At 39.9% G+C, this 144,179-nt stretch overlaps 1 protein-coding gene across 1 annotated transcript; it reads left to right on the top strand.

The window, feature by feature from the left end:
* The first annotated feature begins 31,892 nt into the window (after window positions 1–31,892).
* On the top strand, window positions 31,893–140,943 carry LOC149197185 (uncharacterized). The gene is made up of 3 exons (XM_089403871.1): window positions 31,893–32,094; window positions 88,004–88,209; window positions 140,438–140,943. Exons 2-3 carry the CDS (start codon window positions 88,016–88,018, stop codon window positions 140,670–140,672), a joined length of 429 nt encoding a protein of 142 aa, XP_089259997.1. The 5' UTR covers window positions 31,893–32,094; window positions 88,004–88,015; the 3' UTR covers window positions 140,673–140,943.
* Window positions 140,944–144,179: the final 3,236 nt, after the last annotated feature.

Raw genomic sequence — 144,179 nt, 5'->3', positions numbered from 1 at the left:
ATGAAGCCATTGTGGCTGACATGTTTTGTCTGTGATCATTCTTGTGAAAGAATGATGGTTTAAAATTCAGTTGATGAGTATGTGAATGGCTTGATGGGATAACATAATGAAGTTATCCAACGAGATTCCTAGATGAATGAGGAATCCATTGAGTAGGAGGGAATCCCTATTGATTATAATTTTAATATCATGTGAATATGATTCTTATATTGTGCCTGTGTTTATAATATTATGAACGGGGACTATTGAAGGATATATCAACAAAACGAAATCAATGTGATTTACATCATGTTGGGACAAACATAGATAATTGAAGAAACCATAGACCCATGAATTTAGGTTGTGGATGAACATGGTAAAGCGTGGGATAGATATTAGAGGCGATGTTGCATGGTGTATGTGGATAGAGATGGCGTGGTCTCTAGATTTTCAACACTAGTGTGTACATGTTGTATTGTGCCATACTATGTATATGTTGTGATATACCATGTGTATTCATTGTGTTGTATCATGTGTATATGTGCATGTGTTATGTTGTACACCGTGTATACATCCATGTGTTGTGTAATGTTTGGGATTGGAAGGTTTGGGATTGTCTAGGCCACTTTTAGAATAGGTAGGCCACCCAAGATTGGTGGTTGTCTAGGCCTATGAAGTTATGGGATACACTTATATTCTTGTCGACATAAGACTACTAAGATCATTGGTGCCAATATTCATGGGGTAGTGAATGGGCGTATTTATACATATATTTCCCATATATATCCACCATTGGACGCTTACCAGAGTGGGGAAAATAATCCAATGTGTGGGAAGTCGAAGAGGAGAACACACGGATGATTTCCAGAGTTAGGCAACCAATCCAATGTGCGTATGAGGTCAAACAGAAGAGAAGGCATTGGATGTTTAGTAGAGTTGGGAAACTAATCCAAAGCGTGTACGAGGTTGAAGATAAGAGAAGGAATTGGATGCTTGCTAGATTTGGGAAACCAATCTAGTGTGTGTACGAGGTCGAAGAGAAGAGAAGGCACTAGAGGCTTGCCAAAGTTGGGCAATTGATCCAGTGTGTATATGAGAGGAAAGAAGGCCATTGGGTGCTTGTTGGGTTTCAAAACTGATCCAATGTGTGTAAAGTAAAGAATAATCCAAAGATAAGTATCCATATTTTATTGAATTTTATTAATTTCCAAATTATGAAGATGAATTGATATTTTGATTTATGATAGTTGGACTTGTTATGATAGGAAGCAAAATGAAAATGCAAGGTTCACATCATGGTTAAATTGTTAAAGAGGTATGATTTAAATGATTACAATTTACTTATGCTGAAACTCATGGAGATTTATGTGTTATGACATAGGAAAGCATGGAATTTCTTAGTTTGGGTGCATGGACTTGGATGCAAGGTGAATAGAAACGACTTGAAGATATTAGAGTGCATAGAAACACGTTGATTAAATATTTTAGGAATAGGGCCATTGTGGGACACTAGCTCTCAATGGTGTCTATTGATTTCCATGAAGCATGTTATGAGCATTATGAAAGTATTGAGGCAAGGACTTACCTTGGTTCTGAAATCCTTTTAATGCGAGGAAGCCTTGCTAAGGAATGGATAGCCCAAGGGATTGAGAAGAAGAGAAGGGCATGCCTAAACTTAGATGGAGAGTGACTACATGGAAGGGGGATCAAATTGTCCAAGGGACTGGGAAACAAAGAAGGGGATGCCAGAAAATTATATTGGTTTTTAGAGGCTCATGAGCATGGTCGATTGGAACTAGAAGCACATTGAGGTGTTCCGGGAAGAAATGGGTCAAGAATCTTTTGCTAAAATAACAAGGAGTGCAAAGGAAAACAATGTTGGATATGAAGGTAGGCAACACTCTAGGAAAAAGACAAAGCTATCTAGTTGGATTGAGTGCAACAAGAACACCAAGAAACTGCAACGGAGCCATGAAAGCGCCTGATTCAGTAATTTTTTTTTTATGTTTAAATAGTTGTTGGGATTAAAACACCAAGGACGATGTTACCTTAAGCGGGTAGGTTTTGTGACACCCTTGGTATACTTTTCCCTTGACTTTTATAATGTAATGATACTTCGAATTATAAATGAATACATTTTTATGAATAGGCCTGAAGAGTGGGACAAAAAATTCATGATCTAAGGAGGAAGAGGAAAAGAAACATGTGTGGAGCTAGCTAGCACCATTGTTTAATTTATGGTGCAGTTAACAAGAAAATTAGAATAAGGTTCCAAGAGGAGATGAAGGGTCCAAGAGGAGCATGAATAGCTACCCATGATAATATATAAGAAGGCAATGGTACAACAATGTTGGGGTTGAATTTTCTTCTTGAGAAAACACATGGGAAGTGTTGGAGATACCTACAAAGTGGACGGAATGAATTCCCTTGGAAGCTAAATTGAGGCCTAGAGGAGCTCAAGAAATCCATAGGAAAAATGTAATGAGTGTTTCCCAAGAATTGACTGAGAAACCACTCAGGGTGCTTTCTAAAGAGTTGATAAGTCACCTAATTTTATAAGTAATCCCTATCCTCTTTGAGTTGAGTATGACCTCTTGCTGAAAATATTGAAGAAATTCCCCTTAGATCATGGATCTGGCTTGGGGGTGAGTGTTTCAAGTGATTTTGGCTATAGTGAGTCTAAGGTTTGGTGGAGAATCGAAGTCCTACCTTCAGTTTGGTCATTACCTTTATTATATTTGCATGTATTTAATTAAGAGCTATGAAGTTAAAAAAATTCTTGTGAAATTTAATGTATGGCTCTAAAAAATGTTGCATGGCTATAGGGATGTTGGTATATGAAACTATTGGCTAAAATTCTTTGAATTTCCTGTAGTTTTATATAAAATGTCGGCATGCATCTATAGCTAAATGTATGAAGTTTTTCATTGTATTGCATGTGGATATCATGTTTATGTTTGTAGTGTTTTCAAAGTGCCTAAATTAATAGAAGGGGGTTCCCTTTTTCTAGTGTGGAAGTGAGAGATTGATTCTCATGAATGTCTGTGATTTAATATGGAATGTGATTTCCTACATGCATTAGAAATGTTGATTTCTTGTGTAATTTCTGAATAAATGAATGGATTTCTACATGCATTCATGAGCTTGTTTCCTATTTATTACTAGCCTAAGAGGTCTGTAGATCTCTGGGTTATTAAGAGCTTGAATTTGGTCCAATGGACCTAAGTAAAGGAATGGACAGATATCTATCTTATTTGTTATGAAATTCATAGATTTGGTTGTCAGGCCTTATTATTAGTTGCCAAGCTCAGGAGGTATAACGTTATATGTGTGTGTGTGTGTGTTAAAATAGGTTAGGTCGAGCCCTGTTAAAAGCTCAGGAGAGATATCACAGCGTGAGAAAATATATATGTCTAATAACTATATAATCGAAAGCAGGGCTAGAGCCTCTATAAGCTCGGGAAGGATAGCTCGAATATGGTGTATGCACACATACTATAAGCTCAGAAGGGATAGCTCTAAGAGCTTCATGATGATATGTATATGTATATTTATGTACTCGCATGATTATGAGCAGGGGATGAGCCTTAAGGCTTTAAGGGCCTGACCTTTAAGTCGTGATAAACCATGTGTGTGAACGTCATGACTGAGCACTGAGGGAAGGAAAGGCCCAAAACATATTTACATTCATTGCGGGTTGAAATTAATTTTTCTAGGGTCTAGAAGGTAAACTCCCTCTTGGGCCATATGGCTAGGAGCCATGACCAAGGGTGCACAAGTAGGGGAACCCAAGGCCGTTGGATGCAGAGGGAGTGTTATAACCATCCACGTACCCCAAAAGAATTACCTCAAATATTTTGAAGGAATTATAGGATAGTCCCATCGAGATTTAATTATCAGGATGACGTAGTACAGTGGGGCACATTGGTAGGGAAACCTTCCATTGAATTATTTTCATTGATTCCTAAGCATGTTCCTTGTCATTGGATAGACCCTGAGTTTATTTATAACATAAAAATGTATTTTTCATGTAGCAGGAGACTGGTGGGGACCATGGATAGGATAAAGGCAATGTAGTTGTAGAGTGACGCGACGACCAGGGAGGTGGGACACGTGTCACATAGAATTGGGATTTTTGTGGGCCCAAATGGTTTGTAAATGAGTGGCACGTGGCATCCTTAGAAAGGAGCCTCATGGGGGGTGTGAAGAAACCCTTACGGGAAAAGTCAATGAAGTCACCCCATGTTGTAGCGGCTACAACCACCCTCCAAAATTTTGTCGTAGTCTGTTTTGGAGCCTCCCTACCAACCTTCACAACAACTTGCCTTACTTCGTCAAGTCCTCAAGCTTCAATGTCTTTCTTGCTCAAAGGCAGCTTGTCAATCACAGTTTGATCTTTTCCCTTCACAGGCTGCTCACCAGGACTTGGTCCAGTTGCAGGCTGAGCAACTTCCCCTTGAAAATTGCGCATTTCTAGAGGGCAACCAGCCTTCCCTCTAGAAATTGGATTGCGTAATCCTGCCAAGCAACCCTCCCAGTAGGATTTCCACAAATTTTCCCAGTAGCAGGCTGTTAAGCCCATGATTTGCATAGATATAGGCAGCAGTCATCTTCTCAGCCAGAAATTGCGCAAATCTCCTGGGTAGTTGGCCCAAATCCCAGCCAGAAATGCACATTTTTCTCCAGCAGTCAAGCAGTCTCTTGCATGTGTAGCTGAGTTGACTGGTTCCTTTTGGGACTGAGCAAAACAGACTTTCATGCATGGGTTGTTTCTCCCAAGGTAGCATGCAAAGGCATCCCTTGTTTCAGGGATCTATGTTTAGCAGTTGGAGGTTACATGCAAGGAACAATTCAGAAACCTCACTCCAAGTGTTGCTTCCCCTAGATTTGTGGCATGCGCGTCACAACCTCGATGTTATCAAAACTCATCAACCAGACACTGCATAGCTCATTCTTCACATCAACCTTGCATCTCTGACAACCCACATCACATCTAGGAGCAGTTGACACATTCAGCTCAACTGTTTTGGGGTAAGCCCGCTTCCCATGCCTTCTACTGCATTTCTGTCGCTTTTTGTGTTTTCGCTTGTAGGAGTATTGTTTGCTATCTCACTGTTGTCACATGCATGAAACTGTTTTGCACGGATGTTCACCCAACAGGCGAACTGCCTTACTTCTGCTATCACTTAGCGTTGTCATGCATTCATTGACTTACTTGCTTTCAGTTTCCTATCGACGAGTTGGGCCAACCTTGGCCCGGGCTCTGCTTTCACCAAGGTTGCATTGTGCAATCTGGGAGAGGAAGGCTCACCTTCCTCTCCAGATTTGCGCGTTCCTGCCCAACACTAGCCTCTAGGACTGTTTTGCGCATTTCTAGAGAACATTGGCTGCTTAGCCCAAGAAATTGCGCAAATTTGTCCCTGGGCCAGCTGGAATTGTGCAATGTGTAATCCCAGCAGTCAGCAGCTAGAATGCACTGTGCATTGCGCAATTCCAAAAGTCAATCAGTCTCTCAGTAGCCCAGAGTATGCCTTCTGCAATCTTGGCAGTCGGTCTCCCGACCTTCCAGCCGAAATTGCACAACCTTCATGATCATTCACCCAGGTATGTTGCACGTCAATTCTCATGTTCATTTTGGTTTTCGACTGACAAATTGCTTGCTATGAGTGTTGCCATGTTTCCAGGTATCGCAAGCGTTCATCTACCTCTCAGCAGTGCAAGTACAGTGGTTTCTAGGAGAGCAAAGATGAAGACACCATTTAGAGCACACATGGGGAAGTAGTCGATCAAGAATCTATGAGCTTTCCTACTCACGAAGACATCGAGTTGTTCGTAGACAAGGACATCAAGCAACATCACCACAACAAGTAGCATCATGAACAACAACTAAAGGCAGCATACCGAATGCAGCGAATGCAACAAATGCAACAAACGCAGCGAATGCAAGAGGAAGGTTGTTGACAACATAGAGGCGGAACAAAGTTGCAAGATTAAGCAGGTCCATTGATGATGAAACTAACTTTGGAGACTCCGGATATGAAGCGACGACGTGACATGAAAATCGCGCGAAGGCAGAAGGCACGTGCTAAAGCAACAACTCAGTAAGAACACGAAGTTGCATAGGCAGACGAATGAGTTGCAGCAGGAACAGGAGCAACAGTGGGCGCAACATGTACTCACGGATGAAACCGCGCCCGTACAAGTTAAGGATCCATCCCAGCAGCTGACACATAGCAGACATGGTGAGTAGTGTTGTTGATCACATACAAGGGAGTCAGCATGCATGCATGTCGTTGAGTGCACGCATGCAATCCAACCCATTCAACACACTCACCAAGGCAAAGAAAAGAAGCAAGTCTAATTGGGACTGAACATGTACTTCGGCAAGTTGATGTGCATGCCCACCAGCACACACTTGACAATCAACACGGACACTATGCATCAGTATGTTGTTGGTTCAATTGTACCCAGGGAGACCATGCGCATATTAGCAGACAAGTTGGATGAAGTGGCCGAACCAATGCATTAGTCGCAACAGAGGCAAGAGTTCGCTTCAGCAAGATGTTAACATGAGGTGCATGCACACCACCAAGGATGACCAAGTTTGGCATCAGCTCACCACCTTCACCATCACAAGCATGTCAAAGAGTTGGTCCCATCACAGCAGATCGAGTGTCAGTGATGTCTTGCAAGGCTTGCTCAAGCCATGTTGTCTCACATGGGTACATGTGCATTGTAATGTTGAGTCATGTCAAGTGTAAGTCAAGTGTCAATGGTTGGAAGTAATAGTCATAGAGTAGGTGAAGAGTCATGAGGGTAGTTGAACTATCACAAAGGGGAATTTCAAGGGTCACCCCACCCTTTGCTATAAATAGTCCCTCATAACTCATTGTATAGGCTTTTGGTCAGCCAAGCTTCTACTAAGACTATCTTGAAAGAGGCTTGGACAATATTGTAACGCGCCTTGGCTTCTCCACTGCACGGAGCTAGTACATCTCTTTAGAGGAGCAGGCAGATGTGGCTGTAACGTTCCATTGTTGAGGCTAGCAGGTTTACATGGTGTATTGTATGATTGTGACTTACACTTCTTTAATAATAAGAGCCAACATATTTTCATGCATATGTTGTTACTGTAGTTGGACTGTTCCAGTTTCCTTAATGATATATGTTGTTTAACTTACGTACTTGTATATGAATTGATTTGTATGTAATTATATGAATCTTGTTGTTAATGTGTTGCATATGTTGTTAATGTTGTCACCGTCTGTGTCGACTGCTCTGTCGGACATTAGACAAACCTTTCTCATGAACCTTGCTATATCAACTGTCACACTCGTCTCGGACTGATCTGTGAGTGTTGTTCGTGTTATCTTACCTTGTATTTTGTGAATTCCGCATCTGAGTGAACTGCTCCACTGGAAGCTGTGCATGTCCTTTGTGCGGTGTGTTCCTAGACGAGTTGGGACTAATCCATTTCAACCTAGAACTCACCTTCACCTTGCTCTCCCTTCGAAGTGTTGGAACCTCTCGTACACATTCCTTGACTCTCTACATCAGTCACACCCTTGCTACTAACAGAGTTATCTTACTTTCCTTTATGCGACATTGCGGTCAAGGCATTACCTTACGACCCACTACTAGGACTCCTACACCAAACGGTCTAAGATCTAATTGGGACTTCTTACCGGGGAGATCCCCTTGACATGTTGGCAGGTCCAACACCGTCAACACCCCAACAAAACTTCCTCGATGAGTTCTTATGGTGTTTGGTGCAATCCCGCCAGGATTTTATTCCCGGGGTGACGTAGTAGAGGTGGAACCCACATGCAAGGCCGCGAGTAAAGGTGACGTAATGCAAGTAGGAGGAGGGGTCCACGAAGGAGGTATGGTCCCATGCAATTGGTTAAATGTTTTCCCCAGTGTACTAAAGTGGTGGTAGTTCCATGTAACCCCCAAAATTCTTCCTCGACAGATTTGATAGGGGACCACAATGGGAATTCCCGAGATTTTATTTCCATGGCGAGGTGGCAGTTGAGGGCCCATGCATATTTGTTATTGTAAAAATGGAGAATTTCCTATATAACATGACTTTAGACATGAATGGGTTGGCAACTGCCAATGTGGGAAATGACATGATAAGCCTACATGTGCACCACATGGAGATCACGTGGATGCCACATGGCAGGTCCGATGACATGCCTAGAACTAATAGGATATTCTTTAATCATCCATATCTTTTGATCTAAGGGTCAGATTGAAGCAAATTTTATATCATTGGAAAGGTCTTTATGAGACAAAGGCAACGATGCTATCCATTTTAAGTTTTGAGAAAATTGAGAAGAATTGGAAATTTAGACCCCATTTCCATAATTGTACCTTGGAGATCGGGTTATATAATAACTTCCCTCTTTCTACCTTAGTAGGACAATGGGTGGTAAAGGGGTGTGTTACACCATTCCCCAATTTGATTATGGAGAAGAAGCAAGGATAAAATGGAAGCAAGCTGAAAAAAGTATGCAATATCATTCAACAACTATAGGAGGACCATAGTGCAATAGAAAAATTTATCTGGAAGAATGAATTGATGTGGTATCAACATCACCTATACTTATGTAAAAATTATAAACTCAAATAGATGGTCCTTTTGGAATTACATACTTCTCCTATAGGAGGACACTCATGGTTCTTAAAAACTTACCATAGAATCAAGAAATATTTTTTATCTAGGAAAATCTTAAAGCATGTGTAAATGCTTATGGTTGAATGTGTGGTTTTCCTACAGAATGAGGGAGAGACAATCAATACCCCGAGGCTCTTACAACCATTAGTCATACCAATCCACCATTAGGAAGAAGTTTCAATGGATTCTATTATAGTTCTACCCAAGTCCAAAGGAAATAATGTAATCATGGGAGTAGTAGATCGAGTCACAAAGTATGCCACTTTCATTCTCTTTCTTATCCCTTTAAAACGAGTACAATATCCACAACTTTCATAGAAACAATTCAAATACAATGGAATCCCCAAGATTACTATAAGTGATAGAGATCAAATTTTAATTGGAAAATTTTGGACTAGATTATTTTCTTGTTTGGGTACTTAATAACTCCTAGCTCATCTTACTATCCTAAATTTGATAGAAAATTTGAGATTATGAATAATTGTCTAGAAGGGTATCTTTGTTGCTTTGCATTTGACAAACATACACAACGTGTCAAATGGTTGCCCTTGGTAGAATGGTGGTACAACACACCCTTCCATACTTCATCAAAAATGTCCCCATTTATAGCACTTTATGGATATCATCATCCTTCCATCACATAACCCTGAGGGGGGAAACAAAGGTTTATGCAATTGAGGATCACGTAAAGCATTGACAAGAAGTTCTTGAACTATTGAAGGATAACTTGGTGAAAACACAAAATATGATGAAATAACAAGCATATAAACATCACAGTTAAAGAGAATTTGAAGTAGGGGATTTCATATTTTTGTAACTACAAACATACACGCATATGTCCCTTAAGAAACAAAAGAAGGAAAACAAATTGGCACCCAAGTACTATGGTCCCCATAAGAGGTTTGTTGTCTCTAATATTATTCTAGTGACACAAAAATTCTAAGGAATTCAATGAGGATCAATGATCCTCCCGCTTTAGGTTAAAGGACTAGCCTTCCTCAACCACATAAGGTATTCCTTGTAATTTTGTGAATGTTTTTCTATAATGGCTTTTAAAATTAGCCAGATTATAGATAGTGTGGTTTGAAAATAATAAATGGTAAGGCTTAAAATAAGTAAAACTCATATAAAAATGAATCATTAATTACTTAAATTGTAAATTTCAAATATGTAATCAAGATTAATAAGTGCTACAAGTAACCTACAAATAAAGAACATAACACTATTGAAATAATATAATTGAAAGAGCCAGCAAAGAAAAATAAAGAAGAAAGAGGATAAAACACTAATAGTGTGTATTTGTATTTAAATGAAATGTGTAAAGAAATCATATGAGATTGTGCTTCCATAAAATTTAAGTCCACAACAAATGATTCAAAATCCTAATGTGTATATATGAGAAGTATAAAATCAAGCAATATGTATGAAATGAGTTATCAATTGATCATGTCAAATTGTTAATCGTTCATGTGTAGCAATGTATATAAATATAAAATTAGCAAAACACATAACACTGAAAAGAAGCATTGTTAATCATGATTGCATATAACAAAATCATAGTAATCATGGAGCAGGAAAAAATAATGTGTATGCTATGCCCATTCAAAATAAAGTTTCACATCCAAAAGTCGACCCCCTTTCAAAGTAAGATTCGGTCCTTATAAACAAATTCCCAAACCAACTACCTATGTATTTGTCTTTTAATTAAGTATTACATCACATAATCCTAGAAATATAATATACTTGCGAAATATATTTTCTATTTTTAATATTTCTTAGTTACTTTGGCCTTTCCTTTCACTAAGGTGTTAGCCATCAAGCATGTTGTACTATGGGCACTTTTCTTCTTAGGCTGTTGAAAAACCATGAATGTCTCCTCTTCATCTACCTTTGCAATTTCCCCGATCACTAAATGCAATGGTTCAACTGATTCGGTACCATATATAACTAGAGCATGACTGGTTCGTTGAGAAAAATATCTCTTCAACTTTATAAATTTATCCCATTCAATTGGGGATAACCATTTATTTTTTATTTTTTTTAAATAGGCCACACCAAGCTCAAATTGAAGCTAATAAGGAGACTTAGATAGCTATTTCATCTTATTTAGAAGAGCTAGTACATTGAAATCCTTGCGAATAGAATTTCCCAACAGTTTCCCGGAAAGAACTTCACTACTAGTTGGAGCATATCCCTAGTCTTCTTGAGATTTTTTTTAGTGCATCTTGAAATTGATTTCCTAATATAATCCAAATTGAACCAGTCTAAAAGGATGGGATCTCGAACCCCCAAATATATATCCATTTTATTTTCAATTATGTGATGATATTTTTGGCTTTAAGGATTTCAACACTCATTTCATCCACGGTTTTCTTATTTTCCTTAACTAAAAAATGTAATGGAATGCATTATGCTCTACTAGGCAGGTCAAAGAAATTTATATTTTCTTTGTCAATTGAATTTAAACAATTAATGGCTTGGTCAATTTCCTTCAACCTTTCATCTACTATGGGATCCATATTCTTCATGTCTATGCAATCATTAGCGATGATGATTGTCTCACAGTGAAGCAAAATATTTACATAAGGTTTAATTCTAGTGATCCTTTCATTAATCATTCCTTAGATCTTATCCTTTGCCTCAAATAGTGTGGTTCTTCCCAGTGTAGTATTTTATATGTATTTATGTAAGGATTGCAATTAATATTTGCTTGTCTTTAATACAGATTGGATTCCTTCAATAACCTCGGTTTTTTGCTTAACTTCAGTGGCCCAATTATGCATAAGTTGTTCATTTTCCTATTGTTTATTTTTAATTTGTTCCTCTAGTTCAACAACTTTTATTTCAAAGCGCTTAATTTTATCTGTATCAATATGCCCCGATGTGTCTTGTTGAAGAACACTATCAATGTTGGCTTTATATTCATTAATTTTATCGTGATATTTCTTTCCTTTTTCTCAAACTATTTATTCTGTTTAGCAATTTGTTCTTTCAAATCCTTCACTTGTGATTCTACATTTATTGTTCTTTGTAATTCTTGCACTTTCTTTTCTTCTTCTTCCTTATGTTGATATACTACAATTAAATCTGACATCTCGTATTCATAGGAATGCTTTCAAGTCCCTGATTTCTTTGTCTTTGGACTCCAATAACTTTTTTGTAGTAGTCCCATCTTTAAAAAAACCTTATAAACTAACTATCTTATTCTCCAAATCTTTAACCTTATTTGCTTTGCTTTTGATTGCTACCTTAGCATTATTCTATTGCACGTCAACTCTAGCTAAAGGAGTATGTAATATTCTAATGTTGGCAGTGGACTTAATTAGTCTTCTAGTAACCATCTCTCTTGTTTGCTTGTGCCATACACCATATATGTATTAGATACTTGAGCTAAATCAACATTAAATGAAGTGGTCCTTGAACCAATAAGCTCTGCTCCGACTTTGATTGATGGATGAATAACAATTAAGTTAAAAGTATTTTGATTAATGTTAGTAGAGGATATCCCTGTTCGGGGTGACAAACATAGAGGATCCCTAGGATAAGGGTACTTATTGTCCCCCACACAGTAGTAATGGTATCAAACGTGTGATGCAAGAAGAACCTCAAGGCACGAGGCATAACATTCTTGAGACAAGCTGGGTTTTAATTCGTGTGGTCGTGATTATGGTGAGTATTCTCAGGCTTTGGGAGATGAAAATTAGCTCTATAGGAGGATCTGTTTGCACAGGAATTACATGTGGCCTCTCTAGAACACCAAGCCTGTACCCTAGTTGGTGTGCAACCTCACTTTTTCAATTGTGGAAGGATGGTGAATTTTGGATATATCTAATTTCTCAAGTGAGAATTTTGGCCATGAATTCGCCTCGCACATGGGATTCAAATTTCTCAGTGAGATTGGTCTAGAGTGTAGGAGATCCAAACAAGGAATCTCGTTAGTTTGTAGTGTGAAGCAATGTAAGTAAGTTGTAGCGGGAAACCATCATACTGACGTAATTAACTCTGTTCTTCACCTGCTCCGTAGATTTTTTGCATGGAATACTTGGGGTGCATATTTAACAAGTTGGTTAAGGTTGTTTGGAATAGCTCTATATTCTTGGTGTGAGTGGTCTTGGCATGTATGTTCTTCCCTTTCATGGTGTGTCTTCTCTAGGGGTTCTTGTGGCTCTCTTTGCCTGACAATGTGCTAGAATTGGGCATTAGTGGTGGTTGCCCATAACCAAGGCTCAGTGGATGGGCCGCGTGGTAGGAGAGTTTGTGTAGTCCAAGTTTGGAAGGGATATTGCGTGGGGGATTCTTAGTAGTTCTATCTCTCAATCTTGTGTTTCTCATCTAGAAGGGTGGTAAGTATAATCTTTTTCCTTTGGATCCCCTTACCAATATTTGTTGCTAACAGTGGTATTATTGTGGGTGTTGTGAAGACTTTTGTGGCTCCTATATACCCTCTCGATTCTAAGCTTGTGCGCAGGTGGGGACAAAGGGTTGGCTGTCGCACTGTGAGGGGGTTCTTTGTTGGGTGTCTGCGAAATCGCTTGCAAGGGTTTGTCATGAAAAGGCAGAGAGGTCGTCCTCGGTGGGGGGGCCCCGAGTCCAAGGTGAATTCCTACAAGGGTGCCCACAAGTTGATGAAGGAGAGTTGTAGCAGCCTCTCAAATGCTCACCTAAGAGAGTTGATTTACCTCCGCCCTTTGACTCCATATAAGCCCAAATTCCTCTAGTGCAAGAAACGATTGACCAACAGGCCCAAGACTGCCACAATGATCAAAATGAAGTAATAAGCTTTCTCAATGATATACAACACAATTAATGGCATATTTTGGACTATCAAGGCTCCCTCTGATGTAACCAAAAGAGACTGCAAGATCAGATGGATAGTTTTGAGGGGTGTATGGCCCATATAGAACCCCATATTCATGATGCTTTTCATCACCCTAGTGAAGACGGTAATGCTGCTCAAGCTCCGAACAATGCATATGTGTAATGGATAATGTTGGATGCATTTTGTTTTTTGCTCAATTTTGAGCCTGTTAGGGAATTGACATGTGCTATTTAAGTTTTTTTCAATTAATATCACTTTTCTTTTGTTTGTATATGATGGCCAACAAATCCAGTAGGGGTGAGGTCATAGCACTCTGGCAGATGAGCCCATCATGATGTAATCTTCATATGAATTAATAAAAAAAAATCGACTTACAAAAAAATGTTAGTAGAGGATAAGAACCTGGGGCTTGCACTTTCATCTAAAGCAGATGGACTAGAATTCATTGCTCCATTGGTTGACTCTTTTCAGCCTTTGTTCTTTTCGCTACGATCATCATCTCTCTACCTTTTGTCTTTATAGGCTTCTTAGTATTTACATATGTAGCAATGAAAACAACTAGGAATGCAGGTTCTTTGGCTAACATTTCTTTCAATTAGCCTTGTAATTGCTCTAATTATTCTTCATTAGTCTTCTTGAATATTGTGTCTTCATCATCTTCATTTTTTATTTTAACCACATGACTTTGTTCATCAAGGTCTATATCTATTGTCTTTCTTTTTAGTGAAAACTACTGAGGGTTGCTTTCTACAGAGGATGCATTTTCTACAACATTTGTCACTTGTCCAATAATATATGATGTTGGGTTTGTTGTTTCTAAGTCATTGGTGGGATCTCCCTTAACTAGACCAGTCTCCATTTGTAATATCACAACGATATTTTCTGTTGAGTTCTAAACACTTGCTTGTTTATCATTGTGTTCACCCCATGTGTCAGCATTAGCCAACTTTTCAACTTCAGGATTGGATATGTGAACATAAGAAGATAAACCCACCTTTTTCCTCAATTCAGATATAATATGAAATGGATCATATTTCCATGAAGAAACTCTTTCTGAAAGATATGAAATTAAATCCTTTTCAATAAGTTTCAAAGCAGATATATTTCTAATCATCAAAGATAAAATATCAAAAGGCATTTCAGTCATTTTCTTTTTGTTTTTAGAAAGAAAATTAAATTTATCAACCAATAACCTCTATATGGCTACTTCTAAAGCAAAAAAGCTATGGAGTAATAAATTTTGGTACAGTAACGTTGGCCTTCAAAACCATAAATTCTTATGACAATATAATCCTAAAAAAGGCACTTGTCCCCTATACGAGTTTCCTTCGTATATATATATATATATATATATATATATATATAGATATATCCTATTTCACCTTCGAACAAAATATAATTTTACATTCTTCCAATGGTTTTATTAAGCAATTTTGCTCGAAGGTGAAACGGGAAGAAATTTGCATATGGGAGATTATCTCCTTTTATTTTTCATGGGTATAACATTTTAGTCCAATTGTCAATTTCTTTCTCTCTTTGTTAGATATCTTTAATCCTTGACATCAATTCTTATAAAATATTCTTGGTAATAAAACATGACTAGATGTATGAGGTATGTAACATGTCTAAACAAATCAAAAGCTTTAACAAAACTAAGATGCAAGTGCATGCTCTTAGCAAGATAACTTGGGAAGTTAATTCTAATTTCCCTAGGATTTGTCATGATTTCACTTAAACACATAAATATAGCTTCATCCATTACCAAGTCTTCGACATATCCTAAAATTATAGCTAGCAAAGAAACCATAACATAAAACTGTGGTTTTAGTAACTTGCTAGCCACTAGTAATTCAATTTTCAACATTTGACTAGGGTTTTCAACTAAACTCTATAGAAAGCTCAATTTCTATTCTTCTGCCCAAATTATAAATTCCTCATTCAGTTCTTTGTCACTAATATTCCTTTGGCTCACTAGTAATTCCAACATTCTTACTATAACTTCCTTTGACACCTCTAAGAAGGTATGTCCATTTGAAGGATAAACAATATTTTGGGTTGATGAGTCATAATTTTTTGCTATAAGAAGAGTTATGTCAGGGTCGAAATGAAAGGGTGACAATGTAGCTTTGAGCAAGCCAATATTTAACAGATGAATTTCTAAACTATTTGATTGACCATTCGACTCGAATTGGGATCTAATGTTGAAAATGCAGCAAGAAAGTCTCAATTTTGATTTTTTCCTTAATCAAATTGAGGAAATTTCAAATTCCACGTCAACAGACAACTTGAATGAGTTAACTGAGGTGATATATTTGTTATCACTCAATTAGCTTAGTTAATTTGAGCTAGGGGCATGAAGTTTAGTTGTGTGCAGTGGATTGCTAAATTTTAGGAGCCTAGGTTGAGTTAATTTCAGTTGTGACAATTTAATCTAGTTAAATTGAGTTATGGTCAATTAAACTAGTTCTAACTATTGGAGGAACTAGTGGAAGGTCAAGTTGTGGAAGTGAAACTTCAACCACACTCAGTGATCATCCAAATAACTAATCAATCAACTTAAATTAGCTCATGCATGCAGAGAATTAGAATTGCCCAGTTGTGGTGGAGTTTCCAAGGCAATGTACAATTAATTATATACTAGATTGAGTGTATAGTTCATTGTCTTGGTCAGAGGATCAACCCAGAGGAATTGCGCAAGCAAATTAAGGGAATTTCATATTTAATAGGGGTTAATTCCTCAACGAACAACACAAGGAATTAGGAGCTTGGAGGGTTTGAAAATTGGCTAAGTATTGGCCAGAGTCAATCAGTCAGGCAGATGATAGAATATACAGGGGCAGTTTGTGCTCAAGATTGAGCAAGCATATTATATTCATCTAGATTCTTTGATTGATGCAATATAGATATGAAGGGATTTTGAGTAGTTGCTTTCCCCTAGATAAATCTTTGTTATGTGTGTTGAATGATGATGCATGTTTTTGATATGTGTTCTCGATCGTGAATTTTTTTCCATAGATGAGTAGAGTAGTTTTGAGTTTTATGTTTTAGTAAATTACATGAGCAACATTGAATCTACATTAAAATTCTACATGATATAAAAGCATTATTAACATTAGAACCAATTATTGAAGTCCTCATGAACAGTGATCATTGAAGAACTAATGGGTTGTTAGGAGGCAGAGTTGATCAAGCCCTAGTTAAAGGCAGCTCCAAAAGACCCTATGTGCAGACTTCTTAATGGAGCTAGGAGGCTACCAGTGGGAAGATTAGTGAGCCAATGTTTAGTGACACAAAAAGGAGTTGTGATCATTGATATTGGCAAATTGAGGAGGAGAGAGATTTCTCACAGGGAGACCGAGACTCAGAGGAAGTATAGTTTAAGAGGGAGCACCCCTATGGAAGCTAGTACTTTAGGATTTGGGAAGATCAAACCCAATATTGCAGTAGTTGTAGCAACAACGCGAAAGAAACAACAGAGCAGTAGTAACAACAATATGATTAGATCAGAGTTAGCTTTGCATGTAGCTACACCTCTTGGAGTGAGGTGGGGTGATGTAGATCCTTAGTCCAAGAGTTGCAAAAATTTGGGTAGGTTCCATTGGGGCGTTCTCTTCATGGATCATTACCTTGCTATGGGGGTCCACATTATTCAGTAGAAGGAGGATCAATGCCATTCAGATATTGAGGAGTGCAAAGGAGTGTTGACACAGAGTAGGAGGATCAGTAGTAGAGTCAACAATAGCACAAATTTCCCACTAGACAATTGCAGACGTAGTTGATTCATTTTTTTTTATGCTTATAAGTTGTGGATTTTGCAGTAACAACAACAACAGTGAGAGGTGTTGCAAGCAACACATTCCACAGGGGTAGGATTGGGGTGGTTGATAATCCATTTCTTATTGAGAGGGAGTGTTGAAAATGCAGCGAAAGTCTCAATTTTGATTTTTTCCTTAATCAAATTGAGGAAATTCGAAATGAGTTAATCGAGGTGATATAGTTGTTATCACTCTATTAGCTTAGTTAATTCAAGTTAGGGGCATGAAGTTTAGTTGTGTGCAGTGGTTTCCTAAATTATAGGAGCCTAGGTCGAGTTAATTTCAGTTGTAACAATTTAATTTAGTTAAACTGAATTATAGTGAATTAAACTAGTTCTAACTGTTGAAGGAACTAGTCAAAGATCAAGTTGTGGAAGTGGAACTTCAACCATACTCAATGATAATCCATATAACTAATCAATCAACCTAAATTAGCTCACGCATGCAAAGAATTCGAATTTCCCAGTTGTGGTGGAGTTTCCAAGGCAGTGTACAAATAATTATATACTAGATTTAGTGTATAGTTCATTGTCTTGGTCAGAGGATCAACCCAGAGGAAGTGCACAAGCAAATTAAGGGAATTTCATATTTAATACAACACAAGGAATTAAGAGCTTGGAGGGTTTGAAAATTGGCTAAGTATTGGCCTGACTCAGTCAGTGTGGCGAATGATAGAATATACAGGTGTAGTTTGTGCTCAAGATTGAACAAGCATATTATATTCATCTAGATTCTTTGATTAATGCAAATCGATAGGAAGGGATTTTGAGTAGTTGCTTTCCCCTAGATAAATATTTGTGTATGTGTGTTGAATGATGATGCATGTTTTTGATGTGTGTTCTCGATCGTGAATTTTCTTCCATAGATGAATAGAGTAGTTTTGAGTTTTATGTTTTAGTAAATTACATGAGCAGTTTTGAATCTACATTAAAATTCTACATGATATCAAAGCACTATTAACATTAGAACCAATTATTGAAGTCCTCATGTACAATGATCATTGAAGAACTAATGGGTTGTTAGGAGGTAGAGTTGATCGAGCCCTAGTTCAAGGCAGCTCCAAAAGACCCTATGTGCAGACTTCTTAATGGAGCTAGGAGGCTGCTAGTGGGTAGATCAGTGAGCCAATATTTAGTGACACAAAAAGGAGTTGTGATCATTGATATTGGAAAATTAAGGAGTAGAGAGATTTCTCACAGGGAGACCGAGACTCAGAGGAAATATATTTTAAGAGGGAGCACCCCTATGGAAGCTAGTACTTTAGGATTTGGGGAGATCAAACCCAATATTGCAGTTGTTGCAACAACAACGTGAAAGAAACAACAGAGCAGTAGCAACAACAATATGAGTAGATCAGAGTTCTCTTTGCATGTAGCTATACCTCTTGGAGTGAGGTGGGGTGATGTAGATCCTTAGTCCAAGAGTTGCAAAAATTTGGGCAGGGTCCATTGATGCATTCTCCTCATGGATCATTACCTTGCTACGGGGGCCCACATTATTCAGTAGTAGGAGGATCAATGTCATTCAGATATTGAGGAGTGCAAAGGAGTGTTGACAACAAAGTAGGAGGCTCAGTAGCAGAGTCAACAATAACACAATTTTCCCAGTAGACAGTTGCAGACACAGTTGATTCAATTTTTTTTTGGATGCTTCTAAGTTGTAGATGTTGCAGCAACAACAACAACAGTGAGAGGTGTTGCAAGCAACACATTCCACAGGGGTAGGATTGGGGTGGTTGATAATCTATTTCTTGTTGAGAGGGAGTGTTGAAAATGCAGCAAGAAAGTCTCAGTTTTGATTTTTTCCTTAATCAAATTGAGGAAATTCGAAATGAGTTAACTGAGGTGATATAGTTGTTATCTCTCAGTTAGCTTAGTTAATTCGAGTTAGGGGCATGAAGTTTAGTTGTGTGCAGTGGGTTCCTAAATTCTAGGAGTATAGTTTGAGTTAGTTTCAGTTGTAACAATTTAATTCAGTTAAATTGAGTTATGGTGAGTTAAACTAGTTCTAATTGTTGAAGGAACTAGTGGAAGATCAAGTTGTGGAAGTGGAACTTCAACGCACTCAATGATCATCCATATAACTAATTAATCAACCTAAATTAGCTCATGCATGCAGAGAATGCAAATTGCCCAGTGGTGGTGGAGTTTCCAAGGCAGCGTACAATTTGAGTGTATAGTTCATTGTATTGGTCAGAGGATCAACCCAGAGGAATTTCGCAAGCAAATTGAGGGAATTTCCTATTTATTAGGGGTTAATTCCTCAATGAACTATACAAGGAATTAGAAGCTTGGAGGGCTTGGAAATTGGCTAAATATTGGTTAGATTCAGTTAGTCAGGCAAAGGATAGAAGATACATGTGTACGGTGTGCTCAAGCTTGAGCAAGCGTATTGTATTCATCCACATTATTTGATTAACGCAATACGGATAGGAAGGGGTTTTGAGCAGTTACTTTTCCCTAGATAAATCTCGGTGTATATGTGTTGAATGATGATACATGTTTTTCTATATGTGTTCTCGATCGTGAATTTGCTTCCACATATAAATAGAGTAAATCTGAGTCTTATGTTTTAGTAAATTACATAAACAGTTTTGAATCTACATTAAAATTTTACATCTAAAAGCATATATGTGGATGTTTGGAATTTGGACTAAAGTTATGATGAAAACCCCATTCTGGTGGTCACTTAGACGTGTAAATTTCACTGATAACAATCACTGATAACAATGGGGCTGGGAGAGTTTGACTACTTCTGGATTTGATGCGGTGAGTTTCTACGTTCGATTTGAGCTCACGCGAGAACGAAAACATGATCCTCCTAAATGTAGTAATCCAATACGAAGCATAAATTGAGAAAAAACAAGTACGATTAACATAATAAACTTTCGTTATGATGTACAATATGAGCTAATCTTGATGACAGTATGCCACATTTACTCAATGTTAATGGCTTTGGTGCAAAATTAATGCAAATGAAAATCATTTAAATATCAATCGTTCAATGAAAACGATGTTGACCTTTCAATGCATCGGGTAACTTTTAATGACATAACTTTCAATTAGTTTCACGCATGATGTGAATTACGACTATTGATCTCGTCAATTTCAGGTAGTCAGATCATATCGTGTAACAATAAGGGCACTAATCTGCACACAAGTTTCTAATTGACAATGAATGGTCATTGTTAGATCCCATCAGTTTGTGGTGTTGCATTTAACCAGTGCGTGTTCAACCTCGATATATGTCATGACCGTCAGATCAAATAATGTTGACCGTTAGATCGTATCACGTCAATTTCGATTGCTACTTGTGCAGGGTAACTGTGTACGCAACAAAGCGTGGATTAGTAGTTGATTAATGAAATAATTCAAAACTTGCCTTGTTTTATATTAATTAAAATTATGAAAATTTCACATAGAAAACTTTGTAAATATTTATTTTTGGTTTAATGCAATATTTAATAAAATTAAAAGGAGGAAAGTCATCTCTGAACGTAGTTACAATAATGTGGAAGTGGATTCGAAGTATATTATACAAATTGGAGTTACCTCTATCTTCATGTGTATATCCAATTTTTCATGTTTTTTTGTTTAAAAAGTGTAATCGGCAACAAGCTCCTAGTTCAAACTATTTTATTAGAGATTATTGAAGAAAGGAAAATCATACTAGCACTAGAAACAATCCTTCAAACCAAGGTTAAATGATTGTGAAATAGAGCAATTATTGAGTACCTCATCAAGTGGAAGAACCTACCAGTAGAAGTGGCAACAAAGAAAGATGAGTTCTTCTTGTAAAAACATCCACAAATAATCAAGTGTTGACATAAACACTTGTTTGAAAGGGAGGGGCATGTTAAGTCCTATGACGCAGGAGGTTGACGAACAATGAGGTGGTAGTCTTTAATTAGACTAATGGTTAATTTTATAACCAATTAGTTGTGCGCAAATAGGTTCTGTGCATGCGTTTTCCTTCTAAGGTTTCTGCTTTCTCTGACCAATTACCTCCGGTCCCACCTTGACTTTTCCTTTTGGTTGAGTGCTTCAATCCGCACCGTTGATCTCAAACCTCTAGATCCAACGGATACCGAGTCGTCCGCTTTTAACTTACCTGGACGATCTCCCTCGTCAATGTGAACTGTCTAATCAAATGGTTGTCGCGCAATCTTGCGCGGATTCTTGCACGGTCGATATCAAATCGAAAGCACGCGAGAAAAGTGGTTTTCCTCGGCTACGTGTCGACCGCTAAGGTTAATCGCGCGAACTTGGAACAATACCACTTCCCTCCTTTCGGGTGTGTGAAATACCACTTTCCACTTATCAAATACAACCCATGCGCTTTAAACAATACTTTAAGGAAAATCGCTTAAGGAAAGGTTTTTAGCGTTTAAGCTCATTATTAACACTTAATACTAATTCAATTGCGATTTATGAATAAAGTGTTATAAACAGAGAAAATACCTGATTAAGTCCAGAACGCCAATACACCAATATGAATAAATTTCTGTACCAAATTAACATGCAACACCACACTCGAACATTTATTCAACAAAATGTAAATTACAGAGTCCTGCCCTCTTGGCTTGATTACAACAGTTTTATGACCTCTGTTCAATATCAAACCCTATCTTTGTCACTCAAAACTCTTGCTTACACACTCTGTTCTTAATCCTCTAATCTCTATCATTACATTCTTTTTCTCTTTTATGAATTGAATCCTATCCTAACTCCATTAACAACTTGTTCCCTATTTTAATCAATCTAACAATTAAATCTCTATTCTCAAGCTCTGTTGCACACCTATACAAACAACTTATCTCTTAGTCTAAAAATAATACAATATTCTAATTATTACAATAATGAAGTAAATATCATTTTCGAGAGGTCCAACCCTCTCTACTAAAACTAACTTTGACCACTCAGGTAAATGAAATTAATCTCATTTTAGCCACAACATGTGAACATACAATCACATTGCTGGCTAAGTCCGGATGCTCCTGCATCAGACTCTCGGGGAAGAAAAGAATCATCCCTCAAAATTTCAGGGTTTACTACATACTTCTGCAGCTCTGTTGTTGTTAACCAACTAGCATCCTCCACTAGTTGTCCCTTCCATTTGACTAGATACTGAAAATAAACATGTCCTCTAGTTCTTTTGGATACTCTTTTCTCCAAAACAGCTTCCACCTCTTTCTTGACTGTCTTTGGCATTTGTTCTTCCTAGTTTAAAGTTTGAACTTCATCTCCTGCAGGTTCCTTCTGTAGCTCTAACTCTGTCTCCCTGTATGGATACAAATCTGCAACATTGAATATAGGTGATATTCCAATCCCTTCTGGCAATTCAATTTCATAAACATTAGTTGAAAACTTCCTCACAATTCTGCATGGCCCTATGTTTTGCATCTTTAGTTTATTGTAAGTCCCAACATGAAATCTTTCTTTTCTCAAGTATACCATCACTAGATCTCCCACTTGGAATTCCTCTTCTCTCCTCTTCATATCAGCTCTGTGTTTGTATTTGCCATTGCTTTCCTGCAATCTGTCTTTAACATCTTCTTGTAGTCTCTGCATCTGCTCTGAAAACTCTTCAACTTTTGCACTTCTTGTCTCCTGTTTACCCAAATTTCTGAGCTCACACACACCTCTTGGGTTCATTCCAAAAAAAATCTGAAATGGACTCATCCCAGTACTTCAGTTTGGAGTGTCATTATAAGCAAACTCAGCTTGATCAAGTCCTAAATCCCACTGCTTAGGATTGTTATACACTAAACTTCTTAATATGTTCCCCAAGCTTCTGTTTACTACTTCTGTCTGTCCATCTGTTTGAGGGTGATATGCTGAACTGAAACTAAGATTGGCACCTAGTTTCTTCCAAAGAGTTCTCCTAAAATGCCCAACAAACTTTGTATCCCTATCAGACACAATACTTATAGGCAATAGATATAACCTTACTACTTCTGAAAAAACAGATGAGCAATATGTGTTGCATCACTAGTCTTTTTACATGCAATGAAATGTGCCATCTTGGAAAATCTATCTACCACAACATAAATGAAATCATTCCCTCTTTGAGTTCTAGGTAACCCCAAAACAAAATCCATACTAATTGCATCCCATGATCGGTCTGGTATTGGAAACGGTTGGTACAATCCTATATTTTGGCTTCTCCCTTTAGCATGTTGACATATCTTGCACTTCTCAACAAATATCTTAATATCAGTTTGCATCTTTGGCCAATAGTAAAAAGCATTTACCTGAGTAAAGGTTTTTTCTTGTTCAAAGTGACCAGATAATCCTCCACTGTGTTTCTCCTTGATTATGTTTTCCGTCATAGAACATTTGGAAATGCACAATTTGTTACCTTTAAACAATAAACCTCCTTGGATAAGATAATATAACCATTGAATTCTGTTATGAATTATTGGATTTTGTACAACTGCATAAATATCTTTGAATTCTGCATCATCTTTATATAGATAAACCATTTCTTCAAATCCTACAACACTAACTTTTAATTCTTGTACAATGAAATTTACTATGCTCAAAGCACAACAACTTTGTTAAACTTACCACTTGTGTGTTTTATCACAAAAGTAAAACTCTGTAAAAACTCTACCCACTTGGCATGTTTCTGGTTCAATTTTGGTTGGTTGTTTATGAACTGTAATGCATGATTTTCAAAATACAATACAAACTCCTTTGGTAGAAAATAATGTCTCCATTTTTTTAAAGCTTGCACAATAACATAAAATTCTTTATCATAAGAAGAATAATTTTTCTTAGCTTCATTTAGTTTCTCACTAAAGTAGGCTATTGGTCTTTGTTTCTGACTCAAAATTGCTCCAATTGCAACTCCACTAGCATCAATTTCAACTTGGAAAAATTTCCCAAAATCAAGTAAAGCTAAAATTAGTTTCTCTGTAATTTTCTTCTTAAGCAACTTAAAATTTCTATCTACTGCTTCTGTCCACTTGAATGGTTGATTAGTCTCTTTGATTGTTTCAATAATTGGTGCACAAATCTAATTAAAACCTTTGATAAACTTTCTATAAAAACTTGCAAGGCCATGAAAACTTCTTACCTCAAATATGTTTCTTGGAGTAGGCCAGTTCCAAATTGCTTGGATTTTCTTTGGATCCATTTTCAAACCTTCTTTAAAAACTACAAATCCCAAATAGATTAATTCTTCTTTCATGAAACTACATTTCTTCAAATTTATCAGCAGTTTCTCTTTTTGTAGAGTTCTTAAAACCAACTTAAGATGCTACAGGTGTTCTTCTCTACTTCTACTAAAAACTAAAATATCATCAAGGTAAACAATGAAAAACTTGCCTGCATATTCCTTCAAGACTTCATTCATTAATCTCATGAATGTACTAGGTGCATTAGTGAGTCCAAAAGGCATCACTAACCACTCATATAACCCACTATTTGTTTTAAATGCAGTCTTCCATTCATCTCCCTCTCTAATCCTTATTTGATTATATCCACTCTTCAGATCTAATTTAGTAAAATACCCTGACCCACTCAAACAATCCATCAAATCATCCATACGTGGTAAAGGAAATCTATACTTGATAGTAATCTTGTTTATGGCTTTGGAATCTGTACACATACGCCATTCACCACCTTTCTTTGGACTGAGTATTGTTGGTACATCACATGGACTAAGACTCTCTCTGATTAATCCCTTATCCATCAGTTCTTGCACTTGTCTTCCAACTTCTACATTCTCTTGAGGAGTTAATATGTATGCTGCTTTGTTTGACAAACTTGCTCTAGGTATTAGATCAATATGATGACTAATACTCCTAATTGGTGGTAATGCATTTGGTAGCTCATCCACAATAATATCAGCACAATCATTTAACAGAGTTTTGATTTCTTCAGGTAAATCATCTAAGTTTGTGGAAGTTAAAATTACCTTAGGTCTCCTTATGACAACAAAATGCATATGTTCATCCTTCTTGACTTCTGCAACAATTCTTTCCCACTCATCAACATAACACTGTTTCCAGGCGCTTCTTTGCCTGCTTCATCCTTCAATGGCAGCAGTGTATGTTTATTTCCATCCTTCTCAAAAGTGTAAGTATTTCTTCTCCCATCATGAATAGTTTTTCGATGAAACTGCTAAGGTCTTCCTAGCAACATATGTCATACATCCATTGGCATTACATCACACAATATCACATCCTTATAAGTACCAATTTGTATCTCTACCTTGCATTGTTTTGTCACAATAAGCTAATATCCTTTTTGCAACCATGATACTTTGTAAGGAGTAGGGTGTACTGTTTTCACTAGTCCTAACTTGTCCACCATTTCTATAGAAAAAAGGTTATCAGTGCTTCCACTATCAATTATCACTTTGCAGCATTTTCCTTTGGATTTGCATGTAGTTCTGAATAAACTCTTTCTCTGAGTTGGTTCTCCTGTCTCTTTCTCTGCCTTAAGCAATACCCTTTTCAACAAAAAGGATTCTCCTTCTTCAGGTTATTCTTCCTTGTATGCAATTTGAGGTTTTTCTTCCCTTGCCTTGGCCACATTCACATTCCCATGATTTGTTGCTTTATTATGAGGACAGTCCCATGATCCATGTCCCCATTCTCCACATGTATAACACCAAATTTCTCTTCCTCGGCACACCGAATTTCTCTTCCTCGACCTCTTCCTCTAGGTGCAAATCTTCCTCTACTAAAGTCTCCTCTCTGTGGTGGTCTACTACTTGAACTTCCTGCTTCACTTTGATGATGCTGAAATCTTGGTCTAGTAGTTCCTCTACCTCTTGCTGAACTCTTCCCTTCGTTCCTTTGATTTTGCTTCCTCAACAGCTTGTCTTCTGCCTTCAAAGCTACTTGATAGGCACATCTTCAATTGTCTTTGAACTCAACAAGTTGATTTCATCTTGTATGTCATACCTTAAGCCATTGATATACCTAGTTACCTTCTCTTCATCATCCTCTGCATGTCCTACTCTAATGTTCAACTTATAAAACTCTTTTGCATATTCTTTGACAATCATCCCTTTTTGTCTCAAGTTTTGTAATTGTCTGAAAAGATTTAACTGATAATCTTTTGGCATAAATCTGGCTTTCAATTTACTTACCATTTAACCCCATTGTTTGATCTTGGACTTCCCTTTTCTTGCTCTGGATGTTTGTAGTTCATCCCACCAGATAATTGCATGACCCTTCAATCTGGTAACTGCAAATTTCACCTTCTCTTTGTCATCAACCTCCTCCTCATAGTCAAAATACTTATCCAATGAACTGATCTAGTCCATTAACTCTTCTACATTGAGATTCCCATCATACAAAGGTATTTCCATCTTCGGTCTTCCACTTGCTTTGGCCAACACCTTGAGAACTTTGGCAGCTTCACTTTCAACCTATTTTTCTTCCTCAAAAGATTCTTCTGTCGCACTGGCATCTCCTTCATCAGTTGCTCTCCTCTGAGCAGTCTCCATTGTCTCCATCCTTGTACGCAAACTCCAAATCTCATCCAGCAGAACTACATTCGCTACAGGTCTTCCCCTACCTATGCCAGCTCCTCTCCTCAGTGGCATGTTTGTTGTAGCAAACTTAATCTCTGTGCTTTGATACCAAAATGACGCAGGAGGTTGACGAATAATGAGGTGGTAGTCTTTAATTAGACTAATGGTTAATTTTATAACCAATCAGCTGCGTGCAAACAAGTTCTGTGCGTGCGTTTTCCTTCTAAGGTTTCCGCTTTCTCTGACCAATCACTGTCGGTCCCACCTTGACTTTTCCTTTTGGTTGAGCGCTTCAATCCGCATCGTTGATCTCAAACCTCTAGATCCAATGAATATCACGCCATCCGATTTCAACTTACCTGGATGATCTCCACTATCGATGTGAACCGTCTAATCAAACGACTGTCACACAATCTCGCGTGGATTCTTGCATGATTGATATCAAATTGAGAGCGCGCAAGAAAACTGGTTTTCCTTGGCTACGTGTCGGCTGCTAAGGTTAATTGCGTGAACTTGGAACAATACCGCTTCCCTTCTTTTGTGCGCGCGAGATACCGCTTCTCGCTTATCAAATACAACCCACGTGCTTTAAACAATACTTTAAGGTAAAGTGCTTAAGGAAAGGTTTTTAGTGTTTAAACTCATTATTAACACTTAATACTAATTCAACTGCGATTTATGAATACAGTGTTATAAACAGATGAAATACTCGATTAAGTCCAGAATGCCGATGCACCAATACCAATGAATTTCTGTACCAGATTAACACACAACACTACACTTGATCATTTATTCAACAAAATGTAAATTACATAGTCCTGCCCTCTCAGCTTGATTACAACAGTTTTTTGACCTCTATTCAATCTCAAACCCTATCTCTATCACTTAAAACTCTCGCTTACACACTCTTTTCTCAATCCTCTAATCTCTATCATTACATTCTCTTTCTCTTTTATGAATCAAACCCTATCCTAACTGCATTAACAACTCGATCCCTATTTTAATCAATCTACCAATTAAATCTCTATTCTCAAGCTCTGTTACACACCTATACTAACAACTTACCTCTTAGTCTAAAAACAATACAATATTCTAATTATTACAATAATGAAGTAAATATCATTTCAAGAGGTCCAACCCTCTCTACTAAAACTAACTTTGACCACTTAGGTCAATGAAATTCATCTCATTTTAGCCACAACATGTGAACATACAATCACATTGCTGGCTAAGTCTGGATGCTCCTGCATCACCCTAGATAAAGCCCTTGATATTGAGTTATTACATTTCTTTTGTATATTAGCAGGTCAGTGAGAACATTTCAGTATGGTTGTACCCTTTTATTATACCCATCATCTCTTATATACATATACCAAGGAAACCTAGTCCCAGAATCATCTCATTTGTGTGCACTTGTTCTATTGTAAAAGGAGGTTGCCCCCTCAAAGTGGCTTTACACTCATTCTTTTGTCTTTCTAAAGGTGCGGGTCTGCTTCTATCTCTTTTTTAATTCTAATTTGGTCACTTGGAGCATAACACACACATTCATGTGGCTATCAACCCAAGGAGTTAGCTATAGCAGTTGTTGTCAATGTTGTTAGGAATTTCACTAGTACATGACAATAGGGCCTTTTTCGCATCCCCCCAAGTTTGGTGAACTAGTCTATGTAGATGAGTTTATTAGGGATGGCATCTGCAAAGGTGGAGAAGCATCTCTTGGGTTTCCTTACAAGGTTTTCCTTAGAAAAGACAATATTATTGTGACCATTTTTTAATGCCCCACTACCTCTTTTGTCATCATCTCCAACGCCATTGTTCTTTATAAGGGATTACATAGGTGTATGTGGTTCTTGATCTTGTTAACGAATACCAATTAGCTCTCTCAAACATATACCATATTCATTTGACTACTATGGTCATGAGAATAAGGGCAATCTAGTCTGTGCCTAGCTTGAATTATTGTTATTGCATCCTTTGATTTTGAAAGATGGTTTGTTGTATTGGGTGATGTCGTTGGGATTGATCTTAATGTTTTAAGAAATACGATAAATGTTTGGACGACAATTTTCCTTAATCAAAGACTCATATAGCTTGAAATAAGCTTGATACCTTTCTTAATTTTCCTTTATTTACTTTACTTCAGCTCACTCTTTAGATGTGAAATCCAAATAGGATGGTTCCTTTAACATATGTAGTTTCTCTTCAAAATTTAGATTTTCAAAAGTCATTGATTCCCTCCTCTTCTTCATTTGACCCATCACATCTCTTAGCTGACCTCCTCCAAGAGGTATACTAAGCTAGGATACCAACAAATCTTTAATTAAGAATAGAGTTATAACTTAAGTCCTTGCAATAGGTTTTTCATTTTCAACTGTAGGGCCCTAATATTTTGTGATGGCCACAACCTCCCCAATTGGGGGATATTTCTTATATCATTGCAACTAAGTGAGTCTATGCTTATTCCTTTTTTTACTCTCCTCCCAAATGGTTTTTGAATATCATTAGTAGTGTCGATAGGAAGATTTAGACAAGAGGCTATAAAGTGTACATAGGATAAGCACATCTTTCATATAGTCCAACTTTCACTTCTAGACCTTATTAGTCAATTCAATGCATCTTTCTTCATGCAAGCCATTTGCAAAAATAGGTTCATCACACTCACGTCGAATTTTTGAAAGTGATAGTTGAGCTATTGATGGTAACATAACGCCAACTAGAAACCTTAGTCATGGCACGTGTATTTGTAATAGTAAGACTTATAATTGTTATGCACATTACATAAATAACAACTTCAAGCAAACAAAGATTCCACATGACATTGAAACTACTTGCAATGTTAGCATTGGAGTGAAGAAGGAAGCTATCACATCAACTAAAAAATAAACACCCCAAACCCAACTTCTAAATTAACAACACTTTTAATACATGTGATGCGTTGTAAACCAAACTCTCTCATAAATATGATACATATAATTATTCACAATACATTATCCTAATATTAAAATATAAAATAAATAATTATTATAATAATATTTACAATTATTATAAACAACAAAAATAACAATAAAGCTCAATCAATTCTCTTAATCCGTCGAGTTCACATGTAGCATCAACCTTTAATCCATCTAAAAGTAGCCATCTTTACTTAATAACAACATTAAAGTACATCCACAGGGTCTTAGATAAACGGTGATTGAGTGATTTGTTAAAACACTCTTTAATGTGAAATCACTAGTTCAATTCCTTACCTTAATTGGAATGATATATTTTTTTTTTTCTCCGAAAAAACTAGCTAAGTCATGTATTATATATACAAGTAAAAATTACAGACAGTAAGACATGTCTTCCAGGGCCTGTAGTAGCACCCTGGGAACCTTGACCATAGTTCTAAAAGCTCCCTTGCTGGGGTAGCTTCGCCAAAACCATTCAGACATTGCCATGACATCAAAAGCTCCCACGCAGGGGCAGCACCGGATCGACTTTTCAAAACAGTTCCAGACAAGTTCAAACTCCCAGAGGAGCAGCAGAGTGTAGACCCAACACATTCTTGCCCACGCAGGGGCTTAGTATCAAAATAGACTGACTCAAAGACCAGACAGAAGTGAGCATGACAGAGGCGCTCATATCAGCTATCAATTTAGACCATTTAAAATTAAGACTAGACCAGAGACTAGACAAAATTACACACGGCGAAGATGTAAGCATCATCTGCCAGCAAGCAATACGAAATAGCAAGAGAAAAATACCCGCGGCTGCGCTAATCCTGGAGACGAGCTGAAGGTGGAAGGAGGGCCGCGAGCTGGGCATCTGCCTCTTCAGCAAGGCTTTTGTCTTCAACCACGTACGCCCAGCCATCACCCTCTGCTCGTCCCTCCCACATCTTCCTCCATATCTCTTTGTCGACGCCTGGAGGGGGTGGCCCCACTGGAGGAAAGGTGTCTTGCGAGCCTTTGTCTTCCATGCTTCCAGCTTCAGACGCTGGAGGCACCATAGCTGAGCCCTATTTCGTCGCCTCTTGTTCTCCTCTGTCAATTTCCTTGCCCTTGCCTTCCAGTTGCTTCTCCGGCAAGCTCTGAGGGGTGTCCTCCCCATTGCCTTCCAAAATTTTTGTAAACATGACTGATATGTGGGCACTAAGCCCTGGGTTGTCCTCAGAGCTTTGCAGCGTGAATACCACAGAGCCGAAGGAGGGAAGCTCCGGTTTTCCTTCCTTAGAACTCCCAACCTCCAAGAATTGTCTAATGGGGAGCGGGGTAGCCCTGGCTCTCCTATGACAATAACAGCAGCAGCAGTGGTGATGCTCATCTGCTGCGGGGGCTCGTGATGAGGAACCTCTCGCTGGACCTCTCCTGCATGGCTGTCGTTCTCGAATTTTGACCATGGTGAGTCCGATTCTTCTTCTGTATGCTTGCGGGTGAGTTTGGAATCGATGGCAGAACCAATTGCTTTCCAAATCTCTCTCTGGTACCCAATCTTCACTCTGAAATCCTCCCCTTGGTAGCAGATTAAACCATTTCCAGAACTGTCGTTGCAATTGTGCCAATTGCCTACGTCTGCTCGACCAACAACCAGAGTGGCAATGGCCACGGGTATCCAAGCCTCTGGGTGATAGAAACTGCCACCGCCGAGGCCCTCTGTGTTTCCGCCTCTTCCAGCTCTTCTCAGACAATAATTCTTTGCCCGATCCATCGTGCCTGTAAAACGCTGCCTCATTCCCTCGATACAGGCGCACATTAACTTCCTTCTGCATTTCCATCTACCATGCTTCCTCGCCATTAAATGCATTAACGCAGCAGGGGCTTCATTTATCAGCTGACGGCCTTCTCCTGGTGGCCGTGGTGTTAACACGGGGCAGCCCATGCGTGGCATGTGGCTCGCCCGTCCTTCCCAGTCCGCCACCCGCATCCGGGGAATTGGAATGATATATTGAACATATAACCCTGCCAAGCTTAAAAAACAACAACATTAAAATACACTAATACACCATCTCCCAGATTTTGTTAATAAAAACTTGACTTGCAAGATGGTTCCCTCGTGTTTATCACTCCCCATGTAGCTCCAACTCCCTAGATAGATGTCCACTTTGGTGTTATCGAAAATCTTCCAATGGGTTTCCACCAAAATCCAATGTTATCATCGCATTGGTCAGCAACGACCATCCATTTTTCAGCGTGCAAAGCAACTGAAATCGCCTGGCTGTCGCCCTCCACCAATAAAATCTAATCCACCACAGAATACTATCCGCAGGTTGGCCATACAGTTATCAGCTGAATCGGAGCGGTTACTTTCCACTGCCCATTTACAACAAGGTCAGTTATTGTTACTCCTTATCTCAGAACTATGCATATTAGTATTTCTAAGAAGAAAATAGCTCAAAAGTCGCCTGCAAACCCGTTGCTTTAAAGGAAAAACATGGTGAATTGTCGCTTGGTAGACTCTACTAATGTGGGTGATTCTTACAAATGTTTTGCTTTTACAAAATTGTCTGAGAAACCCTTTCAGACAATGCTGGAAGTTCCATTGGCCACAGATTACGGCGCTAACTCATTTCATTTGAATAGTGGAAACTCTTAACAGAAACATTTGATGTTAGAGCAATCGCCTTAAGGCTGTTTTTATCTGGTTTTGGTTGGCAAGTATGGTCCGAGAATATTGATAAAATAATTCCTTGAAATGGGCAATACCTTAGCAGAAATGTGAGATCACAAGTGACGCTGTAATGTTATCCAGTAGACCAATATAGTATGAGTAGATAATTAGTAGGAAAAGCCAACCGGACATGTTATTTCAATTTATTGAATTTTGTGTAACTATCGGGTTGGTCTTGACTGAAAGGTCAACCCTTCGAAGAGTTGATTCTGAAAGGCCTTCCTGGAGCTCAGTTAAGGTCCATACTGCTATTATAGAAACCACTGCAGTTGAATGGGGCAGCACTCTGGCTACACTTTGTGCTGTGTCAAGGTTATCAATTGTGGTGTGCATATTTTCAACATTTCAGCAACCTGGTCCTATACCAGCTGGTGCCCTAAGGCCTCGTTTGCATTCATGTTCGAGTTCGGCAACAATGAAATTCAGTAAAAAATCACCAGTGCAAAAAGATGTGATAAAGTTCACCATTAAGTTCAGCAAAGAGAATTAAGTCAGAAAATATGATGAAATTCACTGTTACAGAGAGGGCACGGCTAGTGACACCAAGACCGCAGTTATTTTTAATGAAGTCAGCAGCAAACTGCAGTGGTTGACCCCCTCGAGCTGATCCCCTTTGAGCCCATCACATGCATTTGTGGATTTTGGGCATTTATCAGTGTTTTCAAGCTGTTATTTTGAGCATTTACCAGTGACTTCAAGCTGTTATTTTGAGCATTTACCAGTGATTTCAAGCGCTTACAGTGGATGGGGTTTCAAATCTGCAAGGGTCAGCAGTGGCAACAACAATTCAGGCAATCGAATTCACTAGTTCTCATGGCATATATCAGTTCGTTAAAATTACCAATTTTTGTATTTTTTCAATAAAATTTAGCAAATCCTGTGATTAAGTTGGTCCTTATTGGCAAAACATAAGGGCTGAACAGAAGTCATAGTTGACAAGCAAACATGAGCTTCAGCAACATGCCCTTTTAATCAAACACCATCTAGAGCATTGCATGTTCAAAAAGTAGGAAAACCATTGTAAGATTTTGGCATTACTCCAAAAGTGTTTTCACTTGGCTAGGAGAGTGTTAAGTCTCCTAGTGTATTTGTGATGCTTCATCGACACATGAATGACTTTGTTTAAGTGGATGGTTGATCTTGGAGAAAGTGCTAGCATAGCACACTTGTAAGGAAATTTCTATCATATATGGTATGATGACGAGCCCATTGGGTGCTCAAAATGGGATAATTAATTGTTTGATTAGGAGAGCTGCTTACCTAGGAGGATGAACAAGGAGGGCACTTAGCCCTAAGAGCATAGAACCATGTGACATACACTTTGGAGGTTGGATAATTGATGTGAGGAACCTTGGTTTGAGGAGTCTTGGGCACAAGATAATATGTGGCGCACAACTAGAGGAGGAGCACCTTGCATAAGGACACTTGGAGAACAAAGCACCATGGAAGAGGGAGTGTTAGGTTAACAACTTGTTGGATAGTGCACCATCTTGGAGAAAGGGCATTGGGCCCTGCTATTGCAAAATCTAGTAGGTCTAGTGCAATGCCCCACTAGGCAATCTAGGCCTTAGGGCAATATGTTAATTTTTCTTAGGGCAATATTGTTCTTTGCTTTGATAATTGCATTTTATCATTTCCATATTAATTTCACCCCAAGACATCATAACATTATTCAGATTTATATCATTATCCAACAACGTATGCAACTATATAGAAAGAACAATATCATCATCATTGCAATGGAACATAAAGGAACAATAGAAGAAAAACATTCACATAGAGACTCCAGGATTGGTCGGAGACCAGGGAAAAACCCACTATGGGGAAAACCCTTTCAAATTCTTGTTCTTATTAGATTGTCATTGAATGATTCAACAAAAGAGAGTACAATGTTCCATATCTTCATCCATACAACTATCCAGCAAAGATCAACTAAACAATATCCATGAAATGAACCCAACAATGCCCATACTCAATAACCTGATTCTGAAGCCTGAAATGAACTGTCACTGTTTGCGGTCAACTGCCGAACGCTGTGGTCACGAGAGAAAACTTCGGACAATTGAAATTTCAACCTTTAGGTCCTAGTCGCATGGAGGAGGAGTCATGCATGCAACTGAGAAGTTCCAGTCGCTCCCTTGAGCCTGTGAGCCAACAATTGCAGCCGAAATTATCCTTTGTTAAGCCAGTGATTGTAACCCAAAATCCCTAATTTCCAGCCGCATGGAGGATGTGTTGTGCATGTGTCTGAAAGGCTTCAGTCGCACGTATGAGTCTTCTAGTGAGCGATTGCAGGTGAGATCTCTTTGTGTTATGCTTGCAATTGAGGCCCAAAACCCTAAAACAAAAATGTGAGCTTCAGACCCTGCAATATCTCCTTCCTACGAACCAATTCTCCGCGGATGTGCCTCAGGCTTGTGCGAGCCAAAAACAAGAAAAGAGAATAGAAGAATGTCTCTTGATGATATCCAAATGAGGTTCAGGTCACTTACATTTATAGCCTTCCAAGGGTGTCCAATTTGTTTTAGGGCCGACCTGATCAAATATGCACATTGTTGAATTGGGGTAGCATCGGATGTGCTCTAGCCACGAAATTTGGTGGAGAGGTTGGGGCACATGAGATCTCCAATAACCAGAAAGGGTTTGGTCAGATTCCAAACAGTTCAGGAGATATTAAAATAATTAATATTTTTAATGGAGTCCTTAAGTCTAAACTTAGGGAAAATAAAATATTAATGTGTATTAAAATGAATCTGTGTTAGAATGGTCCAAAAGACATGGATCAAGCCAGATCTAATCTTAGCCGTTGATTAGGGACTTAATCTTGACCGTTGAGATGTCAACAGGAAAAGTATAAGAGGAGGCTTGAGGGTCACTTGGAGAAGACACCAGATGATGAGTCATTCTATTCTCTAGAGCGGGGTTTGCTAAGAGAGATAGAATCAGTGATCGGGAGAGCAGCTGAGGGGCATTGAGTATAGAGAAATAGAGAAGGCAGAGATTGTGTCGGGAGAGCAGCGCAGTAGTCAAGGAGGGTGACACAGAGCCAGCAAGGGCTCATGCAGGGCCACGCAGAGGCAACCAAGTGCTGCATGGAGCACCAGAGGGGCCAAAGTAGCTGACGCAGAGGCTCCTAGAGCTGACGTAGGGCCTCCTAGGGCTGACGCATGCCTAGAAAGGTTGATGCAGGGCCAGCATGAGATAGAGAGGGGTTGACGCAGTCCAGTGTGGGCAGATGCTAGGGTTGCAGGAGCAGTTTTGTTTTGAGGAACTACCAGAAGGTTTTTTTGGGGTTTCACCTAGGAGATTTCTCTCAAACTGTGAGGTATAACTGCTAAGGAAATTCTCTGTTAGGTAGGCTAGTTTCGGCACCCAGATTGTACTCTGATATTGCTTAATAAGAAAACCCTCAAATAGTTGCACCGATTTTCCTGCGTTGGGTTTTTTTGGGGACGTTGGTCCAAAAATAATGGTGTCATGTGGTGTGTTTGTTCTTGTTTCTTTTAGTTGCTGATCTGTAATATGTTGAGAATGCACTGGTGTTTATTTTCAGTATTTACTTTGTAAATAACTTGTTAAAGAAAAATAACAAGTAGGTAGGAATAAATAAGAACAAGTACATGAAGGGTTTCTAAACTAAGTAAATTTAGAAACTTCAACATGGTATCGGAGCGTGATTGCAGATCATAGGAGGACTAAAAGACATTAGCCGAGCGAAGCAAAGGCAACAGAAAATAGCTGTCCTGAGGTGACATAAGCTGTTTCTAGCAGTGCAGAAGCCAAGAAGTGTGACGCATAGCTAGCCAAAGCAACCTAGAAGAAGCCGGGAGCTGCGTAGAGCCTCAAAGAGGCCAGCGTTGCGGATGTAGAGGGCCAGGGGGCTGACACAGGGCATCCTAGGGCTGTCGCAGACCCATCTGGGGTGACACAGAGCCAGCATGAGGCAAAGAGGGGCTGACGCAGTTCATAGAGAGGCAGTTGTTGGAGTTTAGAAGGCTGCAAAAATATTGCAGAGTGTAGCTGGTGAGGTACTGTAGTCAGAACAACACCTGACAGAGCAAGGCCAGAGGAGTTGTTACCGAGGGTTTCTAGCAGAGGAACCTAGATCAGCAGTGTAGTTGCACAAGACGATCAAAGTAGGGGCATCTTGCCAAGCGGCAAAAGGATTTCCAGGAGGGAAATCAGGACTCAGAGGGAGTCCAGAAGAGAACTTCCAGACAGGAAGTAGAGACTCAGAGGAGTCGAATAGAGAACTTCCAGGAGGGAAGTAGAGGAGCGTCATGGCACTTCACGAGGTAAGAGACCAGGATAGACTGGACGGAGCATCGAACTTCGCAGTCTGGAAGGCCATAATCTTATTAGTGCTTGACAAGAATCGTGTCAAGAACTTTGCCTTGAAGGTTATAGTTGTGCCAGTCGACCCCAATGAAAATGAAAGGTACGAAGAGGCGATGGCAAGGGCCAAGTGCATTATCCTTGATGGGGTCAAGGATCATGTGGTACCACATATAGCCGAGAAGGAAACAACAGTTCAGATGTGGGAGGCTCTGAAGAACCTATACCAGCATACTTCTGTGTAGAGAAGAATGTTGCTCGAGAACCATATGAGGTCGTATCAGATGAAGATGGGTCAAACGATTGACACCTTCCTCGGAGGACTGAATGAGATCCGAGATCAGTTGACTGCTATAGGAGCGACACCAGATCAAGAGCTTATGGTGAGGACAACCCTGAATGTTGTCTCAGAAGAGTGGGAAGTGTTTGTCCAAAGCATCCTGGGCAGAGGGACTCTCCTACCTTGGGACGAGATGTGGGCAGCTCTTCGCCAGGAAGAGATCAGACGACAGTCAAAGACAGGTAGCAGCAGCAAAGGGATCAAGGTCAAGCAGGAGGAGGAGGATGTGGCCCTAACATCTGAGGGAAAGCAGGAGAAGTGGAAGAAGAAAGATCTCTCCAAGATCAAGTGCTTCCACTGTGGGGAGATGGGTCACTATGCGACCCAGTGCCCAAGGAAGAAGAGTAAGGGAGAGTCTTCCGAGACTAAGGCAGCGCCAGCACAGGTAGAGAAGGAAGTTTTGACAGACGATGATTGTGCCATGAGTGCACACGCACCACTTGAGAGGAAGTGGGGAGACATCGAGCTGTAGTCAGGCGGACTACAGGCGATGAGGGGCAGGATCCTCAAGGTACCCAACCTCTTGGATTAGACCTTGCTATAGGAGCCCCGAAGAGGAGTAGCAGGACTGGCTGAGTCGGGTAGAGACAGATGCAGATGGAGCGATAGAGAGAGCTACAGTGCAGGAGTCCCGAGACAGCATGAGGCTAGCAGGCTGCAATAGTGCGAGAGGCACAGGAGTGTTGCACCAGTGCAAGATGGCATAGAGAGGTGTGCAACGGTGCGAAATGCAGGGAGTTGTTGCAGCAGCGCAGAGGTCAGAGAGGGAGCACTTGTTAGTGACAGAGGGAGCTTCAACATCAGTGGGTGTCTCTAGCCCAACAAGGAGGTCAAATTGGGAGATCAGTTACTTACTTCTCAGTGACTGAGTTGCAGTGTAGCAGTGGGCAGCACGATGCAACATGATGAGAGGAGGTGTAGTGCGGATGTAGTGCTGGGAGAAAGGACCAACAACAACATAGATGTAGAGGGAGCTGTCGTACAGATGCAATAGTGGCAGTGGTAGAACCATGGGCATGAGTACAAGATGCAGCAGTGCAGAGGATGTTGGGTAGGAAGGCCTAGCATTAGCACAGGTACCGATGCTGGATGATCAGAGTAATACTTAGTGAGGAGTATTGCTAGAGCACAATCCTTGCTAAGAGGGAGTGTTGATTGGGGGTAGCATCGGATGTGCTCTAGCCACGAAATTTGGTGGAGAGATTGGGGCACATGAGATCTCCAATACCCAGAAAGGGTTTGGGCAGATTCTAAACAGTTCAGGGGATATTAAAATAATTAATATTTTTAATGGAGTCCCTAAGTCTAAACTTAGGGAAAATAAAATATTAATGTGTATTAATATGAATCTGTGTTAGAATGGTCCAAAAGACATGGATCAAGCCAGATCTAATCTTAGCCGTTGATTAGGGACTTAATCTCAGCCGTTGAGATGTCAACAGGAAAAGTATAAGAGGAGGCTTGAGGGTCACTTGGAGAAGATACCAGATGATCAGTCATTCTATTCTCTAGAGTGGGGTTTGCTAAGAGAGATAGAATCAGTGATTGGGAGAGCAATTGAGGGGCATTGAGTACAAAGAAACAGAGAAGGTAGAGATTGTGCCGGGAGAGCAGCGCAACAGCCAAGGAGGGTGATGCAGAGCTAGCAAGGGCTCACATAGGGCCACGCAGAGGCAGCCAAGTGCTGCGCGGAGCACCAGAGGGGTCAGCATAGCTGACGTAGAGGCTTCCAGAGCTGACACAGGGCCTTTGGGGCTGATGCAGGCCTAGAAAGGTTGACGTAGGGCCAATGTGAGATAGAGAGGGGTTGATGCAGTCCAGTTTGGGCAGACGCTGGGGTTGCAGGAGCAGTTTTGTGCTGAGGAATTGTTGGAAGGTTTTTCCGGGGTTTCAGCCAGGAGATTTCTCTCAAACTGTGAGGTATAGCTGCTAAGGAAATTTTCTGTTGGGTAGACCAGTTTCGACACCCAGATTGTACTCTGATATTTAATAAGAAAAGCCTCAGTTAGCTGCACTGGTTTTCCCGCATTGGGTTTTTCCGGGGACATTGGTCCAAAAATAATGGTGTCTTATGGTGTGTTTGTTCTTGTTTATTTTAGTTGCTGATCTGTAATATGTTGAGAATTCACTGGAGTTTATTTTCAGTATTTACTTTGTAAATAACTTGTTAAAGAAAAATAACAAGTAGGTAGGAATAAATCAGAAAAAGTGCATGAAGGGTTTCTAAACTAAGTAAATTTAGAAACATAAACACACATGTGGGATTTTAATTCAATTACACTTTTCCTTGTCCAAATTGAGCGCTTCAGTAGTCAAAATTGGTCCTCTCGTGTTAGAATTGGCAACTAGGGCCAAAGTCCACATGGGTCATCTTATTTATGACAATTGATATTTTTCTTGGAATCCTATCTCCGAGAGGTGTAGGATTGATCTAAAGATCATCCGATTCCGACATGTAAAAATGAAGATATGAATTTATTTATATTATGGACAAATTGTCAAGGCTGGCCAACAAACAAAACAGGCATTCAAACCCCCAACTCATCCACAACATTGCATATAAAAGGAAGAGACCTCAAGTCATTTTGATGATCATCTCATCTCACATCTCTCTCTCTCCTCTTGTGATTGGGTACACATATCTAGGCATCTTTCTCTCACACGTGCAAAGGAAGAAGGACGAATTTTGTTGACTGCTTTGACTAGCGTTGATTGAGCTGCAAAGAGGCTGTTTTACTGCGTTGACCTGTTTTGACTTTGATTTGGGTGAGGTATCTCTCTCCTAACAAGTCGCAGATCTGGGCACTAAAATCGAGGCAATCTGACCTCTCCTTTGACCAACGTTGATTATCCTAGGGCTGGCCGCAGAGTTGAATTTTGTTGACTACTTTTGATTGGACATTTTCGCACTGTTTTGGGCTGATTAGACTTGCTGTTGGAGGTCGAAGTTGACTGGGTTTGCCCAAGTTGAATAGAGGAAGAATTCTGCCCTGTTTGACCAACGATGACTTCTCTAGTTAGGGCTTTTCTGCTACTGTCATAAATTATTAGATTTGTAAATAGTACTATTTCTCTCTCTGTTGAACTATTGAAGAATATAAGAATAATTGATCAAGGGTTTCCCCACATTGGGGTTTGTCCTTGGCTGGTGCCACATCTTGTGTCCTCTTGTCTTGGCTTGTATTTTATAGTTAGGACTTTTCTGCTACTGTCATAAATTATTAGATTTGTAAATAGTACTATTTCTCTCTCTGCTGAACTATTGAAGAATATAAGAAGAATTGATCAAGGGTTTCCCCACATTGGGGTTTGTCCTTGGCTGGTGCCACATCTTGTGTCCTTTTGTCTTGGCTTGTATTTTATTGTTTATGTTTATGTTCTATCTGCATTTCACTATCATGATGATGTGATTGCTAAACTCATATTGATATTGGGCTAGTAAAGAAATTGAAGTAAAATTGCTCTTAAGCATAGAACATACCATTGTTCTCTAAAATTAACATGGTATCAGAGGTGAGGTGAAGACAAAGCCCAAGCAAGAGTGAAAGAGCAATCACCAAAGACAATTGGGCAAGGAAAAAAGACTCAATGGGTTCCTCATCCCACTTCCTGGTTGAAGACAAGCTCCGTGAAAAATCTGACTATCATGGATGGAAGATGTCTCTTGATTTGACCTTGGAAGAACAAGAAGTGTTGGATTATGTGAAGGGTAAAATCCCTGAGCCTCCTTCAAATGCACCGGCTGCTGTGAAGACCAAGTACAATAGGGCTGAAGTCAAAGCAAAGAATATTATCATAGATTCCATTGACAAGCGTCTGGTGGCCTACATCTCTGATTTGAACACCTCCAAGGAGATCTACGACAAGTTGGTCAGCATGTTCAAGGTTAGTGATGCTAATCAAATTTTATTTCTCAAAAATAAGTTAAAGGATATTAAGAAGGGCAAGGACGAGGATATTCAATCCTACTTCTTAAGGATCACTGAGATCAAGAATGATCTACTTTCGATTGGAGAGGTCATTCTTGACAGGGAACTTATTATCACTACCCTTGGAGGACTCCCACCTGAGTGGTATATATTTAGAACCACCCCTGTCAATAATGATCGAATTCTAGGGTTTGAGGAATTGATGTCGAGATACATTCAAGAAGAAACAAGAATGGTGGAGCAAGAAATGTCTTCTAATAGAAACAAGCCCATTGCATTCTTTGATCATGCCAAAAGGAGAAATATGCAGGGTCTAAAGGTCATTTCAATGGAAAGCCTGGATCTAAGGGAGGAAGGAAGGGCAGGTGCTTTGTTTGCAATAAGTTTGGCCACTATGCAAGGGAATGTCTAAATAGAAGGGACACATCACATGATGATGATCACAATCATTCTAGGGGCAACTTCAACCACAACGATCAAAGGAATGGCAGGTACAATGGCAAAGGAAAAAGGAATGCGGGACATCAAGGAAATGGTCGATCCTCCAAGAAAGTAAGGAACTCTAGGTATGAAGAAGCAAATGTTGTTAACAATAAAAAAGGAGTACTATCTTATATCGGCCCTCTCCACTACCTCTCCACCGGACACTTTGGGGAATTGGCTAATTGATGGTGGTGCCTCAAGGCACTTCATTGGATACAAGGAAGCTCTCTCTAATCTAATAGAGAAGTGTTGATTTGGGGTAGCATTGGATGTGCTCTAGCCATGAAAATTGGTGGAGAGGCTAAAGCACATGAGATCTCCAAGACCCAGAAATGGTTTGGGCAGATTCTAGCCGGTTGGGAGATATTAATATAATTAATATTTTTAATGGATTTCTGAAGTCTAAACTTAGGAAAAATAAAATATTAATGGGTATTAATATAAACTGGGTTAGAAGGTTCCAAAAGACATGAATCAAGCCAAATCTAATCTTAGCCGTTGATTAGAGATTTAATCTTGGCCGTTGAAGGAACAACGTGAAAAGTATAAGAGGAGGCTTGAGGGTCAGTTGGAAGATACACTAGAGTGATCAGTCATTCGTTTTGCTAGAGCGCGGTTGCTAAGCAAAGTCGAATATGTGATTAACAACGAGGGGTAGTGAGTACTGGACAGAGAAGCAGAGGGTGCCGAGAAACTAACGCAGAGGTAGAGAGCGGGAAGCAGTAGCCAGAGCAGGCCACGTAGAGCCCAGTAGAGACAACGTAGAGCCCAGAGGGATTGCGTCATCCACACAGAGAGCAGCTGGAATGAAGCAAAGGGTCCCAGAGGCTGCGCAGTGCCTTAGAGGACTAATGCAGAGGGGTTTGGGGTTGACGCATAGGCCGGAAGGGCCAGCGCAAAGCCTTAAAGTCATTGGAGAGGGTTTCGTGGGACAGGTTTTTTGAATACCTATTTCCGAATATAGAGGTATTGTTGCCGGTTATTTTTCTCTGTCGGGTGAGCCACTTTGGCACCCAATTGTACTCAAAGAAGTACTACATAATAATAAACCCTTAGAATAGCTGCACCGGTTTTCCCGCATTGGGTTTTTCCAGGGACGAGTTGTCCAAAAATAATGGTGTCACTTGTGTGCTTGTTTTCTTTCAGCTGATGATCTGTAGATGTTGAGATTGTATTTTGTTTATTTCATTATTTATATGTCTTAAATAACTTTTTCGAATTTAACAAGTAGAAGAAATAAACCAGAAGAATACAGATTAAATTTCTAATGGATAGACTTAGAAATTTCAACATGGTATCAGAGCGTGGTTGCAAATCATAGGAAAGCTGAACTCATCAGCTAAGCAGAATCAACTGTCCCAAGTGACATAAGCTGATCCTTGGAGAAGCGATAGAAGAAGGTTTGACGCAGAGGGACTGCGTTATAAGTCTAGGTCAGAGAGAGGCCAGTGCAGAGGTTGAGGAGGGCAGAAAGAGGCTCACGCAGAGCCACGCAGAGACCATGAGGGTTGACACAGTTGGCTGAGGGAGCTGTTTTGCCAGGGATTGCATAGGGCCTAGAGGCTCAGTCCTTCAGTTGCTGGGGCATAGGAAGCTGTGGGCAGTTTGCGGGAGCAAAGCTGGTGGGGTACTGTGGACAGAACTGTTGGTCAAGGTTGTCATTAATGTCAATATGGCAATGATAAGATGTCAAATATTCTTGTGATGCGTGATGTTGCCCTAACCCTAACTTTACATAATGCTCTAACCCTAGTTGAAGCAAACACTAATCCAAAACATATCCAAACTATTGAAGAAGTTCGAAGTGTGAAGACCTTTCATATAAAACCCTAACCTAATCCCAATCCTAATCCTTTTACATATCCTGATGAAACCCTGGTTCTACTATGTATTTTCAAATGAATAAAACCTTACATAGATGAATCTTTAAGCATTAAAATATTAATGCAAGTCCCATATAATATCCTAGCCTTATTGAAGCATACACACCATATACATGAAATGAATTTGCTTAATTCCTAAAACAGCTACGCGAACATCATATACCTATGCACCTTACCATTACCATATAAATGAAATGACTTTGTTTAATGGCAGACAAACATGACATACATGTTCCCTATGACCATACAGAGCAGTCAATATATAATTGCATCATGAACATGGTAGATGGGATAAAACGGTAGACAAGGTCTTTTGCATGGCAGACAAGACTTTTGATGAGATATAAGACTCACATGGCAGACAGATATAATGTATGTGCATCATCACATGGAAGACCAAAGATTGACATGTTCTCTTGAATCTGTCGTAAACTATGTTGGATATGTAAAAAATTAACATATTTGATGCCCAAGCCAAATACTACATAACAAATAAAAACTCTGCATATTGGATGGACATATTACATGGAAGCTGAACAGATTTTTAAACTAGACGTTGCATATTTGATAGACATATTACGTTGAACGTATCTAACATGGGACGCTGCATATTTTATGAATGTATTACATATTACGTATTACATTAATGTTGGTCGGCCCGTAAGTCGGCCCACCTTAAGCCAACGATGTAACCTTTTACCATATGATGAACTACTATATATATACAAAGTATCAACCGTCCAATTATGCATTCAACTAAGCTTTTGCGTTCGGTGAAGAGAAGATATAGTTCACATCTCATAAACTAACAAGAGAGGAAGGAATATAATCAGAAATTTTTGCGGAGCTGTAAATCCTGTAAGAGACTCTTCTTACGGACTTGAGGAAGGCTACTCATCACAATCATATTGTAGATTGGTTGGTTAGTGTTCAGTGCAGATTGACTTGCAGACTTGTGAGAAAATTCAGTGACATTTCTGAAGTTTGCAGACCTATAAAAATTGTAGAGCTGTGAAGTGACATATCTGAAGATTGTGTACATACATTTTTACAGACCTTAAGTCTTCTTGTCACTAGAATTTTGACCCCTCCTAGAGTTGTCTTTGAAGACATCCTCGTGGCAAGAACAGTTCAACAAGAGATCTATTTGTACAAACCTAATCAACTTTGGAAGCAGTTCTTTGAAGAATTTTGTAGCAGCAATTCTGTGTATAGCTGAAGTCATTCTTAGAGCAGATAAAAAAGGTCATCATAGAAGACTTGTAAAGCAACTTCATTAAACTAACATTGGAGCAGGCTCATAGCAGTTTTTGAGGACTTTGGATAGACCTAAATTGGACAATCATTTGAAGCATTTGAAGACTTGTTTGGAGCAAACTTTGTTGAGCAACCAGTTGGAGATCCCAAAGAAGAGCCCTTGAAGACTTATTGTGTTTTGAAGATCTGTTGACTTGTGAACAATTGAACTTGTTACCATATTGAAGATCAGCCTTGTTGAGGCAAAACATTGTTGAAGACCCTTTAGAAGCTGACTTGGAGTCATTAGTAGAGATCTTGTGAATGATTGAAGCTGTCATGAAGTAACCTTGGAGAATTGTGTTTTGGGTACCATGAAGAGCAGTGGAGACACCTTCATGTGAAGATCAAGGTTGTCATTGATAACGTGATGATGCAGGAGCATTCACCCAAGAGGAAATCATTGTAATTAAGTAGACATAGGGGGTCATGTATTTTTAGGAAGTTGGATTCCTAAGTGATAAATTAATGTAATATTAGGCTTTTGAGCATAGAATAGGAATTAATTAGATAATGGAAGAAATTGTAAGTGCTCTCAAATAAATGAGAACATGAGTGGGAATAAATGACAAGAGTCCAAAGTCAATTAGGACTCTTAGAACAGTTCATGATTCGAGGGACGAGAGAGAGACTTTAGGAATTAATGGAAGTAGAAGTGGATAGAAGATTTAGGAGTTAGTACAAAGGATTTAGGAGTCAGTTTAGGATTTACCCTAGAATTAGTTCAACAAAACCAATGTTGGGTAGATGTAAGCCTACAGACAGAGTCAGAGGGAGGCCCACTGACATTGAAAAATAGGCCTATGCAAGACAGAGAAGTCTCGAATGTAATCTTTGCTTTTACATATATATATTCAGAGTTTATTCCTGACTGTGTCAGAGAGTGTGAATCACATGTTTGTGATTAATTATGGTGTGAACTCGTAGGTTCTGTTACAGGAGATTGCAGGCAGAGTTCTAAAGAATGCATGGAGGAGAGAATGATTCAAAGGAATCATAAGGGATCTTAGAATCCAATTGAAGAAACAGAGTAAGCTCAGGAGGGAGAGTGCAAAGCGAAATAGCAGAGGATGGGAACCTTCAGAAGAACCGAACCACAGAGGTAAAATTGAAGAAATCGTGGAAAAATCAAGTAAAAGGGAAGAATAGAGAAGTGAAGTTCGATGCTCAGCAACCGTTGGATCACAAGGATCAATGGTTCAGATGATGTCGTGAGGAGAAGGGCGAAGCATCGCATTATAAAGGTTAAGTCCCGCAAGCCAAAATCCAGTTTACACTAAAAATGAGTGCAAACCATAGTCAGAATTAAGTTCCGGACTTGAAAATCTATAAAGAGTAGTTTATACCCATATCGGGTCCGAAACAATATCGCATCGCAGAACTACAGTGGAGAGGAACTAGCCCTTGGAAGCGCCGAAGTCCGAAGTGCGACTTCCGGATCCGAAACTATAATAGGGAGGCTTTGATAGCATATCGGGTCCGCGGTTTAATCAGATTGCAAGACCCAAGCGGAAAGAGTTTGGCAAGGAGACATTGAAATTGCCGATTGCGATTTCCAATAACACTATGTGTTATCGCATCGGAAAAGGAGCATTTGAAGGGTCGATAGTTAAAGCGCCGATAGTGTATTTGCGTATAGCACAATCCTGTGGAAAACCAGCACCGATAGTGTATTTGAGTATATTAACACTTCCCTTGTAAAAGACTCGTTGATAGTGTATTTCCATGGTTTCCTTTGTATTGTGTTTTGATAGTCACGTATCGGAAGAAAAGGGGTGATGAGGCCTATATGACCCATGAAGAGCCGATAGCCGATTGCGATAGAGGTACAGCCTCAGAATCTGTGCCGAAGCCGTACGGAAGGCAGAAAGAAGGTATGTTTGCGGGCATTTTTCTTTGTTAATGGGTTTTATAAGGAATAGCGCCTGCGAAGGGGTTTATGTATAAATATATATATTAACCAAGGTTTAAGAGGGGTGGTTGATATATATGTGGGCTTATGGGTTTATAACATTATATAAAGGTTCTGAAGAGTTAATGAATCCCGATAGAAAGGAGGAAGGATTATAAAGAGTTTAAAGTCTCAGTAGGAGGTGTTGGTGGGTTGATTGAGTTCCGATAACAAGGAACTACTATGTAGGGCCTTAACCATTGATATTATGAATATTTGACTCCTTTGTGAGTAAATTGCCTGGGACAGCTGTGTTTATGTATTCTTATGCATTCTTATGAAATCCGTGGGTATGTGTGGGGGTATCCCTGCACCACGTGACGTGGAGACTAAGTGAAGGGATAGTTGAAGATTGACAGGGCTCGTTGAAGAAGACATTGGGCGTCGTGAAGTATAACCAAATATATCTTACCGATGTAAAGCAAGAGGTTGGAGCCTTGAAAAGACAAGGTTGGTGCCTTGGAGGATAGGGTTGGAGCCCTAGAGGATTAGAGTCCTCAAGAAACTAGGTCGGAGCTTGAACTAGATATAGGGTTGGAGCCCTTGAGGTTGGTGCCTCAAAATTGACAAGGTTGGAGCCTTGGACGTCCAAGTCAGTGCTTGGCAAATACAGGTTGGGGCCTGGAAGATTGAAGATCAATGTTTTCATCTAGGGTTGGAGCCCTACATATATTGTACTTGATTCATTGTAAAGAAGAAATCAATAAAAGCATTTATTCTTATTGTTTATTTTGTGTTCTAAATATAAGTGATCTAACTAGTAAAAATAACAATTGAAAAGAAATACTGATTCACCCCCCGTAGTATTTCCAACAATTGGTTTCAGAGCCAATACCTTCACTCAAAAGCCTAACAGCTTGAAGGTTGATCATTAGAACACAAATGGCGAATCCAAGGAAGAAAGTCTCCAATCCTCCTAAAGATGTGTCTCCCTCAACCACCGAAATTGAAGTCAATCAATTTGTGAAGGCTCCATTGTTCAATGGAAATTTTGATATATGGGAGGCAAGAATGAGGAATTTCTTAAAGACTCAAGGCATTGAAGTCTGGAAATCAGTGATTGCTGATAGCATGATGGATGGAGAATCCAAGGAGTACAATGCAAAAGCGATGAAGGCAATCTTGAATGGGCTACCAGATTCTATAAAGGCCAATTTGGAAAAATGTTCGTTAGCAAAGGGTATATGGGACAAACTTCATGATGTTCACTCAAAAGGAGCATTGACCATAACCACTAGTCAAGAAGATGATGGAAAGCAAGAAGGAAATCCAGAACCCATCAAGGAAGCTGAAAATAAGAATGATAACATCAAGGCTAAAGAAGACCTAGAAGATGAAGAGAATGAAAAAGATTTTGAAGAAGATCTCCTCACTAAACTTATGGCTACCATGGAAGAGATTAACAATTTGAAAAAGGAAAATGAGGAACTTAAGAAGAAAGTGCAAGTTGGTGACTAGGACAAGACAAGGAAGGAAGTTGACCTTGTCAATATTCAAGTACAAGAAAGAGATGAAGAGCTCGTCAAGTTCAAGGAGGAATTTCATCAAAACAAGAGAAAGCATCATGAAGAAATCATCACAAATCAATTGGATAAGGCAAAGAAACGGGAAGATACCTTGACAAGCCACCTTGAACAAAGGCACAAAAGCTTGAACAAACTTGAAGTAGAGATTGGTCGATACAAGGAAGAGGTATCCTCCCTTAAATATCAACTAGAAGAAGCAAGGAAACAAGCACAAGGAGCTGAGAAGGTGATGGAAGCTTTGACATTCATAGAAGGACAAGTTGATGAAGTAGAAAAGGAGAGAAACACCATGATATGCCAACTAGAAGAAAAGGATGATGACATCACCAAGTTAAGATTAGAAATCACTTCTCTTAAGGCCCAATCATGTGAAGCAACCAAGATGAAGGAAGAAATGGAGATCATTCTATCAAAGAGGGATGAAGAATGCAAGAAAATGAAGGAAGAAATTGTCTTTCTTAAAAAGGAAGTTGACTTGCTGAATAAGAACTTGAAAAGTTCTCAAACCCTAGATGACATCCTAAGTCATCAAAGGTCTCCCCTTGATAAATCAGGTCTCGGTTATATAGGTGAATCCTTAAGCAAGAATGATGCAAACCATAATGCTTCAAACAACAAGGATGTGAGGAAGCCAGGAAGAAATGTTGCTGCTCCTAGTGCTAGCAAAGGCAAGGAGAAAGACAATAATGGAAGAAATATTATTCCAAGGAGACTTGCAGATGGTGCCAAGAATACAAAAGGTAATGAATATCATCAAAAAATCCCAAGGCAAAAAGACTTCGGAAGTACATCAAGGAAATCTTCATCTCCCAGGTATCAAAGTATATTTCTTGGTTATTGCTATTCTTGTACGAACTTTGGGCACATGGCAAAAGATTGTAGGGCATATCAAAAGACATAATGGTCTCCATCAATCTTCTTTCTTATTCATGAACAACATAGAGTGCTTCAAGTGTCATAACATTGGACATATGGCATGTGATCGTAACTTGACTTGGGCCCCTACACAAGCTAGAATCATGTCAGAGAAGAAAGTTACACAAGTATGGAGAAGGAAGCAAATTGAATCCAAAAGTCTCTTGAACACTCCAGCCAACAACACATGTTGTTGACCTAATGAAGTTATCCTTGATATTCCAAGTATTTGATGGGGAGACTCTACCAAAAGGAAGATCATGCATACAATTAGGGGGAGCTTATGATGATTAAGCATTCTTGCAGAAGCTATCCGTGAATGGGCCCTATGAAATCCTTGATGAGACACATGGACAATCATCCTTTGATAGATTGTCTCTCGGGAGAATTTCCATTGAAGAACATGATCTCTTATTCATCTATGAACTACTATTGAAGATCTCTTCCACTTGATCACTAAGTAGGTAATCTTTCATGAGCTAGAGAAGGTCGTGTAGACAGGGGGAGTTGGTTCATCACATGAAGGAATTTAAGCACATCTATCATGGACCACATTGCTAGAAAGAAGAGCACCACGACAGGGGGAGTAACATACCTATGAAGAACTACTAGTTGTGAAGAAAAGAAGCTTGACAAGGGGAGTACTTGGGCACCCCGTTTTCCATTGATGTCAAAGGGGGAGAGAATGTTGGAAGGGCAAGAATATTGCCATCAATGACAAAGGGGGAGATTGTTGGTCAAGGTTGTCATTGATGTCAATATGGCAATGATGAGATGTCAAATATTCTTGTGATGTGTGATGTTGCCGTAACCCTAACTTTACATAATGTTCCAACCCTAATTGAAGCAAACACTAATCCAAAACATATCCAAACTATTGAAGAAGTTCAAAGTGTGAGGACCTTTCATATAAAACTCTAACCTAATCCCAATCCTAATCCTTTTACATATCCTAATGAAACCCTAGTTCTACTATGTATTTTCAAATGAATAAAACCTTACATAGATGAATCTTTAGGCATTAAAATATTAATGCAAGTCCCATATAATATCCTAGCCTTATTGAAGCATACACACCATATACATGAAATGACTTTGCTCAACTCCTAAAACAGCTACGCAAACATCATATACCTATGCACCTTAACATTACCATGTAAATGAAATGACTTTGTTTAATGGCAGACAAACATGACATACATGTTCCCTATGACCATACATAATATATAATTGCATCATGAACATGGTAGATGGGATATAATGGCAGACAAGGTCTTTTGCATGAGATATAACACTCACATGGCAGACAAGTTTATTTTTGCATGATTTTTTTCATCTTTCACATGGCAGACAGATATAATGTATGTGCATCATCACATGGCAGACCAAAGATTGACATGTTCTCTTGAATCTGTCGTAAACTATATTGGATATGTAAAAAAAAAATTAACATATTTGATGCCCAAGCCAAATACTACATAACAAATAAAAACTCTGCATATTGGATGGACATATTACGTGGAAGCTGAACAGATTTTTAAACTAGGCGTTGCATATTTGATAGACATATTACGTTGAACGTATCTAACATTGGAGCCTGCATATTTTATGAATGTATTACATATTACGTATTACATTAATGTTGGTCTGCCCACCTTAAGCCAACGATGTAACCTTTTACCATATGATGAACTACTATATATATACAAATTATCAACCGTCCAATTATGCATTCAACTAAGCTTTTGCGTTCGGTGAAGAGAAGATATAGTTCACATGTCGTGAACTAACAAGATAGAAAGGAATATAATCAGAACTTTTTGCGGACCTGTAAATCCTGTAAGAGACTCTTCTTACGGACTCGAGGAAAGCTACTCATCACAGTCATATTGTAGATTGGTTGGTTAGTGTTCATTGCAGATTGACTTGCAGACTTGTGAGAAAATTCAGTGACATTTCTGAAGTTTGCAGACCTATAAAAATTGTGGAGCTGTGAAGTGACATATCTGTAGATTGAGTACATACATTTTTACAGACCTTAAGCCTTCTTGTCGCCAGAATTTGGACCCCTCCTAGAGTTGTCTTTGAAGACATCCTTGTAGCAAGAACAGTTCAACAAGAGATCTACTCGTACAAACCTAATCAGCTTTGGAAGCAGTTCTTTGAAGAATTTTGTAGCAGCAATTTTGTGTATAGCTGAAGTCACTCTTAGAGCAGATCAAAAAGGTCATCATAGAAGACTTGTAAAGCAGCTTCATTAAGCTAACATTGGAGCAGGCTCATAGCAGTTTTTGAGGACTTTGGATAGACCTAAATTGGACAATCATTTGAAGCATTTGAAGACTTGTTTGGAGCAAAATTTGTTGAGCAACCAATTGGAGATCCCAAAGAAGAATCCTTGAAGACTTGTTGTGTTTTGAAGATCTGTTGACTTGTGGAGACTTGTGAACACTTGAACTTGTTACCATATTGAAGATCAGCCTTGTTGAGGCAAAACATTGTTGAAGACCCTTTAGAAGCTGACTTGGAGTCATTAGTAGAGATCTTGTGAATGATTGAAGCCGTCATGAAGTAACCTTGGATAATTGTGCTACCATGAAGAGCAGTGGAGACACCTTCATGTGAAGATCACGGTTGTCATTGATGACGTGACATGGAGACTAAGTGAAGGGATAGTTGAAGATTGACAAGGCTCGTTGAAGAAGACATTGGGAGCCGTGAAGTATAACCAAATATATCTTAACGAAGTAAAGCAAGAGGTTGGAGCCTTGAAAAGACAAGCTTGTTGATCTGAAAATGGGGCACTTAGGCTCCTTGTCTAATTTACAATGACCTCTCCCACTTTCAAAGCTTAAATGTTCCCAAGTCTTAATGATTAACCTATGCGGAATTAAATATGTGCTTGAAAATATGGGTGTATGCTTATATTTGTTTTAAACTGTTCAGGTGTTGTGGATTGATTTGCTTAAACTGATATGAAGCAAATAGTAGCAATTAAAACAACAGATACAATGCAGCAATAAAACACACACAACAACAATATTAATTTGGAGTTCACCCAAAACTCTTGGGCTACGTCTCCGTGAGCTCTAGCCAACTCGACTAGGCTCTCTGGGATTATGGCATGTCTTTTTTTTACAAGCTCTCGGCCCAAGTCCACTGTTTTACACAGAAACAATGGGTTTAGACACCATTTGATCCCTGGCTCTTGAAGCTCTTGGCTGCTGGCTCTCGGCTCAGGCTCAGGCTCAGGCTCTTGGCTCTGGCTCTGACTCTTGACTCTGGCTCTTCGGCTCTAGCTTTCTTTGGCTTTCTGCAACCTTCAGCTCTCTGGATTTTCACTTGAACTTCAAGTGACCCCAAAGGCTCCCTCAGCTGCTTTGTGCAGTAGCTTTTCGGCTCTCCCTGCTCTCTTGCAACTGCCTTCTGCTACCTTCTTCCTCTGTGCCCTCAATCATGCTCTCTGGCTCTTTTGAGGCATCTTCTGGCTTTTTGGCTTCCTTGGCCGTTTCTATGTGATTCATTGTCCCTCTGTGGTTCTGTCACTTCAAAAATGCATCATTGCCTGTAAAAACGCTTGCTGTAGCGTGGCATGATGATCAGGAGCGGTTACAGAAGGAATCGGGGCTGTTTCATAGGCAAAAATCCGAAAATTGAGGAAATTTCATTACACAGGCATTTTCCGGAAAATACACTATTAGACGTGTATTTTGGACGTGAAACTCCCTTCAATCGCCCCTAAATCCCTATCGGGTCTGCCATTAGGCGTTAAATCACATCGCACATGCATATTGGGCAAAATCCCAAATACACGGGAAAACACGTTAAATTGCTTTCTATCAGACTTCAAAATTTATCGAATCTGTCCTATTATCGCATCGGGTCTGCCTTTGGTTGCTGTTGCACTCTCCACCGTCGATCTATGTGATCTCCGATCTAACGGTCATAATGCATTTTCGGGTGGCCTAAGGGTACGGACGTTACCCGCCCAAAAAAGGCGGTTTTTCTCTCTCCTCCACCAGCCACATGTCTGCCAGTTGGTGGGATCGGGTGGAGCCAGCCCAAAACCATTTACCGCTTGAGGCCCACCCGAAATCCGCTGTTATGGAACTCAAAATCTCTGCAATCGTGCTTATAAATCCCCTTCGGGTCCGTTTTGTTGCTTTGGGCGTCATTTCTTTGTATTTCGAGTTTTTCACCGAAAAACATTAATACATAGAAAATCTGGATTTCCGGATTTCAAATTTTATAGACTGTGCTTATGAAATCCGTCGGGTTCGACACTCACTGATTGCCGATTCAATCCCGACCGTCCATTCCTTTCGCGATCCGACAGCTGAGATTGCTCGTCGCGATCGCTATCGCATATTGCGTCGTACACGGTCTAGGGGTCTTGTACATTGTCGATGTCGATTCGCTGATCCGATCATCAGTGATCAACGAATCACATGGTCGCAATTGTTGATTCTAGGGTTCCGATATCGCATACATGTCTGCCTCCAATCTGATTGATGATCGGATCGGAGTTTCCTCCGCCTCTGCTTAAATTCGGCCTTTGCCTTTTTTCGATGCGATTTGCCTTTTTAAGGGTTTTTTGCCATTTTTAGGGGTTTTTTGCCTCTTTTTCCAAAGAAACAAGGCATCTTCTGCATGCGATAACTTCTGCATCTTAAGTTCATTTTAGCCCATTCCAGTTGCAGTAGATTCAGAAGGAAAAGATCTCTGCAATGGGGCTATTTCCAGGAACTTCCTTGGACTTTCATTTTTCCTCTGTGAGGACCACTTAAACTTAGGAGTCTATCCAAAATCTATTTTGGATCACGCCTTCCCACTAAAAGAACTTTTGGTCCCCAAAAGACTGATATACTGATCTGAACAGTATCTGAGAGTAACAACACCCTCTTCTTTCAGCCTCCATACACTTGCCTTGCATAGTGCCTCTGAACCAAAGTCTCTAACCATTTTCCTTTCTGGATGCGCTGGTTCTCCTAGGAAGAACTGTTTTCCTTCTTGCCTTCAGGCAGAACTTCTGATGAAATGGTCGTAGAAGGTAGTTTGAACTCTTCTACCTTGATCATTGATCCAAGGTGGCTCAAACCAATGTGAAGTCACCTGCTCCATAGAAACTTTCATTTGTACCTGTTTAAAAAGCTGTCAACAACAACTATTAACAACAACAGAAATACAGACAACAACTGGATGGCCTAAACTCCTGCTTCAACAAAAGAAACAGATTTCACAGCCTGTGAAAAGCTCCATGTATTTCATCTACATACAAATGATGGACTAGATACCAGGCCCACCAACATGCCTTTAAGCAAATGACCCTTCAAGTCAAGCATGTAGAAAAAGACCATTAGGACTCTAAAACACTTCATCATTATCTCCATTTGGAGACCAAGTTAACTTCTTCCAAGTCAACATGGCATCACATGCATGTCAAAGCAATCAACTCTGCAAGTTAATTACACATACATGTTCAAAAACAAGGAATCATCAACATCCTTGTGTTCATGCATCTCATGCTCATGCATGCATTTCATCCTTCAACTTTCACTTAAGCACACTGTACTTTCGAAGCTGAAATGAAATATAATGTAGATGCGTTAATAGACATGCAATCTTAATCGGATAAGAACTCTAACCGTTTCTTACCAATCCCTTTCAAAGGTACTACCTTTGCCTGCACATCAACACCATCATGTGAATCATCCTGAGACACGTCATCCATGGAATCTTCCTTTCCATTTCTGCCATCTTCTCTTTCCACTTTCTTCAACTTTTGTGGAAGCATTGCTGGATTCAAAGTCCAACATTTTGCAGCAAGATGTCCTTGCTTATGGCAGTAAGTGCATTACATGTGCATCCTCTTGACAACATGATTTGACTGATATTGATCTGGGATCAATTGGAACTGACTTCGGGTCAATAAGAGTGGTATGAGACACTCTTTTGATCAGAATTGACTTCGGGTCAATAAGAGTGGTATGAGACACTCTCTTTTATCTGGGATTGACTTTGGGTCAGTAGAGAATGGTATGATACATTCTCGACCACTTCTTCTTCTTCATAGTTTAGCAGAGCAGAGCAGTGCATTGATGACATAGATAGTATAGATTGGCAGATGGAGTTCTCCCTAGTTGAGAGGGAGTGTTAAAATTGGAAACTAGGGCCAAACTCCACATAGGTCATCTTATTTATGACAGCTGATATATTTTTCTTGTATTTCTCTCTTCGAGAGGTGTAGGATTGATCTAAGGATCATTTGATTCTGGCATGTAAAAATTAAGATATGAATTTATTTATATTATGGACAAATTGTCAAGGTCGGCCAACAAGCAAAACAGGCATTCAAACCCCCAACTCATCCACAACGTTGCATAGAAAAGGAAGAGCCCTCAAGTCATTTTGATCATCATCTCATCTCACATCTCTCTCTCTCTCCTCTTGTGATTAGGTATGCATATTTGGGCAGCTTTCTCTCACACGTGTGAAGGAAGAAGGACAAGCTCTGTTGACTGCATTGATGGAGCTGCAGGGAGGCTATTTGACTGCATTGACCTGTTTTGACTTTGGTTTGGGTGAGGTATCTTTGTCCTAGAAGGTCGCAGATCTAGGCATTAAAATCGAGGCAATCTGACCTCTCCTTTGACCAACGTTGACTGTCCTAGGGCTGATTGTAGAGTTGACTTTCATTGACTGGACATTTTTGGATTGCTTTGGTCTGATTAGACTTGTTGTTGGAGGCCGAAGTTGACTAGGTTTGATCGAGCTGAATAGAGGAAGAATTTTGCCCTGTTTGACCAACTTTGACTTTTCTGGTTAGGGATTTTCTGTTGCTGTTATAAATGATCAGATTTGTAAATTGTACTATTTCTCTCTCTGCTGAACTATTGAAGAATATAAGAAGAATTGATCAAAGGTTTCCCCACATTGGGGTTTTTCCCTGGCTGGTGCCAAATCTTGTGTCCTCTTGTCTTGGCTTGCCTTCTACTGTTTATGTTTATGTTCTATCTGCATTTTACTATCATGTTGATGTGTTTGCTAAACTGATTTTGATATTGGGCTAATAAAGACATTGAAGTAAAATTGCTCTTAAGCATTGAAAATACCATTGTTACCTAAAATTAACATCTCGAAAAGAGGAATCTAGTCCCATGGTTGGAATTTGTCACTGAGCTGCCAAATAAACACTCCTCCTCAACTAGGGAGAAATTCCAATTGCATCACGTAATCATTGCAAATGTCCTATAATCAAATCATATCCAATCTCAAGTATCATATCATCAAATGTCATCACTGCTCATCTCGGTTCATCTCTACTTATTCCGGCTCATCTCATGATTGTCTTTGCTCACATGTTGAACATTCTCGAATCTAAAAGAAGAAGAATTTGATATCAGAGGGGAGCCTAAGCTATCACCCTTTATTCATCGGGGAGCCATTGCTACCACCCGGAATCACTGCCAGTGGGAGCCCAACAGTACCACCTTGGAAACATTAGCAGGGAGCCAAGTCTATGACCCGCATCATCATTGGAGAGCATATCATCGGGGAGAACATCTCAACCTGGAATCACATCAGGGAGCTTATTCTCAACCCGGAATCATGTAGGGGAGCATATCTCAACCCAAAAATCACATCAGGGAGCACATCTCAACCCATAATCTCATGGGGGGGCTAAACATCTATGACCCCATATCGAGCAATAGGTGATATAGGGGAGCACATCTCAACCCGTCTTATTGCCTGCCGATCTTCCTAGCAATGACCCTCAATAATTATGTCGTAAAACACCTGCATCATAATTTGAGCTTGGGCGAGATACCTGACTTACCAAAAGGTAAGGATCATACCCCCCCAAGCCTCCTCAACCCGTTGGCCAGACAGGGAGGGACAATCCCAACAAGCCCTGCTTGTTGTTATGATGCCAACTGGGGTATACTCTGCAAATACCAAGATAGGGGAGATACTCGACTTGTCAAAACTGACAAGGATCACACACATCCTATGGGTGACATATAGGGTGATACCCTATTGTTTAGAGATCCCTCAACCCTAGGAGCCCTCCATCTCAATTCCGCACCTTGGGAGCTAAGACAAGGGGGGAAGAGTTGGCTTAGTGTCCTCGATCAACGATGCTCTTTGTAGATCACAATCATATCATCGTTCTCACATCTGGTATTAGCTTAATCATCATGTTGCAATAGTAGCAGTCTCCTGTTCATGTAAGTCATCAAATCAAATATCATATATATATATATATATATCACAAAAAAAAGGATACCATATTCATCCTCCCTCTCATGGAGGCAACAACTACAGGCCTAATCTTGTCTCTTACAACAACACTATATCAACATATGAAGACATCTCAGTCTCAACAATATACGAGATTCTTTGCCAATCGGTTCCCAATTGCAATGTATCCTTGTCATGTCCAGAACCTGCTCAAACAACTCTCTAAAGAGCTTCTCCATTCTGCCTCATAGCTAGTCATGCCAACAATATTGTAGGAAGAATATCTCAGACCAAAAATTGATCGTCCCATGCAAATATCTCGAAGGGTGCTCGACGACAACTCAATGCGTAAGAAGCAGCTCAATCATGACTTGACTCAGATTTAATGCAAAACATATATATACTCAGACGAGTGTTCTTACAGAACATCAATGCTTCAATCAACTGTCTGTTGTCAAGTCAGGTTCAACAATGTCTCTTCATAACTTCTTGAAATTCAATCAGAGTGTCCAAGGATTTGCAATTCCACTTTTCACGAATCCTTCAATATCTTCACATCATAGATTTTCTTTTTCAAATGCGATGATTCTTTATTTCAAACTCCAGATGTAATGTCCCCAATTAAATTAATTTTGTTTAGAAGAATTTCCATTTTTTTTTGCAATTTGGGCGCTGGGAATGTTTTGACATGTAAAACTTAGGAAAAGTGGGTTGAGGGAGTCCCCAGTTAATTTTTGGAGAAATGGAGGTCACCAACATTAGAGAAAAAAAATTAATTGGTAATGGGGATGTGGGGGCCACCCAAAGAGGGAATTCAAACGCTTTAGGAAAATCGAGCTAGGGAGAAGAAGGAAGAGAAAGGTTGAATTGGTGGAGCCCACAAGGAGAGAGAGGGGGCAACAAAGATAAATAGAAGGAAGAGGCACCATTTTCGGGCTTTTTGACAATTTGAATTTATGAATTATAGTACTCTTGAGCTGCTTAGCCAAGACTACCAGTGTTGTTTAGGACAAGGAGATTTCTGGGTGGAAATATCATCTCGTTCTTCGGTGGACTTAGAGTGCCACCTTAGGAGAGATTTTCATAACTTAGTGGCAAGAGATTTGCTGGAGTTTGTGGGTCAAATCAGCTCTTGTTTCAGCCAGTTCGAACTTCTAGGAGGATGCAGGGGCAGAAGTCATTCCATTGAGTTGAGGGAGTTTCAAGGGGAATTTTGGCCAATGAATTTAGGAGAAATTTCACTAAGGGTGGACCAACATTTGGGGTGAATTTCAAGGTTGGAAGTTGCTGCTTCTGTGGGAGCCAAATTCACCATTTTAGGGTCTGTGCAAAGGTTTGCTAGGTAGAATTCGTGTGGTAGGGTTCATCTCATTTGTGCGGGGTTTGGAAAGGATTTTCACACACATCGTCTAGAGGAATTTTGTTGGGCCATTCTACAACTAATTGAGGAGGGATTGTGACATATTCAACAATTGTAGATTGTGGGGGACACAGAATTTGTCAAGGAGGGCGTAGCACCAAATTTGGGTAATTTCGGGAGGTCATAATTAGCCCAAATCCTTTCTGGTTTTGTCAGACTAGCCTCAAAGACCATACTCCTAATTTTGTAGAATTTTTGGAGGAGTTTTGGTGCTCCAAACAACAGAATTATTTGGCAGCTAGTTGGGAGGAGTGAGCTTAATTTTGGGTCCCAGGTGGTTGGTGGAATTTGCCCAAACTCTTTCTAGGTTTTTCCAGGTTTTCGATGGAGAGCTCAAGATTATTTTGGCTGAAATTTTTGAGCACTTTTGGAGGCTCAAATAGGGGTTTCTTCCAGCCAACAATTGTAGAATTTCCAGGGCCAGCGCAGAACATTGAGGAGAAGCCTGTCCTCTGCATCCCGGTAGCATTTTTCTCACCTGGGATTGTCTAGCTTGCTTTGGCAAGCTCAGGTGCACACATTTCATGCATTGTACTCCTCTCCATATATAATAAAATGGCTGAATTTTGGCGCAGTTTTGGTGTAAATTATGGGTGTTTAATTGTCGTTTAAATATTTATGTGTTGAATGTGTATTTTGCTTTGTTTATCACTGTTATTTCCAATTTGGAACATTACAGTGGTATTAAAGCATGATCTTGGTCAGCTATGGGGAAGCTAGCAAGATCATGGAGGTCTTGCCCATGCATTCATAGCGACTGGTGAATCTATGGGCACTCCATTGGCACAGAATGGGAAGAGTACATAGGGGATCATGGAGGAGTTGATGAGGCAGAACCAACAGTTGAGGAGGCAAAACCAACAGGGCCTAGAGAGGATGCAACAAATGATGGGGACGATGAGACATACCCAATAGAGAAGCCATGCGCATGCACACGCAATCCAGCAGAACAATACCCATGGCCAACCTAGCCAACCTACCATGCCTCATTTTCTGGATGAACCAGAGAAGGGCAGGGAACTCGACATTTTTGTAGATTTGAGGTGGACCTTCTTGGATAGGATTGATGAGTATTCGGTGTTGGACCCTAGGATTGGGAGAGATTTCTCGTTTGAGGAGCATAGAGATGGAAAATATTCTTGTGATACATGCCTTAAACCCTTTCATGATGTTGCCCTAACTACATGACAAAACCCTAAGTACATTTATGCCCTAGATTGGTGATGCATGATCTAAATGCCCATAATACTCTAGAAGATGCCTTAGCCCTAACACATTGATGCAAGTCCTAATACTTATGATGCCCTTAAGATACATGAATGGAAGCCTATGTGTATGAAGCCCTAATCCTAATGAAGAAGCCCTTGCCCTAATGTCCATGAAAAGCCTTAGATCATTGATGATGAAGCCTTAAATGAAGATGCCCATGAATACATATTGAAAAGGCACCCTAATCTTGTTGATGCCCATGATACCTTTAAAGAAGCCCTAATCCTAATTAGCTTGATGACCTAATTCTATAAATAAGGAGCCCTAAACATTGGATGCCTAAAACTAAAATCCTAATGGCTGCCATAAATAAAATAATAATGACAGTCTCACAAAAATAATTTTATTGGTGGTAAAATGACCCTATTTAAGGATGGGATTGGCATAGGAGTGTAAAGGATTTTTTCCTCTTTCTAATGAGCTATTACACACCCCCAAATTCCTTACTGTTTAAGAGCAATCAATTTTTGAAATTAGCATATGTCAAAAATTGTCAAACTGTCCAAGCTGACTTGACTAGGCTCATAACCCTTGGCAAAAAGACATGTCCCTTCAAAATATGGAAAAAACCATTATAAATATAAACCTAAATTCATCCATTCAAGCTCAGAATTTTTGGTGGAGACAAGACAAGAGGTAGAGAAGCAGCCGCAACTAGAATAGAAAGGAAGACAAGTTTGTGGAATTATTCTTGGGTTAAATAGTCTCCCACAGGTTCGAGCTAGGAGCAAAGAAGTTACCATGGTCGAAGTTGCTATAGTTGGCATGGTCAAAGTTGCTATAGTTGTCATGGTTGAAGCTGCCATAGTTGTCGTGGTCGTAACTACCATAGTTGCCGTGGTCGCAGCTGCCGTAGTTGTCGTGGTTGAAGCTACCATGGTCGAAGTTGCCATAGTTGCCGTGGTTGAAGCTACCGTTGTCGAAGCTACCGTGGTCGAAGATGTCGTGGTCGAAGTTTTCGTAGTTGTCGTGGTCGAAGTGTTGATTTATTGGGATTGGACAAATAGAGCTTGTTGAAGTCTTCCCTTGAGAATAGAATAGGGCAGAGTTGGAGAACTTTGTAAAACAACATTATGAAGATTTATGGAGGTCAATGAAGACCATGATGCACTGAAGCCATAATGAAGTAACCTTGGAGATTTTGTTTGGGTGACATGAAGAGCAGTGGCGATACCTTCTAAGAAGACAAGGTTGTCAATGATGATGTGACATGGAGACTAAGGGAAGGCATAGCTAAAGATTGACAAGGTTTGTTAAAGAAGACATTGGGAGCCATGAAGTATAACCAAACACATCTTGACGAAGTAAAGTAAGGGCTGGAGCCCAAGAGGTTGTAGCCTCGAAAATACAAGGTTAGTGCTTTGGAGGATAGGGTTGGAGCCCTAGAGGATCAGAGTCCTCAAGAAACCAGGTTGGAGCCTGAACCAGATATAGGGTTGGAGCCCTTGAGGTTGGTGCCTCAAAATTGACAAGGTTGGAGCCTTGGAAGTCCAAGTTGGTGCTTGGCAAATACAGGTTGGAGCCTGGGAGATTGAAGATCGATGTCTTCATCTAGGGTTGGAGCCCTACATATATTGTACTTGATTTATTGTAAAGAAGAATTAATAAAAGCATTTATTCTTATTGTTCATTTTGTTTTCTAAATATAAGTGATCTAACTGGTAAAAGTAACAATTGAAAAGAAATACTGATTCACCTTCCCTCTCAGTATTTCCAACAATTGGTATTAGAGCCATTACTTTCACTCAAAGCCTAACAACTTGAAGGTTGATCCTTAGAACACAAACGGCAAAGCCAAGGAAGAAAGCCTCCAATCCTCCTAAAGATGTCTCTTCCTCAACCATGAAATTTACAGAAGACAATCAAATTGAGAAAGTTCTAGTGTTCAATGAAAACTTTGATGTATGGAAGGTAAGAATGAGAAATTTCTTAATGGCTCAAGGCGTTGGAGTATGGGAATCAGTGATTACTGATAGCATGATGGACGGTGAATCCAAGGAGTACAATATAAGAGAAATGAAGACAATTTTGAATGGGCTACCAAATTCTATAAAGGCCAATTTGGAAAAATGTTCCTCAGCAAAAGATATATGGGACAAACTTCATGACCTTCACTCAAAAGGAGCATTGACCATGACCTCTAGTCAAGAAGATGATGGAAAGCAAGAAGGAAATCCAGAACTCATTAAGGAAGCTGAAAATAAGAATGATGAAATGGAGGCCAAAGAATACCTAGAAGAAGAAGAAAGCAAAGAAGACTTTGAAGAAGATCTCCTGACTAAACTTATAGCTGCCATGGAAGAGATTAACAATTTGAAAAAGGAAAATGAGGAACTTAAGAAGAAAGCGCAAGATGGTGACCAGGACAAGACAAGGAAGGAAGTTGACCTTTTCAAGCTTCAAGTACAAGAAAGAGATGAGGAGCTCACCAAACTTAAGGAGGAATTTCATCAAAACAAAAGAAAGCATCATGAAGAAGTCATATCCATGACAAATCAATTGGATAAGGCAAAGAAAAGGGAAGAAACTTTGTCAAGCCACCTTGAACAAAGACTCAAGAACTTGAACAAACTTGAAGCAGAGATTGGTCAATACAAGGAAGAGGTCTCCTCTCTTAGATCTCAACTAGAAGAAGCAAGGAATCAAGCACAAGGAGCTGAGAAGGTGATGGAAGCTTTGGCATTCATAGAAGGACAAGTTGATGAAGCAAAAAAGGAGAGAAACACCATGATGTGCCAACTGGAAGAAAAGGATGATGACATCACCAAGTTAAGATTAGAAATCACTTCTCTTAAGGCCCAATCATGTGAAGCAACCAAGATGAAGGAAGAAATGGAGATCATTCTATCAAAGAGGGATGAAGAATGCAAGAAAATGAAGGAAGAAATTGTCTTTCTTAAAAAGGAAGTTGACTTGCTGAATAAGAACTTGAAAAGTTCTCAAACCCTAGATGACATCCTAAGTCATCAAAGGTCTCCCCTTGATAAATCAGGTCTTGGCTATGTAGGTGAATCCTCAAGCAAGAATGATAATGCTTCAAACAACAAGGATGTGAGGAAGCCAGAAAGAAATGTTGATGCTCCCAGTTCCAGCAAAGGCAAGGAGAAGAGTCAAGACAACTATGGAAGAAATCCTACTCCAAGGAGACTTCCAGATGGTGTCAAGAATACAAAAGGCAATGAATATCATCAAAGAATCCCAAGGCAAAGGATTTCTAAATTAAATCAAGGAAATCTTCATCTTGGAGGTACCAAAGTATATTTCTTGGTTATTGCTATTCATGTACAAAGTTTGTGCACATGGCAAAAGATTGTAGGGCATATCACAAAGACAAATATAATGGTCCCCATCAATCTCCTAGAAGCAATTTTGCAAGAAGAAGTCATGATTACTCATTCATAAACAAGATGGAGTGCTTCAATTGCCATAACATTGGACATATGGCACGTGATTGTAACTTGAATTGGGTCCCTACACAAGCTAGAATCATGACAACCAAGCCAGAAAAGAAAGTTACACAAATATGGAGAAAGAAGCAAATTGGATCTGAAAGTCTCTTGGACACTCTAGCCAACAACACATGTTGTTGATTTGATGAAGACATCAAGATGTGATATCCCAAGTGTTTGATGATGAGACTCTGCCAAAAGGGAGACCATGCATATAGTTAGGGGGAGCTTGGGATCATTCTTGCAGAAGCTATCTGTGAAAGGGCCCTATGAAATCCTTGATGAGTCACTCATGGACAATCATCCTTTGATAGATCATCTCTTGAGAACAACTCCATTGAAGAACATGATCCCTTACTCATCCAATGGAATATTGTTGAAGATTTCTTCCATTTGATCACTAAGCAAGTAATCTTTCTTGAGGTAGAGGAGTTTATGCAGATAGGGGGAGTTGGTTCATCACATGTAGACACATCTATCATGGACCTCATTGCCAGAAGGAAGAGCATCATGACAGGGGGAGTAATATACCTATGAAGAACTATTATTGATGAAGAAAATATGATGAAGAGAAGCAGCTTAATAGGGGGAGTACTTGGGCACCCCGTTTGCCATTGATGTCAAAGGGGGAGAAAATGTTGGAAGGGAAAGAATATTGCCATCAATGACAAAGGGGGAGACTGTTGGTCAAGGTTGTCATTGATGTCAATATGGCATTGTTGGAGATGGCAAATATTCTTGTGATACATGCCTTAAACCCTTTCATGATGTTGCCCTAACTACATGACAAAACCTAAGTACATTTATGCCCTAGATTGGTGATGCATGATCTAAATGCCCATAATACTCTAGAAGATGCCTTAGCCCTAACACATTGATGCAAGTCCTAATACTTATGATGCCCTTAAGATACATGAATGGAAGCCTATGTGTATGAAGCCCTAATCCTAATGAAGAAGCCCTTGCCCTAATGTCCATGAAAAGCCTTAGATCATTGATGATGAAGCCTTAAATGAAGATGCCCATGAATACATATTGAAAAGGCACCCTAATCTTGTTGATGCCCATGATACCTTTAAAGAAGACCTAATTCTAATTAGCTTGATGACCTAATTTCCAAAAATAAGGAGCCCTAAACATTGGATGCCTAAAACTAAAATCCTAATGGCTGCCATAAATAAAATAATAATGACAGTCTCACAAAAATAATTTTATTGGTGGTAAAATGACCCTATTTAAGGATGGGATTGGCATAGGAGTGTAGAGGATTTTTTCCTCTTTCTACAAGCTATTACACGCCCCCAAATTCCTTATCGTTGAAGAGAAATCAATTTTTGAAATTAGCATATGTCAAAAATTGTCAAATTTTCCAAGCTGACTTGAGTAGGCTCATAACCGTTGGCAAAAAGACATGTCCCTTTAGAATATGGAAAAACCACTATAAATATAAACCTAAATTCATCCATTCAAGCTCAGATTATTCGGTGGAGACAAGACAAGAGGTAGAGAAGCAGTTGAGCTAGAAAAGCAAGGAAGACGAGTTTGTGGAATTATTCTTGGCTAAAATAGTCTTCCACATGTTTGAGCTAGGAGTAGAGAAGTTGCTGTAGTTGCCGTGGCGAAGTTGCCGTAGTTGCCATGGTCGAATTTGCCGTAGTTACTGTGGTCGACGCTGTCGTAGTTGCCATGGTTGAAGCTACTGTAGTTGTCGTGGTTGAAGCTGCCGTGGTCGCAGCTGCCGTAGTTGAAGCTACCTTAGTTGCCATGGTTGAAGCTATCGTGGTCCAAGTTGCCATAGTTGCCGTGGTCGAAGCTGTCGCAGCGGAAGCTGCAGTAGTTGTTGTGGTTGAAGCTACCATAGTTTCCGTGGTTGAAGCTGGCGTGGTCGAGTTGTCATAGTTGTCGTGCTCGAAGTGTTGATATATTGGGATTGGACAAATAGAGCTTGTTGAAGTCTTCTCTTGAGAATAAAATAGGGTAGAGTTGGAGAACTTTGTGAAGTAGCATATTGAAGATTTGTGGAGATCATTGAAGACCATGATGCATTGAAGCCATAATGATGTAACCTTGGAGATTTTGTTTGGGTGACATGAAGAGCAGTGGCGATACCTTCTGAGAAGACAAGGTTGTCATTGATGGCGTTACGTGGAGACTAAGGGAAGGCATAGCTAAAGATTGACAAGGCTTGTTGAAGAAGACATTGGGAGCCGTGAAGTATAACCAAACACATCTTGACAAAGTAAAGTAAGGGTTGGAGCCCAAGAGGTTGGAGCCTCGAAAAGACAAGGTTGGTGCCTTGGAGGATAAGGTTGGAGCCCTAGAGGATCGAAGTCCTCAAGAAACCAGGTTAGAGCCTGAACCAGATATAGGGTTGGAGCCCTTGAGGTTGGTGCCTCAAAATTGACAAGGTTGGAGCCTTGGAAGTCCAAGTCGGTGCTTGGCAAATACAGGTTGGAGCCTGGGAGATTGAAGATTGGTGTCTTCATCTAGGGTTGGAGCCCTACATATATTGTACTTGATTTATTGTAAAGAAGAAATTAATAAAAGCATTTATTCTTGTTGTTCATTTTGTATTCTAAATATAAGTGATCTAACTAGTAAAAGTAACAATTGAAAAGAAATACTGATTCAACCCCCTTCTTAGTATTTCCAACAGAGGCGATTTTGTTGGTGGAGACCTGGTTTTAGACATTGGGAGCTTGAGGAGGAGGCTGAGCATGAGATTGAGGGCACCCAGGGTTGTGAGGAGCACATAGATGCACCCAGAGTGACACAGGAACTGCCCTTGTGGGAGTTTCCTTTGGTAGCCCCGATTGACACATTGGTGGAGACAGTTGAGCACACACCCATAGGACCATCCATTGATGAGGTGCCAGTAGGCATAGAGGTACCCAGAGTTGTGACAAAGTTCCTAGACGACAACTACCTACAACAACATGGAGAGCACCTTCTAGAGCGTGAGCTAGATGAGGATATTATGCTTGATGAGCTACCTATGGTGGGGCAGCTCGAGACTCTTGTTGAACCATGATGGAGGACGAGCAGTCATCTTTTGGGCCAAACATTGATTTAGAGAAGAAAGATGCACAGTTCGTCAGCACAGATGTAGTACCTCTAGGCAGTAACTCTCTTCAGGCCTATATAGATGGGCTTGTAGCATTGCTAGGCTACCTCTGTGTTGTAGTTTCTAAGTCTCACAATTAGAAACCCTCCATGCACTATACTGATTTATTCCTACCTACTTGTTCTGTTAATTAACAAGTTATTTACCATGTAAATACTGAAAATAAATACAAGTGCATGCTCAACACATTACAAATCAACAACTGAAGGAAACAAAAACAAGCACACAAATGACACCGTTATTTTTGGACTAATGTCCCCGTAAAAACCCAATACAGGAAAACCGGTGCAGCTATCTGAGGGTTTTATTATCAAGCAGCTCTTTTCTGAGTACACTAGGTGCCAAATTGGCTAACCTGACAGAGATAAAAAATCTGGCAGCAATACCTCTCTTCGGAAGCAGGTATTCAGAAAGCCTGCTCCACGAAATCCCTCTCTAGCACAATCTGAAGCTTAGCGTTAGCCCTGCTAGCCTTTGTGTCAGCCTGAAACTCTTTGCGTCAACCTACTGAGGCTCTGCACAACCTCTCTGGCTCTCTGCGTCACTCCTGCAGTCTCTACGTGGATGGCGCAGGCCCTTCTGGCTCTGCGCAGTCTCTGCTGCCTCTACATGGCTCCCTCTGGCTCTGCGTCTGCCTCTCTCTGCTCCTGCGCTGGTTTCCTGGCACTGTCCCTGCCCCTCTGCCTCGTACTCTCTGCCCCTCGCTGCAACTGATCACTGATTCTATCTCTCTTAGCAAACCCCGCCCTAGAGAATAGAATGACTGATCACTTTGGTGTGTTCTCCAAGTGACCCTCAAGCCTCCTCTAATACTTTTCTCCTTGACAAATCAACGGCCGAGATTAAGTCCCTAATCGATGGTTAAGATTAGATCTGGCTTGATCCATGTCTTTTGGACAATTCTAACACAGTTTTATATTAATTCACATTAATATTTTAATTTCCCTAAGTTTAGACTTAGGGACTCCATTACAAATATTAATTATTTTAATATCTCCCTAACTGTTTAGAATCTTCCCAAACCCTTTTTGGGTATTGGATATCTCATGTGCCCTAACCTCTCCACTAAATTTCGTGGCTAGAGCACATTTGATGCTACCCCAAATCAACACTCTGCACAATGGAGAGAGAGATGCAGAATTACCCCAACAAATCTTATGTGCTAATCGAATTAGTGAGATGAGGCGACATGAGCTATGTAGGGGGCAACATTTGCAGGGTGGGGGGCTAGTTCCATGTATGATAGTTCGTACTCTCGATCCTTCCCTTGGCGTTGGATGGCAAGAGATTCTTAGCTGGTACGTAATGGGGCAGGTCAGACGGTTGGGTACATCCATGACCGCATTTCAGCAGAGGCCGTGGATTCCCAGAGGGGCTCGAGGGCTTGATTCAAAACTCCTTAGTCTTTTCATGTTTATGATCATCAGAGTGTTTCAGAACAACCTTAATATAGAGGTTTGAGTCAGCAGAACTTTTCGTGAAGCCTAATCTCTGAAGGTATGCATCCATTCTAGCATACCATGCTCTTGGTGCTTGCTTGAGGCCATATAATGCTTTTTTGAATCTGCAAACATGTGCCTTCCTATCTTTGATTTTGAATCCCAAGCGTTGTTCTATGTAGACTTCTTCATTTATAGTGCCATTCAAAAATGGAGTTTTGACATCCATTTGGTGGATGTTCCATCCCATCGATGCTGCCAGAGAGACTAATGATCGAATTGTTGTATATCTTGCTATTCGAGCAAATGTTTTTTCATAGTCGATGCCTTCAAGATGTGAGAACTCTCTAGCCACAAATATTGCCTTATACTTATCTATACTTCCATCAGTTGCTTGCTTGATCTTATAGATTCATTTGGAAGTAACCACATATTTGTCTTCAAGCCTAGGTACGATTTCCCAGACTCCATTCTTCATTATAGATTGATATTCTTCGTTCAAGGCATCCTTCCATCTCGATTTTCTACAACCTCTTCAAAGGTGGATGGTTTTGCTTCTATTAATTTTGTCATGTATGCAGCATACCCATAACATTTCTTGGGTCTTTTACTTTCTCTAAATGATCCTTGAGCTTCCCCATGACCTTCTGCATCAAGTAGTGTAGACTTCAACCAATTAAGTCTTTTCCTTGTTTCTTGAATGACCATGGGTTGAACAGGTTCACTAGGCCCTTCTTCTTCATGGTGAGATCCTTCTCCTTCCTTGTCAACTTCTTCCTCAAATATAGGAAGTTCTTCATCATCAAAATCTATAGAAAGTTCTTTTGATTTCTTGAATGCTATGCTTTCATCAAATATGACATCATGACTAACTTCAATGTGATGTCCATCTTTCATATAGATTCTATAGGCTTTCGATGAGTTACTATATCCAACAAATATACCCTTCACACCAGAAGGATCCAACTTCTTTCTTTTGTCCTTTGGTATATGAATATACATAGGACATCCAAAGATTCAGAGATGATCTACGGATGGCTTCTTCCCAGTGAACACTTCTTCCAGAGTCTTGTTGTCTAGAGATTTGTGAGGACATCGATTTTGTATGTAGACTGTTGTCTTTGTTTCCTCACCCCACAGAAACTTAGGTAGATCTTGATCGTGTAACATTCTTTTACACTTTCTTCAATGGATTTGTTCTTTCTTTCTGCAACTCCATTTTCTTAGGGATGGTATGGAACTATGAGCTCCCTCTTAATCCTAGATTCCTTACAGAATGCTATAATCTCTTTGGATGTATATTCTCCTCCATTGTTAGATCTTAGTATCTTGGTTCTTCTTTCTGTAAGGTTCTCCACTTCAGCTTTGAATTCTTGAAATTTAGTAAATACTTCATCCTTGGTTTTCATTAAGTAAACCTAGGTCTTTCTTGAGTGATCATCTATGAATGTGACATAATAAAGATGTCCTCCAAGTGATTTTGGAGTCATAGGGCCACACACATCAGAGTGAATGAGATCCAAGATTTCTTTCAACCGTGAAGCACTGCTTCCAAATGGTCTCTTGGTATTCTTGCCCAATGCACATCCTTTGCAGACACCTTCATGATCCTCCTTTAGATTTGGTATTCCATCTACTATGGAATTTAGAGTTGGAAGTATTTTGAAATGTAGATGACCAAACCTTCGGTGCCAAAGTTCACATGGACTAATCTCAGTGTGAACTAGGGCATGGTTTACGGGAGATATTAACCTGTAGAGCCTTCCTTCTCAGATACCAATCACTTTTGCTTGTTCTATGCTTGAGCCCTTTTCCCATACAACTACTTTACCATCAATGAAGGCTACTCTATCTCCTTTATCTTCTAAGCTTGAAATAGAAAGTAGATTTTTGTGCAAACCTGGAACAAACAAAATGTTGTTGAGGTGGATGTTGCTTCCATCTTCGAGCCTTATGGATGTTGATCCAATGCCTTTCACTGGATAGCTTTTGTTGTCTCCAAGTTCCATAGAGTATGCAGATTTTCCTTTTGACAAGGTCTTCAATTGGTGGGAGTGACCAGTCATGTGCCTTGATGCACCACTATCAATCACCTAGATGTCTTCGTCTTGGAATGTCCCAGAGAGGGTTCTAATTCTCACTGTAAAAAGACAATTTTCAGAAATAAAGAAGAGCTCTCAAACTGGTTTTCCCCAAGAGTTGTAGGGGGTTTTTCCAGGGTCAAGTTGACCAAAAATATCAGTGTTTTAATGGCTGTTTTTGATTGCTGACTTTTAATTCTGCAATTTCCAGCATTCTGAAAAATTTCCAGAATTTGTGTTTCAGCAATATATATATATATATATATATATATTTTTTTTTTTTGTCAGTCTGTTAAATGTATGGTTATGGGAATGGGCATTTAACTACATGGGAGAAATAAGGAGAAACTGAAAACTGGGGTGGGAAAACAAAAATTTCTACATGGTATCAGAGCTTGAATGCTGAAGGGCAGTTTGGGACAGCAAAAGGAAAAATTACAGTTGCTGATTTTTCACTCAGAAAATTCCAGCAAGCTGATTTTTTCATAAACAACAGTTTTATCTTTACTACAACAGTGCTATTTTTCAGTTTTAGGACAGCAGGATGTCATTGGGATTGAGGGTGGAGGATAGGTTGGATGGGCATACAAATTACAGTGTTTGGAAGGAGAGAATGCAGAGTATCTTTGAGGAGGCAGAAGTCTGGGATATCATGGTACATACCGCACAGAACCCTGTTGTTGTGCCCACTGATGTTACTCAGTTGACTGAGTATAAAAAGAAGAACAATAAGGGTAAGAGGCTGATTCTAGACGGAATCAAAGACCATTGCATTCCTCATGTGAGAGGAAAGAGCAATGCCCATGAGATGTGGACAGCATTGTCCAATCTCTACCAGAGTACCAATGAGAACCGGAAAATGGTCCTGAAGGAGAAGCTGAAGAACATTAAGATGGGGAATGATAGTGCAGCTGGATATCTCACAAAGATTACCAATGTGAGAGATGAGTTGGCAGCGATTGGGGAGGCCATTCCATCCACTAAGTTGGTGCGTATTGCAGTGAATGGCCTCCCCCGTTCATGGTTGAACTTTGCTGATGGGGTTTGTGCACGTGAGACCCTTCCCACATGGGAGAGGTTTTGGGATGATTGTATTCAGACAGAGATCAGGAAATGACAGCTTGGGGCAGCCAAGCCAGTTGAGTAGGATGAGGACGTAGCACTGGTGGCAGGAGGCAAGAAAGGCAAAGGGAAGAAGCAAGCTTCCACAAGCGGTGGTGGAGGCAAAGGCAAAGGTAAAGGTAAACAAGGTAACTCACAGAAGGACTATTCCAAAGTGAAGTGTTGGAATTGTTAGAAGATGGGACACTATGCAGTTGTGTGTCCGGAGAAGAAGAAGAAGAAGGGGAAGAACCAGGATGTGGCAGCTTCAGCTGAGATTGAGGACTTTGCAGGTCGTTTTGACCGGGAGTTTGCGTTAACTACATGTGAGTCCTCTAGTGCAGGATCACCTGCCACACAGGTTCAGAGGGAGCATGCTTTTCCCTCGATTAGCGGAGCACTACAGGTATCTGGTATGTGGACAGTGGGGCTTCACATCACATGACAGGAGTCCGGGAGTACTTCTCAGAGCTTTCAGAGAGTGGCACTGATATTGAGGTAGTACTCGGTGATGACAGAGTTGTTAGAGCAGTCGGGGTGGGGACAATGACATTTCAGAGGGAGTCCAAACCTCCCTTGAAGGTGTTAGAGGTTCTTTATGTGCCAGGGATGAGGAAGAACCTCATATCCGTCTCAGCTTTGGAGGACAGAGGATATGACGTACTGTTCAGGGGAGGACAGGTGTTGATGTATCCCAGGGGCACTCTAGATGATTCAGCTAGAGTGATAGGTGTACGCCATGCAAAGGTGTACAAGTTTGCATTCCAACCCCTTTTGGCATTGAGCAGTAGTACCGACAGCAGAGCTAGCAGTTCTGAGCTGTGTGAGATTTGGCACCGCAGGATGGGACATATGTATCATGGAGCCTTGAGGACATTGCGGGAGATCACTACAGGTGTGCCAGATTTCAGTACTGATCACTTTGATACTTGCAGAGGTTGTGCGATGGGCAAATTTGCCAAATCCCCTTTTCCCAGCAGTGACAGCTGAGCGACTGGGATACTTGATTTGATTCATTCCGATGTGAGCGGTCGGATGTCTCATGTTTCCTTGAGTGGATATGAGTACTATGTTTTATTCATTGATGATCACTCCAGGAGGACCTGGATTTATTTCTTGAAGACCAAGAGTGAGGTCTTCAAGCGGTTTCAGGAGTTTAGAGCTCTTGTGGAGACACAGACAGGTCGGAAGATCAAGTCCCTGAGGTCGGACAATGGAGGAGAGTACACCCTTGGAGAGTTTATTGACTATTGTGCGGAGGCAGGCATTAGGAGGGAGTTCACTGTTCCTTACAACCCCCAGCAGAATGGGGTTGCGGAGAGGAAGAACAGATCCATCATAGGGGCTGCCAAAGCCATGTTACATGATCAGGGGTTGCCATTGTTCTTGTGGGCAGAGGCCTGCAACACAGCTGTTTACTTGCAGAACAGGAGTCCGCATCGTGCCTTGGGGCACATGACTCCGGAGGAGGCTTTCTCTGGGAAGAAGCCTGATATTGGTCATCTTCATATCTTTGGATGCATTACATACTCCTATATACCCAAGGAGAAGAGGACCAAACTAGAGCCCACCGCAGAGAAGGGTATCTTTGTGGGCTACAGTGAGACCTCAAAGGCCTTTCGGATTTACATTCCTGCACAGAGGAGAGTTGTTGTCAGACGGGATGTGAAGTTCGAGGAGGACAGGGCCTTTAGGAGGTCACGAGAGTTAGAGTATCTGGATCAGCCAGACCCTCAGCAGCAGTTGAGTCAGTCGCAGGGACCAGTGGGCAGGGATCAGGAGGATCCGGAGGTACATCTATGAGGATGTTAGGTCCGTCAGTGAGCAGTGGCTTGCCGAGCCAGAGGGGTGGTGCTCCGGGCAGCATGCAAAGCAGTTCACAGAGCAGTTCACTAGGGAGTCCATTGATGGACAGTTCACACGGTACCTCAGCTTCTACAGGTTCAGGTGCAGGCAGGAGGACAGCAGACAGACAGTCAGGAGTTCAGGCTACTGATGATGATGAGGAGGAGGAGTTTCATTCTCCGGTGGGAGAAGTGCGCTCAGGGAAGAGGAAGCCCAAGTGGCTTCAGGACACCTTGAGAGATGCCACATCTGTTGCTGAGCCGAAGAGGCCAGTCAGAGAGAGTAGACCACTTGAGAGGTTTTGTAGCTATATGGCGATGGTTACCAGCATCCTTGACTCTGAGCCTTCTAGCTATGAGGAGGCAGCTAGCCAGCAGGTCTGGAGAGAGGCCATGCAGGAGGAGTATTCTTCTATCATGAAGAATGATGTTTGGGAGGTGGTGCTGAGGCCTGAGGGCAAATCCGTGGTTACTTCCAGATGGCTTTACAAGGTAAAGCATGCTGCAGATGGCAGCATTGAGAAATTCAAAGCAAGGTTTGTGGCTAGAGGGTTCTCCCAGGTAGAGGGAGTTGATTATGAGGAGACCTTCGCTCCCGTGGGTCGATATACTTCGATCCGCTCCATTATATCGATAGCAGCAGAGATGGGTTGGAAGATCCACCAGATGGATGTGAAGACCGCATTTCTCAATGGCTTCATACAGGAGGAGGTGTACATTGAGCAGCCACAGGGCTTTGAGGTGCATGGGAAGGAGTCCCATGTGTGCAAATTAAAGAAGGCCCTTTATGGCCTGAAGCAAGCTCCCAGAGCTTGGTACTCCAGGATAGATGCATACTTGCAGGGGATGGGTTTCACAAAGAGTGAGGCAGATCCGAACCTTTACTTTATTGTGATTGGTGAGGAGCCTCTCATTTTGGTGCTGTATGTGGATGACTTGATCATTACAGGTGCAGAGAGACTCATAGAGCACTGCAAGAGAGATCTTGCGGCGGAGTTTGAGATGAAGGACATCGGTTTGATGCATTACTTTTTGGGTTTGGAAGTGTGGCAGGAGGAGGGGCATTTCTTCCTGGGGCAGGGGAAGTATATTGTGGACATCCTTAGCAGATTCCACATGGAGGATTGTAGACCCATGTCGACACCGATGATCACCAACTGGAAGAAGCTTCATGCTTCGGATTCCGAGTTGGTGGATCCCACATTGTACAGGCAGCTGATTGGTTCCTTGATGTATTTGGTCAACACTAGACCAGATATCTGTTTTGCAGTCAACACGATGAGTCAGTTTATGTGTGAGCCTAGGAAGGTTCACTGGGTGGCTGCAAAACACATTTTGCGGTACTTGGAGGGGACAGTGGATTATGGTCTGGACTACAGGCAGGGAGATGGAGTGAGATTGGCAGGATACACTGATTCTGATTGGGCAGGTTGTGCTTCTGATAGGAAGAGCACTTCAGGGTGTTGTTTTGGGTTGGGTTCAGCAGTAGTGTCATGGTTCAGCCGGAAGCAGCAATCAGTAGCACTGAGTTCAGCGGAAGCAGAGTATATGGCAGCCAGTCTAGCTAGTTGTGAGGCCATCTGGCTTCGCAAGATGTTGTTTGGCTTATTTGGTCAGCCGTTGAGACCTTCAGTGATTTACTGTGATAATCAGAGTTGCATTAAACTCACGGAGAATCCAGTATTTCATGACAGGTCAAAGCATATCGGGATCAGATATCATTTCATCAGAGACTATGTTCAGAAGGGAGTTGTGAAGCTTGAGTATATTTCCATTGATGAGCAGGTTGCAGATATCCTTACCAAAGCCTTACCACGGGGCAAGCATGTCTACTTCAGGGACAAGATGGGTGTGGTGAGGAACACCTTCCTCGGTAAGAGGGAGTGTTGAAATTTGGTACCGGAGGACAGGTGGTTCCCTTAGGCTTTGATCTTTGGCCTAGGGAAAAGTGTCCAAAAGAATTTAATTTTTCTCCTAAAGTGACTTTATAATTTTATAAAGTTAAATCTAATTTAAAAGTGACTTTAAGTGATAAAGTTACTAAGTCTAATTTTAAAGTAACTTTTATAAAGTAAATGAAAAATTAGAAAGGAAAAGTGACTTTGGAAATAAATGACTAAGTGGGTCTTTATTAAAGTGGGGTGAATTAAAAAATAGAAAGTGAGATTTAAATGAGCTTTTAATCTCAGCCATTGATCTAAATCTATTTCAGCCATTGGATTTAGAGATCACCCAAAAGTCACTTGGATCACCCAAAAGTCACTTGGAGTTATATTAAAGGAGGAAAAGGAGGAAAAGGTCATTCATTCTTTCATGAGCAGATTGGGAGAAGGAGAGCAAGAGAGCAAGAGAGATTTCTGAGCAGGGAGGAGAAGGAGACAACAGCTTGGCACACATTCCAAGGTAGCAGTTGAGCAGATTTGTACAGCTGATTCAGCACATAATGAAAGGCAGATTTTTGCACAAAAATCGAGGAGCAGTTTGCTGATTTTTCTGCACACAAAACGGAGGCCGTACAACATTTATTGCTGTCCTGTTTGCTGTAATTTCCAGATTGCTGTGAGGCATGGGAAAGGAGATAAGTTGTAAATTTGCTTGCTGATTTTTTGCTGAATAATTCTCACTGTAAAAAGGAAATTTTCAGAAATAAAGAAGAGCTTTCAAACTGGTTTTCCCCAAGAGTTGTAGGGGGTTTTTCCAGGGTCAAGTTGACCAAAAATATCAGTGTTTTAATGTGTTTTAATCGCTGTTTTTGATTGCTGATTTTTAATTCTGCAATTTTCAGCATTCTGAAAAATTTCCAGAATTTGTGTTTTCAGCAATATTTATTTTTTTCAGTCTGTTAAATGTATGGTTATGGGAATGGGCATTTAACTACATGGGAGAAATAAGGAGAAACCGAAAACCGGGGTGGGAAAACAGAAATTTCTACAGAGAAGAGTCCTTCATCCCTTTCTTTGAGTGATACCTTCTTTGAAGAGAATATGAGACTCCATACTTCTTTGATACCTTTCTTGAGATGGCTTGCAATCTTCTTGATGACCTTCTTCATTGTAGAGGAGATCTTCATGATGCCCTTAGAGAACCAAAGCTCTGATACCATGTTGAGAATTCAATAGGGCAATGTATATGTTAATTCTCTTAACTTGATAACTGCTTGTGTTACCTTTTTACTTATTAGCTTTGATCTTTCTTATTCCAATGTGCAATACATCAAACAACTACCAAAACAGTAAGAACAATGACACAGTATATAGGTTGCAAGCTATAGGACCAAAACCCCTCGTCTTGAGGGGAAAACCTGTAAAATCTCTTCTTATCTTTCAAATCTTTCAATTGAAGAATACCATGACCTAGACTCAGACAAATACCCTCCAAGATCAAGTCTTCCTCGGCCTCCTGCTGAAATATCTTTGACCTCCTAGTAGATCTGAAATTCTGCTCCCCAGCAGTTGCTGCTGCTTCTCTAGGAGACATCGATCTCCCTCTAACTGCCTTCCCCTTGACCTCGCTTGCCTTGACTTGAGTCCTAGGGCTAGTAAGATGCCCTTAGAGACCTTCGCTTGCCTTCTCTTTTGCTTCCAAAATCAAACCTCAGACTAGCCCATCGCAGAAACCGTAACTTCGCACTTCTAGAAGAATGGAGAGAGACCCAAACATTTCGAATTTTTCATCCTTCTCTTCATCACACTTCCTTCTTTGACTTTCTTCTTCTGCCTTCTTTGCATAAGAGATGAGTGAATGAATGATCTAAATGGAGGACGAGTTCTTCTTATATATAGGCTCCTTCAAGGGTGGACGTGGCTCTTCATGTAGGTCAACTTGACAGCTCATTAGGCCGACTTGATCTTGGAGGTATTTTCACACTTTCAAGACAAAATAAATTTTCTTTTACAATTTACAATGTGCCCATAGGGTCTTTCATATATGACAATAACTCTTATACCTTGGACAAACCCTAGAAGCACTCAATGGGTGCTTGACCTATAAAATAAAAGAACTTGAGCATGAAACCCATGCTCCAATAATAATAATTTCTTTTTCATCTTATATATACAGGAATACATTTCATACTAATGAATACTGAACCTAGTTACACATTTTTCAACAGGCCAAACTCACCACACCTGAAGCACTTGACCTTAGATAGGTCCTTCTTCTTCTTTCTTTGCTCCCCCTGCCCCTGACTGGGACCCCTAGATGCAAGGGCCACATTCTCCTCCTCCTTTATCACCGTCAGTCCGTTACTATTGATGCCACTGATGGAGCTTTTTAACAAAGCTTGTCTCAACTCCTCCTACTGCAAATTGACCCACATCTTGTCCCATCCTGGTAGCGTGTCTCTACCCAATATACTTTGGACGAATACCTGCCAATCCTTAGAGAGACTGTTGAGAGCTAATCGTACTAGCTCTGAAGGTTGAGGCGCTGCCCCAATAGTTAACAGCTTGTCTCGGAACTCCTGAATCCTGGTAAGGAAGGGATCTATGCCTTCCCCCTTCTGCATCCTGATGCATCTCAACTTCTCCTCTAGGAACATTTGCCATTGCTTTAAAGTACCCTGGTATAACATGGAGAGAGCATCCCACATCTCTTTGGCCGTTCCCTTGGCTGCTATATGTGAGACTATATGATCCTAGACTCCATCTAGGATCAACGGCATTGCCCGCGCCATCTCCTTCCTATAGTCCTTGAGCTGGTCTGCATCTCGCAGAACTACCACTACATTATCAATGTAGGATTTCAGTCCATATTCATCTAGAAGGAAGGACATCCTAGCCTTCCATATAACATAGTTGGAAGCTCCAACCTATCATGATCTCTAAGCCCTACAGTGGCCATCTCTGAGATTGTCGAAAACTCCCTCTTTCCCTATGCTTGGTTGCTGCTCAGCTATTCGCGCTCCCCTCTGGAATGTGTGACTCTGCTAGTTGCTACTGCCAATCTGCAATTGGAAATTTGAACTTCCGAGACTTGAAGTTCCCTGAAGAAAATTTTCCCTCTATTGTGTGTGCTTTTCTCTTCCACCCGATGATGGTTTTGCTACTGCAAAACTCTCTATGTCCAACCAAGGAATCTGCTCAGCGAAAATCTGAGCTGCAGCTGCTCCCTCTGACTACTGGAATCACTATCCCGGGCTATTCGACTTTTTTGCCAACCTGCAACCGAAAATCGAATTGTTGCCCCAACAATTCGGCTTGCCTGTCAAGGAACTGTGCTGCCTCTGAAAATTTCGGCTTGCTGCTCCCTTTGAGCAGTGGAATTATCTCTTCTGCTTTTGAGCTTCCTGGCTGATCACTTACGCTTTGATACCATGTGAAAATTTCAAATCTGAAATCCTATTGCAGCAATTGGAATTTATTTTTCTAATTGTTAATTATTTTAACAATTTATTTGCTATGACAAATATCAAATAAATCACACTGCAACGTTCACAAATAAACTGCGGAAATAAATAGCGCTAGAACCAAGAAAATACTAGCACACACACATAAAATGACTCTGTTATTTTTGGACAAAAATCCTCGGAAAAACCCAACTTGGGAAAATCGGTGCAACAGTGAGGGTTTATATTATTATGCAACAACGAAAAATCTGAGTACAATTTGGATGCCTAAAACTGACAATCCACAACAAGAAAAAACTTGGCAAAATTATTGAAGGGAATTACCCTTCCTACTCAAGCAATCCCGACACAACCTCCCTTAAGAAAACTCGGCCTCTTGGACCCTCTACATTAGCCTCTGCGCTGTTCTGAGTAGACCATATCATGTCAAGCCTCCAAACAGTGTTTGATGAAGTTGTTCTGCCTACCATTGCTAAGGAAATCGTCTCTCTGACACTCTGGAACCTAACGAATTTTTCCTCAGCTAAATCGAACTGCCAATTTGAGGCAACTGCCAGTCCTCTGCGCTGCGTCCCTAGGAATAACTTGGCCCTCTTGCTGCTGCCTCCTCGGATTTGGAAAACTTCCTTTGGATCACTATCCCTGCACCTCATTATCTCTGTTGCCTCATTGAAGCTCGAACTCTCTGACAACTGATCGCAGCTTCTCTGGAAAATCGAATTCTCCAAGTGACTTTGGTGCATTCTTCATCACCACATCGATCTCCTCTTATAATCCATTGTTGGAGCACCAACGACCAAGATTAAAACTTAATCAATGGCTAGGATCATTTCTGGATCGATCCATGTGAGTTTCTAACCAATTCTCACCTTGACTTGATTAATTCGGATTAATTAGCGTATTCCCAGTTTATGTTGAAGAATCTAGGGCAGTGAGAGTTAATTGAGATTCTTCTTCACGATGATAACTATTTGTGAGGTATTTTAACTTTTTCTTATTAGCATAGTCTTCTCTTGATATTATTAGTATGTGTATTGCTTACATCATCAAACAGTTACCAAAATACAAGAGACAAAGACACATGATGTTGGCTTTCTACCAGGGCCAAAACCTCTCCCTCTTGGAGAGGAAAACCCACACAAAATTCTTCTTATAGAGATTCCAATTGACGAACACCAAGACCTGGACCCTTGACCTTTTAAGCCATTCCAAGACCAAGACACCAATCCTCTTCTTTGTCACCGCTGAGATCATCATCATTATTGCTGCTTCATCAAGGTCACCTTCACTAAGATATTTATTATAACAACGATATCATTATTGCACCTCCATTGTCACATCTTCACTGAGGTCTTCACTGCTTTTTACTGAGATTATTTCTGCACCTTTAATGAAATCATCACTATAACAATGAGATCTCGATATTGAGATATGTATATATCTTTGACAGCTGCACAAAGATCTTTTCATGATCAATACTTTGTATCTCAGACCGAGATCGTGACTTCATCCAAATCATGCCAAAGCGTGTTATTGTGAGATCTATTTATCATTCATATGCCGAGACAGAGTATGCCGAGAGTGTGATACTGTGGAATCACATCTGTGTCGAGACAAAGATTATCATTGCAAATATAGTGAGCGTAACCCTTCCTTGCACTGAGATCTAAATATGTCGAGACTGTTAGTATGTCGAGAGTGTATCTCTTCATCATAAGTACATGACTACGTTTCAGAGTTTATGCCGAGATAGTGAGTCACAAGATTGTGACTGCGTTTTAGAGTGTTTGTTGAGATAGTGAGGGTTACTACGATCCTTCTCATCACATGTATGCAACTATTGCTAGTCTGAGCTTACTGTAATCACCACCGTAACTTCAGGGGTATCCGAAATAGTTTATTCCTGTAATGCGGATCTTAGACCATCCGAAAATCACAGAGAATCGAGTTTTGTGTTTTTTTTTTTCCTTTTGTGCAGATCCGTAGCGGGGTATTATAGTAGTTTCAACTTCATAATAAGCCGACTTGAGCCAATGAAGAGATGTGTCTTTAATGCAAGCCGACATGACATCCTTTAATTTGATTTTGTAGGCCGACATGACTAAGATTTACACTGTTTAGCTTGCTGATGTCTTCAAGAGGATTATGCTTGTCTTGAGGGCTATTTAGACTAGTATACATTTACACATAGGTTCAATAAGAGTTCCTTGTACATGACTTTGACTCTTTGACTTTCCTAGACCTATGAAAAATTTAAAAAACTCATCATAAAAATAATATTTCTTTGACAAGTACAAAGATCAAAATTACATTTGTAAATGCCAAACCTAGTTACACTTTCTTCAACACTCCCTCTTAACTAGGGAGGTATTTATAATGGTACTTGGTCATTCTCAATCTGAAGAATTTCTCATAAGAAGAATCAGATTGGTAATTCATCTATTTAGCATCATAGTAACCAACATTGTTTCCACAGCAAGGCCTTGACTAACAACTCTATCTCTCATTAGATCAGAGCACAATGTTGGCGAGACCAATGACTATAGACACATTCATCATTGTCTCTCAAGGTACATACCCACCTGAGTGTTCACTGAGTATGATCTTCTAGGACTATTCTTCTCTTGGGTTCCCAGCCCTCAAAGAATATCGGTCCTCTTGCCTACTCTTGTCTTGGATGCCCTACACATCCTCAAAGAGCATCAAATGCCAGATGATTACCCAATCCTCCATTCTTTCTTCCAAAGTGAAGACAAGAATGTTGTGTCTATCTCTCCCTCTCAACTGGGGAAGATATGCCCAAGCTTCCTTTGATCAGGAACTTGCCCAAGCTCCCTTTTAATCAGGAACTTATCAGAGCTCCCTCTTAGCTAGGGACTCTTTTATATATCAACAACTTCTTCTTCGTGGGTCCTTCAGTTGCTTGATCAACTTTTCTCCTTGATGTCATGAAATTATTTGAGCTTCTTCTGTGTAGGGTAACAACCATCGAACACTTTCCTCCTTAGTTCGTCATGTCATTTCTTTCTTCATGGAAAGTGGCCTTCTTCATATCTGGAACCTTCGTCATATGACTACTTCTTTTTCATCATGCTTCTTCCATCCATCACATGAATGCTAGTTGTACTTGTAAGTAGCCCTGCATGAACTTATCCAGATATTATTCAAGAAATCAAAACATATCATTAAATCAAATCATACCTTACTAGATGGCTCTTCATCATGACATCTTTCTGTAGGTATCAACATCCTGCATACATGTTGACACATCTCCCAAAGATATCCATTGTCAAGGGTCTTCATCTTTTCCATCAGAGTCTTCATATCATTCCAGGAGATTTCCTAGTTAAGTCTTCTTGGTCTTTTGGATGTTGATTGCCTTTATTAGGGTTGCATATCTCATGATCTCTTCCTTCCTCACACATTCTATTCTCAGGGGTTTCTAATCAGAGTTCTGTAATCATAGTCAACCACCTCATACTTTATATGAGGACATATTATGTTGATTTCATCTAGTGTGACTTATGCCTTTCTGCATCTTTTCAGAGGAGGAGATCCTTTTCCCTTGATCATGCTTCTTAAGATAGAAGTGATGATCTTTATTGCCTTCAACCATACGACATGACATTATAAAATTTAAACATAAGAATGCATACCTCATTTTACCATTAAGTCATCTAGGCTTCTTCCAACAAGTTCCTTGGTTGAAGTGTCTTCAACCCCTTGATTTTGCTTCTTTTATTTTCTTGATGAAACACTTGCTTCCTCTCTAGATTAGTGAATCCTTCGATAAGGATTCCATCAGAGAATCTTGAGGATCTTGCATATCCCCATCTGGCAGATGTTTCCTTTTTGACTTGATGTATGATGAGACCTGTCCTGGATGACTCCTTCCTTTCCTTCAATGTCCAATGAGGTTCCCAAGAGTTATATCCTTCATGTTTAACTGCCATGGATTTAGTCCTTCATGATTCCCAAGGTGTTGTCACGAGCTCTTGTTTCTAATGTTTCCATGATGCCACGATGCATCTTAATATCATGGTCATATCTAGAGATTTAGGAGCTTATGATAGGACCCCTTTTGTGAGGGAGGCCATCTAATCATAGTGGAGATCTGTTGCTCCCTCTTTCCTTGGCCCTTTTCTTCAGCTTCCTCCATCTTTCTGGTGATATGAGCTTTCTTTTCACAATCTTTCCATAGCACTGTTTTGTCTTGCTTGAGGACCAAACTTTCCTTTCCTTTCTGCAAATGTTTGAGTCCTTTAACCTTCAACATTTTTGCCTTCAAATTGTCTTTCTCTATTTAGCATAGAGATCACAGATTGTTGAATGAGGTAACCTTCTTGTTTATGAACATTTGTTGCCTTGCTTATCAATTAGAACAATGATGATTGTCTTCTTATCATCTTTCCTAGATCTCTCAATTGAGATCTCATGAAGATATTCCTTCATTCTTTGATACCTTCAACCAGGTCTAAGTGATATGACCTTCTTCACTGCATTTCATATATCTCTTTTATGTCTCCTTTCTTGCTACGTAGGGATGAGAGGACCTTAAGAGTTCCTTCCCATGAATTCAAAGGAGACCTTTTTCTTGATATGTTCACTGACTTCTTTTATCTATGAGGATTATGACAATCCTCCTAATTTCATGCAAGGAATTTTGATGACCTATCCAACCCATAGATCTCCTTGCAATCATGAAGTCAATTAACCAAACTTGATTATAAAAATGAAAGATACTTACTTGACAAGTGAAGATGAACTCTTCTACTTGATCACTTTGATGCTTGTTGGAGAAGATGTATTGGAGTTTTCCTCTTGGATGATCTTCTCTTTGATGGAAAGCCTTTCTCCAATGGAAAAGGTTGCTCCTTTTGATGAGGATGCTCTGCTGCTTTCCTTCAATGATTTTCTTCTAGGGCAAGGAAATGATCCTTGCTTTTATAACCTTGAAGATGATGACAATGCTTTTTCTTCTTCAATATGCTTTGCCTTCTTTTGTAGATCAGGATTGCTGCTAGGGTTTCAACTTTCTCCAAGCTGATGTGATCTTCGTTTTGAAATCCTTCGAGCTATCTTGTTTTGTAGACATCTTGATGAGGGTCTTGGTGACCTTTTGATGATGACCGTGGAAACACAAGTTCTTGCTGTTGTAGACTGTCTCCTTGATTGCATAGACAAAAATCCTTGCTGATGTAGACTGTTGTTATGGATTGCTAGGGTTTGATCAAGATCAGGGTTTGTTTCTTTAATGCAGATCTTGATGTTCTTCAACTTGCTTTGATGCCCTGCTAGAAACTCGATCCTTGAAATGTCTCTTTTCTGCCATTCCTTTGACTGTAACCATAGCTCTGATTCCATGTTGAAGAATCTAGGGAAGTTAGAGTTTATTGAGATTCTTCTTCACGATGATAACTATTTGTGAGGTATTTTAACTTTTTCTCATTAGCATAGTTTTCTCTTGATATTATTAATGTGTGTATTTCTTACATCATCAAACAATTACCGAAATACAAGAGACAAAGACACGCGATGTTGGCTTTCTGCCAGGGCCAAAAACTCTCCCTCTTGGAGAGGAAAACCCACACAAAATTCTTCTTATAGAGATTCCAATTGACGAACACCAAGACTTGGACCCTTGACCTATTAAGCCATTCCAAGACCAAGACACCAATCCTCTTCTTCGTCACCGCTGAGATCATCATCATTACTGCTGCATCATCAAGGTCACCTTCATTGAGTTATTTATTATAACAATGAGATCATTACTGCACCGCCATTGTCACATCTTCACTGAGGTCTTCACTGCTTTTTACTAAGATTATTTTTGCACCTTTAATGAAATCATCACTATAACAATGAGATCTCGATATTGAGATATGTATATATCTTTGACAGCTGCACAAAGATTTTTTCATGATAAATACTTTGTATTTGAGACCGAGATCATGACTTCATCCAAATCGTGCCAAAGCGTGTTACTGTGAGATATGTTTATCATTCATATGCTGAGACAGAGTATGCCAAGAGTGTGATACTGTGGAATCACATCTGTGTCGAGACAAAGCTTATCATCGCAAATATAGTGAGTGTAATCCTTCCTTGCACCGAGATCTAAATATGCCGAGACTGTTAGTATGTCAAGAGTGTATCTCTTCATCATAAGTACATGACTGCATTTCAGAGTTTATGTCGAGATAGTGAGTCACAAGATTGTGACTACATTTTAGCGTGTTTGTCGAGACAACGAGGGTTACTACAATCCACTGTTGATAATATCGGCGATATATCGGCGATATTCGGAAATATCGCGATATTTTCGGCAAAACGATATTCGCCGAGAAAATATCGCGATATTTTCTATCGGCAAATATCGGCAAATATCGGAAAATATCGGGAAAATATCGTGATATTTTGAAAATATCGGCAAAATATCGGCGATGCTTGCCGATATTTGCCGATATTTTGCCGATATTTTTGCCGATATTGCCGATAAGATATTTTCTGGACCCTCGCCGATATTTTCCCGATACCGATATTATCAACACTGCTACAATCCTTCTCATCACATGTATGCAGCGATTGCTAGTCCGAGCTTACTGTAATCACCACTGTAGCTTCAGGGGTATCCAAAATAGTTTATTCCTGTAATGCGGATCTCAAACCGTCCAAAAATCGCAGAGAATAGAGTTTTGTGTTTTTTTTTCCTTTTGCGCAGATCCATATCAAGGTATATATAGTAGTTTCGACTTCATAATAAGTCGACTTGAGCCAATGAAGAGATGTGTCTTTAATGCAAGCCTACATGACATCCTTTAATTTGATTTTGTGGTCGACATGACTGAGATTTACATCATTTAGCTTTTTGATGTCTTCAGGAGGATTGTGCTTGTCTTGGAGGGCTGTTTAGACTAGTATACATTTACACATAGGCTCAAGAAGAGCTCCTTATACATGACTTTGACTCTTTGACTTTCCTAGACCTATGAAATGAGCAAGAAACTCATTGTTATAGAAATAATATTTCTTTGACAAGTACAAATATCGAAATTACATTTGTAAATACCGAACCTAGTTACACTTTCTTCAACAATTTAGACTTACGAAATATTTAAAAATTGGCTAATAATCTAATTAAGCCATCTCTGGGTGGAATTTCTAGAAACGATTTTTGGGTTTTGGAGATCTCTTGTATTCTAGTCTCTCCACGAAATTTCGTGGCTAGAACACATCCGATGCTACAAAAACTAACATGTGAGACTCCCAATAATCAATAGCACCTAGGGTACTAGGGTATGGAACTTGTATTTGATCAAGAGCACCAAGGTTGTTCAACTATGCAGGAGGAGACTCCCAATAAAGCACGAGACAAGAAATTACAATTTTTTCGTGACAAGAGGGTCAAGAAGTATATAATATATTTACTTGTGTTTTCTAGTTTCTAGTGTTGGAAGAATCACCGCACCTCTATAGAATCCGTAATTTCCACCCTAGGGATCCTAGTTACTGGCTTGTAATGTTTACCAACACCTGCGGGTTTTGGTGTAACGGCAAACCTCCACATGGTATCAGAGCTTGGACCCAGGTTCGATTCCCCCGAGTTGCATTTGAGGGGGGGTGTTGGAAGAATCACCGCACCTCTATAGAATCCGTAATTTCCACCCTGGGGATCCTAGTTACTGGCTTGTAATGTTTACCAACACCTGCGGGTTTTGGTGTAATGGCAAACCTCCACATCTAGTACTTTTTATAACATTGACTCTTTGGTATTTATTATGGTATTTTTTGTAAACAATATATGACAGTTTAAGTTTGAAATTTGAAGTTGGGATTTATAACTCATTGGTAATGAATTATGAATATGATGCTTTGTGAAAGCTGAAAGTTGAAACATTTCATTTCATGTTATATATTCTTTGTTATGGTTTGGTTACTTGGTAATGGTAATGGTTACAACTTACAAGTACAAGTTACAACATTAGTGATCAATGATAAATAATGTTATATATTGGATTTTGAAAGGTTGAAACTTTAAGATTGATGAATCATGAGATTTGATATGTTGTATGTTACTAACTTGTGGACATGGTTGATGAAGATTATAACTCCTAGATGATTGATGTTATATGCTTCAATCCAAGTTTTTATGTTTTTTTATATCTAATTCATCATTCTACATGCTTTTGTTGACATATATGAATCGAAATATATAAAATTATATATTATATGAAATTTCGCTCCCGAACCGGGTGCTTTTGAAAATGTCGCTTCCCACTCCCGCTCCCCGCTTCCACTCCCGCTCCCAAGTAACCTTGGTTACATTCCCAGTAATAGCCCTAATCACCCATTTCACAACCAGAACCAAACCCTGAGACTTAACATTTACCAACCCAAGTACATCAAATTCTTAGATCAGTCCTTGAGTGTCATCAGAGTTTGGATCTCTTGCCGTTGAAGACTGAAATAATATTATAACAGTTATTCTGATCTCAAACAATCAGGATTCACTTACCAGGCCATCGTCTTTTCTCTAAAATATGGGTAAATCTATTTCATGCATGTTGAAGACTGAAATAATATTATAACAGTTATTCTGATCTCAAACAATCAGGATTCACTTACCAGGCCATCGTCTTTTCTCTACAATATGGGTAAATCTATTTCATGCATTTTGAATTTCTTAGTTTTTTTATTTTTATTTTGATGTCAAGTTCAAAAATATCTGTGATTGTGTGGTACAGAAATCAAATTGAAGTTATACAGTCGATTTGTGCAGATGTTGAATGAAAACACTGCGTCAAGTATCACTAACTTGTGTGAACACAAAGCGCATTAAATTTATTGTGGTTTCTTTCTGGTTCCACCTTTGCAGTAAGGACCCACAATCTGCTTGAAAGGATTAGAAACACAGTTGCTCAAGAACTAGTACTACTGTATGGCTATGAACACTGCTTGCCCTTTATGCTGCAATCCAAACATCAGAAATTAACAAACTGGAAATAAATGATATCTATATCTACCTATCTATCTATTTATAATAAATTAATTATCTATGGATTTACTGAACCTGTAAAGGATTATACATTGTAGATATGCAGTCAGACTGAGACATGAGATTCCTGAGAACTGCGAGAATAGTTCAAAAGGTGCTCCAGTGAAAATCACTTCCCTTTTGAAAGGCACAAGTTTTTGTGGCCACTTGACTTCATCGTAGGAAAATTAAAGTTGTGGATTTTGAAATATTCTGCAAGTCCTTGATCATTTTATCAAGAATGAAACTGTCAAGGTTCGATGCATTTGAAATGTAAATACTTGCAATAAATTATGATCCATAACTCAAAGCAGAATAATAGGATTATACATGTTAAAAAATTGACTATTTCATAAAATTGTTTGCTAATTGAAGCTTGAGTTTCATGATATGTAGGAACGCTGACTATCTTCATAGTAATGTGTTCAGAGAACTGATGCTTGTAAATTTGCAGACAGCTAACATTGATGTTGATGCACCAATTACTCCATAAAATTGGATGAATTAAGGTTTATTCCAATAAAAACATGAAATACTGAAAGTTTTATTTGTCCTTTTGTAGGTTGGTAATGCAATGGCCCATGCTAGTAACTTACTGTCATCATCACCATCCATGTTTGTTTTAACTCCCATATCAGTGGCTCATGGGTTATCTACCAGGATAAGAACATCTTCTTGTAGACCTTTACTATCTGGTTGTAAACGAACTGTAACATGCCATATGACAAGGGAAAAGAATCAAGAATCAACTTCTAATGTGGATCGAAGGTATGTGCTTTTCTAAGACAGTATTCATACTAGCAAACCTATTCAGATTCTTATATGATAAAATGTATGCATCTAAGATACTGGTGACAAAGGGGCAGAAGTAATCTGTTTTAACAAAAATATACTTTTATATGTGCTCAAAGAAGTGAATTTTGGTACAGTACACAGATAAGATGATACTAGATTTTAAATCCATATTCTGTCAGAATTGTTGGTTTTAACCCTGTACAATCAATTGTCGCAAATAGATGCTTAATAAAAAACGGAATTTATGCAATGGCACACATATATTTAACATAAAGATATTACGTTGGGAAACTGGAAAAACCAGAAATATTTTTCAGTATATTATCTCCTTACAATATAACAATACAATATTTATATCCTGCAGCATCCATAAACCCCCAATCCATTAAATTTGGATTAGAATACCACTGTAGTTCCTTAACCAGAATTACAAAACCATGGACTGAACCACCATGTGCCACGAAATCCCTGAAAGTGAAAAGTGTGTGTTGAAAATCACGAAAAACGGATGCAAAAACCACCCCAATTTATTTTTTGGAGGCACTGTCACTTAAACCCTACATGGGGGGAGGTACCACCGCCCATTGACCCCCCTGCCACATCCAACACAACGAATCGTGTGTGGGCCTAGTCGTGCTTAGAGTATAACACATATCCAACAAGAATAAATAAACATGGTGGAGTATTTTAATAAATAACAATAATAATCTATTTTAATGTCACAACATTTCCAATAAACACTTCTAAAAGATTATCTTTTAAAAAGAGAAAATATCAGTTTTTTTTTGGCAAGGTACATGAGTTGATTACTCTATTTGTCAAGGTGAATTCAATCATGCTTCATTAGGAAGAGAAGGCAATATCATTGCTTAGGTGGATTCCTACTTTAGTAAGTGTTACCCACCTTTTTGTGGGTGATATCCCTAGGAGAAATTTTTCTCCAAGATGGTCTTTAGCCAGCAACTAGCAGCCCCTTGCAGCCACCAACTAGTTCGTTGTGCCATTTCTCCGCCACCTAAGCTAGCTATGTGGTCCCTCACCCATCTGTCATGATTGTATGTTTGAAGGTGAGCCTCCTAAACCTAAAGGTATGCCTTGTCATTTGGTAATTGAGTATTGTAGTTTACTTATCATGGAAACTTCTAGGCATGGATTAATGGGGGGGTTCGGTAGAAAGAGTGGGATAGGTCTGTGCTTTTGTCCCCTTGACCTCTTTTGGATGTTACCCTTGGGTCCTAGTCCCATGGGATCTCTTTTATTGACCTTTGGGCTTTACGGATGTTACTACATGGGAAACCCTAATTTTGGTTGTGTGGTCCCGCTCCCCTCATCCACATATATCAATCTCCTTCCATATATTATAACCCCATTCATCATTTTTCCCACCTGGGTCCATATTTCTCCGCTGGGTCCACATAGGGTTAGCCTCCCCTTTCCCTTGCCCACACCTTGGGTTGGGCCTGAAATGATGCCTTAGAGGTTGATGCAGCTGAAAAGAATAAGTAAAAGCATAATTGGCCACATTCAATAGGAAAATGTACAACAAAATGCAAAAAATCACTGGGACAAACACATTTAGCACGTGGGCAAAAGCTAATGCATGAGCTCTACCCCATTCTCATGGCCATCACCCTGGTTCCTATAGGCCCTATATGAGCCTCCTTTATCATTCAGGAACCCATGATTGTCCCAGTTCCTGGTGGGCAATGATCGCCCTACCATAAAGGGGGATATCCACTGCTATACCTCACACATCATGCTCTTATCCCTTGAGCCCCAAGTAGTTAATCAAAGAAAATCATAAAAGGCAAAAGGCATATGAAGAAGGATGGAAAAATTAAGGCCTGGGTAATTCATGTACCATGATTGCTCCCTTCTCTACATTATATACCCAAGTGTGGGCTTCCCTTTGTTACCTACCCTTGTACCCCAACACGTGGCCTAAGATTGCCCCTTTCATTCCCTATTCCATTCATCTCTTTATCACATGCCACCACCATTTGAAGGATGTACCTTGGACATACTGCCCCCTTTAAAAGTAGAAACCACCTAATAGGGTACTTGGTTAACCCCCCTTGGAACTTGGAGACATTAGCACATGCCAAAGCCCACTATGGAAGGGCATGCCATTACGAAGTGCCCACCTTTCGTCCAAGGTTTGTAAGCTCTTTAACTCGATTTCTTTAAATGACTTGTTGTACTGGAAGGTAAGGGGATGCATTGGATCTTATGCAGCATTGCAGATGGTCTCCATTTTTGGGTTTGGTTCCCCTATATGGGGTTCGAACCCTCCGGAGGGCTACATTGGCACATGTAGGATGTGTGTAGAGATCCATGGGCCTCCACAGTAGTAGACAACATTCTATGGATTCCCAGAGACATTTAGAGATTGCTCGAGATTCACCTATTGGACGAGGAAGATGCACCTGGTTCACCATGCCCAGTCGACCCCACAGTTGTACCATGCACTTGGCAGATGACCCGGGACTTGTATGATGATATGACATCACCTATACCATCATCCGAGCTCTTTCAGATGGTCTACAAGCATCTTCGATTTGTTTGGAGACCCAGTAGGACACTTGTGTGCCCCCACACCCATTGAGAGCACCACATGATCACTATTTGAGGAACAAGGGGCCAACCCCTTGTCCACTACTTTTGGGAGTCCTATTTCGCATCATGGCACCTATGGACTTCATCAGGCCTCATACAAGGCCCAATAACATCTATTGTTGATCATTTGACCGCTTGAGAGGCTTATTCTTTTGTTTATGAGCTAGTTTGGTGGGCTTGTCACCGAAAGTTAGTTATTTTGTACATTATTTTATTTTATGGGCTAATGTAGGCCTAATTAGCTAAATCAAACTCATTAGAAGTGTTTAATACAAGTGATGTAAATTCATTTTAGCATCATCACTTGGATGGATCATTCTCTCTTGTGAGATTTTCGCTATTCTTTTTGGAGGACAAATTTTTGGAGTATGGAATGAATTTTGATGTTTGGATCATTTTCTCTTGTCTTGGAGCCTTTTGGTTGACAAAGTTTTGATGGTTGGATATACTCTTAATGTTGAAGAATGTAACTAGGTTCGGTCTTCATAATTGTACTTGAATCAAAATGAAATATATTTGTCAAAAGAAAGCAAAAGAAATATTATTATTATTTTAATTGCTTGTTAAAGCATGGGTTTCATGCTTGGATCAATTGTTATAGGTCAAGCCTCCATTGTAGGCTTAGGTTGTTGTCAAAGTCAATTGTTGTTTTGTCAAAGACTCCTCCATCAAGTCAGCCTCTTCATCTCGTTGGCCTACAAGTCGGCCAAAATATAAAGTCACATCTCTTCAAGAACTCATGTTGGCCTATTTCACATTGAAACAACTATATATACAAGCTTAAGAACTTCACATCAAACATAGTGAAGGAGCTCGGATTTCAGAGAGATGAACTCGTAGGATCTCAGAGACTAGTGCAGAAATCACAAGTATAGGTTCGGTGTAAATCTTAGAAGAAGGTTCATTTCGGTATACCACAGTGAAAAGAAGTTCAATCAATTTAAGAGTGATGAGTTCTGAAGCAAGTGCAGATTACAGTTCGGTGCTATCACAGTGTAGAAGCTCAGTGCTATTGCAGTGAAGAAGTTCAGTGCTACCTCAGTGATGAAGTCCGAATATTACAATGAAGACTTGGTATATTACAGTGAGGAAACTCGGATCATTGCAGGACCGAGATTTGAGTTTGGGGCAGTCATCACAGGATCGAGGGTAGGAAGAACACATTGAAGAATGCAATACTAATCACAAGGTTGACTTGATGGAGGGAGTCTCTAGTATAGGTTGTGAAGGTCTTGGTTGTCTCATCTTGTTTTTGAATCTATTGAAGGAAAACTTTTGACTGGGTTTTCCCCTAGAGTGTGGTTTTTCCCTAGTTGCGTGCCTACATCTCGTGTCCTCTACTATTTGTTGTTTGGCATTAGTCTTGATGATAAAGAAAAGATAAATCGAATGAAAGAATAATAATAATGAAACATCACAAGATAATGTCATAATAAGAGAAATCGATTAACTGCCACACTTTGGATTTCTCAACATGGTTTCAAAGCTAAGGTCATGATCAAAGGCAACTTGAAGTGAAGATCACTTATACATCTTTGAAGTATCTCAGTGAAAGGTTATGTCTGCATTTGTCTTGAAGAACATGTCAGTTAGATCAAGATCCCAACTTAAGAAGGACATTTTTGGGCTAATAGAACTAAGATTCTGAGGCATCTTGAAAGGATGGGAAGCATTTTTCGAAAGATCTGAGCACAAGGAAGAAACCCACACCCAGTTTCGAGAAGCTCACATTCCAAAAGGTCCGAGAAGTTTAGAAACCCACACTAACTAAGAAGTCGGATCATTTAAGAGAATGAGTGTGTAGAATTTCAGGGAAGACACAATATAATAAAAGAGTAACTTCGCTATAAATTGCAAAGAGAATTTCAACATATATTTCTAAGATGCAAGTGCGGATTCTCAGAGAAGTTCTTGTGAAAATTCGGATGCCCAAATTTCTACTGCAACAATTGATTATGATTTTTCTATTTGTTAATTACTGAACAAAGTTATTTACTGTCTACAATAAATACCGAAACTAATACACTGCAACCTTCACCATTTAAATAAAATGCGGACACAAGAAACTGAACAAGAAAGAAATAGAAAACACATCTACACAGTTATTTTTGGACAAATGTCCCCGGAAAAACCCAGTGTGGGAAAACCGATGCAACAACTGAGGGTTTTATTATTATGCAGTAGTAATTTTTGAGCACAATTCGTTGGATTCCCAACTGGCTATTCGATACAGAGAGAAACTGGACAAAACGAATAGTGAGATGTTCTCACCCTGTCACTGGAAGAATCCAACACTGATCTCACTGGAGAAGAGGTCCTGCGCCGCTTTTGCGTCAGCCTCTGCGTAGAAATGCTTCAACCCCACACAGTCTCTGCGTCATCTCTGCTGGGGACTGCGCTCCTCCTCCTTCAGACCCTCTGCTGGTTGGAAACTTCGATTTTCAGCCTCCCGTCTCACGCTTCAGTTCCCAGCTTCTGAAACATGATTTCCTCACCAGGAATTCGATCTCCCTCTAGGCTCTGCGCTGCCACTGTGTCAGCTCTGCGTGGGCCAGGGTCAGCCTCTTTGGACGCCGTTCTGCCCTCTCTGCCTTGTACTCTCCAACCAGGGAAATTTCCCTTCGGATACTATTCCTGCCCCTCACTACAAAAGATCACTTCGAATTTCTCTCCAACAGTTGCTCTACTTTAGAAATTCAATTTTCTGATCTCCCTTCAATGTGTTCTCCAAGTGCCCCTCAAGCCTCTTCTTATATCTTTCTGTTGGACAACCAACGACCTAGATTAACTTCTAATCAATGGCTTAGATCATTTTGGCTTGATCCTTGTCTTCTTCTAGAAGTTACACCCACAATTTAGATTAATACCCATTAATTATTTTAATTTCCTAAGTTTAGACTTAGAGTCCCATTAAAAATAATTAATTATTTTAATAAAACTGTCTCCAGGTGGAATTTCCCAAAACGATTTTTGGGTGGAGAATGCATGTGTCGAAGCCTCCCTGCAAATTTTGAGACTTAGAGCACATCCAATGTTACCAGAAATCAACACTCCCTCTTAGCGAGGAATGTGCTCTAGCAATGCACCCTGCTGAAGCATCACTCTGTTCTGTAACATCTCCTTCTGCGCTGCTGATGTCTGGCATCCTGTCCACCAACTACTGCACAAATGTTGCATCTGTACTGCTGTTGACGCTACCATTGTCAACACTGCATCTGTATTGCAACTTCCTCTCAATTCTACCTTCGTGCTGACGCTGGCACTGCCATAGCCAATATCGCATCTACATTGCAACCTTCTCCAACTTCTACTGCTACTACATTAGCAATGGAAAAACATCCCAAATTACTGAATTGATGTTCAGCATGATGCATCTCGTTGCTGGAGTTTGACTACTGCTAGTCTCTACGTTGACCCTTTGAAGCCTTTGCGCTGCTGCTGACCTCTGCTCTGTGCCAACTACACTGCTCAGTCTATGGGGCTCCTAGCCACTGCAATTGTCACTTTGACACTCCTCTGCACCAACTGACACTGGTCCATCCTGCTACTTCTCATCTGGGCTCCCGTAGCAAGGAATTGATCTGATAGGTGGGCTCCTCAAGGATCTTGCCCATTTGCATTCCTTTCGAATTACAACTCTAGATCTCCCCACCTCCCTCCTGGAGATTCCTAGGCTATCATGGTGAACTCCTCCTGCTCGATCTTCACAGCTCCAACCTTCGAATCATGCTTCTCATCTTTGTCCTTCTTCTTGAGAGGACACTGTGTTGCGTAGTGACCGAATTCACCACACATGAAGAATTTGATCTTCGAACCATCTTTCTTCTTCTTTTGTTGCTCCTGCTGCCCCTTGGATGTGAGGGTTGCATTCTCTTCTTCCTCTTTGGGTTTTGTCCCACTATTGCTGCTTCCGTCAAGTTTACACTTGACCAAGTCTCTCCTCAACTCCTCTTGCTTAAGAGCTGCCCACATTCCGTCCACGTCTGGCAAAGTCGCCTTACATAGGATGCTCTGGACAAAAGCTTGACACTCCTTAGATACTGAATTTAGGGCTAGTCTTACAATCTCGGAAGCTTGAGGTGTTGACCCCACAACTACTAGCTCATCTCGGGTTCCCTGAAGTTTAGTAAGGAACGGATCAATGCGTTTCCCCTTCTGCATCTACATAGATCTCATCTTCTGCTCCAAGTACATCTTCTACTGCTCGGAAGATCCCTGATATAGCGTCGACAAAGCATTTCACATCTCCTTGGCAATGTCTCTACTGTTGATTTGTGGTAGCATCGAATGTGCTCTAGCCCTGAAAATTGGTAGAGAGGCTAAAGCACATGAGATCTCCAAGACATAGAAATGGTTTGGGCATATTCTAACCGGTTTGGGAGATATTGAAATAATTAATATTTTTAATGGAGTTCCTAGGTCTAAACTTAGAAAAAGTAAAATATTAATGGGTATTAATATAAAACTAGGTTAGAAGGTTCCAAAAGTCATGGATCAAGCCAAATCTAATCTTAGCCATTGACTAGAGATTTAATCTCGGCCGTTGAAGGACCAACAAGAAAAGTATAAGAAGAGGCTTGAGGGTCAGTTGGAACACACATTGAGGGAGACCAGTCAGTTCGATTTCTAGAGAGGGTTAGCTGAGAAATTCGAACAAGTGGTCTAGAGAGCAACAGGAGGCAGCAAGTACAGAACAGAGAGTCGGGAACAACACTAGAAGACTAGCGTCGAGGTTGGAGAGGCATACGCAGAGGCAACAGACTGCGCAGTCATTGGAGGGCCTGTGTAGGTGACGCAGAGAGGCCCAGTGCTGACGCGGAGAGGCAGGAGTTGACGCAGAGAGGCAGATGCTGACGCATAGGGTCTGGGAGCTTCACAAAGGTCAACTAGTCTGACGCTGAGACTGGGACAAGTGTTGGAGAATTTTCTCTCTTATGGGTAAGCCAGTTTGGCACCCAGTTGTACTGAAGAATTGCTGAATAATAAAATCCTCCCTTGCTGCACCGATTCTCCAACATTGGGTTTTTCTAGGGACTGTTGTCCAAAATATCTGTGTGGATGTGTTGATTATTGTGCATGTGTTTGTTTCTGTATTATGGTGTGATATCTGCAACATAATTTATTATAATATTTACTGAAGGATTTTCATAAATAACTTATTAGGAAATAAGTAGGAAAAATAAATCAGTTGTTGCAGTGATAGAATTTTCACATGATATCAGAGCAAGTAATCAGAGACAGGAATGGAAAAACAATTATGGGTCGAGTCCATAATGAGGAGGCATCTATGTCAAGAGACTCGCGCAGATTTTCAGAAAATTGCACAAGAGAAAGTGATTTCGATTTTTCTATGTTGGCTTGCAGGCTGGAAGAAGAAGTGGCTTGTGTGACTAGCTCTACATCATTAGAGGTATGATATATAGACAGTGGAGCCTCTTGGCATATGACAGGAATCTGAGAATGTGTCTTAGATTATCGGGAGGAGAAGGTGAACTTTCAGATCACGATGGGGAACAAGGCAAAGTGTACTCCAGTAGGGGAGGGTACCATAGTTTTTCAAACAGAAATGGGAGAGCGGTTCCGTGCTACCAATGCGCTGCATGTACCGGGATTGGGGATGAACTTACTTTCCATGTTGCAACTTCAAGGCAAAGGCTATGACGTTTTCTTCATCAAGGAGAACGTGTATGTCAAACACCCGAGATGGAAAAAGAAAGTGTAGATCAGGATCAAAAGTAACAAGTTGTACAAACTACATCTAGAATCACCAATGGCACTAATAGGCAGTCATGGAGACAAGAATTTGAATGAACTATGGCACAGAAGAATGGGACATTTGCACCATGGGGTCCCTAGAATTCTTAGGAGCACTGTAACAGGAGTTCTGGATCTTAGTATGGAACGAGATGATGTATGCAGAGGATGTGCTCTAGGAAAGTATGCCAAAGCAACATTTCCTAGAAGTAAAAACAGGGCCAAGAGTGTACTAGCATTGATACACTCAGATATCTGCGGACCCATGTCCACTAAATCTCTTAATGTTGCCGAGTACTTCCTCACCTTCATTGATGACCACTCAAGGAAAACTTGGATTTATTTTCTGAAAACCAAGGACGAGGTTTTCCAGTCGATTCAAGGAGTTCAAGGTTCTGGTGGAGAATCTGACAGGGAAGAAAACAAAAGTTTTGCGCTTAGATAATGGTGGAGAGTATGTCAATAAGGAATTCACTGATTTTTGCACTAAGGAGGGCATCAGAAGAGAGTGGACAACGCCTTACAATCCGGAGTAGAATGGGGTAGCAGAAAGAAAGAACAGGACTATTGTAGAAGCAACTAGGGCCATGATGTATGATCAGGATATGCTAAAATTCCATTTTTGGCAGAAGCATGCAACGCAAAAGTCTAAGTTCAGAATAGAACTCCTCATCGGACATTGGGCAAGATTACTCTAGAGAAAGTCTTCACAGGGAAGACGCCTGAAGTCAGTCATTTCAAGATATTTGGGAGCTTAGCATATTGCCGCATACCCCGAGGAAAAGAGGAAGAAGTTGGATCAAATTGCAAAAAAAGGATATCTAGTGGGATATAGCGAGAATACTAAGGCATACAGAATCTATCTTCCAAGGAGCAGGAAGGTTGTAGCTCGACGAGATGTGAAGTTCATGGAGGACAGAGATTTCAAAAAATCTCGAGAAATGCCTTCCGAGTAGTGAAAAGAGGAACTGTTGGTCAAACCTCTTCAACCAACGGAAGAAAAGAATTCTTCCTCAGGTCAGGAAGAATCACAGGATGAGGAGGAGCTAACAGAAGAACCTGTTGGCAGAGAAAGAACGAGTAGGGAACTTCGTTAGATTCTGCGAGATCCAGAGGACTTCATTGGTGCGCCAAGGAACAATAAGAGGGAGTGAAAACAACCAAAAAGATATTAGGCATTAGTAGCTTAGGATATGGAGCCCACCAGTTTTCAAGAGGCAGCTCAACATCAGGTTTGGCTGGATGCTATGGTAGAGGAGTACAACTCCATAATGGTGAATGATGTTTGGGTGGTAGTGCCAAGGCCTCAAGACAGATCAGTGGTAGGTTCGAGATGGATCTACAAGATCAAATACGCTGCAGATGGCAGTGTTGAGAAATACAAAGCCAGGTTTGTGGCTAAGGGGTATGCTCAGAAGGAAGGAATTGACTACGAAGAGACCTTCGCTCCGATAGCCAATTATACATCTATTAGAACCGTGATATCTCTTGCAGCACAGATGGGGTGGGAGATTCATCAGATGGATGTCAAAACGACATTTTTGAATGGAGTGATAGAAGAAGAGGTATACATTGAACAACTAGAGGGCTTTGAGACACATGAGAAGAAGTCTCATGTATGTAGATTGAAGAAAGCCTTGTATGGGCTGAAATAGGCACCTAGAGCATGGTATGGTCCAATTGATGGTTACTTGCAGACAATGGGATTTGTCAAGAGTGACGTAGATCCAAATCTCTGCTATCTGGTTTTAGAGAATGAGCCTCTAATCTTAGTATTATATGTCGATGATCTCTTCCTGGCAGGTTCATCCAGGCTCATCGGGGATTGCAAGAAGAATCTAGCCACGGAATTCGACATGAAGGATTTGGGACGAATGCATTATTTCTTGGGGTTGGAAGTTTGGCAGAAAAAGGGGGAGATCTTCCTTGGGCAAGGGAGATATGCTACAAAAATCCTGAAGAGATTCAGGATGGAGGACTGTAGACCCATGGCTACTCCAATGATCACCAACTGGAAGAAGATTGATGCATCAGAAGACAAGGATGTTGATCCCACCTTATACAGGAAGCTCATAGGGTCCCTAATGTATTTGGTCAATACCGGGCCAGACATTTGCTATGCTGTAAACACCCTTAGTCAGTTCATGGTGGAGCCGAAGAGGGCGCACTGGGCAGTAGCCAAACATGTTCTCAGGTATTTACAAGGAACAATTGATTATGGACTCTTGTACACCAGTAGTAAGGAAATCAGATTGAGTGGTTTTACTGATGTAGATTGGGTAGGAAGTTCAGTGGATTGGAGAAGTACCTCTAGGTACTGTTTCAACATTGGATCAGGAATGACCTCCTGGTGTAGTAGGAAACAAAAATCCGTGGCTCTGAGCTCAGCTGAGGCAGAATATATGGCCGCGAGCACAACTTCATGTGAGGCCATATGGCTTAGAAAATTGCTTGTGAACCTATTCATAAGAAATATGGAGGTGACCAGGATCATGTGTGATAATCAGAGTTGCATCAAGGTCTCTGAGAATCCATTGTTTCATGATCGGTCAAAGCATATTGATATTCGGTGTCACTTTGTCAGAGACTGTGTCCAACGAGGAGCTGTATAATTGAGCTACACCCTACAGGAGAACAGGTGGAAGACATCCTCACCAAGGCCCTTGGAAGAACAAAGTTTGATTACTTCAGGGAAAAGATGGGGATGATAAAGAATCCATTTCAGTAGCAGAAATGGGTATGATGTTGCAGTGCAGTAGCAGTTAGCAGTAGCACGATATAGCATGATGAGGAGTTTGCAGTGTAGATGCAGTGTTGGGAAGATGGACCGACAACAACACGGATGCAGAGGGAGCTGCAATACGGATGCAGCAGTGGCAGAGGCAGAGCCATGGGCAACAGTACAAGATGCAGCAGTGCAGAGGATGTTGGGCGGGGAGGCCTAGCATCAGCACAGGTACCGGTGCCGGATAGTCAGTGTGATGCTCACTATGGAGTATTACTAGAGCATAGTCCTCGCTAAGAGGGAGTGTTGGTTTGGGGTAGCATCGGATATGCTCTAGCCATGACAATTGGTGGAGAGGCTAAAGCACATGAGATCTCCAAGACGCAGAAATGGTTTGGGCATATTCTAACTGGTTTGGGAGATATTAAAATAATTAATATTTTTAATGGAGTTCCTAAGTCTAAACTTAGGAAAAATAAAATATTAATGGGTATTAATATAAAACTGGGTTAGAAGGTTCCAAAAGTCATGGATCAAGCCAAATCTAATCTTAGCCGTTGATTAGAGATTTAATCTCGGCCATTGAAGGATCAACATGAAAAGTATAAGAAGAGGCTTAAGGGTCAATTGGAGAACGCACTGAGGGAGACCAGTCAGTTTGATTTCTGGAGCAGGGTTAGCTGAGAAATTCGAACTAGTGGTTTGGAGAGCAGCAGGAGGCAGCAAGTACGGAACAGAGAGTTGGGAACAACACCAGAAGACCAGCGCAGAGGTTGGAGAGGCAGACGCAGAGGCAGTAGACTGCGCAGTCAGTGGAGAGTCTGCGTAGGTGACGCAGAGAGGCCTAGTGTTGACGCAGAGAGCCAGGAGCTGACGCAGAGGGTTTAGGAGCTTCATAGAGGTCAGCTAGCCTGACGCTAAGACTAGGAGAAGTGTTGGAGAATTTTCTCTTTGTTGGGTAAGCCAGTTTGGCACCTAGTTGTACTGAAGAATTGCTGAATAATAAAATCCTCCCTTGCTGCACCGGTTTTCTCACATTGGTTTTTTTCAGTGACTGTTGTCCAAAATATCTGTGTCGATGTGTTGATTCTTGTGCATGTGTCTGTTTCTGTATTATGGTGTGATATCTACAACAAAATTTATTTTAATATTTATTGAAGGATTTTCAATTTTTCATAAATAACTTATTGGGAAATAAGTAGGAAAAATAAATCAGTTGTTGCATTGGTAGAATTGTCACATTTTCCAGCGATGTGACAGACTATATGATCCTTCACCCCATCGAGGATCATTCTCTTGGTCTTTGCCATTTCTCCCTCGTACTTCTTGAGTGGATCTGGATCCGCGGGCTCAGCTACCACACTGTCGACGTAGATCTTGAGAAAATGCTCATCCAGAAGGAACGACATCCTTGCCTTTGATATCACATAGTTGGATGCACCATCCAACTGATCCTGATCTCTCAATCCACTGGCTGCCATCTATGCCAATCCTCATCCGGAAGGCACAACATCCTTGCCTTCGAGATCACATAGTTGGATGCACCATCCAACCGATCCTGATCTCTCAATCCACTGGCTCCCATCTATGCCAATCGAAAAAATCGAATAACCTCCTCTCTCTTGCTGCCAATGTTTTAGAACTCCGACTCTGACTCAAAAATGGCCGAGGGTCAACTCCGACTCCGACTCAGAAATGGCCGAGGGTCAACTCCGACTCCAACTCGGTATCGACTTGGTCGGTTTGATCTCAATGACTCGGTCATTGTAAAAAATACATTAAATATTTTTTTTTTATAAAAACATAATTTTAAAGATTTTTATTCATGTTTCCAAACACAAAGCTTTAAAATATAGAGAGGAGACAACATATGATCAAACTAGGCTCATGAATATATCCATTATATCAAAATGGCACCCAGTGCACTGTCCAATACAAAGTTCATACTTAGCCACCAATGCCAGGATTCTTTTCTGCCTCAGCCTAAGGACAATCACTAGACTACAACAACAATAATACCAATTGTCTGCCCCTAATGAAGTCTCAAAACCCTTGATTTAATTCTGGTCAAGCTCTAAAACAATCAGTGGTAAATATGTATTTATTAGTCCATTGCCAGAATGTTCACCTTTTTAAAAACTTTGTATGGCTCAATGCATTGTTTCAATTTTCTAATTCATGCCACTAAGATAACCATACTTCGGCCTTGTAATTTTCAAAACTTTCTCACAGTGATAGATACTTTAGGGCTATAAATATGCAATAAACAACAACCCAACCATTGATATGTAGGAGGCGGAACAACTTTTGACAAATGTGCTTTAGGATTTTTGTCAAAGAGCCCAATCGACCAATTTGTTACCACACTGGCCGAGTCATTATTGAGTCGGTCAAGTTGTTACCGAGTCAACCGAGTCAATCACTGGCTCGGTAACAACTCGGCCAACCGTTCCGTTTCGGCCACTGAGCCGACCCGACCAAGCATTAGCTCAGTCTGACTCGACTGTTTTTTAAAACAATGCCTGCTGCTGCTCAACAAATGAGAATTCGAATTCCCTGGCTAGGAATTTTCCGAGGAAGAAATTCCCTCAAGTGTCTCTCTTCTTCCTTTTGATGTATTTTTGCCCAGCAATTGCCTGCAGAAAACTGCGTCCCACCAGAAATCCCTCTTCGTTGAAGCTTCTGCTGTGCTGCTCCCTCTGCCATTGACAAATTTTGATCTGGAAACCCTACCTCTCTGTCGACTCACTCAAAGAGACATTTACCACGAAAATCTTGCCCTCCTGGCCTGAACTATGCAATCCCTTTGGGGATTCGAATTGTTGCCTTTGCAGAAATTATGAACTCCCTTCCTCCTTCAGCGCTAGGCTCTTCTGGCATTGTTCTCTTGTTTCACTTGCAGATCTGAAACCATGTGAAAATTTAGATGCCCAAATTTCTACTGCAGTAATTGATTATGTTTCTTATATTTGTTAATTACTAAACAAAGTTATTTACTGTTTCCTACAGTAAATACCGAAACTAATACACTGCAGCCTTCACCATTTAAATAAAATGTGGAAACAAGAAACTGTACAAGAAAGAAATACACAACACATCTACATAGTTATTTTTGGATAAATGTCCCCGGAAAAACCAAGTGTGGGAAAACCGGTGCAACAATTGAGGGTTTTATTATTATGCAGTAGTAATTTCTGAGTACAATTTGTTGGATGCCCAATTGGCTATCGGATACAGAGAGAAACTGGGCAAAATAAATAGTGAGATGCTCTCACCCTGTCACTGGAAGAATCTGGCACTGATCTCGCTGGAGAAGAGCCTCTGCGTCCCTTCTGCGTCAGCTTCTGAAACTTGATTTCCTCACCAGGAATTCGATCTCCCTGTAGGCTCTGCGTTGCCACTGCGTCGACTTTGCGTGGGCGAACGTCAGCCTCTTTGGACGTCGTTCTGCCCTCTTTGCCTTATACTCTACGACCAGGAAAATTTCCCTTCGGATACTATCCTTTCCCCTCATTGCAAAATATCACTTTGAATTTCGCTTTGGCAGCTGCTCTGCTTCAGAAATTCGATATTCTGATCTCTCTTCGATATGTTCTCCAAGTGCCCCTCAAGCCTCTTCTTATATCTTTCTGTTGGACAACAAATGACCCAAATTAACTTCTAATCAATGGCTTAGATCATTTTGGCTTGATCCTCGTCTTCTTCTCGAAGTTACACCCACATTTTATATTAATATCCATTAATTATTTTAATTTCCTAAGTTTAGACTTATGTTCCCATTAAAAATAATTAATTATTTTAATAAATTGTCTTCGGGTGGAATTTCCCAAAACGATTTATGGGTATTGGATAATGCATGTGTCTAAGCCTCCCTGCAAGTTTTGAGACTTAGAGCACATCCGATGCTACTAGAAATCAATAGTTCTTCAGTGGAAACAAGAGACAAAATTTCGGTGAAGAAACTATGGATTGAGTCATCACAAGACCGAAGTCTAAAAGCATCTTCAACATACTCTGAAAAACTATTATAGAAGCCCTAACCAAATAACACTAGTCATAAATATGTGAAATTGATATCAGGCCTATTGTTAAAGGCAACGAAAGGACGATTTGATAAAGCAAAAACATTCATTTGGAGACTATCCGAACTCTGTCTTGTGGAAAAAGTGTTGAAGAAAGTGTAACTAGGTTCGGTCTTCATAAATGTAATTTTGATCTTTGTACTTGTAAAAGAAAAGAAATATTATTTTTGTAAATTATAAAAATGAGTTTCTTGCTCATTGCATAGGTCTAGCACATGTTAAAGTGCTATAGGAAAGTCAAAGAGTCAAAGTAAATGTTGAAGACCCTTAAGGGCATGTTACACCATGTAAATTTATGTATTAGAGTCCAAGAAAGATCTCCAAGCAAAGTCACAAGCCTCCTCCATATGTCGGCCTCATAAAAAGGACTAATTTGAATCTCCAAAGGCAAGTCGGCCTAAAGTGATCAAGTCGGCCCAAAAGAGGAGGACATACCACTATATATAGGGTCACTCGTCCTCACCAAAGTGCAGCAAGTCACCTTTGAAATCAGTAAGGAAGAAGGAAGAGAAAAGGGTACGAAAAAGGATGAAAAAAGGTGTCTCTCTTACAGCGAAGGAGGGATAGAAGACTGAGTTCACAAGGCATATTTCAGGCCTAATTACAGTCACATGTGCGAAGAGAAGGAGGCTCAATCTGTTGTCATAACTAACCTCCTAGTACAGTCATACGAAGAGGCTTGGTTGGGCTAGAAAAAGAGTGCCAATTAGGCCTCTTACTCAAGTGAAGGAAGAGACTCTCAAGCGAAGGTAAGAGACAATGCAAAGCTGCAACTCTTGAAGGTATCTTCCACAGGTGCAAGGAAAGGGAAGACATACTGCCGCTGTTCTAGATTTGCAACCATAGTGAAGAAAAGAGAGCTTGGTTGGGTTAGTAACAAGGTCTTCTCCTTGATTAAGGAAGTTCATTTCTCAAGCAAAGGAAGAAGAAGAAGTATATCTCTTCTAGGGCATACAAACTAGGGCTTCTGTAGTAAAGTTGTCAGTTGCCAGAAGAAGGAGGACGAAGTGCTGCAAGAGGAAGTGATCTCAGGAAAGGCTTGACTTGTGCTTAGAGGATCTTCTTGTCAAGGGTCTAGGGTTTGGCATTTGTCAATTGAAGCTTCAATAAGAGAAACTTGCAGAAGGGTTTTCCTCTCTAGGAGAGAGAGGTTTTGCCCTGACTAAGAGCCAACATCTTGTGTTCTTGTCTCTTTTGTTTTGGTAACTGTTTGATGAAGTAAGAGAACACACACTGATAATAATAAGAGAAGATTGTGGTAATAAGAAAAATAAAAAGTACTTCACAAATTGTTATCATTGCTAGAAGAATCTCATTATAACTCAAATGCCCTAGATTCTTCAACAAAAAGAAATACAAGTCTTATATGAGCTCAAGCACAAGGAACCAACTTAAAAGAAGTCAAGTAAGTATTGTCAATGCAACAAGTCTAATGGGCTATCAAAATCAGAGGTATGTAAACACAAGGTATGTATAATCATAAGATTTAGATTTTCAATATATCTAATTTTAAATGATTCATAGCTAGTCCAAGAGAAAAATTGTAATCCTTAAATAACATACAAAAATCTCATGTTAGAACCTTAATCCTATCTTCTAGGGTTTACAAGTAATCTAGCATGTCAAGTAAAAATCCTATGTTGATTGAAAGAATGAATAACTTGATCTTCGATATCATAGGATTCCATCCTCCATGGTTATGTAGAAGATCTAACTTGAGAAATTAAATCATATTCTTGGTATCACATGTTTTGCTTGAAAGTATGTATTATAGGTATAAAATATCATGGCTTAATACAAAGAGAACACTTCGATGAATCCTTACAAGGTTTGTTAAGAAACAAGATGTATGTTTTGAATTACAAGTTTTGCTCTCTCCATATTCATTCTTGATAAACTATTACTAACATCTTTTTGTCTATCTGAATCTTAAAGATTCTTGATTGGGTGATTCATCATTAGATAAATCTACCCTCCTCATATCTCTGATTTCTCTTATGGAACCCTAGAAAGGTTCATTGTAAAAACCCTAAATTAAGGGTATGTCGATGATTATGTGTGAAACCCTAATTTGGCTAGGGTTATTGTTGAAAGAAAATTTCTGATGTTTTGATGAAGTCTAAAGTAATTGACTGATGCTTGGATGATGTCTTGTTTGGGGTTTTGGTATGGTTATGGAAACCCTAATGTGTTAGGGTTGAATGATAATTTCTAAAATCTCGAACCTTTGAAGTATTGGTAATTTAGGGTTTGCTATGTTTTGTATTGAAACCCTAGATCATTAGGGTTTGGTAGAGTGTATAAGCAAGACCCTTATAATGTCTTAGAAATGAAATCCTTGGCATGTGTGTATTTGTCTGATCAAACCCTAGTCTTGTTAGTTTTTGCAGCTGTAGAAGTTTCCCATTGTAGATCACCTGGTAATGCAATGTACTAAAGCAAAATACTTGATCTACTTCTACAACAATTGAGCGGAAGCTTAATCGAACATGAGCAACATCAAGCATGAACAGATATAACTAAGAATGAGAAGTAATCAACCATAACACATAAGATATATCACTAGGGAAAGCACCAGCCTAAAACCCCAACTTTGTATTATCATACAAGTGGAAATCTTGTTCAAGTTACAAAAAGAATCAGCTCTCAAGCTATCCTGTTCTCTCTGCAATCAAACAATATAGTGTTGGCATTATGGCTAAAGTGTTGTCCTTGATGGCAACCCATTCAGGTGATAGATCACAGTACTTCAAGTCAGCAGCAGATATTGATGATCAGCGATCAAATATTGAAGAAAATAAGGGGTACGCAGGTACACCTTGCATAAGGTGCGTACACGCAGGTCAGTGTTACATAAAGTGCGTACATACCCGCAGTTATCCCGTTCAGGAGGTGCGTACCCCCAGTGCACACATTTCAAGGCAAAGAAATTCACATGTGGGGTTTTCTTATGTTTTACTCTTGGTATTTAGTCGACGATATTGTGTTATTATGGTGTCGGCTCGTGGTATTGATCCATGTTTTAAGGAAGAGCTTTCCTATATAAAGCAAAGGAGATCATTTGGCTTGAACATGTTTTTGGTTGAATATCTTATGAGGGCTAGATCTGGTCTAGATCTAAAGAAGGCGAATCTACTGATGGACCGAGATCTCTTTGGCGCATGTTCAGATCTGTAGATCTGACTGTCTGGGTTATTTCTGAAGTCTTGAAATCATCTATGCCCGAAGGTACGCAGGTACAGTGAGAGAAAAGTTCGTACATACGCAGGAACGAAGTGTTTCAGGTGCGCCGGTACGCAGGCACAGAAGGGTTTCAGGTGCGCCGGTACGCAGACACAGAAGGGTTTCAGTGCGCCGGTACGCAGGCACAGAAGGGTTTCAGGTGCGCCGATACGCAGGCACAGAAGGGTTGCAGGTGCGCCGGTACGCAGGCACAGAAGGGTTGCAGGTGCGGAGGTCCGCAGGCAGTTCAATAGACTCAGAGCGAGGTACGCAAGCTAGCAGTTGAGCAGAGTGCGTACATAAGCAGGCTAGCAGTTGAGCAGGGTGCGTACTGTAAGCAGGCAAGCAGTTGAGCAGGGTGAGTACTGTAAGCAGGCGAGCAGTTGAGCAGGGTGCTTACGTAAGCAGGCGAGCAGTTGAGCAGGGTGCTTACTTCTCTTAAAATCTTTGTTTATCATTGTTGTGTTCTGGGTTTGGTCCTATTATTGTTGATCTGGTTACTACAGTTGACTGGGTGATTCTCTTATACTTGATGATTATTTGATGCTTATGGATCCAGTTTGAAAATTTATGAAAAGTGGTCCTTGTAAGAAAAGAAGTAGGGGGTTGTAGCTCCCTTCTAGGAGAGACTGGAAAACGAGAGAGAGAGTTGTAGCTCTCTGCAGGTTGCAGCCTGCGTACTGGTAAAGGACTGCACCAGTACAAAACCATTGTAAAAGGAGTTTCTAATTTGAAAGAAGATAGAGACATATTGCAGCAGGTGGTTTTCACCCACATTGGGTTTCCACCTTACATCTTGTGTTCTTTGGTGTGACTATCTGTTTTCTTTTGTTCATGCTCATTATTTTATGGTACTGACATGCAAAAACAATTCAAAGAACAAATAAAGAAGATTTATTAAAAGAATTAGATAATACTGATTCACCTCCCCTCTCAGTATTATTTCCAACAATTGGTATCAGAGCAGGTCCTTCAGAGAAGCTTGATCGCTTGAAGGTAGATCGTTCATCATGAGCAACGACGAGAGAGAAGCATCAATCAGGCCACCGGTTTTTGATGGCACAAACTTCAATTATTGGAAGGTAAGAGTTACTGCCTATCTTCAATCTCTTGGTACAGAAGTTTGGGACATCGTAGAGACAGGCTACGCTTTTCCTTCAGCTACTCCTACAGATGCAGCCGAGAAAAAGAAGTATGAAACAAATGCGAAAGCAGTCAGTACTCTATTAGGATGTATATCTCAATCAGAATTCATGAAGGTAATGCACTATAAATCCGCAAAAGAGATATGGGACAAAATTGTCACGAGCTATGAAGGAGATGAACAGGTAAAGCGTGCTAAACTTCAAACTCTCAGAATTCAGTATGAGACTCTCAAAATGTATAATGATGAAAGTGTGGCTAACTATTTTCTTCGGGTAGATGAGGTTGTTAACTGTATGAAAAATTTGGGTGAAAAAATAAAAGAGGCTATTGTGGTTGAAAAAGTTCTAAGATCATTGTCCCCCAAGTTTGAATCTAAAGTATCTGCAATAGAAGAAAAGGAAAATCTACGAATTCTTACTATGTCTCAGCTACATGGAATTCTAACTGCTTATGAAATGAGAAAGGGAGGTCCATCAGACAGAAGAGAAGCTGCTTTCAAGGCATCAGGCAAAGGAGATTATTATGAAGCGAGCCACGTCCCAGAAGAAGAGGAAGAAGAATCAAATTTTGTCAGAAATCTTCAAAGGGGTTCTGGAAGGTTCAGAGGTAAGTTACCTTTTAAATGCTTTGCTTGTGGAAGAGTAGGTCATTATGCTGCAAAATGTCCTTATAAGGATAAAGGAAAGGAACCTGCTAGATGGAACAAGAAACAGAATGCAAATAAGAAAAGCTACTACACTCATGAAGATAGTGATGGTCTATCAAACAGTGATGAATATGAACAAGGTAATGAATATAAGTTGTTAATGGCATTTGAAGATGATGATTATATGGATGCTATAGATGTGGATAACCTTTATGATGAAATTACTAGACTCAAGAGATGTATAGAAGAAAAGAACATGATCATTGATACTCTACAATTTCAAATTGATGAAAAGGAAAAACATCTTGAAAAATTAGAAGGTGAAATTGTTGGTCTTAGAAAAGAGATTGAGAAAACAAAAGCTATTAATCTCAAGTTTGTCAAAGGATCTGAAACTTTGGATGAGATTATCAATGTGCAGCGGTCTCCACTAAACAAGATAGGTCTGGGCTATAATGGAGAAACTTCTCAAGCATCCACCTCAAAAAGTTATCTTGATGCAGCAAGAAGAAATGAGCAAAAGTACAATGAAGATCATCAGGTAAAGCAGGGACGAATTACAAAAAGAAACTATCAGGGGCAATCCATCTTAAAGGTGAACAAAAGCTACAACCAGCCACAGGTAAAATCTTCTCAATTTGGTTCAAGAATAGATGACAATAGAAATTACAATCAATTGGCTGGTAGATTCGATAACCGCAGAAGTTTCTTCAATGGACAATGCTTTTCTTGCCATAACTTTGGTCACAAAGCAGCTCAATGTGTTGCATATAAAACGATCATGACTAGGGAAGCTCAAAAACAAAGAAGTATGACGGGGATTACAAAAAGGACCTATAACAACTTTTCGGTTCTTGAAAATGAAGTTGAATGTTCTATTTGCAATAACTTTGGTCATGAAGACTCTGAATGCAGGAGCAAGTTTCAGCAGAAAAAGGAACAAGCCTCAAGCACCAAAACATGGAGAATAAAGGAACCTCAAACAGAAAGATGTGGGATAGCATTTTATGCAGAGGGATAGGAAAATCTATGGTACATTGACAGTGGATGTTCGAAGCATATGACAGGTGATAAAGAAAAACTTGAGTCTTATTCTACTCTAGAAAAGGGAAAGAAAGTCTCTTTTGGAAATGATACTCCTGCAACTATAAAAGGAAAAGGCATTGCTCAGTTAAAAGAAAAGGTCAAGGCTGGAAATGTTTTGTATGTTGATGGATTGAAGCATAATCTTCTAAGTGTCAGCCAGATGTGTGATCAAAGAACCGAGGTTATATTCAGATCAAATGGATGTCTTATTCGTGATCTTGATACAGGTAAAACAGTGATCAAAGGCAAAAGAACTCCAAATAATCTGTACATATTTGAAGAAGGACAACAACAATGCTATCTGAGCAAGGATGATGAGCACTGGTTATGGCATCAGAGGTTGGGACATCTAAGCTTTTCACAAATAAGGAAAGCATGCAAATATCAGGCAGTTCGCGATCTTCCAGATATCAAAATTCCTGACAACACCATATGCAAATCATGTCAGTTTGGAAAAAAAACCAGAACTAACTTTCCAGAGAAAGAAGGATCAGCTAGCATGCCTCTTGAGCTAGTACATACAGATACATGCGGTCCTTTCAGGAAAAGAACACCTTGAGGAGAAGAATACTTGATATTATTCATTGACGATTTCTCCAGGTTTGTCTGGTTAGGACTTATGAAGCACAAAGATGAAGCATTCGAAAAATTCAAATCCTTCAAAGACTTGGTTGAAAATGAATTAGGTCACAAAAATAAGTGCCTCAGATCCGACAGAGGTGGGGAATTTACTTCAAATGAATTTTTCGATTTCTGTGAAGAACATGGGATAAGAAGAGAATTCTCTACAGCAAGAACTCCTCAGCAAAATGGAGTTGTGGAAAGAATGAACAGAACAGTCCAACAAATGGCTCGTGCTATGCTTGATGAGTCAGGAACTCCCGCAACTTTCTGGGGTGAAGCTGCACATGCTGCAGTTGTTATTCTCAACAAAACAAATGTCCGGGTGAACAACACTCAAACTCCTCATGAGCTCTGGAGTGGTAGGACTCCTTCAGTAAAGCACTTCAAAATCTTTGGGAGCAAATGCTATATCAAGAATACTGATGAGCAGCTTGGCAAACTTGAACCTAGAGCAGATGAAGGCATTCTTCTTGGTTATTCTCCACATAGCAAAGCATACAAATGCTACAATAAAAGACTTGGCAGAATTGTTGACAGCATTGATGTAGTGGTTGATGAGAAGGGATACATTCCTAGGCAAGTACATCATGAAGACATCGAAGAAGATGAAGGCTACCCCCAACGACAGAATGATGAAGAAGAAGAACCTCAAGAAGAACCTCAAGAAGAACCAGAGGAGCAAACAAGAATAGAAGAAAAGACTCCATCCAGATCTGTTCAGAAGAACCATCCAGAATCTCAGATTATGGGGCAGAAAGAAGCAGGTGTACAAACAAGAAGAACAGTTGCAGAAGCTTCAAGCTATTTGGCATTACTCTCCTCTACTGAACCACAAAATGTGAAAGAGGCATGCAAAGATGAATGTTGGGTGAAAGCAATGGATGAAGAACTTGAGCAGATCGAAAAGAACAACACTTGGGAGTTGGTTCCTAGACCAAAAGATAAGAATGTTATCGGGACAAAATGGGTCTTCAAAAACAAATTGAATGAAAATGGAGAAGTAATTAGAAACAAAGCCAGACTTGTTTGTAAAGGGTATGCGCAGCAAGAAGGAATAGGCTTTGAAGAAACCTTTGCTCTTGTTGCAAGACTTGAGGCCATCCGAATGTTCCTTGCTCTCTCAAGTTTTCAAAACTTCAAAGTATTTCAAATGGACGTGAAATCAGCCTTTCTGAATGGAGACTTGGAAGAAGAAGTGTACTTTGAACAGCCAGATGGGTTCATTCTTGGAAATGATCCAAATCTTGTATGCAGATTGAAAAAGGCTCTCTATGGTCTCAAACAAGCTCCAAGGGCTTGGTACTACCGTTTGGACAAATATCTTCATCAACAAGGCTTTTCAAAAGGATCGGCAGATAGCAATCTTTATATAAAAGTTGAAAATGACAAATTGCTAATACTTGTTGTGTATGTAGATGACATTATTTTTGGGAGCAATGAAGAAGCTATGAGTCAAAACTTTGCCTTGGTCATGCAGAAAGAATTTGAAATGTCCTTGGTAGGAGAACTGACATATTTCCTTGGTTTGCAAATCCAACAAAAAGAAGGAGGAATCTTTTTATCTCAAACCAAGTATCTCAAACAGATTTTGAAGAAATATGGTATGGAAGATGCAAAACCAGTATGTACACCCATGGTCATAGGATGTAGCCTCAGTGCAAATGATGAATCTGCAGCAGTACATCAACCAACCTACAGATCTATGATTGGAAGTTTACTTTATTTGACAGGTACTCGCCCAGACATCATGCATGCAGTTGGAATAGTTGGAAGATTTCAGGCAAATCCGAAGGAGACTCATCTTCAGGCAGTGAAGAGAATTTTCAAATATCTTCAAGGGACTCAAAATTATGGCTTATGGTATCCTAGAGATACAGATCTTACACTTCATGCTTATATAGATGCAGATTGGGCCGGAAGCGTGGATGACAGGAAAAGCACAAGTGGTGGTGCGTTCTTTATGGGTTCCAGACTGGTATTTTGGTTCAGCAAGAAACAGAGTTCGATTGCCTTGTCTACAGCTGAAGCGGAATATGTTGCTGCTGCATCTTGTTGCACCCAACTCCTTTGGATGATGCAGACTTTGCAGGATTTTCAAATCACTTGTACACCACCAATCCCCATCTTATGTGATAACACAAGTGCAATCAGCATCTCAAAGAATCCTGTTATGCATTCAAAAACCAAGCACATACCAATCAAGTATCATTTTCTCCGGGAACAAGTGCTTGAACAGAAGGTCAAGTTGGAGTATGTTCCTTCTAAGGAACAAGTTGCTGATATTCTCACCAAACCATTGCCCAGGGACACTTTTGAATACCTCAGGCAAAATCTGGGGGTTGTTGATGCATCATCTTATTGCTGAACCTCTTCTGATTGATGGTACAGGTTCAGGGGGAGCATATAATGCATTGTTGGCATTATGGAGGATGTGCAGAAGGAGATCTTGGAAGTAGCTGCAATATGTCTCTATCTCTTTCATGGTGGATTATGGTTCTTCGTTGCAGATCTGGTTCATACTCAGGGGGAGCATGTTCTTAGGGGGAGCATAACCCTTTGCCCTTGATGTCAAAGGGGGAGAATGAAGCTGAAGCTTTGAGGTTGCCATCAAGTCCAAAGGGGGAGATTGTTGGCATTATGGCTAAAGTGTTGTCCTTGATGGCAACCCATTCAGGTGATAGATCACAGTACTTCAAGTCAGCAGCAGATATTGATGATCAACTATCAAATATTGAAGAAAATAAGGGGTACGCAGGTACACCTTGCATAAGGTGCGTACACGCAGGTCAGTGTTACATAAAGTGCGTACATACCCGCAGTTATCCCGTTCAGGAGGTGCGTACCCCCAGTGCACACATTTCAAGGCAAAGAAATTCACATGTGGGGTTTTCTTATGTTTTACTCTTGGTATTTAGCCGACGGTATTGTGTTATTATGGTGTCGGCTCGTGGTATTGATCCATGTTTTAAGGAAGAGCTTTCCTATATAAAGCAAAGGAGATCATTTGGCTTGAGCATGTTTTTGGTTGAATATCTTATAAGGGCTAGATCTGGTCTAGATCTAAAGAAGGCGAATCTACTGATGGACCGAGATCTCTTCGGCGCATGTTCAGATCTGTAGATCTGACTGTCTGGGTTATTTCTGAAGTCTTGAAATCATCTATGCTCGAAGGTACGCAGGTACAATGAGAGAAAAGTGCGTACATATGCAGGAACGAAGCATTTCAGGTGCGCCGGTACGCAGGCACAGAAGGGTTTCAGGTGCGTCGGTACGCAGGCACAGAAGGGTTTCAGGTGCACCGGTACGCAGGCACAGAAGGGTTTCAGGTGCGCCGGTACACAGGTACAGAAGGTTTCAGGTGCGCCGGTACGCAGGCACAGAAGGGTTGCAGGTGCGCTGGTACGCAGGCACAGAAGGGTTGTAGGTGCGGAGGTCCGCAGGCAGTTCAATAGACTCAGAGCGAGGTACGCAGGCTAGCAGTTGAGCAGGGTGCGTACATAAGCAGGCTAGCAGTTGAGCAGGGTGCGTACTGTAAGCAGGCAAGCAGTTGAGCAGGGTGAGTACTGTAAGCAGGCCAGCAGTTGAGCAGGGTGCTTACGTAAGCAGGCGAGCAGTTGAGCAGGGTGCTTACTTCTCTTAAAATCTTTGTTTATCATTGTTGTGTTCTGGGTTTGGTCCTATTATTGTTGATCTGGTTACTACAGTTGACTGGGTGATTCTCTTATACTTGATGATTATTTGATGCTTATGGATCCAGTTTGAAAATTTATGAAAAGTGGTCCTTGTAAGAAAAGAAGTAGGGGGTTGTAGCTCCCTTCCAGGAGAGACTGGAAAACGAGAGAGAGAGTTGTAGCTCTCTGCAGGTTGCAGCCTGCGTACTGGTAAAGGACTGCACCAGTACAAAACCATTGTAAAAGGAGTTTCTAATTTGAAAGAAGATAGAGACATATTGCAGCAGGTGGTTTTCACCCACATTGGGTTTCCACCTTACATCTTGTGTTCTTTGGTGTGACTATCTATTTTCTTTTGTTCATGCTCATTATTTTATGGTACTGACATGCAAAAATAATTCAAAGAACAAATAAAGAAGATTTATTAAAAGAATTAGATAATACTGATTCACCCCCCCTCTCAGTGTTATTTCCAACATACAGTTCATAGACTCAATAGACATAGAATATATCTTCCTCAAGCCCCCCAAGCCTCCTATTTCCTTGCGTAGTTTTGATTGGGGTCCAATGATATCACGTGTGAATTGGCCTCATCATACTCACTGTAACCTCAGGTCCAACTGCGCAATCCTTAAGGAATAATATTCCTACTGCATGCAAGGAATATTCACCAAGGAATATCCTAGCAACTAATAGTACACTGCCCCTCCATTTGATCTCAACTGGGTCTCTGATTGAACTGACATGCATGAGTTATCCATGAGTGAATACTCAGTTATCTGAAATACAATAGTTACACGCATGCAAGCATTAACTAACTGAACTCTCATTAATTTAACAAACTGTTAAATTAACCTAACTGGACTTGACTCAGTTAACTGAGCCAACTAATTACAACTCACTCTTATCTCTTTAACTGATGGATAAATTGCTCAATCAAAGGAGAAACTGTTGCATGTCCTCACATAGACTTAAAGTTCATAATTCCTTAACTAATTAAGTCAAGATGAATTAATTAATCAATTTACAAACTGCTGTTAGTATCAAATTCGAATTTTACTTCCTATGTTTAGTCCAGGGACTGACTAAAATAAGAAGGGATATTGAAATGCTATTTTTAGCACTTTCACTTGTCACCCATTGTAGCGAAGATCTCCAATGGCTAAACTGCTATTTTTAGTATCTTCTATTTTTAGCATTTCTTGTTGCACTTTTCAACACTCCCTCTCAACAAGAAAGGGATTATCAGTAACCCCAATTTTGTCTCTATGGAACTCGAACTTGCATTTTGACAATGCCTTAGTCAAAATATCTGCATCTTGCTCCTCGGTCGAAACATACTGCAACATCATGATCCTCTTGACCACACAGTCTCGTAGATGATGGTAACAGATATCTATATGCTTGAACCTGTCATGAAACACTGGATTCTCAGAGAGTTTTATGCAACTTTGATTATCACAGTATATCACTGTAGGATCCATCATCTGACCAAACAATCCCACTAGAATCTTCCACATCTAAATTGCCTCGCATGTTGCATGATTGGCAGCCATGTATTCAGCCTCTGCTGAGCTAAGTGCAATTGATCTCTGTTTCCTGCTATACCAAGAAACTGCAGCTGAACCAAGGTTGAAGATTCCTCTAGAAGTGCTCTTCCGGTCTGATGGACTACCAACCCAATCCGCATCCGTGAAGCCTTGCAGTTTCACTTCCTCTGTCCGTATGTACCATAATTGTACTGTGTAGTGCCTCTGAGATATCTCAGACATGTTTCGCTGCCTTCCAAAACAACTTGGTAGGCTGAACTATAGCTTGACTTAGCTGGTTCACTGTAAAGCATATGTCGGGTCGTGTGTTCACCAAATACATGAGTGAACTCGCCAGTTGCTGATAAACAGTAGCAGCTACTACCTCACCTGAAGTAGCATCCTCCTTCTTTCAGTTCCCAACTAGAGGAGTCTGCATGGGTTTGCACTTCTCCATGTGAAAGTGCCTGAGTATCTCATTGACATACTTGCCTTGAGACACAAATACTTCCCCATCTTTCTGCCACACTTCCGTGCCTAGAAAGTAGTGCATGAGGCCCATGTGCTTTATCTCAAACTGTCTTGCAAGGTCCTCCTTGCAAGATTTGATCAGCTGATCATCACCTGTCAAAATCAGATCATCGACATAAAGTACAATAATCAATGGCTTACCTTCTACCATGACATGGTAAAGGTTCGCATCTGCTTCACTCTTGGTGAAGCCCAATCCAGTGAAATAGCTGTCGATCCTGGTATACCAAGCACGGGGTGCTTGCTTTAGCCCATACAGTGCTCGCTTGAGTTGGCAAACATGCGACTCACGATCGAAGGTCTCAAATCCTTCGGGTTGCTCAATGTATACCTCTTCCTCAATCTTCCCATTGAGGAACGCCATCTTCACATCCATCTGATGGATCTTCCAACCCATCTGAGTCGATAGAGCTAGGATCGATATGATAGATGGGTACCTTGCTACGGGAGCAAAGGTCTCATCGTAGTCGATACCCTCAACCTGTGAAAAACCTTGGGCAACAAACCTTGCCTTGTGTTTCTCAACACTGCCATTAGCTGCCTGCTTTACCTTGTAAAGCCATTGGGAACTAACCACTAACTTGTCCCCAAGTCTAGGGACAACATCCCACACACTATTCCGTATGATAGAATCGTACTCTTCTACCATTGCATCAACCCAGATTGGTTGCTGCACTGCCTCCTGAAAAGAAGAAGGTTCGGTCGCTACACACTCCCCAACCAGGGCCATGTAGCCAGTGTATCTCTCGGGAGATCTCCTCTGTCTGCACTGAGAGGATGGCTGCCCCACATTCTCTCTCGCATCTAGCATCAATCTGTCAGCTTCCCGCGAGCGTTTTCGCCTATCTCTGGAAGACTCTCCAGGAGTGGTGGTCTCCACTACTAGATCCTCTGCATGTGGCTGATCCACATCATCAGGAGGCTCCTCCTCCTTTGGAACTAAAAGTTCCTCATCACCATGCAACTTGAGCTCCCTCTCAAGTGACACTCGCATGGCTCTCTGCTCGTCGAACTTTAGATCCCTGCGCACTACGGTCCTCTGACTGGCAGGCAGAAACACACGATAGTTGTGGGGTGTATCTATGTACCCCACAAGTATCCCCAACTCAGCTGTTGGGTCTAGCTTCTTCCGAGCATCTTTGGTCACATGATAGTAAACTGATGATCCAAAGATGCGGAAGTGACTCACATCTGGTCGCTTCCCCGAAAAAGCCTCCATAGGTGTCTTCATCCCCAAGATACGATGAGGACTTTTGTTCTGAAGGTACACTGCTGTATTGCATGCCTTAGCCCACAGATGAAGTGGTAGGCCTTGGTCATGCAACATCGCTCGAGCTGCTCCCATAATAGATCTGTTCTTCCTTTCGGCCACCCCATTCTGTTGTGGGTTATGAGGTGCCGTCAGTTCCCGTTTAATTCCTTTTGCTGCACATAAGTCTTTAAACTGCTGGGAAACATACTCTCCACCATTGTCGCTACGCAAGGCTTTTACTTTCTTTCCTGATTCTTTCTCTACCAAGGCTTTAAACTCACAAAACCTCAAGAAGGTCTGATATTTCTTTTGCATAAAGTAGATCCGACATCTACGAGAAAAATCATCAATAAAAATAACATAGTACCTTTGCTTAGCGGTGGAGGCTGTAGAGAATGGTCCACATACATCTGAGTGAACTTGCTCTAGGATTGCTCTAGCTCTACTATTCCGATCCTGAAAGGAAGCTTTTGCATACTTACCCAGGGTGCATCCTTTGCATGTATCTGTTTGCTCCAATTTTCCCTTGGGTAAGCTGGTAGAAATTTGTTGCATGATCTTCAAGGCCTTGTGATGCAAGTGGCCTAGTCTCCTATGCCATAGCTCGCCAACATCTTGGCTTTGCACCACCTCTGCTTTGGAACTCAGCGCAACACAGTCATCTACCTCCAGCTTGTAGAGATTCTTTACTTGAATCCCAATTCGCTTGGTCTGTCTGGTGCTGATATGCCTCAGGAAAACTTTTCCTTTACTAAAGACTACATCATAGCCTTTATATTTTAGCATAGCAATAGACACAAGATTCTTTTTCAAACCTGGTACACACTTAACAGCAGATAGGGTGAGAGGAGCACCATGCTCCCTCTGAAACACAATTGTGCCTTCACCGAAGACACAGTACTTTCCATCATCGCCCATCTCGATCTGCATCTGGAGATCCTTCTCCTCCAATGTATTGAAAAGATTCTTGTCACCCGACATGTGGAAAGAAGCTCCATTGTCCAGGTACCAAACACATCCCACCATGGATGAAACCATGCATGGGATAAGCGAGAAAACCAACTCAAATTGTGAAGTTAATGCATCACCATCAGATCCCTTAGAGGTGTGGACAATTCATAGCATAATGGCCCACTTCATGACAGTGAAAGCATCGCACCTTCGACTTGTCAACCTTCTTCCCACCATGAGAAGATTTGGATTGGGACGCCTTCCCTTTCCCTTTCTTAGCTTTACTCGCTAATGCTAGATTTTCTTCATCATCTTGTTTTGATGAAGATCCATCTTGGGTGCTTTGCCTTATCTCCTCCTTCGTCAGATCTGACCAAAGTTGTTCCCAATCTGGCAGTTTCTCTCTACCATTAACTGAGTCCTGGTAGCTATGCTAGCTCTTAGGAAGACTGAGGAGGGCAAGACTCACCATGTCATCATCAGCTGTCACGATCCCTACGCTCCCAAGCTCATCCCTGCAGGTGGTGAGCTTGTTCAGAAACGTAGAGATTGTGTCGCCCTTTTCGCACTTGATCTTTCGAAGCTTATCTTTCAGCGCCAACTTCCTTTGATTGCTGCTATTCTGATAAAGATCTTTCAATGTTTTCCACATCAAAGACGGAGTCTCCTTCCCATGGAGGCTCGAGACAATGTGATATCGAACTCCCTCTAGGAGGATTCTCCTTGCTCTAGCCACACACCTGCCAGTTGAGTAGCATCAGTCGGCTTTCGGACTTCTTGATCAATGAAGTCCTTTAGACCGTTATCTTCTAATACTGCCTCCATACGGTTCTTCCAGGTTATATAATTTGAACTGCCATCAAGGGCATATTCGAGTCTTAAACCACTGAACGCCATCGGTGAAATAGATGTGATAAGAGCTCAATTCAATATTCAGAAACCAAACTTCGAACTTCTCCTTCTTGTACACTGTTTTTCCTTGATCACCTTTGCTCTGATACCATGTAGAAATTTCCCACTGTAGATCACCTAGTAATGCAATGTACTAAAGCAAAACACTTTATCTACTTCTACAACAATTAAGTGGAAGCTTAATCAAACATGAGCAACATCAAGCATGAACAGATATCACTGAAGTAATCAACCATAACACAGAAGATATATCACTGGGGAAAGCACCAACCTAAAACCCTAACTCTGTATTATCATACAAGTGGAAATCTTGTTCAAGTTACAAAAAGAATCAGCTCTCAAGCTATCTTGTTCTCTCTGTAATCAAACAATACAGCGCACAGACTCAATAGAAATAGATATATCTTCCTCAAGCCCTCCAAGCCTCCTATTTCCTTGCGCAGTTTTGATTGGGGTCCAATGATATCACATGTGTGAATTGGCCTCATCACACTCACTGTAACCTCAGGTCCAACTGCGCAGTCCTTAAGGAATAACATTCCTTCTGCATGCAAGGAATATTCACCAAGGAATATCCTAACAACTGATAGTACATTGCCCCTCCATCTGATCTCAACTGGGTCTCTAACTAAACTGACATGCATGAGTTATCCATGAGTGAATACTCAGTTATCTGAAATACAGTAGTTACATGCATGCAAGCATTAACTAACTGAACTCTCATTAATTTAACAAACTGTTAAATTAATCTAACTGGACTTGACTCAGTTAACTGAGCCAACTAATTACAACTCAATATTACAACTCACTCTTATCTCTTTAACTGATGGATAAATCCCTCAATCAAAGGAGAAACTGTTGCATGTCCTCACATAGACTTCAAGTTCATAATTCCTTAACTAATTAACTCAAGATGAATTAATTAATCAATTTACAAACTGCTGTTAATATCAAATTCGAATTTTACTTCCTATGTTTAGTCCAGGGACTGACTAAAATAAGAAGGGATCTCGAAATGCTATTTTTAGAAAAGTTATTTTTAGCACTTTCACTTTTCACCCATTGTCGCTAAGATCTCCGAGGGCTGAACTGCTATTTATAGCCCGCTATTTATAGCAGTGCTATTTTTAGAATTTTTGTTGCACTTTTCAACAGTAGCATCGGATGTGTTCTAGCCTTGAAATTTTGTGCAGAGGCCAGAATGCATGAGATCTCCAGAACCCAGAAATTGTTTCTGGAAATTCTGCCTATAAATGATTTAATTAGATTATTAGTCAGTTTTTAAATATTTCCTAAGTCTAAATTAGGGAATATGCCTAATTAATTAAAATTAATTAAGGTCTGAATGTTCTAGAAACTCACACAGATCGACTTCAAGTTAATCCTAGTCATCGATTAAGATCTAATCTTGGTTGTTGAAGTCTCAACAGAGGATTATAATAAGAAGTCGGTGGGGCTTGGAGAAATCACTTGAGTAGTTCTATTTCATGAGCAAATCGATTTCTGGAGTAGCAACAGTCAGTTGCCGGAGAGAGAGCCAGTGAACTCGAAGCAGTGAGTGAGGGGCAGGGATAGTGATCCGGATGAAAGATGTTCCATATCCGGAGAGGTAACAACAAATGAGTCGAATTATCCCAGAGAGGCAACGCTGAGGGATTGCACAGTGCTTCAGTCAGGCGGATGAATTTGGAGAGAAGAAAAATCGTTCTCAGTTCCAGAGGCCGGGTAGGAGTCCTAGAGGGCCAAAGAGACGATTTTCTCAGCTTCCAAAGGCAGAACGGCTTCATCTGAGCCTAGTTCGAAGCAAGCCATCCATCCAACTACGTAGAGCAGCGCAAAGGCTGACGCAGTGCTCTAGGAGGCCAAATTTTTGATAGGGAAAGTCCAGACAAAGATTGCCTGCAGGAGAAGGGTAATTCCCTTCAGTATTTTGCTTAGATTTTCTTGCTGTTTGGATTGCCAATTTCAGCATCCATAGATGTACTTAGATTTCACTGTTGTATGATAAAATGAAACCCTCACTGCTGCACCGGTTTTCCCAAGTTGGGTTTTTCTGAGGACATTGGTCCAAAAATAACTGTGTTATTTTATGTGTGTGTGCTAGTATTTTTTCCAACATTTATTCTTTTTGCAGTTTTATTTGTGTAGGTTGCAGTGTGATTTATTCAGTATTTGCTGTAGGCAACAATAAATAAAGTATTAATTAAAAATAACAATCAGGTAAATAATTTCCAGTTGTTGCAATAGGATTCAGGTTTCCGAATTTTTACATGGTATCAGAGCGCAGATGATCAAACGAAGAGCTCAGTAGCAAAGGAAGAGGGAGTTTCTCTGTTCATTGAGGGGCAACAAATCGAAACACCTGAGGTAGCGCAGTCACCTTGGCCAAGAGGTCGAATTTCTTGAGGAGAATCGATTTTTCTGAGAGAGATAGAAAATTTGATCTCTCTAGATCAAGGGATTCTAGAGGCAGAGGGAGCAGCCAGTGTTTTTCGCAGAACAAATCTCTAGCTTGACGCAGTAGTTTTGCACTAGTTTGCTAGAGCAGAACTAGCGTTAGGTGGAAGAAGAGCACACACTGAGGGGAAATTTTCCTTAGGGAACTTCTAGTCTCAAGAAGTTTGATTTTCCTTGCAGATCAATAGTTGTTGTGAGCAGAGCTTCTCAGTCCAGAAGGGAGTGCGAATAGCCTAGCAGCAGCTGAGCAGAAGGGAAGACGAGATTTTCGACATTGTTTGAGATGACCATTGCTGGAATTTGAGATCGGGACAGGTTGGATGGTGTTTCCAACAATGTCATCTAGAACGCAAGGATTCCCTTCCTTCTAGATGAATATGGCCTGAAGCCCTTCATAGATGCAATGGTAGCTATCCTCACAGATGCAGATCAACTGAAAGAGTACAGAAAGGAGATGGCGTGGGCGAAGAGGTTTATCCTTGATGGTGTTCGGGATCACATTGTTTCACACATAGCTAGCAAAGGGACTGCTAGAGAAATGTGGGAGACTCTCACCATGCTGTACCAGGGCACTTCCTAGCAGCAAAAGATGTACTTAGAGGAGAAGCTGAGATGCATTAGGATGCAGAAAGGGCAGTACATAGACCCCATCCTCACCAGGATTCAAGAGATTAGGGACCAACTTGTAGCTGTTGGGGCAGCGGCTCAACCCACAAAGTTGTGAAAATTTATCATTGCAACATCTGATTTACTTTGCCTACTTACTTCCAATAAGTTATTTATGAAATTCCTTCAATAAAAATTAATATAAATTCTGCTGCAGATATCACACCATAATACAGAAACAAACACATGCACAAGAATCAACACATCGACACAGATATTTTTGGATAGTACAACAGGGTGTGAAATTGACTTACCCAACAAAGAGAAAAATTCTCCAGCACTTCTCCTGGTCACAGTGTTAGCTTGGCTGACCTATGCGTAGCTCCTAGAGGCTCTGTGTCAGCCCCTGCTTGTCTGCGTCCGCCCTAGGCCTCTCTGCGTCACCCACATAGGCCCTCTAGTGACTGTGCAGTTTCTTGTTGCCTTTGCGTCTGCCTGAAAGACCCTGCATCTGCCTCTCCCGCCTCTCCTGGTCTTCTGTTGCTGATCTAGACTCTCTATTCCGTACTTGCAGCCTCCTGTTGCTCTCCAGACCACTAGTTCGAATTTCTCAGCTAACCCTGCTCCAAAAATCGAATTGAGTGGTCTCCCTCAGTGTGTTCTCTAAGTGACCCTCAAGCCTCTTATACTTTTCTTGTTGACAATTCAACGACCGAGATTAAGTCCCTAATCAACGACTAAGGTTAGATCTGGCATGATCCATGACTTTTGGACTATTCTAACTTAGTTTTATATTAATTCACATTAATATTTTATTTTCCCTAAGTTTAGACTTAAGGACTCCATTAAAAATGTTAATTATTTTAATATCTTCCAAATTCGTTAGATTTTGCCCAAACCATTTCTGGGTCTTGGAGATCTCATGTTCTTTAGCCTCTCCACCAATTTTCGTGGCTAGAGCACATCCGATGCTACCCTAAATCAACACTCTCTCTTAGCGAGGACTGTGCTCTAGTAATACTCCTCACTGAGTATCACCTTGATCATTCGGCATCGGTCCCTGTGCTGATTCTAAGCCTCCTTGCCCAACATCCTCTGCACTGCTGCATCCTGTAATGTTTCCATGGCTCTGCTACTGCCACTATTGCATCTGTACGGCAGCTCCCTCTGCATCCGTGTTGCTGCTGGTCCTTTTCTCCCAACACTGCATCCACACTGCAACTCCCTCTGCATCCGTGCTGCTATCACCCCCATTTTTGCTACTGAAACAGGTTCTTTATCATCCCCATCTTTTCCCTGAAGTAATCAAACTTTGTCCTTCCAAGGGCCTTGGTGAGGATGTTCGCCACCTGTTCTCTTGTAGGAGTGTAGCTCAACTGTACAGCTCCTCGTTGGACACAGTCTCTGACAAAGTGACACTGGATATCAATATGCTTTGACCGATCATGAAACACTGGATTCTCAGAGAGCTTGATGCAACTCTGATTATCGCACATGATCCTGGTTGTCTCCATTTTCCTTCTGAATAGGTTCACAAGCTGTTCTCTAAGCCATATGGCCTCACACGAAGTTGTGCTCGCCGCCATATATTCTACCTCAGATGAGCTCAGAGCCACGGACTTCTGTTTCCTACTGCACCAGGAAATCATTCTTGATCCAATGTTGAAACAGTACCCAAAGGTACTTTTCTGATCCATTGAACTTCCTGCCCCCACTCAATCTGATATCCTTACCCCTGGTGTACAAGAATCCATAATCGACTGTTCCTTGTAAATATCTAAGAACGTGTTTGGCTGCTGCCCAGTGCGCCCTCTTCGGTTCCACCATGAACTGACTGAGGGTGTTGACAACATAGTAAATGTCTGGCTTGGTATTGACCAGATACATCAGGGACCCTATGAGCTGCCTATATAGGGTGGGATCAACATCCTTGTATTTTGATGCATCAATCTGCTTCCAGTTGGTGATCATTGGAGTAGCCATGGGTCTACAGTCTTCCATCCTGAATCTTTTCATGATTTCTGTAGCATACCTCCCTTGCCCAAGGAAGATCTCTCCCTTCTGCTGCCAAACTTCCAACCCTAGGAAGTAATGCATTAGTCCCAAATCCTTCATATCGAATTCTGTGGCTAGATTCTTCTTGTAGTCCCTAATGAGCCTAGATGATCCTACCAGAAAGAGATCATCCACATACAATGCTAAGATTAGCGGCTCATTCTCTACAACCAAATAGTAGAGATTCGGATCCGCATCACTCTTGACAAATCCCATCTTCTGCAAGTAGCCATCGATTCAACCATACGATGCTCTCGGTGCTTGTTTCAGCCCATACAAGGATTTCTTTAATTTGCATACATGAGACTTGTTCTCATGTGTCTCAAAGCCCTCTGGTTGTTCAATGTATATCTCTTACTCTATTAACTTGTTCAGAAAGGCTGTTTTGACATCCATCTGATGAATCTCCCAACTCATCTGAGTTGCAAGAGATATCACGGTCCTAATAGATTTATACTTGGCTACTGGGGCGAATGTCTCCTCATAGTCAATTCCTTCCTTTTGAGCATACCCCTTAGCCACACACTTGGCCTTATATTTCTCAACACTACCATCTGCAGTGTATTTGATCTTGTAGATACATCTCGAACCTACCACTGATCTGTCTTGAAGCCTTGGCACTACTTCCCAGACATCGTTCACCATTATGGAGTTGTATTCCTCTACCATTGCATCTAGCCAAACCTGATGTTGAGCTGCCTCCTAGAAACTAGTAGGCTCCCCATCTTGAGCTACTAATGCCTGATATCTATCTTGTTGTTTTCTCTCCCTCTTATTGTTTCTTGGTGCGCCGAGGAAGTCCTCTGCATCCTGCAGAATCTGACGAAGTTCCCTGCTAGTTCTTCCTTTGCCAACAGGGGCTTCTGTTAGCTCCTCCTCATCCTGTGAATCTTCCTGATCCAAGGAAGAATTCTTTACTTCTGTTGGTTGAAGAGGTTTAACCAATGACTCTTCTTTTGATTGCTCCTCGGAAGGCATCTCACGAGATTTTCTGAAAGCTCGGTCCTCCATGAACTTTACATCTCGTCGAACCACTACTTTCCTGCTCCTTGGAAGACAGATTATGTATGCCTTAGCGTTCTTGCTATATCCCACTAGATATCCCTTTTCCGTAGTTTGATCCAGCTTTTTCCTCTTTTCCTCGGGTATGCGGCAATATGCTAAACTCCCAAATATCCTGAGGTTTAAGAAGTGGACCTCCTCAAGAATCCTGCCCATCTGTAGCACTCTGGGGTTACAGCACCAAAGAAGTAGAAGGATAGAAACCACGAAAGATTCTTTGATGTAGTAAAGAAGTAGAACTCCTTAAGTTAGGAGGGAGCCTGGATGAAATCTCCCTAGGTTAAGAGGGAGCTTGATTGAAAGAAATCTCCCTAGATTGAGAGGAAACACGAATGAAAGGAATCTCCTTAGTTGAGAGGGAGGTCATATCATAGTCATGATGGACAACTCGATAGAAAAAATTGGAGAATGTATCTTTGAAGGGTTGTTGAGTTAAGAAAGGTCGAATCAATTTATGAAATATGTTGCTGCATGAGAAGTAGGAAAGGAAGCTGCATGGTTGAGAAATCTTCTGTCAAGATTCATTGGGAAAGCTCCAAGTCCTACTATGGAAAGTTGAGAAGCAACATCAAGTTCTCTAGAAGACCCCAAAGTTTTGTATCTATTTGAAAGTTTGTTACTGATTAGTGTTGTGTTTGTATAGGTAAATCTCTCGAAGTTTTGATAGCATGCTGGCTACCGATCAGTTTGATCGGGAGAGATTTGTTGAGGCTTTATGAGTGAAGCATTTCTTGGGAGCACATCTGGCCGACACCTTGTGTTGATGTCTAGGTCCCGAAGTAGGGTGGGTGGTGTTGGTCATAGAGCTTTGACCTTGGATACACACCTGGATCCCTGGGTTGATGGTTAGCAAGTAAGCCTGATGGTAACTAAGAGGCTAAAAGCTTTAGTCCATCTTAGTCCCACTCAAATAGATTGTCGTGGTCAGGAATCTAGTCCGTGGCATTGTGATGCCTAAACTGTTGAGAGACCTTGGATAGATTACCTTGTTCAAAAATCTAGTCCATGGCATTGCAGTGCCTAAACTTCTTCATAGATTATGTATTTTGAGATCTTCCATGTACCTCTATGGTTATATGTAAATATGAATACCTCCCTAGTTAAAGGGAGTGTTGAAAAATGTAACTAGGTTCGGTCTTCATAATTGTACTTGAGTCAAAATGAAATATATTTGTCAAAAGAAAGCAAAAGAAATTTTATTATTATTTTAATTGACTTGTTAAACCACGGGTTTCATGCTTGGGTCAATTGTTATAGGTCAAGCCTCCATTGTAGGCTTTAGGTTGTTGTCAAAGTCAATTGTTGTTTGGTCAAAGACTCCTCCATCAAGTCAGCCTCTTCATCTAGTCGGCCTACAAGTCGGCCAAAATATAAAGTCACATCTCTTCAAGAACTCATGTCGGCTTATTTCACATGGAAACAACTATATATACAAGCCTAAGGACTTCACATCAAACACAGTGAAGGAGCTCAGATCGCATCAAACATAGTGAATGAGCTCGGATTTCAGAGAGATGAACTCACAGGATCTCAGAGACTAGTGCGGAAATCACAAGTATAGGTTCAATGTAAATCTCAGAAGAAGGTTCAATACCACTGTGATGAATTTCGGTATACCACAGTGAAAAGAAATTTGATCAATTTAAGAGTGATGGTTTTTGAAGCAAGTGTGAATTACAGTTCGGTGCTATCATAGTGTAGAAGCTTGGTGTTATTGCAGTGAAGAAGTTTGGTGCTACCTCAGTGATGAAGTTCAAATATTACAATGAAGACTTGGTATATTACATTGAGGAAACTCAGATCATTGTAGGATCGAGATTTGAGTTTGGGGCAGTCATCACAGGATCGAGGGCAGGAAGAACACATTGAAGAATGCAATACTAATCACAAGGTTGACTTGATGGAGGGAGTCTCTAGTATAGGTTGTGAAGGTCTTGGTCGTCTCATCTTGTTTTTGAATCTACTAAAGGAAGAATTTTGACCGGGTTTTCCCCTAGAGTGGGGTTTTGCCTTGGCTGCATGCCTACATCTCGTGTCCGCTACTATTTGTTGTTTGGCATTAGTTTTGATGATAAAGAAAAGTTAAATCGAATGAAATAATAATAATAATAATGAAACATCACAAGATAATGTCATAATAAGAGAAATCGATTAACTGCCACACTTTGGATTTCTCAACACTTAATACATGAAAGTGCAATTTAATGCTATTCTTTCTTTCTATTTTTGTCACATACATTGTTGCTGGGATTTCGCTATACTAGGGCTCATTTACTACATCCATTTATGCGAAGTTGTGGAAATTGTGTTTCTAGGTAGTGATGTTTCATGTATGGGCCATGTATTATAAGTGAATGTTCCTAGAGATGCTTCATCGTTGAAATTCATCTTGATAAGCCATCTATTTTGCAAAACGAAGTATAAAGCTGCTTTTGCTGCTTCCTTAATGCGATGCAAAGTTGTCTTTGAGGCCTCCTTGACTTAGAAAATTCAATATCCATAGTCATAATTCTACTTCACTCCAATCTCCCCAAAGGATTAGGAACTGGTCCTCCATAGGTGATTACCTCAGAGATTATTTCTTTCACCTTCCCCTCTTTTCTAGGAGTAGCCTACATAGGTGACCTAGGGCATCAATTATCTCACAATCTCGCAATCCAGACTCTTTGATTTTTGGTCCACAACTGCACTGGTGTGTCCTCAAGAAGCCCTCCAAATTTCATGAGATGCCGATGGTGGGATCTTGAGATATCACAAGCCCTAGCTCGAAGACCGATTCTTGCCCTTGGTTTCCTTAGGCTAGAAACCTCACTGGGATCATTGCATTACCTTTCTCTGAAAATTTCTTCCTTGATCTCTTTCATTTCATTATCAAAAAGAAGTAAAAGGTGTACTAGAGGGGTGGAAAAAGTAGGTTGAGTAGGGCAACTCATACTTCCACGATTGCTCCCTCCATTACATCTATACACTTGGGATGTGGACTCTCATTAGCTAGTCCCCTGACTATGACACTGGGCTATGAAGTCTTTCTCCTCCATTGCCACTTACTTTCACCAACACCTATTGATTGAAGGGTTGACCTTGGAAATGCTACCTGCCCTTATGGGTTGGAAGCACCTAATAGGGCTGACTATTTAACCACCCCTACAAAGGTAGGGAAGACTTTTATGGAACTTATTCTAGTTAGATATTTGAAGGTGATCCCGGTTTGAAGTCTTAATATGCCCTTGGAACTTAAGTATGCTCCACTTAGATGCATTTATGTTCTTAGTCTCTAACAATGTTATTAGAATTGAACCAACCCAATTAGAACCAACCGATTTGACTAATCGGAGGGCAAAATCGGTTTGGACCAGTGAACCAGATTGTTTTTGGTTGGTTCATTATCAAACTATCTGGTTCTTGTATGGAACTGACCATTTTGGTACCAAGCTGACCGATTTTGTACAATGCTACCAAGGACCCTTTGAACACAATTTAAAGAAAAAAGAAAAACAATGATTTATGATTGGGGATGCCTAGTATTTGGCCATATTTACCTACCTAACTCACATGACACGATGACATGAGACACGAAGGACACGTAAATACGAGTGTTCAATACAAAACGCAGCGACCTGGAAACAGGACACGAGGGACACGTTTTATATATATTTAATATATATATATATATATATATATATATATATATACACACACCGAAATATAGTTTTTTATCCATATTAAATTGCACGCTGCAGCTTATCTAATCAAATTAAAATATAATTACTTCAAAGTTCATTTAAAAAAAAAAATAGAATCATAATTCACTATTTAGAAATTAGAATGTGATATTGAATGATTGTTGCCCGAATTCTTTGCATCCTTATTTTATTTTATTGCATGGTATTTTACGAATGGAGAGAAAAATGCCAAATGTAATAATAATTACACAGTTAAGTTTTGTTAAGAGTAAAATATCGTTTAGATAGTCAAAATGACAAGTAACGTCCAACTGAAGCACGGGATGTGATTTGACGATTAATTTTCTTTTTGTTAAATATAAAAAGAGAAGTAGTTTGACAATTTACATGTGTTTCTAGATTCCAAATATGATAGAAAGTTGTGTGATAAAACATAAAACCAATTAGAAAATCGGAAGACCGAGAAATAGGAGATAAGCCATAAGCTAAATACAAAATCTATAGTATCAGTATGACGAAATACATTTAGATTAAAAATGAAAAGTCAATAACATCAAGTAAAAAGTAAATAAGATTGAGTCTCGTCTAATTTTGGTTTTTTGGCGATAATAGTTTGATAGTGTAGTTTTATGAAATCAAAAATAATGCTAAGCTAAATCATTTTCCATCCAACATTAAGATTAACGCCAAAAAAACCAATGTGAAGAGCCACAACTTGGGTGATTTAGGGCATAATTAATAGCAACTAAAACATAAAACAGAAGTTGCGTTGAAAACCATAACGCGTAAGCTGCAAACACATCTTCCAGCGTTCAAAACCATAAAAGATTATTTAGATATTTTTAATTTTAAATCATTTGAATAAAATATATGTCATGAACTGGAAATGAAAGGTTAAAAGAGGTCAAAAACATTTGAAACAAATATATGTCATGAATTGCAAATGAAACGTGAAAAAGCTGCGGAAAGTGTCAAGTTTTAAAACGTCACACGCTGCAACCTGCCAAGTGCCAAATTTCCAAATGTCACATGCTGCGAGCCTGCAACCAAAATCCACAGTCCACATGATGAATATACATGGACAACGATTTGCCTGAACGTTGCCAAACCTCACACGCGCTGCGACCAATCCACAAGTTCACGGAGATGACTTAGTCCACACTCAGCTCCACACAACGGCTCCACAAGATGAATATACAATAACGGAGAGCGACGACGGAGGAAAATTGGAAAAGGACCCCGGAAAAATAATTTCGTGGGCTTTAAACTAGTGATTTCATGGGGTACATATTCAACCGGAGAAAAAAATGTTAGGGCAACGCTTTCTATAAACCAAATACTCGTTTTCCAGGAGCAGGACACGACTAAAACACCCAAATATGTTTTACGTTTAAGAGGACACGACAAAAAACGTTTTCGACACGTTTTAGGGTCGTTTTCATGTCCAACATATTAAATACGGGACAGGAGACCTTGGAGGACGTGTCCTGTGACTTAGTTCCCTACTAATACTATACAATTGACATTCTCCTTTATATTTCATTTTCATCCTTTTACTTCAATTTTTAACATTACCATTAATTGACTTAGGACATTTGAGAGTAGTTCCTAACTCATTGGGTTTCATATGAAGAAAGTAGAATTTTAGATTCCACTCAAAATCCAACGAACTTAACAGTTTTTTAGGATTTCAAGATTGGGGGGATTGTAATTTTTCCATTGGATTTTGTCATATACGAGGGCATGGAACTAGCATTTAATCAAGAGAACCAACCCATGTATGTACCTTGATGTTAGTGGCATTGATTGTTGAACTCCTCGATCATGATCCTACTAAAAATGTACCCATCACTCAAACAAAATCTTGACTTGACATGCTAAGTTTATTTTATTTTATTTTAATGCTTAGAGGGTAATATTGATGACAAAGATCCCAATATTGGAAAATGTCTTGATGATATGTAGGCATTTGTTGTATCATTGTTTTTTTTGGATGTTAGAGGCCATTTAGGGCCTGTTTGTTAATGTATTTTTGTTTTGGAGATGGATTGCACTCGGTGCTATTTTGGTTATGTGCACCCTTACATGCTATATAAATGAGAACTTTTGTTTATTTGTGTATAAATGGTTTGGATTCATATGGATGCACATGAGAATATATGTTTTTCTTTAGAATTTGAATATTTATGCATTTTTGGTTGATTGGTTTTTTGATCCCGTTTTTTTATCAGTTTAGGCTCAATTCTGATTGATTCCCCGTTAGGAGGGTCTACCGGTTTGATGACTAGTTCGGTTCTGATAACATTGGTCTCTAATGAGCGGTTGCTTTCACTTGGGTTTGGGTTAGTTTTTCTGGATGGTCTAGAGTAGCAGAGGCCTTTGAGGGTATCCTTCTCCACGTGATGCCCGGGCCATACATTATGAATAGAAATAATTAATATTTAATTATGATTAGTATACTGAAGAGGCATGTCTATAAGGACATGACTATTCGTCAAGGGGCACCTTGCCTAGCATATAAATAGGGCCCTCATCTGTAAATATATCATATACCATATTATTTGTACATTCAACATTATTATATATAAATATTACTTTCCCTATAAATGGATATTTACATATTCCCGATATTCTGCTGCATATATGAACCTTGTTTGTTACATTGGTATATCTTGGTATTCCATGTAGTATTAGTCTTTTTCCAATTGCCATGTGGCATTGCTGTCTTGAGTAGTTACAACATAAGGTTCTCTTTTGGCAGTTTAGGGATACCGTATTAATCTCACTTGCGATTATAGATAAGGCGAGCATGTACACATTGGCTTATAACCCCTCTTGGAAAAAGTTCCCTACACCTTGAGTTCTGTATCTATACACCGACTCTTTACTTGCATTCAAGTGATTCATTCCTTCATTGATAAAGTGATTAGCCTATGGGCACCATGAGTATTATCCTCTCTAGAGCTTGGGTTCTTCTCTTTAGTGCACTCTCTTAGGCTTGGCTATTATTTTTTTTTTTAGTGCACTTGTGTTTTCTTTCTCTAGAGCACTTGTTCTTGGCTATTAAAAAATATCGCAGAATTTGGATTTGTTTTTGTCCTTGTTTGATTCTCTTGCTACCACTTGTGAATCTCAACAATGTCACTGAAAAGGATAGAGTTTCTCAAAATATAAACTTCTAAAAATAACCAAATCAACAATCTGAAAGCTCCCATTGACTGTTTTCATACTCCCATGCATTCCCCAAACTCTGAATGTCAATCCAATACATGGGGAAAACCTGCAAAAAATAGATCTAGAAACCTTTTAAAAATATGACAGCATGTGCTATCCCGCTGGAATACTGATCTTGTATCTGATCTCTGAACTCATATGCAACAACTCTGAAACCAAGCATTGGAACAATGTACCACTCTGGCCAAGGTACTCACAAACATACCATAACTTAACATTTGAATTTGCATGAACAAATCTGGTGTTAACAAGGTGAATACTCATTTCAGCTTGGGAGATGTTTCTACACAGTGCGTTTAGATCTGATTTGGCCATTTGGATTTCAGCCATTAATTTCATTTTTAGCAAAGATATAAACACTCTTCAAGCTGGATCCAAAATGGATAGGCTAGCTTTAAGTAGGAAGAGGGATCTTGTGTGACTGTTACCTGCCAAAAAGTGGGTAACCCATAGGAGAAAACTTTTCTCCTCCTTGGACAGCCAACTAGCCAGCAGCCCTATATGATCAACACATACCATGATGCCAGGATACTCCACTTCTTGCTAACATCAGATTTCTCTCCCATCCGACATTCCTTTTTGAAGGAAGGTGGATCATCCATTGGCACATATTTTAACCATTTTTCCAATCATGTGCTTTCACTTAATGTTATGGGCATACTAATATGGATCAAGGGGAAAACTAGATAATTGGCTAATTTTACTGCATTCTTATTCCCTCACTTCACCTAAGAGGTTAGTCTTTGACTCTAGTTAATGGGACTTGTTGACCTAGCTGCCTACACTTAACTACAAGTCAGTGAGAAAAGTCTTCAACCCCACAAGGTGTGGTTGGTGGTAGGGAATTAAGAGAAGGGGCTGTCACACTAAATCCCCTCTCTCTCTGTTTAAGCTATCTGCTAGGCTAGCTAATGGGGGTGGTCCCTAATGAAAAGTTAAGTTAAAAATGATATGAGGTTCCAAGAGGAAAGTTAATTTGGATTACTTGTCAAAATAACTTGTTTCCAAGAATTAAGCCAGCGTATGAATAAATGTGCAAATTTCAATGATATATTCAAAATATAGACCAATGCCTTCAAGTAAATAACAATAGCTTGCTCAAAAAGTGAAATCAAGATACATTGATAGACAATTCAAATGTGAGACCAGAATAAGCATATGAACACCAATTGCAACTATAAAGGAAATAATACTTTGGAAGAGAATGCTTCAGATAACAAGATACATCAATTACTCATGAGCATAATGATCATCAAAGTAGCAAATACATGAAGTAACTTGAAATAGTGTTGCACCAATGAGAATATTCCAAGTACAAGAAAAGCTAATAGTTGCAAAAATAAAGGAATTCACAATACTTGCATAAAAAAATAAATGCTTGAAATAAAAATGATATTCACAGATAAGACTCAAATAAATCCAAGATAGCATAAATACAAGAATTGCATTTGCAAGAAAAGTGAAGTTGTGATGTAGATGTGCTCTTGGTTTATTTTATTAGCTAAATTCTAATAAGATTGATTTCAATTAAGCTCCAATACTCAGACCTCACCCTTGCCGAAAAATTTGGATCTCACAGTGAGGAGTCGTTAGAGGTGGAGGGTCCCTAAATGTCTATACAACCAACTTAAGTTGGAGGTTAATTTTGAATGAGGCTTTGGAAGCTTGTAAAATGCAACTAATTTAATATGTCTACTATGTCATGCAAGTAAATTCGCAAAAGTTTAGTAAATGATACAAATTTCCTTAAACACAAAATTGCATACACATGTAGGATTTGTGAAAAATATTTGCTTTTCCTTATGATAGTTTTTTTATTTACCCAAAAGAAAATAAAACTTGAGAGATGCCTTGCATGTAAGTAAATAACAATGCTTGTGATTAAGTGAACTCAAGATTGATTAACTTTGCAAAAGAAATGGACTTGAATCTGCAATATGAAATTGAAATGATTTATAGAAATTAAGTTAATGAACATGTGAAAAGTAGATTGTTCAAAGTAAAGTGCTTGTAGCTCAAATCAACATATAAAATAAAAAATGCAAAGCCTTAAGTTGAATTGTAGCAAATTTATTTGAACAAAATAAAAATGTGATGAGTGAGGTTGTGTAAATTTTAAGTGTTCAATTAAAATGGAAAACGAGAAGATGTAAAAGTTAATTCACCCACATGTTTCTCTCCCTAAATGGAGAGAAGGGATGCCATGGGTAAAACTCAAGCTCCCTCAAGAAAAATAGATCTTTTATTAGCTTTTTACAATGAGTACAAGACACTGCAAATATCGAAACAAGCACACAATTATGAAGATTGAACCTAGTTACCTTCTTCAACACTCCCTCTTAACTAGGGAGGTATTCATACATACATGTACAAGTGCATGGAAGATCTCAAAGCACATGAACCATGAAGAGTTTAGGCACTCATGGTGCCACGGACTAGATTCCTGACCAGGGCAATCTATTCGGGTGGTACTAAGATGGACTAAATCTTTCAGCCACTCTAGGTACCATCAGGCTTACTTTCTAACCATCAACCCAGGGAACTAGGTGCGTAATGCAAGGTCAAAGCTCTATGACCAATGCCACCTTCCCAAAGACATCAACACATAGGATGGCTAGATGTCCTCCCAAGCATTACACAATGCCTCAACACACTGATTATTCAAATCGGTAACAAATCTCTCTCGATCAAAGAGATCGATAACCTCAAGCATGTAAAACATGCTTCCAAAACTTCGAGAGATTTACCTGTACAAACATAATCCCAATCAGTAACAATCTTTCAAATACACATAAGTAAACACAAACCTTTGGGGTCTTCAAACATCCTTGATGACAGTAGGACTTAGAGGCTTCCCAAATGAATCTTGAAAGAATTTTCCTCAACCATACAACTTCCTTTCCTACTTCACATGCAGTAACATTTTCTTCTTTCAGTAGCACCTCAAAATGCATTTTCCAATTTCTTCTTCATGATATCCATCATGACTATAATATGTCCTCCCTCTCAACTTGGGAGATATACCCTTTCGTTTATCCAGGCTCCCTCTTAACTTAAGGAGATCAACTGCTTTTCCATAACATCAGAGTATCTTTCATGGCTGCATTCCCTTTCATCAAAGTCATCTTCATATAACTTCCTTCATCATGCTTCTTGCCAATCAAGTCAACTTTTCTTACGAATATCTTCAACATCTTGAAGATCTTGTATTTGCATGACTTAAACAACAAGTACAACGAAAATAATCCTAATACACATTCTATTCTATTGTCACTTTTGGCAAAAGTTGCTTTAGTGTACTTCCCTAGTACACATCCTCTGCATAAGTCATCATGTTCACTACTAAGGACCAGTGTTGCGAACATCGCGATTTTTTAACCTTGTCGATAAAATCGCTCGACTTTTATGGGGTTTTTTTTTTTTTTTTTTTTTTTTTTTTTTTTTTTTTTTTAATTTCGAAAAAATCTTGAAAAAATTGCGATTCGACAAGAAAAAATCATGCGACTCAGGGACAACACATTTTAAAAGAGAATTCATGGTTTTTATTTGTCATTTTTAGCAGACAATGAACTTGTTTGAGAGCTGAGGAGGAGAGGAAGGCGATTACTAGGGCAGAGGAGGAGAAAAACTCAGGAGTCAAGACTTACTATTTAGGACATGATTCACTGTTATGTGTGATGTAGCACTAGAAATGATATTAAACATCTTATATATTAGTTATTTTATCATATTTATGTGTCACTGTATTTATTTTATGTTGTAGATGCTTTAGATATTAAAAAATTTGAAAAAAAATGAATATTTTTGTATTTTCCGATTTTTTCCCGATTTTTACGATTTTTTCCCCTCGCCGATTTAATCCCGATCGCGATTTTTGCAACATTGCTAAGGACTGATACTCCTGTAATAGTCTCTCTGAGCATCCTCAGTGCTCCATGGTGTAAATGCCCCATTCGCTTGTGCCATAATTCATTTCGCTCCTTCTCACCATTATAGTTGCTACCTATTAGTGCCATTGGTGACTCAAGCTGCAATCTATACAACTTGTTGCTTCGAATCCCAATTTGCCTCTTCTTCTTCTAGCTTGGATGCTTTACGTATACTTTCTTTTCCATGAAGTATACATCGTATCCCTTGTCCTGTAACTGGGACACTGAAATCAAGTTCATTCCTAGTCTTGGCACATGCAGAACATTGGTGGCTCAGATGTTGGTCCTTGCTTCCGTTTGAAATGATATGGTGCCTCTCCCTACTGGAGTACATTTTGTGTTGTTTCCCATAGTGATTTGGATGCCCATTTGTTCTTCTTGATAGCTCGCGAAATGTTCTCGTACTCCAGTGATATGATCTGAAGCCCCGCTATCAATATACCAAACATCTGCTGACGTTGAATTTGCTAGGCATGTGAATTCTTCATCTAATCTAGTATATAACTTTGAGACACTTTGAGTATCCATATTGTGCCAATTTCCGACGCTAACTTGTCCCAGCAACTGTTGCAAGAGAAAACTGTGTCCCACCTGAGACAACCTCTCTCGCTGAATCTTCTATTGCGCTGTTACTTCTACCATTGAAAAATTTCGATCGGAAAGACTTACCTCTCTGTTGACTCACTCAGAGAGAGTTTTCCCACGAAATCTAATCCTCTTGGCTTTGAACTGCGGAAGCCCTTGGAGATTCGAATCACTGCCCCTGCAACAATTTCGAAATCCTTTCTTTCTTCAACACTGGGTATTTCGACTTCTCCTTCTGCTTTCCCTTAGCTTTGATACCATGTGAAAATTTCTAAATAGAAATCCTACTGCAGTGATTAATATTATTTCTTCTACTTATTATCTTAGAAATAAGTTATTCACAATGTTCTTACAAGAAATATCGAAATATATTCTATTGCAGCCTTCACAATTAAAATATTGCAGAAAGTAAATGTAAGGAAAAATATTGGCACAAATACAATCACAATGACACAGTTATTTTTGGACAATCGTCCCCGGAAAAACCCAATGTGGGAAAACCGGTGCAGCAGATGAGGGTTTCTTTATTATTCTTCAACAAATTCTCATGTACAAATTACAACCAACAAAACAGGAGTGAGAAATTTTACAGACGCTTCTTGACAAATTTCTGATCCAGGTGAAGTACTCCTCTTCCCCAGAATCCTTCTGCGTCAAACTTCTCTCACTGGCCCAGCGTTTAGTTGCCCATGCAGGCTCTACGTCAATCTGCCTCTGCACTGCCTCTTTTTGCGTCACTCTGTTCTTGCTTTGCGTCTTGATACCTTGCATTCTCAAAAGATGCTGATACCCTTTCTTCCTTTCTCACCTGCAACTCTCCCTCTGATTCGATTTTCTCTTGTCGAATTTCGACTAGTGAGAAAATCGATCTTACTTAGGTAACTTAGTATCTGCCTCTGGTGTGTTCTCCAAGTACCCATCAAGCCCCCTCTTATAATCCTCTTGTTGATCAATCAACGGTCCAGATTATATTCTAATCAATGGCTAGGATCATATTGACTTGATCTCTGCCTTCTTCTAGAAGTTTCACCCATAGTTTAGATTAATACCCATTAATTATTTTAATTTCCTAAGTTTAGACGTAGGGTCCCATTAAAAATAATAAATTATTTTAATAAAACTATCTTTGGGTGGGATTTCCCAAAACGATTTCGGGGTATTGGAGAATGCATGTGTCTAAGCCTCCCTGCAAATTTTGAGACTTAGAGCACATCCGATGCTATCAAAAATCAACATAGAGTAGGCCGAATTCACCTTTTTAGAATTATCCTTTGATTGTTGGCCAACTTGAGTGAGGACTAATGACAAGGTCTTGGAGGCTGACTTACAAAACAAATATGATTCTTTACAATGTGTAACGTGCCTTCATTACATGACAATGACTCTTTAGACTTTTAGGACTATATGACAAAATCCCCAAGGGCTCACAATAGGAGCCTTAACTAAAATCAAAATCTCTTGCTCATGAAACCCATGATGCAACCATTACAATAATTTCATTTTTCTTCTTTACATCTTTTACATAATATCACAATTACATGTCATTATGAAGACCAAACCTAGTTACACTTTTCAACACAAAAAAACGTTGAAATCCTATCTACAAAATTAGAATCCAATTACACCTGAATGACAGTTCTGACGAATGCTCCCTAGAGGATCAAGCTCCTAAGTCCATGCTATTAAATTCTTCCCTTCTGTTGAAAACAAGCATTTCTCAGTCTAAGACTCAATGGCTCATCACTGTAGTATTGCTTGACATGCAATTTGAAAAGATCAGAATAAAAGGCAGTGTTATCAACCTCTTCCAAGTCACAATTAATTACCAAGTTTGATTATTCTCTTTGAACAAATATAATCAAGTTAGCTACTCGAAGTTTGACTTGGCCTAATTTAGATTCTCATGAGTCAAACAAGATTCAAATTGTGTCATAGACGCTGACTTGAGTCTTGTGAGTCAGACTTTGTCTTCCTATAAGAGAAAAAACAAAAAAAAGGGGTCACTCATTTTCCTTGTTTTTCTCACCTGATTCGCAGGAAACACCCAACAACCATGTTAACTGTTCACAATCCAGGGTGCTTCTTAGTATGTACTATGTAGTGTCTTCTATGCACTTTGAAATGAGCTATCAATGAAATTTTGCAGTTTGAAATGAACTATCAATGAAAATTTGCATTAATGTACACTATAAACTTTCATATTAGTGACCATTTTTTCCTAGAATTTAGTGTCTTGGTTACTTTATTTTAATTTCTATTAATTTGACAGCTTAGGGACAAATTCCCTCCTTTGGACAATCTTCCTCATCAAGAGAGACCCCTCCCAGCCCTAGACGAATTTAATTTGGTTAAGGAAAAATATATTTTAATATGGAAACCTACATGTACACAAAAAGGAAAGTTCAGCCCAAAAGGAAATTGGACACCTTTGGATGGCTATAAATACAAGTCAAGTGACCCTCATTTGGAGATATCATTCATTCTTCTTTGATTTTGGCTTGCACAGGTTTGAAGTGGTTTGCAAAGATTGGTTTGTACAGGTTCAAAATCGTAGGGTCCGAAGCTCGCACGTGTAATCTAGGGTTTTGATTTACAGCCGCAAGGCTGCTACATGGAATTTTCAGTTGCAACCACAAGCATATAGGCTTATTCGTGCGGTTGGAGGGTTTCAACCGCACGCACGTACACTCCGTGTGGCTGGAAACTAGGGTTTTATTTCATCAATTGACCGCAGAATTCGGCAGTTCACCACAGATATTTTGATTATTAGCATTGTTGGGTTCATCTCTTGGATGTTTAGTTGATTTTGCTAGATAGTTTTGTGGTTGAAATATGGATCATTGTACTCTCTCTCTGCTGAAACATTCAATGAAAATCTAATAAGAAGAAGAATTTAAAAGAGTTTTCCCTATGTGGGGTGTTTCCCGGTGTTCGACCAATCCTGGTGTCTCTATGTGTGAATTCTTTTATTCTATTGTTCCTTTATGTTCCGCTGGATTGATAATGACATTGTTCTTTCTATATAATTGCATATGTTGCTGAATAATGTTATGTCGCTGTGGGGTGAATTCAATGTACAAATAATGAAATGCAATTATCTAAAGCAAAGAACAATATAACCCTAAGAAAAATTAACAATTTCCTCAAGTCTTAGTTAATTCTTACTCTTTGGCATGGTGCTTTAAATTGAGTCTGATAAATTTGGTAAAAGGAATGACCTTTCTTGTTTGAGGATCAAGAATATTAGCAGAATGAGGTTTAGTCTCACATTTGAATATCAGTGGACATAATAAAGCCTTCTCGAGGACTTCAGTTGAAGAAGATTGAATTTCATTTTTGTTACACAGCACAATTTCAATTAAGGCTTGTCATGTAGGTCAGACAAATTAGTAAAGCTAAATTTTAAGTGATCTCATAATCCTAGATTTAGAAGGAATGGTCTTATAATGTAGTTGAAAAGGGGTATCTTGTAAGTATATTATATATTAATATAAGCAATTTTTCTGTGGAAAAAAATTGAGGAAACGAGCGGTCTTAAAATTTGCTTTTGCCAATTCTCCCCTAAAGCAATTTTTTCTCTCCTCTACCATGGCTTTTCAGACAAAGGATTTCATTCATCTGACAATCCTCCATTCTACATAATATTTCATTTTAATTGTTCTCGCTTAAAAATACATTAAGAATTCAGTAAATAATGAATGACAATATGGAGTGTACTTTTTCTTCTAACCGCTGTTTCAAAATCACTGATATGCCACAACCAGTATTAAAAGTTAAATACAAATCTTCTGTTTCATATCTATATGTATCATTTCCTTCCTAACTCTCTCTTTTCCTTCAAAGATTTTTTGCAATCACAGGTGCTGTATTGGTAAGCAGTGTTCTCTACACAAAGGAGGCACATGCTGGGAAAAGGAAAACACCCCCTCCAGAGGAACCAAAGGAAAAGAATGATCCAAATATCAGTGCGCTTCGGGCAAAGGTGCTTGCCAGCAATAGAAGAAAAGAAGCTATGAAAGCATCATTAGAAAAAATGAGAAACGGTCAAGGTAGTGGGTCGAGCTCAACAGATGAATAGGGTTCTACACAACTTGCATCAGAAGCAAGTACATCTGCATCAGAATCAGAAGCTACGCCATCATTTCTTTCAGTAGAAAGAGTGTCATTCAGCTACCGGATAATTCTATCGTGTGCATCTTTATTCTTTCGTTAGGGCTAGAATACGTATTCAACCCTGTTCAACCCTGGAAAGGGTTTCTGAACATATTTGAGGTTCCCCGTATTTTGCATCTGATATCAAATGTATTTATTTTGGTAGATAATAAGGCAGCTCAGCTATGCTTTCAACACTTTGATGCATCTTTTAGTGTAATTGTATGTTTTATGCATATTATTATATTATCTGAAAACAATAAGTAGACTGCACTATAGTATTTTTTTCGTCATAAATGGATGAATTTTGAGAGTTCCGTAGTATATGATTGATGTAGTCCTGTTAATCTTGTATTGGGAAGTATGGAATGACAATGAGCATTGGATACGTGGCATAACCCAGACTGAATACCCAAATTTCAATTAATGCCGAGTATGGAATGACAATGAGCATTGGATATGCGGTGTAATCCAGTCTGAACATCCACATTTCATTTGATGGCTGACTGTCAATGCTTGAGATAATATCAATATTATCAGGATGTCAGGGTCATTGCAGCCAGAGAAGCCATGGACATTTCTACAGCCCGGATGATTGTGGGTGGGGTTATCCATCAATACTTCGTGCACCCGTGTAACAGACATTGGATCTAGATGGTGCGTTAGTCTGATATCCACTTTGAGGCTGTGGAGATTATGCATATCTCTAGTTTACACAAATATTAGAACTCAAGACATGCTAAGTCATTGACACGGGGCATGGGACACGTAGGACACAAAAATTCGAGTGTCTGAAAAGTGCACGCATGTTGACACATAGGACACAAAAATTCGAGTGTCTAAGAAGTGCACGCACGTTGACCACTTGGAACAGGGCACGTAGCGCATGTTTTATATATATATATATATATATTAAACATTAGACATTTTTAACACAAATTCTCATTCATGATACAAATTCAGATATAGATTGAGATTCTACATTGTAAATTTAAAATTTATAAGTTTTATAAAGTAATATTATGCATGCAAATACAATTGTGATAGATTCACCAATGTTCCAATAGGAGAAAGACAAGAAACTGCAGTTTTCTTATTAAGTCATCAAAAGCAAAATGTGTTACATAGGTAGTAGCAATGCCAATGGCAAATAGAAATAACAAATACAAAACAACTACAAGTACAAGGCAATAGGTAGCTCTTGAGTCATCAATTATCATCATCAAAATCAGCATGACTATCATGGTCACCACTGCTCTCCTCTGCTGCATCCTCCTCCTTTGTATCCAATGTCATCTCTACATCTGCTGGTGTGGAGGATGGCCCCTTAAGAGTATCACCATCATCAAAAGTGATAGGCTCTAGCACTGGCTCATTAAGATCCAAGTTGGCCAATGCCAACTCAACACTGTTGTTCAAACCCATATCATTAGGAAAGACATACCACATCGTTGTTTTTCCCTTCAACCACTCATCCCTCTGCTGGTAAATTAGACGAAGGTTGGTGTGACCACTCATCCCTCTGCTGGTAAATTAGACGAAGGTTGGTGTGCACATACACCATGGTCTCTGCCCTGCACTGCTCAAGCCTGCTCTTCTTAACACTATACAAATTCCCATATGTGCTCCAATTCCTCTCGCAACAAGTTGATGAAGTTAAAGAATCTGGGGCACATGTAGTTAATGAGATTCTTCTTGACTTGATAACTATTTGTGAGGCATTTTAATTTTCTTATTAGCAAAATCTTCTCTTTGATATTATTAAAGTGTGTGTTTCTTATTTCATCAAATAGCTACCAAAGAACAAAGAGACAAGAACACAAGATGTTGGCATTCTGCCAGGGCCAAAACCTCTCCCTCTTGGAGAGGAAAACCCACACATAATTCTTCTTATAGAGATTCCAATTGACAAACACCAAGACCATGAACCTTGACCCACTAGGCCACTCCAAGACCAAGACACCAATCCTCTTCTTTACTGTTGAGATCAACATCATCATTACTGCTTTATCGAGATCATCATCATGATTCCACAAGGATCCTTACAATTGCACCATTGCTTGCTTTATCAATGCATCACAGAGGTCTTTCTATCGCTGCATTATCAAAGTGACCATGGAGATCATTATCGCTGTAACACTGTGATCATGGAGATCATTATTGCTGTAACACTGTGATCATCTCTACACTTTCACGAGATAACAACAAGGTTTATGTATGTATATTGAGAGTATTCTTGTAGGACCACTGAGATCCTTATCATATTTGTTATACCGAGTACTATGTGATCTTACCCAACATTGTGTGACCACATTCTTGTATGATTGCATTTTAGTATTGAAATTGTGATTATAAGGAGGTCGAGACACTTATTACTTGCACCGAGATACAATATTTCATCACCAAGATCCTGTACCTCACCACTGAGATCCTGTGCCTTATGCACCCATCCAAAGTTGCAAACTAGTCTAAGATTCTATCTTCCTGCTTCCATCTAAAGTTGTAGACTAGTCTGAGATTCACGAGATCCGTACTTACTGTACCATTCGAAATCGTAGAGTAATTCGAAGTTGTAGTTACAAGAGGTTACTAAACAAGAAAGAAAATGAAACTGAATACAACCACACAAGTAAAAACTCAAGATTTACGTGGTAAAACCCTGACAGGGTGTCAAGGAAACATCCACGGGGCAAGGGATTGGAATTTCTATTCAATCAATAAATGATTCTCCATTACAATAGTTCGGGCATTCATCAGTTTTATATGAGCCTCCTCAGTTACATAATTGTTGTTTTGGTATAAAACTAACTTGTCAATAACTAATACAATTTTACCCAAATTTACATTAATTAGTTGTCAATTTCCAACAGAAGTTCCGTACTGCTGTGGTTGATCGAGATTCATGCACCATCTGAAGTTTTCGAGTTATACAAATTGTTTTTTTTGTGGTGACCCTTTCGGGGTATATATAATGGTTAGCCCTCCATATTAAGCCGACATGAACCAACAAAGAGGCGCGTCTTTATGTGTGAGCCGACATGACTTCTTCTAGCTATTTAATTCATTTTTGCAGGTCGACATCACTGTTTTGCTTGCTGCCTTTTTCAAGAAGATTGTGCTTGTCTTGGAGGGTTGTTCTAGACACTAGGTTGATTCATATATATTACATATATGCTCAAGAAGAGCTCTTTACACATGTCTTTGACTCTTTGACTTTCTTAGACCTATGGAATGAAAAAGAATCTCATTCTTATAATTTACAAAAATAATATTTCTTCTTCTTGACAAGTACAAAGATCAAAATTACATTTGTAAATACCGAACCTAGTTACACTTTCTTCAACACTCCCTCTTAACTAGTGAGGTATTTATAATGGTACTTGGTCATTTTCAATCTGAAGAATTTCTCACAAGAAGAATCAGATTGGTAACC

This window comes from Pinus tabuliformis, chromosome 2_2 (assembly GCF_031772625.1).
Source record: "Pinus tabuliformis cultivar Carrire ecotype Pingquan chromosome 2_2, CPIR1, whole genome shotgun sequence".
In the NCBI taxonomy this organism is placed as follows: domain Eukaryota; kingdom Viridiplantae; phylum Streptophyta; class Pinopsida; order Pinales; family Pinaceae; genus Pinus; species Pinus tabuliformis.
Note: the sequence above shows the minus strand (reverse complement) of the source record. Positions and strands in the feature narration are given on the sequence as shown.

Bases quoted from the DNA above. Each gene is read 5' to 3' on its own strand.
- LOC149197185 (XM_089403871.1), top strand. From the start codon at position 88,016: ATGGCCCATGCTAGTAACTTACTGTCATCATCACCATCCATGTTTGTT. The intron at 88,210-140,437 runs GTATGTGCTTTT...TTTCCTTCAAAG, and splicing joins ACTTCTAATGTGGATCGAAG to ATTTTTTGCAATCACAGGTG.